General features: G+C 49.8%; 1 protein-coding gene across 1 annotated transcript; it reads right to left on the bottom strand.

The window, feature by feature from the left end:
• Positions 1 to 37,405: 37,405 nt before the first annotated feature.
• Positions 37,406 to 112,349, bottom strand: LOC134048157 (hydrocephalus-inducing protein homolog). The gene is made up of 70 exons (XM_062499757.1): positions 112,052 to 112,349; positions 111,157 to 111,278; positions 108,887 to 108,985; positions 106,735 to 106,854; positions 104,849 to 104,983; positions 103,244 to 103,446; positions 100,034 to 100,164; positions 98,526 to 98,721; positions 95,668 to 95,860; positions 94,481 to 94,580; positions 93,175 to 93,293; positions 91,772 to 91,995; positions 89,266 to 89,333; positions 86,409 to 86,503; positions 85,310 to 85,410; positions 83,934 to 84,069; positions 83,321 to 83,485; positions 82,294 to 82,446; positions 79,538 to 79,776; positions 78,172 to 78,430; positions 77,910 to 77,968; positions 77,405 to 77,498; positions 75,911 to 76,054; positions 75,105 to 75,421; positions 73,356 to 73,551; positions 71,853 to 72,062; positions 70,857 to 70,985; positions 67,085 to 67,262; positions 66,382 to 66,557; positions 65,496 to 65,629; positions 64,402 to 64,538; positions 63,645 to 63,766; positions 63,366 to 63,557; positions 62,816 to 62,968; positions 61,530 to 61,769; positions 61,085 to 61,277; positions 60,441 to 60,608; positions 59,970 to 60,212; positions 58,713 to 58,861; positions 57,539 to 57,637; positions 57,061 to 57,244; positions 56,460 to 56,598; positions 55,167 to 55,203; positions 54,453 to 54,731; positions 53,797 to 53,955; positions 53,174 to 53,361; positions 52,817 to 52,999; positions 52,458 to 52,577; positions 51,017 to 51,176; positions 50,739 to 50,911; positions 50,385 to 50,583; positions 49,628 to 49,727; positions 48,943 to 49,042; positions 48,292 to 48,460; positions 47,769 to 48,007; positions 47,384 to 47,444; positions 46,554 to 46,758; positions 45,950 to 46,182; positions 45,233 to 45,384; positions 44,107 to 44,299; positions 43,447 to 43,555; positions 42,615 to 42,869; positions 42,127 to 42,269; positions 41,556 to 41,777; positions 40,097 to 40,266; positions 39,476 to 39,576; positions 39,173 to 39,274; positions 38,493 to 38,625; positions 37,550 to 37,685; positions 37,406 to 37,501 (listed from the first exon to the last, which is right to left on the bottom strand). Exons 1-70 carry the CDS (start codon positions 112,347 to 112,349, stop codon positions 37,406 to 37,408), a joined length of 11,229 nt encoding a protein of 3,742 aa, XP_062355741.1.
• Between the last annotated feature and the right edge of the window lie 29,291 nt (positions 112,350 to 141,640).

The raw sequence follows: 141,640 nt of genomic DNA, 5'->3' as shown, positions 1-141,640 counted from the left end.
TCTCCGGCAGAAATCCATCACGGTGTTGGAACACAGGGTCACCTGGTGGGAGAGGAGAGGAGAGGAGAGGAGAGGAGAGGAGAGGAGAGGAGAGGAGAGGAGAGGAGAGGAGAGGAGAGGAGAGGAGAGGAGAGGAGAGGAGAGGAGAGGAGAGGAGAGGAGAGGAGAGGAGAGGAGAGGAGAGGAGAGGAGAGGAGAGGAGAGGAGGAGAGAGGAGAGGAGGAGAGAGGGGAAGGGAGGGGAGGAGAGAGGGGAAGGGAGGGGAGGAGAGAGGGGAGGAGTAAATTCCTCCTTACAAAAGCTCGTTACCCACGTGTGATATCATCCAGTTCTTTCTTCATGCTAAAGGAGAGGGAGGATTTTGCCTTAATTCTTCTGCTGGTCCATGTGTAGAGCACAGTCTCTGAGAGTAACAAAAGACTCCTGGCGATATCAGATTTGTTAAACACACCTTGCTATCAGGGTATAGGTCAACTAAATTAAAACATTAGACGAAAGCTCTACACACCACTGTATTCAAATTAAGGGACAAATTTTTCATCTCACTACAATGACATAAATGCAGAGGAAATCTGCTGACTTGCACAGAATCAGATTTACAGCAGGAAGTTGAGGGCAAAGTGTGGCCCAGAGGTGCTGGGCAGTTCATAGCTACAGAGTTTTTTGTTTGTATGTGATCTCGGCGTACGATTTTGGAAACAAAACAGTGCTTCTTCAGGAGCGTCCCGATTAACCCAGCTAACAGAGGCCTCACGCCAGTGCAGATCTCACCCACACGATGCTCAAAGCTGGCAGCAGAGCTAAAGCCCTCCCACACTGCAGTGAAGCTTCAGCTGGATTCTTCCCATACCTTGATATCCTGGTGTCCCTGGGGAGCGATGGTCCCTTGGCTGGGATTCATTGTAAACTCCCTTGGCTCCACATAAAAATGAATTCCCTGCCTCCAGGATGGGTCACTCTGCTTTTGTATTTGATCAAAGCTACTAACAGCAGGCTGAGTGCCATCGTCAGACATGCGGAGCTTGAACCTCAGGGATGCTGGGGAGGGGTTAGTGAGGCGACAGGTCATGGTGTAGGGAAAGCCTAGGAAAAGGACATAAAATTCCATTTAGGCACCAGTTATGTCATGACTCCTGGTGTGCATATCCTGGTAGGATTAAAGTGTGATTGGAGTTCAGCACTTTATTGTCTGAACTACAGCTCACCGAGAAGCTGCATGAGAAATTAATTGTCATTTAGTTCTCTTTGATGCTGATTCCAGACTGCAGCCTTGAAAATGCCCACTCTGAGCCCTGCTGAGTATTGCAAGCCTCTCTCTGATGGGGAGAAGCTCCCTCACCTGCCCCAAACCAGCACCAGTTATTTCCCACTGATGAGTGTGCACCCACACCGAGCATTTACTCTGAAAATCCAAGCTGTTAAGTCTGCCAACACTCTCACAATTTTTAAGATATATAAACAGTGAGTCGTCATTGAGAGAAACTACATCAAAGAAAGTGAGGATGGAATCAGGAACTGGAATATGATGCAAAGCACCCTAATGCAGTTTCTCTCTGCAGGATCCTTAAGGCATCTCTTGGTTTGGGCCAAACACACTGAGCACGTGACAGCTCAGAGCCCACTCAGCTGGAGGCAAACCCGAGCCTTGCTTTGAGATTAGCAATTAATAACATGTCCCACCTCACCCAAAAAACCCGGACATCACACCCGTGCTGCTCCCTGTGATTGCTGCCTGCAAGTGTTTACCCCGCTTTAGCTCTGAGATTTGCTTTCCCTGCTGGAAAGCCAGAGATACAGCCACACATGGTGTGGCGTGGAGACCCAGGGGCCTGCCAGGGAGATACCAATCTCCATGCCCTGGAAGGAAAGACAAGGAGACGTCTAAAGGGCATTTAACCCAGGGTGAACAAAAAGGGATTCTCCCCACAGTTCTTTGCTCCTCTATGTTAATGTACCCCAGTTATGTCATCCCTAATGTCCTCCCCAGTTCTTCAAAGTTCTCCTTTCCTTCTTTACCCATTGGCCCAAATTTTCCACAGTGTTCCACCCCCATTTCTTTGTTGGTTGTTGCCCTTTGCCCCACCTTTGTATCGCCCCTGTGCTCTCAGCCCCTTGGACCCTCGTGTTCTACTCTGCCCCCTCTTGCCTTGTACTTAAGCCTCGACCCTCCTTTGTTCTGGCTCTTCTGCTCCTGGACCCCTTTGGTGTGTGGCTACAATAAACCTCCATCGGAACTACATACAGAAGATCCCTCTCGTCTTTTCTTCGTGGGCTCCTTTCTGCTCCTTGCGGCCGTGTGGACTTAGTGTGTGTTTGTGTGCCTGCCTGACCGCCTTCTACTAAAGGCACTTTTCAGGAAGGTAGCGGCACTTCACCCTCTAGTGCACGCTGCTACGGTGAGGATGTCCTGCAGAGCCCGGACACCAGCCACAACCTGCTCTGCAGTGGACGTCTGGCTTGCCTGGCCAGCTCGGTGGGGAGGAGACTTCTGTCCAGGCCTGCTCACCAAGAGTCATTTGAACACAGATGGTGGGGAAAAACAACTGCGGGCACAGCCCAGGGCTTCTCTGTGCACATCAACAGTGATCAGTGCCAGCTCCAGCAGTGACTCCAGCAGGGAGACAAGAGAGGCCACAAGAAGGACAAACACAGATTTCAAAACCTCCAATGAGACTGAGGTCACCACATGCAGACAGCAATCAACAGTTAAAAAGAAGCAAAACTACAACAGCTGCCTTCAGCTGAAGAGACCTCAGGAATGAAATCGGATTAAGCAGGATGAATCTGCTATTACAGAACCATAGATCTACCTGTTGCCTTTCTTGCTCCATTGATTCAAAAAGCAACTTAACAAGTGCCTCAGGGGTGATGAAGTGTAGGGAAGAAGCAGCTCAGGAAAGGCAATTAGTTTTCTTTAAAAGTTCATGAACTTCATTGTTATGGGTTTAGGCTTTGTAGTGAATTTCCCTCTCGGTCTGGGAAGGGGATAGGGATTTGGGGGCTTTTGGCTGTGGGGGGGGGTGGGTTTTTCTGTTCAGGGTTTTTTGGGAGTTGTGGCATGATGCCATGGCCAGTTTTGAAGTGGGACCTGAGGTTTTGCAGGGAGCGGACCTTTCCTTCCTTCCGCTCAGGGATGGGGAAGCTCGGCCGTGTGGTGCTGTGGGAGGTTGAGTGCTTGTCCCCAGCACTTCACTAGGCTGCAGCTCAGCACCATCATCAAACTCGCCTGCCTTCCCTGCTTCTGCCTGCTGCTGTTTGGCACTGCCGAGATCCCCTGCTGCCCGTGAGTTTGCACAATTCCTTCCTTCTTCCCTTCCTTCTTCCCATCCCTTCCCTTCCCTTCCCTTCCCTTCCCTTCCCTTCCCTTCCCTTCCCTTCCCTTCCCTTCCCTTCCCTTCCCTTCCCTTCCCTTCCCTTCCCTTCCCTTCCCTTCCCTTCCCTTCCCTTCCCTTCCCTTCCCTTCCCTTCCCTTCCCTTCCCTTCCCTTCCCTTCCCTTCCCTTCCCTTCCCTTCCCTTCCCTTCCCTTCCCTTCCCTTCCCACACCTTCCCACACCTTCCCTTCCCTTCCCTTCCCTTCCCTTCCCTTCCCTTCCCTTCCCTTCCCTTCCCTTCCCTTCCCTTCCCTTCCCTTCCCTTCCCTTCCCTTCCCTTCCCTTCCCTTCCCTTCCCTTCCCTTCCCTTCCCTTCCCTTCCCTTCCCTTCCCTTCCCTTCCCTTCCCTTCCCTTCCCTTCCCTTCCCTTCCCTTCCCGGAACTTCCCTTCCCGGAACTTCCCTTCCCTTCCCGGAACTTCCCTTCCCTTCCCTTCCCGGAACTTCCCTTCCCTTCCCTTCCCACACCTTCCCACACCTTCCCACACCTTCCCTGCCAGCTGGGAGGGGATCACTGCCCTGCCAGATCCCACAGCTCCTCCTGCCTGTGATCGTAACTACACCAAAGGGGAAAAACAGTACTTGGGAGGTTGGAAACTTCTGCTACTGCCTTGTTGTTTGTGCTGTTCTGCTATATTCTAGTAAAGAACTGTCATTCCTTTTCCCATAGTTTTGCCTGGAAGCCCTGGAATTCCACAGGTACAATAATTTGGAGGGAGGGAGTCATCTTCCCATTCAGCAAGATTCCCTCCTTTCTTGGCAGACATCTTGTCTTTTACACCAGGATGGAGACACCAGAAAATAATGCCTTTCTATTCCCTGGTACTATTTGATCTCACAATGGCAAAATGCTACCTGAGGCACCAGCAGCCCTGGAGTTCACACCCTGAAGAGGCTGCTGCAGTGGTAGAACATGAGTGACGGATGCCTTCACGTTCAAGCGTTCCACTTTGGAATGCACAGATCCCTCATGCTGTGTCTAAGCCCAGGGAACACTCACCAAAGGAAATGTCACCGAAGTCGAGCTCATCGACGTTGAAGTGTACAGTCGGTTCACAGACATGTCCCCTGCGATGAGGAGGAAATGGCTTGGTTAAAGGCAATTGCAAAGTGTCTGGCTGTAGTGGCTTGGGGGCAGAAAACCTAGTCGGGGGCACTGTGGGTTTCAGATCAACACACCACCATGTGCTCAGCACAGTGTCATGTGGACAGGAGGCAGCTAAAGCCCAAGTGGCTAGCAGCCACAGCCACGGATGGGGTTCGGGCACAGGGCAGGCAGGAAAAGCCCCCAAGTTGCTGGTGGTCCCATGAAGGACCCTGAACACACACCCAGACATGGCTCTGTGCCTCAGTTTCCCCATCTGTAAGATGACAGACATAAAGGTGTCCCCACAAACTTCTGTAACCAGCCTTTCCAGCCACAGGTTCCCTGCTTTGCTGCTTCTTAACTGTAACTGGTGTTCCCATGGAGGAACTTTCTCAGCAGATTTTAACCTACACAATCATTACAGAGTTTTGAGACATGGAGTCAAGGGAGCCTCAAGAATTCTCTGGAAACAGCAGCAACAATTCTACCCAGTCAACAGATGAATCCTAGAGGAAAGCACAGAGGCTCAGGAGCCAGCCACTGGGGCTGTACCGCTTCAGCTCTGGAGGGGCAGGAGCAGGCAGGGAGAAACACCCCTCCAGGCTGGGGTGAGAAGTACCTCCCTCCCATTGGCCTTTGCAGGCACATGCTGATGTCTGAAGTTCTCTTGGCTTGTAGAGTTGTTCCACCCCTGTCCAGCCCCTGTTCACCTCATTGCTATTCCTCCTAGAATGTTCTCCCTTCTCCTGATCGCTATTGCTCCTGATATGCCCATATTGCTCCAGCCCTGTTACCCTGTTGGTTCCCCTGGTTGGCTGCCCCTCCTCTGCACTGCTTTTCCCTGTCCCTATAGGACCTTGATCCTCAGGACGCGCCTCTTTCGTCCCATAGTTAACCCTTTGCCTTCAACCCAGTTTTGTCTTTGTCCCTGGACTGCCTTCAAGACCCAATAAAACTTTCCTCGGATTTCCATACAAAGACCTGCCCTTCGCCTGTTTTGTCAGCAACTTTTTGTTTTTAGCAAGTGTGCTCGGGGCTCCAAAAGCACAGCTCGTTCTCAGAGGAGCCCAGTGAAGTGCATCGCTTCAGGAAAGGATCAGCTTGTCACAAGTGCACCAGCTGGCACAGCCAACAGCTACTGCACTTCATCCGTTCAGGACGTGGATGTCCTGAATCTACCACACCACCTCAGCTGTGCTTGAACTCAGCAGACAGGCCCCAACATCCACTGAAATCAGCACTTGAAGCTGCACAACACTCACGAGTTTATTTCATGGCTGATGCCAATCAATGCCCACTTGGCCTTTGGTTAAAAATCCAGGACCAGTGAACTGTGCCTTCTGTTGTGTTCACGGGACTGCCACTGGCTCTGCTCTACACACCTCAACAGGGCACACCTGCCCTTGCTCAAGGAGAAAGCTGCTTATGCAATAACATCCTGTGACCACTTTGGGACAGGGACAGAGGAGAATCAGTCATTTGATGGTGGAAGGCTCCCTCTTAATTTCCAAAATAAAAAAGCAGTACTTTTCATCCAAAGACAAAGCCAGCATAATTGTTTCTCTACTATGAGAAGATCTACTCACTACTTTTCTCTTGCTAAGTGATCACTTGCTTGTCCTTTTTTATCCATCTCCCTTATCTCATTGGTATAATGGACTGCAGATTGTTTTTGTTTCTTTGCTGCCTTGATCCAGGGCCTCCCAACAGCAACAGCCCAGCTCCAAAGCTCCAGTGCAGCCAGCATCAGCTTTCCTGCTTACACTACATCATCCTTCCAGCACATGGCTCGGGCTAGCAGGGACAAGCCCTCATGCTGCTGTGGTCCTGAGGACTGAGCTCGGCCTCCCCTGTTATCACCCCTTCTCCCTTCTACTGGACCAGGATTATCTCTTGCAATGGCACCAGCCCACGGGATCAGCCCTTTCCTGGCTGTGGAAAGGAGGTACCAGAGCACTCTCTGCACAGGAGTTGGGAGCACAGATTGTCCCCCACAGCATGGCCATGAGAGGTGAGGTGAGGCTGCTGCTGCCCATTTGGGATGGATTATTCACAGAAGTTTTTAAAATCACTGCTGCTGGTGCAGAATCACCCAGGCTGGCCCATCTCCAAAGCCCTGGGAGCCTTGCTGGGTGTTCAGGTGGGACATCCCAGAGCAGCTACTGCCCAAAGCTGATCCCTCCCACTGCCTGCTATGGCCCAAGGCAGAGGGAGATCCCTGCAGGGAGGTGTCATTCCAGCTCTCAGGTAGCACACAGGGCAGCAGGCACCTCCCCCCTAAGGCAATGCCACAATCAGAGGAGAGATGAGGACCTCAGGCAGCACTTTTCTTCTCTTCCTGACCCCAAAATGAGGTCGGTGGGGGATGTCCCAGAGACAGCTACAGATGTGCCCAGCAAGCTCCCAGAGTCCTTACTTGATTGTCAGGATTGCAGGCGTAGGAGATCCAGCCACACTGAACTGGAATTCTTCCTCAAACCTCCCCAGTACGGTGGCATTGAAGGAGATCTGGATGGTCTGGATCCCACCTGGTGCAATGATGCCCTCCTCAGGTGCAAACTTGAAGCAGTAGCCCACGTTTGCAGTTGTACAGATATAGGTGAAGGGAGCATCAATAGGTGCTTGGTTAATCAGTTTCACCTGCAGCAGCAAGAAAGCAAAACGGAAATGCACGTGCAGTCTTCCCTTTGTGTGAATTGTTGTCTAATGACACAATTAACACCCAGAAAAGGCAGAAGATGCTTTGTGCTGCTGAATGGCAGAAGTCACAAAAATACAACAGGACAAGTTCTGCCTTTGGGTTTTCATGCAAAGCAGTGTTAACTCCACATAACCAGAGTCACTCTGGGGCTATCCCATGGACACAGAGCAGTCCACCTCTGGTCAGCATCAGCAAGCTCATTCAGATCTGGCCCTGAGAGCAGCATGGGGTGATTGCAGCTGCACAGTGAATCACCACAGAGCTGCTGCTGCTGCCCCAGTTAACACAGCTCCAGCAGTATCATCTACTCATTCACCTTGTCCCATATCATGAAAACAATACATTGAAAATGAGGCATCAGCATCAAAATGTATAGACAGCACCATCTTTTGGTAAGAAAACTCAGCATGTCTTTCTCTTCCACAGCCAAGCTCTTGAAAGTGTCTAGCATGATGTAGTGCCTCATTTTTTACCTCTTTTAGTTGTTCTCCGTTTTCTTTTGCAAACTTGACACTACTGTGGCGGGGAGGGGGAAGGCAAATAGGTAGAAAAATCCTTTGCTTTATTCCTAGGAACACTCTTCTCTTTCTAGAGTCAGAGATGCACCAAGGCTGAAGTGTGGTGCGGGACTGGTCAGCAAGGGAAGAACTGCCAAGCCCTTTGAAAGGGCCAGCACTGAGCCAGAGGGCTGGATGGCTTTCCTGTGACTTCCAGGAATAAGCAGGAGACACCTGACTGAAAATCGTTTGCAATGGACCGAAGCTCAAACGTAGCCAGTTTGTTCCAGCTGCTTCTGAACAGCTCAGTACAAAGGTGCCTTGTGTCTGGAGCTGCCACAAAAGCCTCTGAACATGCAGCTTTTTGAACCCAGTGCTGGTTTCATATGCCAGGGGGCTGTTTTGCAGGAAGCCTCCCAGCTGATCCCCAAGGAAGGCCACACAAAAGCAGGGATTGGGGTTTCATGAACAACAGACACACCTTCCTGACCTCCCAGATTTGACCAGTACATCAAATATTCCCTGCTCACAACTAGCCAGGTTGGCAGGAATTCCACAGATCCACCAGGCTTGCTGCTGCCTCAGGAGCCATCAGGATCCATCCCTAGGCCTGCTGCTCACCTCATAGACGTAGGGGGTGTTGACAAAAATGTTCCCAAGGTTCAGTGTATGAGAGCGGAGTTCAACGAAGGGTCCTTGGCCTTCCCCGATGAGGCGCAGGGGCAGCCTGCTCTCTCGGCCTGGGGAGAGATGTCCATTTCAGTACAATAATTCTCTCTGTTATACTGCATTTTCCAGGCTACCTCAATGCTAGTCCCTGACTCTGAGCTGGATGCAACCAGCTCCTGTTGCTACAGGAGAAGATCTGGACTCTTCTCTTCCCTTGGGAGATATCCCTTGGGGCTGACTTCCAATTTCTAAGCCATTCCTTGGGCTGCTTTCCAATTTTAGCCACCAATCTGCCGAGTTTAAAACATCTCTGAGGTCTTGTAGTGACAGGCCAAGAAGTAATGAGGAAAATTGAAAGAAAGGAAGTTTAGGTTAGATAGTAGGAAGAAATTTTGTACTGTGAGGGTGGGGAGACACTGGAGCAGGTTCCCCAGGGGAGTTGTGGAGGTTCCAGCCCCAAAGTGTTCAAAGCCAGGCTGGATGGGGCTTGGAGCTACTTGGTCTTGCCACTAAGGTCCATTCCATCCTTAATATCATTAACATACTAAGATTCTATGCTTTCCTTCTCATGCACTTAGAGGAGCTTTGAAATCCATTCAATGAAGGCACAAAGCTCATGGTTTGGCAACTGCCAAACTGTCTAGCCCAGTAGCACACAACTTTGTTGCCAAAGCCCTCAACTTCTGACACTCGGCACTCTGTTCCATTTCCACAGACAGAGCTGCAAGGTGACAATTGCCACACAGGGAGAGAAGAAGCTGCTGGCTGAGGGTGGTCCTTCTACAAACACCCTGGGCTCAGCAGGGCTCAGCCACCTCTGGTCTGCTGGTGTCTGGGCAGTGGGATGTGATCCAGGGGCAGGGAGCACATTTCTAACTCAGCTCCTACTGCCTGATGATGGATCCATGTCAAATGGACCCATCCTGGAGGTCAGTGGTCTAGAGGGGCTTAGTGCTGGTTCACTAAAGCTGTTCTGCTCTGTAGCTCTTTGGCCTTTGTGGAAATGCTGGCAAAGTCATGGCATGAAAACGTCTCCCTGCACTGCCTGGCTTGTTCTGGGATCAGTAATCCAGACACAGGTGTTCTGAGCCCTGGCCTTGCACGAGAGACTCCCTGGAAGCTGCAGGGACAGTGGGAATGTGCCAGCTCTGCCTTGCTGAGCAGGGACTCTTCCCAGCAGTTACAGGGGAGCCCAGCGGGCTCAGGCTTGCACCATGGCTTCACTGTGGGTGAGACAAGCAGGGGAAAGGAGCTGTACCTGAGATGTTGCAGTAAGCCACACTTCGATACTCCAGTGCTTCTAGAGGTTTAAAGGTCACCTTGATTTTGGCGCAACAGTTCGGCCCAATTTCTCCCTCCTAAGGCACAAAGATACAGGAAAACGTTAATCTTCAAACGTCACATTTCTTGTTTTCAACCTCAGTCCGCTAAGCCTTTATTTAGAGCATCAATGATGAATGAACAACACAAGGAGCCCAAGGAAACACTCCAAACCCAGCTCAACACAGTGCTGGAAGTGTGTGTTAATGCTCAGCTGATCAGCTCCCACTCTCCACAACAATCCTACTGCTCTGACACAAGCTCTTGGTCACATCATGCTGCTGTCAGCTACAGCAGTGTGGAACTGCCATTGTGCACTGGTGGCTCTTCTCAAGAAGAGAACATGATCCCCTTCCTTGGAAATAAAGGAATAGTTTCCCGTGTTCTGAAAGAAAGCGGAGGTTGGGATTATTCTAGGGTTTACTCCAGGATGAGAAGGGATTTTGCACTGTGCAGGCACCAGGCATTCATCATCTCTCCCAATACCAATACTCAGAATCAGGGCTCTGGTTGATGGGAGGACATGGGGGTTTGCTTGCACAAACAGGAAAGGCTTTCTGTCCCTGTGTGCAAGAGAACTCAAAAGGCCCATTTAGACCTTCCAGCCTTGAATCCAGGCTCACAGATGACACAGGAAGGGAGGCTCAGAAATAGTGCAAGTCATGGATGCAGGAAGGGATTGTCATTTCTAGGATTAACTTTGGGCTGAATTTGGCCTCCTTTTCCCAGCAAACCATTGCATGCTTCAGGTCAAGATGGGAACTGGCAGAGCTCCAACACCCTCTGCTAAACCCTGCACACCACGTACCTACAAGAACTGGTCCCTGTGGACAGTGCAAGGACACGCAACGAGTGCCCTTGAGCTGGAGCCCTGGCAGCAGAGCTCAGCCTTGTCAGGCTCCCTGCCTTGAGCCTGCAGGGCAGAACTGCTTTTAGCAGCGAGCTCTGCAGCCCCACCAGAGACATGATGTCTTTCCTCCCAGCACATGGATCCACCTGAGGATCTGCTGAGTGAGTACATCGGCATCCAGGAGGATTGGGAGGGAGGGTGGGAGGAGGAAGAGAGGGAGGAGGAAGAGGAGGAAAATGCTATCACTTACCACTGGTTCAATGGAAAAAATGTCATCGGAGAACAGCATGGGGTCTTCTTTCACCTTTGCCATCTCCTCCTGGACTGTGTGGCTCACAAGGGCAGTGTTATCTTCACAATAGCCCTTCTCCTGCTCTATATTCTTCTCCTCAATGAAGTTTTCCAGCGATACCTCTGTCAGTGGCTGCAGAAAATAGCACTGCCTGCAGCCACAGGGAGAGACAAAGCCAGCAGATCATTTAATAAACCACGCATTTGCAGAGAGAAGTCTGAGTGCAGGAGAGCAAAGCACTTGGGGAGGAGCAGCAGCAGCTCCCCAGCAAGCGCTGACCCCAAGCCACGGGGGTCCCAAATCAATGAGAGGATAACTTGTTCACTGGCACAGCAGGTAGTTTTACTTCACACTTGCAAGCTCAGGAGAGTTTTGGAAAGCCAGCACCCCTCAGAACCCCCTGGCTCAAAGCCTCTGCCAAAACTGAGGGAGAATCCACCAGGCACCTCAACTGTCTTTTCCTACCCCTGAGCTGCTCGGGGGAGGCAGATAAAGATCACGGAGTGTCCACTGCAGGACTTCCCTGGGAAGGGGAGACAATTCTGGGTTGCAGCTACGTGTTACCAGCATCACTCTTTGTTTCTTCCATTTTGGACCTGGCCTGTTCCCTACTCTGTCTTTCACAAGAGCATCCCAGAGCACTTCCAAAGGAAATCAATTAATTGAGACACCGCACCCCTTCAGTGACATTCAAGGTTTTATATGGATGAAAAGAGAGGCTCTGAGAGAGCGAGGGACTTTGTTGTGCAGGAGGGAGACAGCAAACTCCTGGAGAGACCTTTTCATGATCCAGAGCTTTTTGGGTCCCATGCCAGTACATGGTAGTAGAATGTCCTGAGAGGGAAAGGATCTTGCACTACCTCCTCTCATAAACAAGTCCTCTCTGCTCTGAGATCTCAGAAGCTTCTGTGACAGCAGGACAGTGGTCTTGGAGATAAAACCATCCCTAAGATGGAGGGAATGAAGGAAGGAAAGAAGGGAGGGAGGGAGGAAAGAAGGAAGGAAGGAAGGAAGGAAGGAAGGAAGGAAGGAAGGAAGGAAGGAAGGAAGGAAGGAAGGAAGGAAGGAAGGAAGGAAGGAAGGAAGGAAGGAAGGAAGGAAGGAAGGAAGGAAGGAAGGAAGGAAGGAAGGAAGGAAGGAGAAAATGTCCTGGTGACAGTTTAACTAGCATGTGGACGGATGTAACTGGGAAAAAAACCCACAAAACCAAAACCAGTTGGAAATTTACCCTGGGGAAACCTAGTTGCTTCAGAGGGAAAAGTGGATCAACTGGCATTCAGGCTGAGGCAGCCAAATGAGAAAAAATGGAAATCAACAGCCCAGGAAAGTAGCCAGAGAAGGTAAGAGGATTTTCTTTTAGCACAGGGAGCTTGTATGGAAGTGAGATGCTGTCTAAGTAGATAGAGAACAGTGGAAAACCAAGAAGTCCAGGGCACTAAAGGATCCTCTTGCCAGCCATTCAAGTGGGTGAGGGTCCATCTCCTGGTGCTTTGGAGGCAATTTTAAATTACTCTGGGGAGTGTGAGCGACCTGACCCAAAGGAAACTGGAGCTTGGCAATTTGGACATGGCAGTTCTGGCACAACAGTTCTGCCAAGGCAGTTTTGGGCATGGCAGTTTTTTGGCATGGCAGTTTTGGCACAGCAGTTTTTACATGGCAGTTTTGGCACAGCAGTTTGTGTGGTGTTTTTTCAATTTTGCACTTCAGTTCATGCAAGCAGCTGAGCAGAAAGGGTGCAGCCATCCACCCTCGTTGTGTAGTGGGTTGTGTCTTTTGGCTGGTTGAGAGGTGATTGCCTCTTTCTTTCTTTCTTTCTTTCTTTCTTTCTTTCTTTCTTTCTTTCTTTCTTTCTTTCTTTCTTTCTTTCTTTCTTTCTTTCTTTCTTTCTTTCTTTCTTTCTTTCTTTCTTTCTTTCTTTCTTTCTTTCTTTCTTTCTTTCTTTCTTTCTTTCTTTCTTTCTTTCTTTCTTTCTTTCTTTCTTTCTTTCTTCCCCCCCCAGCAATGGTTTACAAATGATCAAAAGCCATTGCTGCTTCTGCCAGCAAGAGTGTACTAACTCAAACAGAACCCCCCAGGAAGGACTCAGCTGTCCAGCCCCTGGCTGCAAAGAGGGTCTGAGCCTGGTGTTAATATCAGAGGATAGTGCAAAAGACACCTGCGTGCAGTGTCAGCAGGTGAATGACCTGCTCTGTCTGGTGGCAAAGCTTTAGGAGGAAGTGCAAAGGCTGAGGAGCATCAGGGAGAGTGAAACAGAAATTAACTGGTGGAGTTACACCCTTCCAACCCTGAGAGAAGCTCAGCAGGAGTCAGAGGAGCCTTGCCCTTGTTGCAATCAGGCAGAAGGAGGAGACCTAGGAGACAGTGGGGAATGGAAAGGGCTCTCTATTGGAGAGGTAACAAAATTCTATCCGACCCCTATCACCTACCCAGTGCCCTGACAGAATAGGTATGAGGCCCTGGATCCAGAGGGTCAGGCAGATGACACTAAAGAAAAAAAATTCTGTCTGGAGAATGTCCCAGTTGCACTTTGTCTGTCAGCCAGATCACAGCCTCAAGTATTAAGAAGAAAAGAAGGGTAGTGGGTGACTCCCCTGTAAGGGGAACTGAGGGCCCTGTGTATTGACCAGATCCATTCCACAGGGAAGTCTGCTGCCTCCCTGGGACCCAGGTACTGGATATCAGCAGGAGATTCCCTAAGAACTAATGAACTTCATCTGTTCACCACTGTCTGGTGTACAGTGACTGTGAAAGAGTTCTCAATATTCAGTGAAACAAGGAGAGGCATCAACAAAACTTCCACTCTGGACTTCTGGAGGGCAGACTTCAGCCTGTTCAAGAGACGGGTTTGGAGAGTACCTTGGGAAACAGCCCTTAAAAGCAAAGGGGTCCAGGAAGGATAGACATACTTCAAGAAAGAAGTCTTGGAGGCACAGGAACAGACTGTCCCTGTGTGCTGAAAGATGAGCTGACAGGGAACACAACCAGCCTGGATGGGCAAGGAACTTTTGAAGGAACTAAGGGGGAAAAAAAAAAAAATTTGAAATTTTGCCCCCCTTTGGAAAGAGGGGCTGGCAACTCAGGAAATGTTTAAGGATGTTGCCAAATCATGTGGGAAGAAGATTAGAGTCAAAATCCCAATCAGAACTTCAGGAAATCCAGTCACTGCAATCAACCTTTCCTTCCCAAAATGCTATCCTTAGCTGGAGTATAAATGGAAATGGAATGCTGAGTGCTGAGCTCCTGAAGCCCAAGAAACACATCCTAATACCAAAGATGCTTTACTTGGCCTAAACCATTCAAAAGCACCCACACCCCCCTGAGGCGATACGTTAGATTTAGTCTTGGCCCATGTATCTCTCTGAAACGCATCTTTCAAACCAACCTTCTCTTCAGTTTATTCTCATCTTCCTCAGTAGGAAAAGTCTTCCACTGGAAGCGGGCTGTGATGTTACTCCTGTTTTTGATGAACACGGTTGTGTAGTTTGATGTGGTGATGAAAGTGTTCTCAACCTTCACGGAATTGGCGCTCAACCCAACGTTGACATCTACAGCTTCTCCGTGAAGGTTTGTGCGGATACCTTTTTCACCTGGAACAAAGCAAAGAGGAGTCTTTGCTCAGCTCAGTTGCTGATGGAAGCACAAGGAGCAGAACAAACCACAGGTTGCACAAGGAAGTGTCACAGTTTTTAGCTGAATGACCATTCTATGGATCAGTACATTTATCACATCCTGAGAGCTCTGTGTGTACAGCGTGAGGATGTCCTGGGCACCTCCTCAAACACCTTATTTCTCACTGTGTTGGTAGAGGTTTGGCCCCAAGGTGACAGTATGTACAGTGAGATTGGGCAGATGTGCTCAGGTGACCCACTCAGATCACCAGGATTTCTGCATCAAAGCCCTCCAGGTGACGCTGAGGAGCCCTGTTCAGTCTGGCCTTGCCCAGGGTCTCCCCTGGGCATCCCACGAGACTCCTGTCTCTCCTGATCCCTTGGACCCCTTGTTGCTGACAAGCAAATATGCCTGGGGGCATGTGGGCAGAAAAAGGAGGCCCAGAGGAACCAGTGAAGTGACAGCCCACAGCAGGAGGGGACACAGGTGAGGAAACACAACCAGCCCGGCTCTGCAAGATGACAAAACTCTACAAAATGAACACCATGAAAATCATCATCATCATTATCTCCCTGTCCAAACCCACAGCCACATCAGTCTTGAAATATTTTGTATTGTTCTGATCTCAAGACCCATTTAAAATTAAATTTAAAAGGGACAAAAGAAATATTAATAAGTACAGAGCAGCGTCTATATGAAGAATGAATGGGATTCCTCAGTCTACAAATCAAATGGGAGATAGATGTGAGAAATTTGCAACATCCATGAGCGGCCTAGGAAATGGGGACGTGGAAAAATTTGTCTTGATTTGTCACCAAACAGGAACTCGAGGGCCTGAAAATGTTATTGGACAGAGACTAGATATGTGTGTAGAAGCCAACACAGAAAAAGGGTCCGTGCCAATGGAGAAGCAGCAGATGGGGACAGAGGTGTGCAAGGAATACATTGCATTGGAGAGACTGTGCTGGAGACCTCACGCCTCACATACAGCACTGCCCAACAATAAAATAATTTAACTGCACCCAGGCATAGCCACACAATAGTGGAGAATCAGGATTCCTCCTTCCTCTACTCAGCAACTCCCAGCAAAACAGGATTCCAAAAATCCCAGCCCTGTTAGAGGGGATCCACTTTATCAACCCCCTAAACACCAATGAGTTCTCAAGATTTCTTTGGGGTAAAGCTGTAACAGGGGTGGTGGTACACCTAGAGGGAATCGAGGGGGATGGGACAACAGGGAGTGATGGTGGAGAACTGTCCTGTGCCCCATGCAGTGCCCAGCACTCACCTGTGTTGCAGCACACTACCAGGGACCCGGAATGGTCACCGACCGTCAGCGGGTGAAATCCCACTGTCACCTGCATGGTGTCACCAGCGGCCAGAGTTCCCCTGTCTGGAACCACGCAGAAAGGACTGCAACACAAAGACAGGGATCAGGACTCAGGGCCACATCTGGGGATGATACTCCTTCTGCAGTGCAGGTCACTTCAGCTCACTTGGGCAAGCAGGGAGCAAACAGATCACAGTCAACAGAAGACAGACAGAACAGACAGGATCAGGAACAGCTACTGACCCACTTCTGAGAAGATCCAGCCCTCAGAAGATCCTGTGGGATAAAATTACCTCATCTCCCCCATACTCTGCATCCAGCCCCCTGCAAGGAGACTCAAGGGTCTGACTGCCAGCAATCCCATCAGAGAATGGTTTGTGAAAAGCCCAGAGAAGTTTAAGAGCTATTTGCATGCACAACTTGACACCGACTGCCTCAGGAATTTCCCTTTTCCTGCTGCCTATAAACCTCATTTCAAGAGATGCAAATGTTAGGGCATTTACCTGTCCTGTGAGATTACAGCCTAGGAATCAGACAGGGAGAAGAAACTTTTCCTTGGAGAGCAAGGAATAATTACTGTGAATTTATAGTGTGGTTCTTTGGTTTATTTTACCTTGATAACATCCCGATTTAGCCTAGAAAGGGCAAATTTTATCAGCATTTCAATGGAAGCTGCTCTAAGAAAAGGAGCAGTCCACACTCTGAAACAGAGGGCAAATGCAGAGAATACAGTGACTTTGGAAACAAGACCCAAAAGGAGGATGCCATGCACAGTGTGAAGGATCCAATCACAGCTAAATGTAGCATCCTTATCAGGAGCACATCAAGGAAGCAGAACAGGAGGTTTCTGTGTATTTACCAGCAATGCAGTTTGGGACTCTGGGTTGTCATCCAGGCTGGTAACTGTTTGCCTGGCCCACGAGACAAACTGTGCAATGTGTTGGAAATAATTATGCAGATGTGTTGGTGCACTTTGGATTTAACAGGAGCAATTAGGATTGGTCACCAGGTCAACAGCTCTTGCCTGACAAACACAAGGCTCCGTACTTTGATGCTCAGGGACAGCTCAGGTGAAATGTGCTTCTGCCCAGCAGCTGCTGGGCTTTGTGCTCTTCTGCAGCACCACTGAGGAAAGAAAAGTTCCTGGCCTCGGTGATTTGTTGGTGGTCAATCTGTCACTTAAGAGTGTGTTCTGGGGAGTTTGGTGATGCATGCATCGCATGCAAAAATAAGGAGAACACCTGACAAGCTGAACTTTATTCATGTGAGCAGTGACAGCTGATGAACTTGCTTGAGGTTGTGCTCATTAAGGACCTCTTGCTGCAGTTATGGGCCTGAGCTGTTCCCATTACCACCAGTGAGAACATCACTACTGGCTGAGGGAGAAGCCTTGGGCCAGCACTGTTCATGTGCTGGATGAGAGACTTTGGAGAGAGGGGAGGGAAGACAAGACCCCACCAGCCCCAGAGCTGGATTACTGTACGTGCTCCTGCATCTGCCCCAGGAGTGATGCCAGGACTGCTGCAGGTCTCTGCTGGGGCGTGGTGTGGGCAAGGCACAGGACTTTTTCCTTATTCTTTCGCCAAAAATTTCACCAGAACAGAGATTCTACCAGTTAAGGGAATTTCTGGCCACACTTCAGCACTACTTTCTATTCCATGCCATGCCATGCCATGCCATGCCATGCCATGCCATGCCATGCCATGCCATGCCATGCCATGCCATGCCATGCCATGCCATGCCCTCTCATCCCATCTCAATCCATCCCATTCCCACTCTTGCCCCATGTTACATACTCCTGCCCTCAGATGACAGGATGGGAATAACAGTCCTGGGGGTGACTTCAGAAGTCACCTGAGAAAGAGGGGATCTTCTTATTTTCAAATGATCAAGAGAAGAGGATACAGCCAAGTTCAGGACTCAATTGTCAGGACTAAAAACTGAGCGCAAATCAGCCCCTGCATCTCCTACATCCCACCCCAGGCTGTACCCAGCAGACTCCCCTGTTAGTGCTGTAGCAGTCATCTCTCACATAGACCTGGCTCCCCAAGACCCAAGGACACAAGCTCTGCAGTTAATTCCTCTGAATTTCAGCCAACATCACGAAGCTGTTCCCTGAGCCCACAGATAGAAGAGCTGTGAAGGAGACATCACTGACACTGCTAGAACCAAAAGAAACCACTACCAAGAGATGGGGCTGGCAGGCTAAATTTTGGCCTTTTGTCTGTTAATTGTGAGCTGTTCCTTAAGATAGGTCTCATCCTGATCTAGATCTAGATCTACCCTTTCAATGAATCACTACTGCACCCAAAAGGCAGAAAAGAGAAGGTAGGGAGGGAGTTTTTAATGGGTTGTTTTCTTCTGCTTTTTAACTAGGTCCATTTGTATGTTTGTTTTCTTGTATGGCATCTGAAGACAGGTCCAGATCTCCCAATGGAACCTTGCAATCCCCAGACACCGGTGTTGCTTTGAGCAGTGGGTCTGCTCAGATGATTTCCAGAGGTCCCATCCAGCAGAAGTTATTCTGTACTTCTATACTTCTATCTTCTAAATCAGCCCAATTGCTTTTCACATATTCACTTAATATCTTGTATTTCCTACACACCTGTGCATGTTCCCAAGGGCATGTGGTATGTTGACAGGCATTAGAGGAGCTCACCCTTTATGAAGGTTCCCAAGGAAGAATTCATGATCTTTTGGCAAACATTGTACACAAACTAAAATGAAAACCCAGCAGAAATACAGGAACTTCAGAATATTTAAAAAGAAATCTCAAAGAATCGGGGCAAGACCTTATTGAGAGATTTAAATCATCTGTTTGAAAATTTAAACTGGCTTGCAAAGGCTTGTCATAGAACAGAAGAGGTGACTGATGCCCTCAGCTGACAAGGGAAATCAGATCAGCTTTAAGTGACAGGAATGGCACCAGCTCCCTGTAACACAGCTCATGTTGGGCATTTGATGCAGGGACCACAGGAAAGCCACATGCCTCTGGCCTCCCAGAGAACGGGTCTGTTTGGCTGACAGTGCTGAGTAACCATTTCAGAAGCTGCTTGTGCCCAGGAGGGTTCCAGCAGCCTCCAGAAAATCTGGGACACAGAAAACTCAAAGGCTGCATCCTGCTTAAAACATGAGAAGCACCAGCAAACCCCACACATCCTGCCCATTTCCAGCCAGGCCTGCAGGGCAGCAGCTCCCATGCTCTGGTTCTTTTGTTGCTCTTTACCAGCTCTGTTATCACCCACAGGTGTTTTTTCACAAGGACACGTGAGCTGCCTCACCTCTGGGTGCTCAGCTGGTAATGAGCTTCCACGTTACCAACATTGCGAACCAGCAGAGTCTTCTGGCTGCTGTACTTGACTGGGCACTCTGAGAAGTCCAGCTGGTCAGGGAAGTCCAGGATAGCTTGGGCAGCAATGGCCTGAATAGGCACAACTATCCTGTCCCTTGCAGTGAGACAGATGAGTTCGTGGGAATAATCCTGCAGGAAAAGAAACTGTCTCAGCACAGGGCATTTAGTGCCATCCCCATGGCAGAAGAAAAGCCATTTCCTATAACCCTTCGAGGGCATCAATTTACCTCTTCCACCCCAAAATGAATGCTTAAGTTGTACTAAACTGTCACATTTTAAAGGCAGCAGTGCACTTTGCAAAACCTGTCTCAGTGGCACTAAAATCTTGTGTCACTTGGATCATACAGAGAACTGCTCTAGGCCACCACAATTTTTACTCTAAATTTTCATGATGTTAAGTAATTCCTAAGTTCCTTCTAAGGAACATGGGGCTAGGGAACACAGGACATTCCTCTTTAGGTTTCTATCCCCGCTACTTGAGAATAGGACAAAGTGTTAAAGTGACTCTAAGCAGCAAAAGGAAGATGAGAAAATAGTTGTACCCAAAGAGCTCCTGCACCTCTGGCCTGGTGTAGAAACATCACTTGGCTCAGAACTCCACTCTAACTTTGCCTCTCCAACCAAGACAGGGGAAGAACAGTGCTAAGAGGTAGCAGGATGCTGTTGGAAAGAGCCTGTCTTTGTTTTCTTGCAAGGCTTCCTCCCTTCCATGCCATGTCCTAAACCCTTCTGCATGAACAAGCCTCCAGATCACAGCGCTGAGATCAGACTTGCCAGGGCCTCAGCACTGGTATTCAAACCTCCACACAAAAGCATGCTTGGCATGGAATGGGTTCCAGTTAACAGAGCAACCACAGTGACAGGCATGAAGACAGAGCTGCAGCAGTGTCACTGCCACAGGCTCTGGGGTCACAGGTCTGCCCGCAGGTTGTACCTGTGCTACACGAGCTCTTTCAGGCAGGTGTCCAAGTCCCCTGCAGCTCAGCAACCTGCTGCTGACTAAGGGCCCCTAGAGCTCAGTGTGCCTGTGCCAGGCTGGGCTCACAGGAATAGCACGTGCTCTGCCCTGGCCTTGCAGCTGTGTCATGGTCATTTGTGCTCTGGGACAGCACAGCTGCAAGGCTGGAGAACAGAGGGTGTGAAAAAGCACCATCTTTGCTGCAGCCCAGGGTGAGGCAGGGAAGCTGTTGCCAGCCAGGAAGGAGGAAAGCTCTTTGTTCCGCTACTGTTTTCCATCTAATTAAACCCTTTCCAGTGTACCTAGAGATGGCTGAATATCCATCAACACCCCTCTGTTATTTTCAGACTGCTCCCTGTGCATCTTCCCTCGGGAATGCTCAGCAATGTGCAAGGAGGGCAGGCAGAGCCCGTCAGGCCTGGCTGCAGTGCCTGACAGCACATGCCAAGGTGTGACTGGCTGCAGGCTGCCTGTCCCCAGCCTGGAGCCAAGCTCACAGCATGGAGTGGGCCGTACCCAGAGTGCAAGGAAAACAATGGCATTGGAGATAATTCTGTGTTTTGGCTCCTCCAGTCTCACCTTGGTCTCGTCGGGGGTGAAGCGGATGCGCACATGGGAAGATGTGCCTGGTGGGATGATGTGGTATGCATCATTGGGGCACAACAGCTCAAAATAAGGTGATCTCTCCATGTAGACCTTCACCAGCCGAGTAAACTGCAGGAAAGACATGAAACAATGATTTTGCAACTTGTGGAAGCAGGACAAGAGGAGACCTGTCCATGCCCTGGTGACATCCTTCCCTGACCCCTTTTCCAAAGCACTTGCAGCTGTGGAGGTACAGGCACATAATTCACAAGGGTGAACTTGAACCCCTTCTGTCTGGGTGCAGCATTTTGGCCAGGGGCAGTAGGGCAATGTCTGGTGGGAAGGAAGGGCTGAGCAGGTCAGCACCAGCAGGATGGGGACAGAGCCCCTGAACCAAGTCATCTGCATCTTCAACAAGGCCAAAACACCTGCTGGCTTCTGCCTGCACACAGCCATGCTGTTGTGTTCCAGAGGGGGGATGTGCTACTGGAAAGCAAAACAGCACATTGTCCTGAGGGAAGGAAGAAATTCCCTTCTAGCAGATCAGGTTTGGGTAAGGCAGTTCTGGGGATACGGTCATGCAGGCAGAGCAGCAAGAGAGGAGACCAAACACTGTGGCCTTATTGGGAATGGAAGCAAACGGAAAAGCAAAAGAAGGAACACAGCAAGACAATCCCTAAAACAAGGAGATGGCAAAGAGCATTTAAATGGGCAGTAAAGTAGCAAGGAAGAATCACAAAATGATGAGAGCAATCAGCTTGTTAAAGGTGACAGAAACACAGCCAGGCTGTGCCCATCGACTATGGGCTACAAAGGCATTTTCTTCCTGGAGAAACATGACCAGCACTGACTCACACTCTGGTTCCAGTATTAAAAGCCAGTCTTGGCTCTCCAGGGGTTCCTGCTGCCTGTGCAGGCAAGATGGGCTCCTGGGCATTCCTGACAGGTCCTGCCCTCTGGGAACCACAGACACAGCAAACGTGCATTTTGCAGCACTTAGATAATCAACCCTGAGCACCTGTAACATGCTCTCAAAAAGTCAAAACCAGCTGATTTTGAGACCCTCCTGTCTCTTCCCACCAGCCCACCCTTGGCACAAGCTTCATTTGAGAAAATGTTTCCCTGACTGAAATTCAAATGGTCTCAGTTTTCCTCTTTACAGTAGAACACAACTGCTGACATTTTCACCTTTTTCCCATTCAGCTCTCTTGGGAAACTGCAAAACAATCTCAACTTCTTCAAGCGAAGATGAAAACCTCTAGGACCATGTGGCTTTGGATGTCCTGTGGTTTCTCCAAAGGGAAAGCAGAGCGCCATGTTGCTTTTGGAAAACCTGAGTGGAGCTGGATGAAGCTTAGCAGGAGCCTGAAGTGGCACCTAAAGGCCTCCTCCTGCTTCTGCTACATCAGTCTGATTGCAGGGATGTCTCAGAACACATTTCCTGCAGTGCCAATGCCATAGAGAAGTGATTCCAGCATAAATTGGAGAAGACTCAGTCTCTGGGCTTTGACTGTGAGCTGCACAAAGGGAGCCAAACAGGCTGAGAGAGGCAGAGAGTCCTCCCAGGAACCCAGATTAGCCAAGGAGACACAGGATGTGGCATACACTCAAGACAAAGCATGAGAGCAGGTAAGAGCTGTACAGCCCCCAGCATTCCTATTAATCCAGAGCTTTCAAGAGAAGGAAACTCCTTTGAAGTGGATACCATCAATGCATGGCCAAAGTCAGTGGAGAATTCCCAGCACACAAAGATTTCCACCTGCGACATTTTCTTCTGCATGTGCTGCAGCAGATAACTCGCTTTGCTGTACACTGTGGGAATTACACCACTCTCCTCATTCAGCACAGTCTTGAAGCTCCACGTGCCAGCACTTACCTTGTCCTTGTTTGTGAGAGACAGTACCATTTCCGAGACCTCATGAGCGACGAATTTCTGAAATACCATCTCTGGTGGGGAAACATGGAGCAAGCTCTCTATCGGGGGAACTGGCAACAACTGGAGAGGCAAGAGAGAGCAGGGAGAGGTTCAGCTGCTGGGAGGAAGGTTCATGAAGGAGAATTTTACACTGATCCCCACTGAAGTACACACTCTGGGTGAGCACATGTGCCCCGGACACATTGGGGAAACAGTAGCTCACCCACCTCCGCTCTGAGCTGATCAAGAGCTGCTGGGCCACACAGAGCAGGTTCAAGCCAAGCTGCTCTTTTGGCATGTATTTCTCCAGGTTTCCTCTCCAGAATGCCAGGCAGCACTTACCTTACGCACAGCTCTGTGCCCATGTGATCACACAGCTCTGGGGCACTGACTGAGCACTCATGGAGTCAGTAAAACCCGCAAATTTACATCAGACCCTTGGGAAACAATTTTGGGATGTCCTTTACTCTGAGAAACCGAGGCCAACACAGCTGCAAATATCTTTTTTGATCTAGAACTTAGACATCAGTAAGAAGAGAACAGTACCAGAGGAGGTGTGAGAGATGAGGTGATATTTTGCTGAAGCCAAAAGGTTATTAAGTGAAAGAATGAAAGTTGTTGGTTCTGTGTGTTGTTTGTGGTTTGGATTGTTCTGGTTGGTTGGTTGGTTATTGCTGTGAGCTGGGAGAGGGATGGGCTTGAAGACCTGACCAAAAGGAAGTAGGATGAGAGGGGAGGGCACAGAAAAGTTGGCGGTCTGGAGAGTACGTGAGTTCCCCAGTACCCATCCACTGGCAAAGAGGACAGGGAGTGCCCTGGACAGGTATAAAGGGTATAGAAAGATTGCCATTTTACTTGAGGGTGTGCTTGTCTCAGCGGTGAGGGAGACACGCCTGCCTCAGCTGAAACATTACTAATAAACTGTTTTCTTTTGCTTCAATGATTTTGTCCCCTTGTATTTAAGCGTCAGTGCGTTCCTAACATAGGTAAAGGCAAAAGTAAAGTAATAGAGAAGTTGGGAAAAAGACAAATGAAGTGAATGCTGAATGATGATAAGGTTCAGTTCTTTCCTCAGCAACTTGGGTAAGAGTAGAGTTGGTATCCCCTTTTTCCATGAGCTTTAAATGGGTGCTTTCTTGTAAATCTATTATTGCTCTCTTATTTGATATCATTGCAGAGGCACGTCTGGAATGACACAACAGCAGCAAATGCTTCTGGAGCAGACATTGCTTTGAGAAAACTCTCCCCTGCTATGTCTGCCTTCTCCAGCTGCACTGCTGTCAGTGCAGAGACACAAGCAGGTCTCCTGTGTGCCTTCACAGCAGACACAATCTGCTGAAGGGAATGGCTGCAGCACACTTGTCCCTTAGTTGTGCCCCTCTCTGAGGTGTCCCTAAGGCCCCTCTCCAGGGCAATCCTTAACCCATGTATTACATGTCTCTTGCTGCCAATTTCCTGCTCAACAGCCCACCTCGGCCACCTACCTGTTTGGACAGTGCTTTATACTGAGCCAGTCCTGCAAGAAAGGCAGCTTTAAACACACCTCTCTATGTAGGCACTGATCCAGATAAAGCACATCCATTGCCTCTGCCCAGGGGGAGTCCCCTGTACATCTGGCAGCCTGCAAAATCGAACACCCCATCAGGGCCCCAACACATTGTTCCAACCCAAAACATTAACACATTAAGTTTTGTTAAATCTGAAGGAATTACTGCAGGTCCTTGGCCTTCAAAGGCCAACACTGCCACTCTGGAGGGAATCCTATGACCCCAAGCATTTGATGGTGACCACACCTAAGCAAGAGGTGGCTATTTCAGCAGGAGAATGGCAAATGGCAATTTTGTGTCTTTGTGTCCCCAGCCTTTCCCCCCTTGTTTTAGCAATGGCAGCTACATTCAGTAAACACCAGCAGCTTCAGCAGAGGTTATTTGTGTTGGCTTGGTGCAGATCAGGACTCCAAGTCCACCACTACCAGCAGTTGGCAATGACAACAGGACCTGGACACTGAAGTATTTTGCTGGAGACAAGCCTGTCACAAGCACATGCCCTCTTCCAACTTTGCATCAAACAGAATAGAAAAGAGCAGGAAAAGGCTACCTTTTGACAAGTCTCACTCACGTATCGAAATGGGCCAATTCTGGGCAGAAAACTCGCCCCAGTGCTGGCCACCTCCTTCACATTGAGAAACTTCTCCTTCAGGAACTTAGAAGGAAGCAGCTGAAAGGCAAAAAAAAAAAAAAAAAAAAAAAAAAAAGAAGAAAAAAAGAAAAAAAAAGAAAAAAGTTAGCTAGAACCTCAGAGATGCACTTGTTCAGAAAGGCTTTCCTTGAACAAGTGGCACCGGTGAATAATTTGTGACCCCATCATCTAGGACAGTTCTGGAAGCCCTGGAAGTTACCTGCTGAAATACTTAGCACTAGTAAATTCATAATGCACATGCTCCAAACACATGGCTCTGTGCCATTAGCTTCTCCGTGATTAGATGTGACATGTTTGGGGATTTCTGCTCTTTGGGCATCTGTTTCCTCTTTTCTGTCATTGGACTGAGGCAGTGACCTTTTCAGAGAGTGGGGAGGAGCTCTCAGAACTCCCCTAACTCCATCCCTGCACAACAGTCAAAACTCACAGTGTGGAGAGAACACCGCCGGGTGCGTCCAAGAGACACAGAAAGCCAAGTTGTACCAAGAGTGAGGTGCACAGGAGTGTGTCCAAGTTTAATCCTCTCTGTTAATTAGCATTTGTGTTCTCTGTCTGGGCTCGCAGATCCCTCCACAGAAGAAACCAAAGGGATCTCCTTGACAGAACCTCAGCACTGGGGCATCTTCAGTCAAGTGAGCTCCAGCCAGCCAGGGGACCTCTGTGGCCCTGACTCCTCCTCTGCTGTCTGCAGGGCTGGATCTGTGCCCCACACAGGAGATGAGACAGAGCAGCTGGTGTGGAAGCTCCCCCAGCTGGGACCAGCCGTGTCTCTCAAGGCTTTGGGCAGAGTTTGAGCTTCCCCCCCCCCATCCTCACATGCCCAGGAGCAGGTTGGTCAGAGCAGCACAGGTGAGTGTCCAGCCTGACAGAAGGAATCACCGTGGGAAATGGAAAGGGAAAGAAGCACATGCTCAGGGCTTCAGCTTTACATTGGCTGAACCTGGCTTAACTTGGCTGCGGTGGCACAGCCAGGCAAGACACTGGGCTGTCCCTGAAGAAACACACGATGTTCCCTACTGCACCAGGACAGCCCCCAGCCACAGGAACACGGCACAGAGAGGTGGGGAGGGGTTCTGCAGCTTCACAGTGCTGCTGCACAACAGGCAGGGCAGGGAGAGGAGGGACACGAGGGGGGTTTCCAGCCTCAACATAGCCCCAGTGGGTACTTACAGTAATAGACTTCAGTCTTTCCCTGGACAAAAGACGAGGTGTCGACGTCTTTTTTGGGGATGCAGAACCAATTGTGGAGGCAGGATGTCGCAGATGAACGACAATGCCTCAACAAAACTGGAAGGAGCAACAATGGAACTCTGAAAACCCAGAACCCAATTCATGGCAGACTCAAAGGATACTGGTGCTAAAAATTTTATATTATTTGAAAGTAGCTAAGTGCTTGTCTGAGGTAAGTAGCTAGTATTGTTAGGCCTCTAGTTGGACTTTAAATATATGGCTATGTTCTGCAATGCAAAGATGGATCATACTGAAAAGCAGAGCTAAAAATCTGAAAATTAATAATAGTTAAAAGAGACAAAGCTGTAGCTAAAATACTACTTTAAAATAGGTAGCGTGGACCTCCTCTTCTTTAGGCTAAACAACCCCTGCTCTCTCAGCTGCTCCTCACAGGACTTGTGAGAGACTGGAATGCTATGCCGAATGGCTTAAATATTGTTTTAAAGGACTTTTTGCCCATTGTGACAAAACTGTATGAAGAAGCTGTGACCACTGAGGCTCACCCCTCGCTGAAAATGCCTCCTGGCTGGAACTTTGGACTGTGAGCTAAGCTGCCTAAAGGAACTTGAGACAAGGTACAGGCAACACTATTGTCCTATTATCTCATGTTTGGGGAGATGTAAACAAGGCTGAGGGAGAAAAATGTATCTACAACAAAGCCAAACGCAGCAGCTGTCCAGAAAATCAGCTCTGTCTGGGTTCAGGGTGGGGAAGTCATAGCCACAGGCTCCTCTGCTGAGGCCAGGTTTGCACACAAACCTCCCATCAAGAGAGGGAGAAGGAGGAAATTTTGGGTGTGGTGTAACCTCTGGCAATAGGCAGTGGACACCCATCCTCCCTCACACAAACTGGCTTGGCTCTAAAACTCCCCACTCCCACGAGACCACATCCAGAGGACGTTCCCACGGGGGCAGCTGAGGGGGTGTCATAGCCCACCAAAGTGCCCCCAGACCCACGCCTGAGGCCTTGCACCAGATGACTGCATGGGATGCAAAGTAACACAACAGATCTGAAAATCCAGAGCCCAGTTCATGGCAGACTCGAAGGATGCACTGGTGCTAAAGATTTTATATTCTTCGAAAGTACCAAGAGACAAAGAGTCAAACTTGCCCCACCCCAGGGAGGTATGGTGATATTTTCTACTTAATCGTCTCTGACACTCTTTGTCCCCCCCCTTCCCAAACCCCTTTCACCCTCCCTCCCTTTTTCTACTTGTTTTTCTCTCTCTCTTCCTCCCATTTCCATGAAATGCAGATTCTTTACTTTGGCATATGGTCTCATTTACTCCTTAATTCAGGGGCGTCTCCCTAATAATTTTAGTAACCAGATGGTAACAACTCACTGAAACTTGAACAGAACTCGTTCACCTTTAGGCAGTGTAAGTAGTCACTATAGGGAAACCAATGTATGGACTAGTATACTTCGGAAAAGTTGCATGTCTTCAGTGAAAAAAAGCCCAATCAGTAGACCATATGTTGTTCATCCACTCAGCCCCTGTTCAGTACATGCCACTGAACTGCTGCACCCGAAGACTGGCATTACCACATCCTGTATTTCTCTTTGTCATTGTCTTTCAGAATAAAGATGTGCTAAAAGAAAAACCAAAAAGTACAATATTTATCAACCTCTATCTTCGAATGAAATGCAAGACTGATTTTCAGTTGTATTACCAGCATTGCAGTTAAAACGCGCTGGAACCATAATGGTTCCAAGTTTCCTACTTGCAGTAAACTTGGGGTTTTAATATTCTTACCAAGTTTATCTGTAATACATAGGTTTATATATTTTAAAGAACTTAGGTTTGTTAAATTACTGCACACTCCATCATGCTGCTGAGCAATAGCACAGATCATTTGTGTCTTCAGCAGAAGTGGTTTGTCTTAGTAAAAAGACCTTGAAGTGAAACACTTTCCAAGTTCCCCAGAATTTTAGAAGTACTTTTGAAAACAAAGGAGGGGGAAGAAAACCCATCAAGCCTATTAATTTAGGATGTTTCCGGGTCTACTACTCTGTGCAGTCTAAGGAAGCTGCAATGGAACAAGGGAAGAAGGATCTTACAGCCGTGTTATCCCTCAGTGTACAGAAAACCTTCACACGGAGCTCCTGCGTGGCTGCTTTAAAGACTGGTGACAGAAGAGCAACATGGGATTGAACTAAGACAGACAAACATCCAGTTAAAGTCACATTACAAGTTATTTTCTTTTCAGATGGGGCTGCAGACTGTATGCTGCTCAACAGCCTGGGCGCTCCGAATGTCCTGCAGCATAGCTGAGCCATGAGACTTGTGCAGTAGAATTAGAAAAAGGTGAAGCACAAACATTTCTTATGCACCTACATTGCATTACCAACTCGTCACTTTAAAAGTGGTTTTGCTCTTTCAGTGGAAGTTTCTAGCTGGGATTGAAGGGTTTTTAATTGTTGAAAAGCTCTGAGTAGAAGCAAATATTCTCCCTGGGTACCTGTGGTAGGTAGGTACCTGGCACCTGGCAGTGGAGGAATGTGCATGTACTTCCATCTAGATCTCTGAAGTATTCATTATAGTCAAGAGCATACCCAACCACAAATTTATCTGGAATTTCAAAGCCTGTATCTGTAAGAAAATACAGTTCTTTTTATACTTCAGTGGTGTAAGTAGCTTTTAAGTGCACAGTTTCTATTCAACACATACTCGAGCTAAGAGTAATAGGCATCATCTCTTTCAGGATGCTTCCTTAAGAATCTGAGCTGTGAACTGATGGCAGAGGTTAGAATTTGAACTATTCCCTTTACTCAGTGAGATAATTAAGGTGCTAAATGAATGATTTTTATTAACAAAGTAGTTGTTTAAAACCTAGTTATGAGTTAGAACTAGGAGAGGAGACAAGGAGCGAGATTTTACTTGAGTGACGGTAGATGAACTGTGATTGAGTAGGACTTTTCAGTTTGGGAATAAGGCAGGTTTAATAATGCAGAATCAAAACATATGCCCTCGAGGGTCAAAGCAAAGCAAAAGAGATAAGATTTGATTCTGTTTCTGCTATCTAAATAGTTAAATTTGTATATCAAATAGCTACAGCTGCACTCAGGCCAAGCAGAGGAAAAAAAGAAGGTGGTCATGAGGTGTCTCAGGATGGCATAGCTAGTCATTAGTTCACAGGTTTTTATGTCCTTTCTCCCCATTTCTCTTGGCCTTCATTAAACTTATGTGCCAGTTGTCAGATGTGCTGCCTGAAATGAAATTGTAAGACTGTGTTTGGGAAAATACAGAAAAAAAATACCAGAAAGACACAATACTTACAGTCTTGGGTGTAACCTGGACCCTGACATATCCTTTTAACAAGCTGGCTGTAAGGCAGAGCAGAGAAGGTTGGTTATTAAAATACCTCTTGCTCTAAGCTGTAGACTTCCCTTCTGCCACGCCTCCCCATAGGCTTCTAGAATCATGCTTTTAAGTCAAAACAGGGAGATTATTGCAGAGAAGGAAGTAGTGTTCAGCCTTGGAGTGGAGGGAGAAGCAAAGGCTCTAAGTCCATTCTCTATATCCAAGTGGCTCTACGTTGTTCCCTCCAGTTCCCTCCAGTCCTGTGTCTCAGATCACTTCCCTTCCATGTAGCAATGCCCCAGGACACTAGAATAGCACAGAGGGGGAAGCATGTCCAAATGGCTGGTAATGATTTCAGTGGGTAGGGAGGAAGGGAGGGAGAAAAGGACAATTTCTTCTGCAAAATAATTTCTGTTCTTGGCTTGCCTGTGCACTTCAGAAGAAACTGAGAACCTCCTGGACAGTCACTAGAAGTACTGTCTGAATAACGGCTGCATAAAGCAATGTTTTTTTCTAAAGCATTGTAGTTACTTGACAGACTCAGGGATATTCCACAAAATTTTGTTTTAGTGATCTACTAAAAGTAGATCTAGAATGCTACTTGACGTCAACTTCCAAGTGCTGACAGACACTTAAATTCTGGAAACTTCTACAGTTAAGGATATTAAAAAATATCCGGGGTCTTGTCATTAGAAAATCTATGGAAAGGGATGAATTTCCTTGAAACATGAAGTAAGAAACAGGGAATCCATCAGACATCATGGACTACACAGAAGAGCCATAAAACCTTTTTTTATTAATTTGAGCAGTGGAGATGGTGGTGCATGGGTGAATTTCCCAGTTTAAGCAACTTAATTTTTAAGCAGCTGCATAAGGATCACATCCTGCATTTGCTTCCTCCCCCCCAAACTTGAAGTTAAACAAGCACCTGTCAGCATACACTGAGTATTCACCCAGATGATTTGAATATGTTAGTGAGTGGCTATATCCTTGCACCTTACAACTTCTACCATCCTTGGTTCCTTGTGTTTTATTTTTGAAAGCAATGCTTTCATTGTTCCACTGTTGTAGCCTGGCTAGCTGTTAATATGGTGGAAGGTAAAGAGGTGGCAAGGGCCTTTGAATGGGTTCCACAGAGATGTTTATTTCAGCCACACACGTGGACACTCCAGGGTCAAAGGCAAGGCAAAAGCCTCATGGTGAGGGTCTAGGTTCAAGCATATGGGTGGTCGGGGCAGGGAGAGCATCAGAGATCAATTATCAGGGGACATAGGGGTGGCACAAAGGTGGAGTTTGGGTATGGGAGCCGATGGGGAAACAGTGTGGGAGTGACTGAAAGACGGAGGGACAGGGAGGGGGCACAGGGCTGACTGAGGGAACAAAACAGGGCTACATTGGCATAACAGAGCAGCATCTAGAGAAGCCTCTTGGGTCTCCCTAACTAGGGAACGCCTCTCAGGGTGTCCACATTCTACCAGTCTCAATAATGTCCTGAAAGGTTAAAAAAAATAAGTTATCCTTCACATTTGAAAAGAAAACCAGATTGTCAGTGGATTAAATTAGAGGACACTAACCTGGCAGCCCAGTAACACAATTAACTATTGTTATATGTAAGATGTATTAATTTGAAATGAAGGGAGAAAAATATCTGTGGCATTTCACCCCTCCTGCAGTCATTACTTTCCTCTACTACTAACACATGCTGGAATAGGGAAGGGAAGGGAAGGGAAGGGAAGGGAAGGGAAGGGAAGGGAAGGGAAGGGAAGGGAAGGGAAGGGAAGGGAAGGGAAGGGAAGGGAAGGGAAGGGAAGGGAAGGGAAGGGAAGGGAAGGGAAGGGAAGGGAAGGGAAGGGAAGGGAAGGGAAGGGAAGGGAAGGGAAGGGAAGGGAAGGGAAGGGAAGGGAAGGGAAGGGAAGGGAAGGGAAGGGAAGGGAAGGTGTGGGAGGGGAAGGTGTGGGAAGGTGTGGGAAAGTGTGGGAAGGTGTGGGAAGGGAAGGTGTGGGAAGGTGTGGGAAGGTGTGGGAAGGTGTGGGAAGGGAAGGGAAGGGAAGGTGTGGGAAGGGAAGGTGTGGGAAGGGAAGGGAAGGGAAGGGAAGGGAAGGGAAGGGAAGGGAAGGGAAGGGAAGGGAAGGGAAGGGAAGGGAAGGGAAGGGAAGGGAAGGGAAGGGAAGGGAAGGGAAGGGAAGGGAAGGGAAGGGAAGGGGTGTGGAGGCCCAGGGGCCTGCCACTAGGGCCATAATGCTGCAGTCCTGCAGAAGCAGAAGCAGGCAAGGAGAAGCACCCCTCTAAGGTTATGGTGACAGGTGCCTCCCTCCCATAGGCCTTTGCAGGCACAGCTACCAAAACCCAGTGCTGATCCCAAAGTAGGGGTGGATGGAAATGTTGCTCTTTTGAGGCAAACCGTGTTTCATGCTTAGTCAGCAAAGAAGGGCAGAGAGATAATTTAGACTAGAAGCCCAGAAAGGAAGTGAATTAAAAAAGTGCCAAGCGGTTTATCTGGGGTAAGAACGGAATAAAACATAAGCTGTGTGAAGGGAGGGAGTTTCTCACAGGTGCCTTTTGTGGTTTTTGGGTGCACTGTTACAGACAACTGAGTGGAGAATAAAGAAGCTGCATCACAGGAAGAAAAAGGCACAGTGGCCATAACTCTAAGGCAACAATAGGGCCTGTGGTGGGTGGTGGGTGCTGAGCCAGGGCAGGGCATTGTCTGGATGCTCTGCCACCACCCAGCAGTGACAAGAGACCCTTGCATGCAGGAGGTGCAGGATTATGTGATGTGTGAAGCTGTCACTGGGACAGCCAGCAGGACAGAGAAGATAATAGAAACAACCATTACCTGCAAGTTTATTGATCCCTCCATCGAAATATCAGCCAGACAATTCTCTTTCTGGGTGGAGAAGGTAAGTTTCTGGATTGCATCCTGACATTTAACAGCATTGCTGAGGGGGGGTGTGTGCATGTGTTAAAGCCACTCTTTACCCTTCCTGAGGCACTTTGTGAAGTGAGTGAAGATGCTTTTAGGGATGAGAGTGGTATTTAACTTCCCCAATGTAAAATTGCAGTTACAGCTTCACTGCCAAGGGGGATTGTGGCCACTTCCAGAGAAATGCCAGTCTCTCTGCTCAGTGTAAAGGGAGGTTTTTCAGGATCCTCCAAGGCACAGGGATGTCTGTACCCCGATGCTGTAGGGAGGCTGGGAAAAATGGAGATTCCTGTGAATTCCTCAGGCTGACAAGGAAAAACCCATCATCTCCTGTGTCTCTTTGCCCTCTCTGCTGTTGGCATGGATGCTTTATGATATAGCTATATGGTATAGCTCTGTGCATTTCCCTGAGCCTCACCTGCTTCAAAGGACCCCCAGACATCCTGCAGCTGCAGTGATGATAACACTGAGGCAGAGCAGGTGTCCTTTAGTCTCTGGATCCCAACTCCAGCATCATCTTCTCCTCTCCTGACAGTTGTCTGAAAAAGAGAGGATGTTTCCTTATTTGGTGTCTGTAGTTTCAGGCCTCTCTTCCAATTCCTAGGCTTCCACTGAAGTACAGAATCCCTGGAACAGGCAGTTCAGGTGTAACTAGAAGCTTTTCAGCTCTCCCTGATTCTGCCTGGCTTCTGCTTGATGCCACACACACAAACTGATTCATTGCATGCCATGGCACAGCACCTGCCTGATATCAGTACATGCAGAACTAGTTTCCCAAACCCTCTGGTTTCTGCAAACCGTGCAGGAAGCCCATCACTATGGATAGAGAGGAAGGAGGAGCCTAGGCTGCTCATAGCTTTGAGACCAGACACTGTGTCCCTGTAGCAGGGGCTGCAGGACACATGTTGCAGATGAACTGCTTTGATGAGGCTGCTAGAGCCATTAAGGTTGTAAGAAATGTCTGTATGTGAGTGATGACCATCTACTGCTGTTCTGCCCAACAGAGAGACAAAACTGGAGACAAATGGTCTGGATTGACTTTTCTGATTTAGATCTTGTTTAAGCAGTTGCCTCCTCTCAGGGGGCTATTCCCTCATCCATGTGTGGGAGTGTTTCCCTGTCCCCCAGGGAATGCTGTGGTTCTAAACATGAAAAGCATCTGCTTTAAAGACAAATCTCCTGGAAGGGTAGAAACAAATAGAAGGGGGAAATAGAGATGTATGCACTTCTAGGGCTGAAAATTGTGAGATGCAGCAGAAGCAGAAGGAGGTCTGTGGCTAGCTGAGGCTTCTTTTTCCTTGTCTCCCGTTTCCATAGAAACCCAGTGATGATGTCCTGACTCTGCAGTACAAGCCTTTGGCTTTAAAGAACACCTGCTTGCTGCCACTCGACCTTATGCTGGACTTGGAGCAGCCGTTTCTGCTCTGCGATGCGGACCAGCAGCCCCTCCCGGATGGCCAGGTGAGCAGCCCTGGACTCCTCCAGTGGGGTCTGAAGAGGAGGGATGTGGTGGTGCCTTTCTGTTGGGAGAGCCTTGAGTCAAGAAGTTTATTCTGTAGTGTCAGCAGTGGATTGGCCTGAGCTGCATCAGCAGAGCTGCTGAAGGAATCAAAATCTTATCTGAATTGAGAAGGTCCATCCTGGCTTTAAGGCACAAGGAGAAGGAGCAGGCAACTAGGTCTGGGCCAGCCATGCAGTAAAGGGGTCTCCTGGAAAGCATCCCAGCTTTCCAGCAGCCACCCCCTTGTCTTGCTGCTGAGCACAGAAACAAGGGCTTGAGGGAATCCTGGACTAGACTGCTGTGGCTGCAGTCACACCCTTGCTGTAAAGAAATGCATGATGAACCAAAAAGCCCATGCTGGGATCACATTTTAAGCATTTACTATTTCAAGCTGTCAGACCTTGGGACATCATCACACAGGTGATTAATTACTGTTCATCTCCTTGCAGCCTGTGACAGTGGATGTAGGACAGACCTGTCATCTCTACATTGCATTTGACCCATCATATAAACTGGATTTTCATAGCTGGAAGGAAGAGAAGGTTCTGAAGATAAACATGGTCAACGGCCATCCTTATGTGGAGTGTATCACCCTTCAAGGAGAAGTCCACTTCCCCAGTCTCCAAATCCAGCCCAGCACCCTGGAGTTTGGCTGCATCCCAGCTGGCACTGAAGAAGTGCGTTCTCCGGAGATAACCAACTGCAGCCCACTGCCTGTCCAGTACCACTGGTCATTCCATTCAGACGGCCAGGTGAGCAGGCTGAGGTATGTGCACCTTTGCCCTCTCCTTGAAGCTCTTCTTCCTGGCGTCCCGTTTGTACTTTGCAAAGAACAAAGCTGTTTGTGCACTGTACTGTAACAGTGGATAACAACTGGACATAGCCAGTAGGACAGCTGGATATACTTTTCAAACTTATTCTTAGTATTCATTGAAGTCTCATCCTTCTGTACACTTCAGCTCTGCTGTAAATTTCAGAGACTTTTTTTTTCACAAACTTCTAACAACTTACTCTGGATCTATAATCACTGAGACCAAAGTGAGCCAAAATGCCAAGTGGGATTACTCTTTCTCAAAGCCTGCAGTCACACAGAATGAAGCAGTAGATAAATCCTCGTGTGCATCCCCATACACATAATAGTCCGGTTACTGACAATACTACTTACAAAGGGAGATTCAACATGTGCAATAACTTTTTTACTTTTGCTACAAATTGCCTGAAAGAATAAGCTGCAAATAATAACTTGAACCTGTTTAAATTCAGGGATGGCATTGCAATACCCTAAAAAATTCTAAGGGTACCTGGTGCTGGTGCAGTATTACAAGAGAACTGTAAGTGTGTATTACTAGTTGTTATTCGTCTTAGGTAAAAATGGCTCAACTCAGCTTTACAAAGCAGGAAACAAGTCATGGAGAGTTGAAATGAAGGAGTTGGGACAGTGTCACCTGTCTGTTTTCTGTGAGAGATGCTCTTAAGCAGTAGCGGTAGTAATGTACTCATCTCCTATAAGTTTGCTCCTTGTCAACTACTATCCACCTCTGCAATTTTTTCTGACCTTTTTGTTTTCTCATTTCTGCAGTTGAGTGTCAAAAGGAAACAGAGAACTTAAATGTTACTTCCAAAATATTATGAATTGTTTTCAAAGTAAAAAATACTCAGAGCGTTTAGAAAACGCAACGGAAGGGTTGGAATGCATAAACAGTAGAAGATCTTGAACAGTATTTTTACATTATACTACGTCAGCCAAACAAATGGACAGTAGGGCTTGAGCAACAAGGATATAAATGAAGTTTTGTTAAAAGGGCTTGTTTTGGTCTCTATGTGATAACTGTCATCCCCATGATGGAAATACTTCACAATCCATTTAAATTTTCCTAGGCTGTATTATTTAGCGATCAGCCGTGATTTTTTTAATTTCTGTTGTACCCATCACTGAATCATCTGAGCACAATGTCCGAACAAGACAAACGGCAAAGTAGAAAAGGGCTGCAATAACTGAGCAGCCAACAGGATAAGTCATATTGGCATATATTGGCTTTGCAAAATCCTGTGTGAGTGCTTTCGTTTCTTCTCCTCTTTGGTTTAAAATGCAACACATTCTCATTACTTCTGATGACTCACCTCTGAAAGAAAAGGGCAGTAGATGCTTTTGGCAGGGTAAGTTGCATTTACAAATTGGTTCACCTTGTTGGCAGCAGGACTGCATTTTTTCTTATAAAAGCTGCTCATCAGCTTGAGTGGGGAGAAGGTGCAAAAGGGTGAGAGGGGCTGATGGATCTCTGATGGTCTGAGGATCCAATGGAGCCAAGAGCTGGAAGGTGAAATACCATTTATTGAGTTCAGGGGTCTTTAGGGGAAAGGAGTGTGTGCCTGAAAGCTCTGTTCTGTCAGCCACATTCACCTAGTCAAAGGGTTTTTTCCTGCACCCGTGTGTGTGGCCAGTGCCACGGGATGGCAGCTCTTTCTGCTGTGGGGGCACTGCAGCCTCCAGCTGCAGAGTATGCAAACTGAGCTGCATTGAAATGTGTTCCCCAGGGCTCAGTGTTGGGGCTGGTCCTGGTTAACACTTTAATCGACGATCTGGATGTGGGGATTGAGAGCAGCCTCAGTAGATCTGCAGGCTCCCGGTTGGGTGGCAGTGTGGATCTGCTGGAGGCCAGGAAGGCTCTGCAGGGAGACTGGGACAGACTCGATCCATGGGCCAAGCACAGAGGCGTGAGGTTCCACGAGGCCAAGTGCCACATCCTGCAGGTCAGCAGTCGCCTCAGCGTGAGCCAAAGCGTGCGCAAGGGGGCAAGAGGCCAATGGCCCCTGGCCTGTATCAGCACCGGTGTGGGCAGCAGGAGCAGGGCAGCGCCTGCCCCTCTGTGCTGGGCACTGGTGAGGCCACACGTCAAGTGCTGTGTCCAGCTCTGGGCCCCTCACTTGGAAAAGGACATGGAGGGGCTGGAGTGTGTCCAGAGAAGGGCAGCAAGGCTCATGAAGGGTTGAGAAAATGTGCTGCGAGGAACAGCTGAGGGAGTTGGGTTTGTTCAGTCTGGAGCAGAGGCTCAGGAGGGGCTCCAGGGCTCTCTCCAACTCCCTGACAGGAGCGTGCAGTGAGGCGGGGCCGGTCTCTTCTGCTGGGCCTGCAGTGAGATCCAGAGGAACTGGCCTCACGCTGAGAGAGGAAATTTAGCTGTTAGGAAAAAAATATTTCAGTGTTTGTTGCAGTTTATAATCATTGTTTTATATTGCATGGAAAATGGTCTGTTCTGTTTCCCCTTGTTCTGTTTGTAGCATGGTTTATCCCTCTTACCAATCTCTCCCCTTCAGCGCCGTCCCCTTGGCTGTGATGTTATTCTTCCCTCCCCTATCCCTGGGTTCAAAAAGGCCTGCTATTTTCTATACATCTCTCTCTCTCTTCCCATAGTAACAGTGTGCTGGACAAGAGCCACTGAGTGAGAGCCTTTTCTGGGTTTTTTCTGGCTTATTTGCCTGGCTAGACATCCTAGAAAAGCACTGTTACTCCTTTTCCCGTAAATTTGCTGTAAAGCACCTTAATTTCAAAGTTAGAATGATTTGGAGGGAAGGGGGTCACATTCTCCATTCTAGAGAGATCCTGCAGACACCTGTCTTTCCAAGCAAGACAAGCTGACAATTAACAATTTATTGCCAACTGTTTAATTAAAAATTAGTTAATTAATTTAGGTAATTAAAGATAGGATAAAGGTGTTCACTGGAGCTTGCAAGGGTAGCTGCAGAGGTCTCTGGTGAAGGGTGGGAGACCATCAGCAGCAGAAGACACGATGTTGCTGGCTCCTGCTGGATGCTGCAGCTAACACAAACGCTGTCACTCAGGTGTTAGTTTCCAGTGCACCTGCTTCTTGGGTCCTTGGCCTTTGTCTGTCTGCCGTAACGCAGAGCGTTTTGGTTTATCAAGACACTCCTGCTCCTGGGCTCTGCCTTTCACAATCACCTCTACCTTCTTCAGAGCCGGCTTCAGCTTATGAGTCCTAGGAAGAAAGGGACTGGTATTAGTCAGATGAACATTTCCAGCCAGCCACTTTTCTGTCTCCTTGCACTGCACACCATGTTGCATCCTCTGTCTGTGCAAGCAGTGAGCAGCAAATTAAACAACTGCACTCGCTGCAGGGAGGCTGCAGAGGTGCAAGGGCAGCAACATGACCAGCTAAGTGCCTGGGGACCAACCACAGCACATGGGGTTCCATGTGGAGAAGCAGGCCTTGCTTGTTCCAAAAGGAAGCAGAGCTAGGGACTGGCTGGTCCCCGTATCTCTCGTTACAGATTTTGCAACCCTCCAGGAGCTTAATGTTTCATAGAGTGTCTTTTCACAGTGTCTCCCTAGCAAGGCCAGATGATGATCTTTCTGTGCTCCTCTGGGTGTTTTGCTGCCTCTCTGGGGCTGCCTGTCTCCAAGCCCACCTCCCCATCCCAGTCAGAGGGACTGAAGGGAGGGTCTTAAGGGATGAACCAGGCTGTGCTTGGTGATGGCCAGCAATAGGACAGGAGGCAATGGGCAGAATCTGAACAGGAAATTCCACTTGAACCTGAGGAAGAACTCCTCGCCTGTGCAGGTGACAGGTTGCCCAGAGAGGCAACAGTGAGGGAGTGTCCCTCACTGGAATTATTCCAGAGCCCTCTGGACACAACCCCATGTCATGTGCTCTGGATTGGCCCTGCTTGAGCAGGGAAGTGGGACCAGATGACCTACTGTGGTCCTTTCCATCCCATGCCACCCTGTGACTCAGTGATACCCATCCGAAGCGGGAGTTCTGGGCAAGTGCGTAGACGTTGCTCACCTGAAGAGTATGCTGGTCCTAAACTTCCCCACATGCTTTGGGGAGAACAGCACGTGAAAGATCTGCTTTTGGCCAGGAGGGATGATGCCGTGGCAGGGGTGGATGGAGAACAGTGGCAGGTCTTTTTTGTCATCTGGGCAGATTTCCAGGGAGGGACTAAAACGCTGCACAGAGAGGTGTTTTTGTTTGAAGCGCTGTAGCTTCTTGGAGCGGTCCTGCTGTTTGGGCTGCTGCTGCTGAGAATCCTGCTGCTGCTGCTCAGAATCCTGCTGCTGCTGCTTGGACTGCTGCTGCTTCTTGGCAAGCTGCCGCACTCCAGAAGGATGCATCTCAAAAGGATGCTCCTGCTGCCATCTGAAAGGATGCGGCAGCTTTCTGTGATGCCTCAGAGGAGTGGAGGAGAGGAACTGACCTGCAGAGAAGAAGAGAACACCTTTCAAAGACAAAATCCTATGTTCCCAGCAACTCTGCCTCCTGCTGCAGGTAGGTGGAGGAGATCTGGAATGCACTTGGAACATCTCTAGCCGAGTACGTTCAGCAGGAAATAGAGCATCTGGGAGCAGGGTCTGCCTGCAGAACACACTCCTGTGCCAAATGAGAAGAGTTGGTTTTAGACAGTGACTTTACATTTGCCCTGGAGTGGGGAACTGCACACAGACAAAGGCTGCAGGGCAGCTCACTCATTACACCATTGTTTTTCCCAGTCTCAGACTTGTCAAAGAGATGACCCCCTTCCAGGTCCTGACCCAGCGTGTGGCTCTTCCCAGTGGCTGGCTCAGCTCCTTTGCAGAGCAGAATGGGCAGAGCAAGAACAGAAGGGGTGGAAAGGCAGAGGGGGACAAGGAGAAGACTCTCCAGCTGCACTGGGGAAGATGCTGATCAAAGCGGACGTGTGGACAAGGATGCAAAAGCAATTCATGTTTCGGGGTCAAGTGGCAGGGTCTTCTCCCCAGGCCCTCAGCCACCAAGTGAAATGCCCTTACCCGTCCGAGTGGTTGAGTATGGCTTCTTCACTGCTTTACTATCTGCAGCTTCCATCCAGCTGTATTCCAGGGTTATATTTCCTGTGTTGTGTATCCTGAAACTAAAAAGCAAGAAGGAGGAATAAAAATAAAAAAAATAAAACAAGTCCAATAAATATAAAGCAAATAGTGCAATAACATTGTCTGATGGACTCCTGGTACCACTTTCTGCTGAGGACCATCTTCTTCTCCAGGCAACTCTACTATGCTCAGACTGCTGTCCTGGGTGGCCCAAAAAGTATTTCCAAGTCTGGAAGTTTAAGAAGAAAGGGCCAACGCGGTGCCCAGGACATTGAAGCTAAGAGGCTTACTCTGCACTTTAGGTCTTGGCTTGACTGCAAACTTATTCTTGAGCAGATGAGGACAAGTGACATGCAGTAAAAACAAACCCATGGCTGGTCTCAGCAGAAAGATATGGCAGCACTGAACCTCTGCTGACCACCGTCTCCTGCTTGGCTTTGTGTGCACATAAATGGGCCTGTGCTGGTTTTGGCTGCGGTAGAGTTCGGGGAAGCGGGCACTGGCTCAGCCCTGGCAAAGGCAGCTCCCGCTCACAGGGCCTTGCTGGCCTCCAGCACTCACATGTCTTTCCTTGTCTGGTTGGGCAAGGTGTCCTTGAGCTGAACCATTATCAGGTTCTGTTTGAACTCGGTGTAGCCAACAACAGCACTGAGGTACACCTTGGCCTCCTGGATGCTCTCATCCACAGTGTAAGCCGGTGCCGGTTCTGGTTCTGGGGCTGTCTGGACCATCTGCAAACAGAGGAGGGAAGAATCACTGAGCAGAGCCCACAGAGTCAGGCTGACAAGGGAATCTCTTGGCCTCCAAGATCAGCCTCACAGAGGGACTAGAAAGGACCATTCACTTTTACTTTCCTGGAAAGATGACAAGACTGGGACTGATCCGCTACAGTAGTTGTTCCTACCTGTTGATCAAAGCAATCACTACCACAGCTGTTAATATATCCATGGAGACTATAGCTGCATTCCAGTCCCTCTACTTCAGCCTTGTAGAGGGACTGTTTTTTTTCCTGGTCCCCTACAAATCCAGCAGGTCTCACAATTAGGATTGAGTTTGCCTGCTGGAGTTCTGTGGATAGAGAACCCCAAGACTGAAGACCTCTAGAAAGCACCTTTTTCTTCTTGTCTTAGGAGCAAGTGCTCTCCAGATGTCATGTGTGGAGCAACAGCCACACTGCTGGGAGCTGGGAGTGGGCACTTTGGGAAGTGAAAGATCTCACTAGGAAAGTCTCCAACTGCAGATGTGCTGACAGAAAAGAGGATGGTTTAGAGGCCTTAAAATGGTCCAGATACTCGGACAGGACTTTCACCCAAGATGAGTATGTTTGGCAATAATGACAATAAAAGCAGGAGTCTCTGGAGATGATCCTTCTCCAGACTCCTCCATTCTGTCATACTGAGCCTGGGCTACTCCATGATGAGATATCCCCCACAATACAGAGACCACAACCATACTCTGGTATCCATGCAGACAAAACTCGGAGTTCACCAGTATGTGCAGCAGAAGTGTATTTCTCTCCACTTCAAAAGAAGAGACATAGTGCAAGAGACTTAACTGCTCGTTGGTGAAAAGGCACCAAATGAGATGAAGAGATTTCTAACACCATTAAATGGGATAAAATCATATAACGTTGTCTCCCATTCAACATGGGCTGCAACACTTGTGCTTGTGGCACAGACTTCTAGTTTGTGTGTGGCTAAAGGTCCCTTGTCAAAAGGCTTTCCCCTCTTGTGTGTTTCTATCTGGTCACTGTGCATCCACCTCTCGCCTAGAATGCACTGCTGCTGAACCCCACAGACTGAAAGTTTGTGTGTGGCTAAAGGTCTCTTGTCAGAAGGCTTCCCCCTCTTGTGTGATTGTATGAGGTCACTGCATCTCCCCTAGAATGCACTGCTGGTGAACCCCACTGCTGCCCAATGTCCAGAGGAAGCAGGAGCTGCTCAGCCAACCAACAGTGATGGTGTTATGGTGGTTCTTTTTGTAAAAGCTGGGTTGGCTTTTTTGCCGTTGTGCTCCTTACCTTCTTTTTCACAGGCCGGTTGGCTGCCATGTCTTTCCTGGTGGTATCCTCCATTGTGACAATGCACATTCGGTCCTCCCAGTCCTCAACCTTCCTTTGTGGTAGCTCAGAGTTGGTCTTGATCACCTTACATTTCACAGGGTGCCTCCTGAAGGTGGCTGGGACATCTGATTTCAAGGTGACTGTGATGTCCTTGGCACATCCAGGGTGGAGGTGTCCCATCTAGGGAGAATCAGGCAGTCAAGACCAAACTGGAAGGAAGCACTGCCAAGGGCAGGACTGACAGCAAAAGGGACTGATGTGGTGAGATGCTGTGCCAGGAATCTGCACCTCGGTGTGGATTTATGTGAACTCTGATAGACAAAAGTGTGAACAGAAGGTGCCACCTCCCATAACGTGAAGCCTTTTCTGCAAGGCTGGCAGCCTTGGCCCAGCCAAGCCAGGGACTGCATCTCCTACATGGATGGCACTGGAAGTGGCTATCACTGCTATGTCAGGACTCCCTGCCAGCGCCCAGGAACAGCAGGGCAGGGCTTGAGCAATGGGGAAAGGCAGAGCAGTCCACGCTCACCTTGGGGGAGAACTGGAATGCGGCGTCTGCCTCCCACTCAAAGCGCATGACCTTCGTACTGGTATGGTTGGTGATGGTGAAGGTCCTGCGGTAGGGCCTCCCGACAGGACAGTCCCCAAACTGGATGTGATTCAATCTGACAGCTGTTAAGGAGGAGAGCAAGAGATCTCAGTATGCAGGGAGCTCCACCCGCCCCTTTCATGTGCACAGACAGCTGTATGTTCAATGCTTCCTTGCTCCAAGCCTTCCTCCCCGTGGGAGGGAGTTCCCCAGGCCTCTCCCCATCCCACCACTTTCAGAGAAACACTCTGACACATCCCTAAGCCAGCGACATGCAGCACGGCACACGCTGCTCTGCATGCATGGCTGCCACAGCCACGGGCCACCAAGTCCCATGGCTGACAGCCCAGGCCTGGCTAGAGAAAGGACACACTTGATCAGATATTTTCTTCTTCCTTGCTCCACCTTGGCAGCCTCTCCTCTCTTACCATCAATAATGTCTTTCTTCAGACTGCGCTTAGCTCTCCTCTCATCTGTGTCTTCCTCTAGTCCATCAAGGGTGAATTCATCCTTGTGGCCTTCACCCACCAGCTCTATTAGGGTCTTCTTAGAGTAGATGTCTTCCAGTAACACACAAATCTTCCCTTCCAGATGTTGAGTCAAGGTGGGTTTGAAAATGACATCAATATTTGTCGATTGCCCATGATGCAGAAGGAAGAAAGGCTTCTCTGGGGGCTTGCTCTCTGCACAGCAATGGAAATCAGAGTTAAGTGATACAGCTCTACAGAGGAAATACTTCCATAGGATATATGAGGAAGAAGAGGTTGAAACCAGCTGCCCTCTAAGCACAGGTTCTACCCCAGTGGTTCCAAACCCTCTTCCTATGTTCACGAGACTGCCACCTCCAGACACATCAGCACTTAGAGCAGCTGAACCTCACGTTGATGCCCAGCTGTCATTCCATCTGCTTCCAGCCAGTTCCAGCCATATGGAAAGCTGAGCCAGAGAGTGCTTTTGGCTTCTGCTGGCTGTTTGTGTGCTCAGGGGCTGCATCTGTTCCAGCTGGTACCTTCCCAATGCAGCAAATACCTCAGAGGGTCCACTGAGGTAGTGACAGTCCCCCACAGCTCAACCCACCGTGTCTAGAAGAACTGAACAACTTCTCACAACTTTCTAGGAAGGTCTCCAAGAAAAGCTGGGGGGACAGAGAGCCCAAGGAAAGAAACTGTGTCTAACATCTGGCTGCTGCTCAGAGAAGCCAAGAGCAGGGCACATGTTTTCCCTCTGTGCATGATCACGCTTCATGGTTAATAAATTTACCATTTCCAACGCAGTCCTCTTCCACATCTTCAGTGTAGAATCTCTCAGGTGTGGAGCCCCTGCCTTTCAAAAAGAACGCTCCGTGCTCATCCTCCAGGTGTAACATAAACTGAGAAAAGGGAACAGAGAGCACAGTGATACTGGTGTGAGTACAGGATGGCACAGGGACTGACACCGCAGTGCTGCTGGTCCCGCAGGGGAACCCAGCACCTCTCCCACTACAAACAGCCCTTAGCACAACAGTTAAGTCAAACCAGCCAGGAAGAAAGGCTGTTCAGAGGCATTTGGATAGAACTAACACAGAACCAAACGGGACAGAAAGTAATGAGCAGAATGTAATTAAACTACAACTAAGTTTACTTGAAATGTAGTAAACTAGGATCAAATGAAATCTAATGGAACTGGGAAATCACACATCACCGTGAGAAGAAAAGGTGATGAGAAATAGGGGAAAATACTCCACCACCACTCCACCTGTGTTTAACTTAAAGAAGAAAGACTGGATGGAAAATTCCCAAGAACTCCCTTCTTGGATGTCAGTCACTTGCTTAAAATTAATTTCTCACACCTCTTCTTAGGTGTGCCATGTTTTCTGGGACCCTTCCCCTGTGCCAAAGGCATTTGTTCCCAAATCAGACCATTCCTTGAGCAGGTTCTCACCTTGACAGGTACGATGCCATTGTTATGGATGACCAGGGGGAGCATCTCTGTATCCCCCACCCGGAGTCTCTTGAAGCGCAGCACAGCATTTCCCCTCTTGCTGCGAGCACTTGGGCACACGACTGTCACCTGTGGCTCATGCCCCTTCCCACTGATGGTGAAGGTCAGGGTTTGGGGCTTAATTTGCACAGAGCTGCAGGAGAGGCACAGAAACAATTTCAGCTGGCACTAACCCATTTCTCTCTGGGCAAGGGAAGCAGCAAGCGCCACCCACAATGTTTTTCCCTGCCTGGTGCCCCTGTACCCCACAACACAGCCCCCCACCAGCCTCTTCCCAATCCATGCAGGGCCATTCACAAGAGGAATCTGCTCCAAAGAGCCAGAGCCTTCCACAATAACAGTTATAATTTCACTTAATTGAATCATGCAGTACAGCAGGTAAATAATGAGGCACTAGATGAGATATGGCAAATCCCCTGGCTGCAGGGAGATGAGACATCTGCAACAAGCAAAAGCACAGCAGGGAAGCAGTACAAAAGCAAGGAGGCAAAAGTAAATCATCACCATCAATAAAGATAATTTCCAAGAACAGTAAAAAAGCAATTTTGTATTAGGAATGAGACTTCTCTTGTTCCAATTCAGCCACTAAAGGCTTGAGGAAGGACCGGTCAAAGCCCCACTAGAGAGGTCCCAGGGCAGAGGAACTGGGCTCCTCTTTCAAACCAGCTCCAACCACTCATATAAAACAGCTTAATGAATGTCAGGGAATCACAGAGGATCACTTAATTTTACAGAAACAAACAGGAAATTTTGACTGCTGACAGGCTGGCACCAAACTGCTTCATCTTAGCCTTTGTCCTTGGATACCCAGAGCTCAGCTGCAGCACATCTCAGTAACTTCCAGTTGGCTACCTAATATTTCTGTGTCTTCATAGTTCCTCCTCCAGGCTAAACCATCAGCCTCATTTTTCTGCTCTTTCTAACAGCTACTGCCTCCCAGATCAACTCATGCCAAGTACTCTGCCTAAGGCTACTGAAAGCATTAGAGCTAACAAGAGATCTGTGCCTTCCCAGTGGAGAGGCAGTTTTCAGTGAGGCCACCCCCAGTATTCCACTGGCAATTTACCTTTTTGGGATGACAAGGGAAGCCTTGAAAATACAGCTGTAGTTCTGCTCCTCCAGTGGGGTGAAGGTCACCGTAGCAATGGCATTGGATGAGCCAGGAATGGACATCATGTCAGGATACAACTTGAAAATGTTATTGATAGGGCTTTTTTCCTTGGGGAAACCCAGAGAGAAAAGTTAGGAGAAGGCACCTTTCAACATGACATGGTTGTATTCGTACATGCATTACTGAGAACAGCCCCAGACAGTGTGTCATCCTTCCTGCTTCCCGAGGCAGGCTCCCTCTCTCCCAGGGAATGCTGACTTTGTGCTAAAGCATTGTGTGTTTTGAGTGCTGGCAGCTGCCCCAGCATATATGGAAGGTGGGTGCTGCAAGGAAAAACCCTGCAAATAACCTAGAACTGGCCTTCAAAGAGAAGGAAAAGCCAGGGAGCCCGAGGAAATGCTCTGCTTTGAGCCCTGGCATGTCAGTTCATAACAGCCCCTCTCTGAGTGTGCTTCCCACTGAAGACCCAGAGGTGTGAGCCAAAACCTTGCCTGGGACATGCAAAATTCAACAACACATTCAACTGTTCCCTGGCTCTGCTGCTCTCCCTTGCAGTTTAACCTGCACTAAGCTAGACTAGTCTGGGCCACAGGAAACAATCCATCTGGAGAACAAAACAAACTCTCACAAGGCCTTTAGAGGGCAGCCACCACTTTGGTCTCTTGATCTTACCTTTCCAGGCAGGGGTTTGATGGAGAGGACCACGTCCCATGGCAGACCACTTGTATTGTAGATGCTGAAATGAGCTTCAGCCTCTTGCCCAACCAGAACCTTGGTGAAGACGAATTTGTTCTCTTCTCTGACAAACAGACCCGTGCCTTTGACTGACCGCAGCTTGCAGCTGAGGTTGGTGCTGCTGCAGATCGGGTACTCCTCGAAGGTTAACGTGACATCCTCAACAAGTGCTGTGGACAGACAAGAGGAATGAGCGTGGAAAAGCCTCCCTGATGAATTTATCTGCACCCTGCTGGCCTCTCAGAAGGCTTGATGAGCCCCTTCTGCCGACGTGACTGCTAAACCCAGGTTTGGGTGAGGGAGCTGGCTGTGAGGATGGAGCTCAGTCATCCTCAGTCTTAGAGAGCAGTGCTTTCCTTTTATCCGTCCATGCATCCCTCTCAGCCTGAGAGGGATGAGTCCACTGGTAGACTTGAAGAGGGCTGGAACCTCTTCAAGGATTTTAAGGTGGGACACCAGGGCTAGTGTGCCTAATCTAGCAGCAAGTTGAGGTACTGATCAGCAGCAGGTGTGACCAAGGGAACCTGTGGACAGGACGTACCTGGGAGGCAGGACTCGGCAATCAGGGTAAAGGGAATGCCCAGGGGATTGTCCTTGGGGTCTCTGCCTGTAATGTCAATGTAGAGCTGCCCCTCACATGTCCCCTCCTGCCCTGCGAGGCATTCCACTGTGATCTTCTGCTGGCCCCATGGAGCGACAGAGCCGGAGCAGGGGGACACCGTGAACATGCCAAGACTGAGGTAACCCTGCAGAAAAAGTTCCAAGAGAGGCTGATGGCTAATAGCTGTGCCCTGAGCACCCCAACAAAGAATATGTCCTGCCTTGGCCTCCAGCTGGGGCCAAGTACCCAGTCCCAGGGCAGGGAAGGATGAATCCATGGCCCAAAGGCAGCTCCAGGCTGAGACCAACAAGCCAAGAGGAGCTGCAAGCATGTCACAAGTGACAGAGAGAAAGGAGTTTGTGTGTACAGAATGAAGGTGGTAGCTGTGATCCTTCAACCTCCAGAGGTAACACAGGACAGTAGAAATGGCTGTGAGAAATGATGGGAGAGAGGTAAGGGACTGGGAAGAAGAAAAAGCAATGTGTTCTGAGCTCTGTGGACTGGGAGTTTAGTGGGGGATGTTTTTGCTTCTGTGGTGTTCACACACCTATGCTGGCTAGCAGCTGTCAAACACAGGACCTGCTCCCCTCTCTTGACCCCACAGCTCCAGGTCTGAGCCAGAGTACAGGACTGTCAGTGGGACTGAGCACATCCAGGACTCCATCCTGAAGACTACATCCCACCCTGTGGTGATCAGCCCCCAGCCTGGGCACAGCAGCATGTTCTCACATCCCCTGCAGCAGCACTGCTGGGGAGCAGGAGTCACCCACCTGTGTCAAGGAGCTTGATTTCAGCTTTGTTCCTGATGGAGAGGATTCCTCTTGCTTTGAGCTGAGGAAGGAGAAAGCAGAGGTGTCTGTCATGCTGAGCTCCCCTGCCTTTCTCTGAGGTCAAAGCTGGCTTTCCTCCCCACAGAGGAAAGCCTTCCTGCTGCTGATGGCTCCCAGAGAGCAGCCTGCAGCACCCAGTGCTCGACAGAGCAGCTCTACCACCAGCTTCATAGTACACATGGGGACACCAAGGTGATGTTTTGCTCCCTCTCCCCAAGCCAGGGATGCAGATGGATGATAGCCCAGGTCTCCTGGCTGCCTGCCACATACCAGCCATGGGGTGGTGCCTCCTCAGACAGGAAGGGTGGTGCAGGGCTTCTCATACCTTTTGCTTGCCAATGCAGATGCATCCTCGGGTGCTTGGAGGATGTGGAATTTGAAGTTGAGCATGCCTCTGTTCTCCAGCACAACAGTCTGGGTCTTCTTGGTGCCCTTGAGCATGGCCCCAAAGTTGATGGGTGAGGCAGGCTCAATACTGTACTTGCTGTACACAGCTTTTGCCGACACCCTCACTGGGATGGTGGCAACAGTCTGGCTTCCTTCCCCTGAGCTGGCATCTGTCACCTGTGTGCACAGGAAGGGGTGGTAAACAAAGCCAAGAGGCCAGCTTGCTCTACCCCAGTCGCCAGCCTCCACCCCAGGCCTCCATCAATTTACCCTCCCTGTTTAAGCACCTCCTCCAGAGTCAGATTCTCAGCTCCACTTAGGAAGCCTCCCAATGGTTTTGAAAGACTTTGTGTATGTAGGAGAGAGGATTCTCCAGTTAAAGCCTTCCTTCCTTTAGATACCTATCCTGTTGATGCTCCCAAAACACCGTGTGATAACAGAGCCTGGCCCAGGGGGCTCACCTGGCAGTACAGGATGGGTTTGTTCTTGAGGAGCATTTCCCTTGTGGGGTGGAAGACCATCTCAACATTCACACCAGGCTGGGAGGCAATCAGCATGCCCGACTGAGGCTCAATAGTGAAGTGGGATGCCAAATCTTGCATCCTGGGACCTGCATTCTTCAGCACAAAACTGAAGGGGAGAAAGGGAAGGAATGGAGATCTCTGCAGTTAAAAGTATACATCCCACCAGCACAGCCAGGACTTTGTATAGGACCAGGGAAAAAAAAGAAAAGGGAGAGTCCAACTCTGCTCAGGGAATCCTGGATCTTGACAGAGAGTGCAGGCAATCATGAGATTACTGCAAGAACCCTTGACACCAAAATTTTTCATTCACTTCTTTACAGAGCCTCAGAAAGAGAAAGGAGGTGACCATCAAAGAAAGGCAATGAATCTCAGCATTTCAGTGGCTGACATTTCTGGGACTCTCCTTTGGGTTCCTCCTGGGCTGTGGAGAACTGCTGGATTCTCTGGTATAATAGTTGAGATTAGAGAGCCCTAGTTTGATATTTACCAAGAGGTAGCCAGCATTGAAACACGTTCTAGCCATTGACAGAGGCAGAAGGCAGGCCTGGCGACCCCAGGAAAGGCTCACTACCAGGCAGCTGGACTCACCAGTACTCAATGTTGTACATCCCTTTGTTCTTTAGACTCAGGACTTTCTTCACATTTTCCAGGACATTAATGGTTCCAAATTCCAAGCTTCCATCTGGACCTGCAGAAAACCCGCAGAACAAGGTCAAACACGGTATTTGTGAACTGCTGCAGAATACACCAGGTCACAAGCTACATGGAGGTCTTGGCACAAAACCCTTTTCAGCAAGTTTCTGTTCTTGAAAGTGTTTTCAGCTACTTGTCTACCCGTTCTCTTCTTACTCAAAATATCTGCAAGCTTAGTAGCTAAGCCTTAGGAGCTTGGCTTCCATTTCCTCACTTCCAAGCACAAATCCAATTACTTTATATGCTGTGCTGAGCCTGTGGCAGTTGCCAACTGCCTGTTCACATCTCTGTGGTTTCAAAGCCCCCAAATCCAATCAGCACGTGAAGCTGTACACTTGAAAGGTCAGAGAGGAGGGACTTAAGGCTGTCAGTGCCCTGATGAGGTTTTATTACACACAGCTTGCAGGGTATGTGCTTTATGTATCCATCCCATCCCATCCCATCCCATCCCATCCCATCCCATCCCATCCCATCCCATCCCATCCCATCCCATCCCATCCCATCCCAAATGCTTTGGTCTCCCACCTCCCAAGGCAGTGCAGTGCACCTGGACTGCTTTCTTTGGGAGGCATCCACTGACCTTCAGGCATGTCGATGCTCAGAGAAACATCACAGACTTCTGCAGAGATCTCAATGTCTTCAGCCTGAACAATCCCCAGGACGTTTCCTGTATCTGAAACCTGAAGCAGCAAGAAACAAACATTGTTCAGATGATTCTTTTAGTAGACAGCCTGTAAGTCCTTGTCTCTGCTGGCTGCTTCCTCTGTGGTCTCCCTGGCTTCACAAATGTTGGTGGACTCCCATGCTTTGTTCACCTGCTGCAGTGGGATTCTGCTGCAGAAAAAAGCCCTATCAGTCTGTGCTCCTACAGCAGGGAATGCTGCTGCCAGAGCATCCTTGAGAGGCACAGGGATGTAAGAACAACCACAAGAACTGTGAGGTGTCTCAGAGCAGATGGCATTGACATGCCTCTCCAATCACCCTGCACCCTCTCTGAAACTCAGCCCCTAAACCACGGGGAACAAAATCCCAGCGGGAGTGTTTGTTGCACTATGCAAGAGGTTCAGACAAAGTCCAGGAGGAATGCAGAGATAACACTGCAGTCTGTACAACCAAACAACAGCCTTCAACCACTCACAGGGACAAAGTGGTTGTGGTACAGGCTCAGGATGCAGTGTCTGGTTATCTGGGGGGATGTGGATGCACTGCACGTCCTGGCAAACGCTGTGTAGAGGCAGAGGTTGGGGTCACAGCACCCTTGAATCTGTCAGGTGCAGCTCTTCCTGAGTCCACCCCTAAGAGCACACAGCTGCAGGGCAGGGCCCAGTCCCTCTCACCTCTAGTCGCAGGGTCTTCTCAATGCTGCCAATCTGCTCGGCCTTGAAATTCAGGGTCACATCAAACTCTGAGCGGGGATCAATGATGCCGTTATCTTGTGACAAGGAGAAGGCCTCAACAAGGTCATCCAGCCCAGTGAGCTTCCAGGCCATGGGCAGTAGGGTGTTGTTTTTCAGGACCAAGGTCCTGCTGTCAGTCCTGCAGAGACAGGAAGGCACTTGGCATTATCTGCTGGACAGTCACACCAGCCTCACCACTTAATGCAACTTGCAGCAGCTCCATCCATGCCCGGGAAACCAGGTCAAACATTTTCTCTTTGTCACAAGTCCTGGAGTGCTTGTGGGAGGACTGACCTGTGCAGAAGCAGCTTGTCAAAAGACAGCTCCAGGGGGCTGACCTCCAGCATCACGTGCACCCCATGGCAGCACAGGCTGAAAACCACTGGGTCTGGGTTCTTCTCAATGCAGCAGATGAGTTTGTCTTCCAGGAAGCCAGGGGAAGTGGGGTATGCCCAAATGGTCAGCTCCTACACCCGGCCCCACAGAAAGAAATAGAAAGAGCACTGTGTGTGAGCAGGAGGAGCAGCTCCTGGGCACTTGTACAGTGCCAGCTCTACCTGCCCTCCTCCTACCTGCTTCTCCTTTGGTTTGAGTGTCATGCTGGGAGGGTCCAAAAGAAATGTCTCTGCTTTCCCATCATTCTCAAAGGAGAACTGGACCTCTGCATCCACAGGGGAGTTGTTGAGGATGGTTATATTCTCTGAGTTGCCGGGACAGTTCCGGGCCTTGTACCTGTCCACAAAAGGGGAAAAGGCTGCAGAGGAGACTGTTGCCTTTGCCACACGTCGAGGAGAGCTCCATGTGCACCCAAAGAAGCGGTGCTGGAAGACCCAGTTCTAACAAACAAGTGAGGGAAATGGATCCCAGTCAGGGGCATGGACGTGTGCTCATCCTTGCCTTACTTTGATGCCTTCCCCTGGACTTGGTGCCTCCAACCCAGAAGCCTGATGATGCTCAGGCCACTTCAAGAGTTTTTAATACAATATAAATTCAAAGGTGCCTAGAAAAACAACAGTACACCAGGCACATGGGTTCTTTCCCCTTCATGGGGTGCCTTCCCTGCAGGGTATAAAGAAAGAAAACTCCTTCTTTAAACTCCTTTCTTTTGTAAAAAAGCTTTAGTTAGTCTCTTTCATAAAAGTCATGAAATTGCTTTGGATTTCATGCGTTAGCTCAGCATCTGAGAAGGAAATTTAAAGCACCAATTCCCAAGAGGAATGCAAATAGATAACAAGCGACCCTTCTCTCAGGTGTGGAGATTACTTTGGAGTGAAAGGGTTAAAGAGGCAAAGAGAAATCCCAGATTATCCATCAACCTGGCTAACAACTGTCTTTTATTTTTTTTAACTATCGGGATTTCATTTCCTTGCATTGCCAAAATAGACCTAGCCCTCCAGAGCTCCCATGGAGACAAGAACTTGATGTTAAATATTCTTAAAATTAAAAAAAAAATGACAGTAAAAGTAGAAATACACAATAGCTTCAATGACAGCGTGTTTAGGCAGACTTTACCTAGCAGTGAGGATGCAATGTCATCACAGGAAAATGTACATGATGCTGTACATTCCCCCTGACACCCATTGGCAGGTGAACCATAAATCTTATTATTAATTACAGATTAATGAAAGGTTCACAAAACCATCTACAGAAGAATTGCTCAATCAGGCTACCTGCAGAGCTCAAAGCACCTCTAAAACCACCATACAGTTCATTCCCTACAGGGTGAAGCTGAGATGTGGAGGGGGACAGAAGTTGCCCCCCAAGTCTCCTTTGGTCTGGAAGCAGCATGCGGCTCTGGCCACCAAGGCGGCCACCAAGACACCCACCGGGTAGGCAGAGCAGCTCCTCCAAGGCCCATTTGCCTCTTATCTGCTCAAGTTCACACATCTGTGGTCCTTCAATCCCATGTGTCTCCCAGGACTCTGCTGGGGACTGCCCTGGATTGTGCCAGCAGGACAGCATGTCTCTCCAAGCATGTCCAGGAAAGAACAAGGCCCAGCAGGGAGCACATACCACTCTCTTGATTTCCCACACAGCAGAGGTCCAAAGTGGAATTGCTTTGTGCTCTCAACATATTCCTTGAAGATGATTTCATCTGCCTCCATGGTCTCCCTCCACTGTGGAAACACCAGCCTGGGCAGAGAAAGTGGGGAAGAAGGAACTATGAGATGCTCCAAGTAGGAAATGTAGTCAGAAAGCCATAACCCTTCCTGGTGGCTGAGGCACCATCTGCCTTCCCAGCTCCCAGCACAGGAAGAGATGCTGGGTGACCTCAAGCAGCACCACCTGCCCAGGCCAGAAGCACCAAGGGGCAGCCCTGGCTGTGAGTTCAGGGGGCAGCAGTGTGGGAGGCTGCCAAGGGCCAGCCTTACCGCGGGTTCTGGCTGATGCTGGGGTACACGCCCGTGCCACTGCAGGGCAGCTCGTACTGGCGCTTTGTCTCCACGAGCTCAAACCTCAGCGTGTGCTCAAACTTCCCTGGCCTTTTGGTGGAGAAGTGGACCTTCAGTTCCACCTCACCGTGGCCAGGCACTATCCATCGGTACCGTTTCAGCCTGGCAATTAAAGAGGAGGCTTCAGACATTGCTAAGGAGCAAATGAAACAAGGAGGGTGCACTGGCCATCCCGTGGAGGCACTGGCACAGGGTCACTGTGGAGCTGGGGATGACGGACCTTGTTTGGCAAGAGGACCAAGAAGCAGAGGCATCACCTCTTCCCATGTGGCTCACCTGTGGAATTCTGTGGGGGTTGAGGCTCTTTTCAGCACACTTTTGGATCTGGTTGCAGAGGAATCCTGGGGACTTTCTGTTCTGTGTGTGGAGATCTGGTTCTCCTTTGGAGAGTTGTCTCTGCTGGCTGCTTTATGTGTCTTTGGTTGGCCCTCGGCAGAACTGCCCTTGGCATCTGGGGCCTTGGCCTAAGGGGAGAGAGAAAAGGGAGGGACAGGTGAGCCCTAAGACATCCCCATCCTGGAAAGCAAAGCGGGAGTTTCTCAACCAATGGAAGAGAGAATAAATAAACAAATAAGTCCACCTGCCCAGGGTCTTGGTCTTCCTTACTGGTGTTTGTTTTACCTAGGACACCCCTTCTCACTTCAGGACCCTGTTCTCAAAGGAAGTTGACAGTTTTAGGTGGTTTTTTTCCCTCTTGTCTTACAGAACTGCTCTGTCTCCCGCAGAGCTGTCGCTTTTGTCCCATCCCTGACAGAAAGGAGACCTGCAGACATGGGGCCCCATCACATCTTCACTACCTCTCCACAGTGATCCTTCTCCATCCAACCTGTCCCCCATGCCCCCATCTAGCCTGGTCCCTGCCCTGGCACCTTCAGTGCCAGCACCACTGGAGCACCCACCCGATTGTCTTCCATAGCAGCACCTTCCGGTGCAACAATGGTGAAGGGCTTCACACACTCTGCAGAACCCAACCACTCCTCTGGGTAGTTGACTACGGAGAAGACAGCAGCAGGGGGCAGGGGAGGCCCTTCGGGATGCAGTCCCAGATGTCTCAGCATCTAAAACAGAAGAGAAAATCCTGCTTATACTTCTGTTGCCTTCATCCTCACAGCTCCTTCTTTCAAGGCACTGATCTTTTGGCAATGGGGTTTTTGATTTATCTGAAGTATACAAGTGCTTTGTTATGCCCAGTGGGGTGAGCAGGCTCCAGAGCAGAGGCAAGAGCTACAAGCAGGACTGGGACAGAAACCTCTCCCAAGTGACTCAGCTGAAGAAAACAATGACCATGAGCTGCCCTGTCCTGGGACCATTTCTAATGATTTCCAGGCTGGGAAACTCTGAACAGATGGGATACTTGTACACAGAGCACTCCCACTTTCTGCCCACTGAGGGATGGATGGTGATAACCTCCCCATCCACACAGATGCTACAGAGTCATTGTGGAACATCATCAGGTGCCTGGACAAGGCTCTGTGCCATTATCACCTGGGGGGACACAATACTCCAGGATCCAAGACCACAGCAAGCTCAAAATCTGAGCCTTGCAAGGTTTTACCTTATCTTTTGTTGGCAGCCTCCCATCCCTCAGGATCTCCCTAATCATGGCCTTTGGATCTGTGACCTGGATGTCCAAGCACCACACCCCGACATGCTCATCTCTGACAGTCCCTTCTGCAACTTCGCTTCGTGTCTCCAGATGAGATGACTGAAGACTCCTTTGGCCTCCACATTTTTGTTCAGGCTTCTTCTCCACCTTCTCCTGAGGCTTTATGGTCTTGTGAAGCTTGTTTTCAGCTGAAGGCTGGGATGTGTTTCCATTCTGGATCACAGGTAACTGTACAGAACCCTGAATCCTGTCACAGGAGGAGAAAACCTTGTCCTGCTGCGATGACTCATAGATCTGAAACCTCTTCTCCATCTCAGCAGAGTACTCTGGGATTTCAGTTTCCAACTTCTCTGGGGCTTTGGTTTCCCTCTTCTTTGGGGCTTTGGCTTCGTCCTTCTTTGTGGCTTTCGGTCTCCCCTTCTCTGTGATTATGGTACCCTCCTTCTCTAGAATGTTGATTTCCTTCCTCTCTGGTGTTTTGCTTTCCTTCCTCTCTCGCTGTTTGCTTTCCTTCCTCTCTGGGGGCTTGCTTTTCTTCTTCTCTGGGGATTTCCTTAATTTCTTCCATGTTTTTGCAGGCTGCTTCCCCAAGGAGAAATCCTTCTTTTCCTTCTTCCGCTTCTCTTCCTCCTTCCGCTTCTCTTCCTCCTCTAAGGCTTTTGCCTCCTCCTCAAGCTTTTGAGCCAGCCGCTTCAGCTCCCTTCAGCAAACAAAATAGAAAACATCTCTGAGAGTCACCACCACAAACCTGCGCTCATCTCTGAGAGTCACCACCACAAACCTGGGCTCACTAGTCCTGGCTGGCCCTGCACTTTACTGCTTGACCCTGAGGCCAGGCAGAAGCACAATCTTCCTCCACCCACACAAATTGGGAACATCCCAAGTGAGGGGAATGGTGGAAGAGGCCCTCCAGCACCAGCCAAACCTAAGCTTTGCCATCGTAAGGTCTCGACTGTGCAACCTCCCTCTTAAGGCACACCCAGACAACCCCATCACACTGCAAAGGCTGATCCACCAGCTCTCTGCACTGATGACTGAAAACGCCCTTCATCTCTTGACTTCCCAGTTTAAACCAGATCACAAATTGCTAACATCTGCTTATCCCTCCTACAATTCTAACTCAATTCATTCACCCCACTTCTCCCTGGGCATAGCCTGCTCCTTAATGACAATAATCCTATCAGTCACACAGCAAAGGCTGCAGGAACTCCTCTCCTGCAAGACATGCTCTTGTCAGCCAGATTTCCTGCTGGAACCCAGCTGTAACCAAGGCAAACTGGTGCTATCTGCCATGGAAACTATTTGAAGCAGCCTCGTCCGTCTCCTCCCCATGAAACCAACTTCAGCCTGAGCTGAAAAAAGTCCTGATGCACAGGCTTCCTTTAAGCAGCCTCCTCTCCCAGCTCCACACTTTTCCTGTGTGATCTGAGCTGAGCTACCTTGCTGGAGCAGAGCTTCTCCTGGGTTTGCCTACTGCTGCAGCTGCAGGGGAGCCTAAAGGACATGAGCTTTTATGGATGGTGTCCCACCATAAGGAGAACCCTGGCAGATCAGCATTGCAAGGACCTCATCTGTGGCAAGACCAGCACCAAGGGTTTGTCTGGGCCCCACACCTACCCATACCACAATCCCACTGTATGGGTGAAGAAGAGGGATGATGAAGAAGGTGTAAATCAACATCATAAAGACACTTCTACAGGTAGTGCCAAGGCAAACCCAGAGCCCAGCTCCCTGCAGGCAGCATCTAAACTGGGAGAGCTCACCACTAAAATAGAGAAGATGTTTTATCTCAGCAGAAGAAGATCCTTCCTCTCTTGGGAGCCAGGGAGCTAAGAGTGGCCGTCCTGTGTTGCTGCTGGCCTTTGCTATCAAACACCTCTGAGCTCAGAGTCCTTGGAGCAGGGAAACCCTGCAGGGACACTACCCTGAGCAGTAACCCATGGAAGGCTTACTCACCTCTCTCTCTGTATACACTTCCTTTCTGGTATTATTTTGTCCACTAGAGCTTTCTTCTCAGGAAGGGCATCATCCTCATCCTCATCCATTTGCAAGACATATTCTGTGCTCCTCTGAATAGGTTTTTTCCTCTGCCATTCTTTAGCACAAACCAGAGGAGAAACCATGAGTGACCAGAAGCAGAGCTGAGTGCTCTGGGTCAGCCGCAAGGATTCACAGCTTTTCCCAACCCAGCCTATCATACCAGCAGATGCTGGGGAGCTCATATCCCTGCTCCAAAAATCAGACAATCACCCAAATTATGGCTGGGCAGTGAGCTCCTGTGCTTTGCCTGGCTTAAGCGCACCAAGGCTGAGGACAGTCTTTTGTCACTGAGCTACAGCAGCTTGCACTCGTGCCCACGCTTTAATGTTAAGAGATTTGGGTGAGTCTTAAAACCTCAGATCTCCTGCAACTCTGAGATGAGTGCTGGTTACACTGAGGTCGAAGGTAGAAACATTAATAAAAACATTTCTTACAAGCTCTGGCTGCAAACCCAGATGCACAGAGATAAGGTTGAGGGCTTGAGAGAGAAGCTTTGAGAGGGACAGATATATCTCACCTTCCTTCTCTCTTTCAGCTTCCTCCTTGGCTTTCCAGGAAGCATAATCCTGATGCAGGTTCACCATGTAGATATGATGACGATTGTTGACAGCTTTGAATACACAGAGCAGAGAAGATTCCAGGCTGCTTGTGAAGAGGCTCTGCAAGCCATCAAAGACCACTCCCTTGGAGCAGTCTTCATGCTGAGAATAAAGGGAAGAGCAAGTCAGCCATTGCACGCAGGGGGCTCACAGCTGGACAGTTAAGAGATGTCACAGGGCACCAGCTATCCTTGTTCCAAGGGCATTAGCTAAGAACGGCTTGGATGTGTCCTTAGGCTCTGCCAACTAGGGGCATCTGCAGCTTCCCCCAAGGTTCCCTGCACACAGTCCAGGATCCTCCAGCAGCACGTACAGACCTCCTCCTCCTCTCCAAGTCATACCCCTCTGCCTGTCTCTCCAGAGCAGGAACGTCTCCTTTTCCCCCACCCCACACACCTTCAGCCTCTCACAGAGGATGTCCACCAACAGGTCCTCGGGCAGCACACAGCTCAAGCAGTTCAGATCTTCCCCATGACTGCTGATGATGTTCAGCTGCTGTGGTGCAGGAGCAGCGGAATCTGTGAACTGTAATGTGGAGCATTGTTAGGAAAATAAACCACGGTGGAAAGCCCTGAACAATTCCCACTGCTGGGCTCGGAGCTGGGGGTTCACACTAGTGGAGAGTAGAACAACCCTGCAGTGCAGGCTGGAGCTCCAGGTGAAGGGCCCATCTCTTGGCCAGCAGGGACCTGAGTCTGCAAGCCCCCAGTGCAGCCTCCCAGCACTTTGCTTACTGCCTGCAGCCAATACTTGCCAGTAAACCATTGAGAACCAGTGGAGTTTGTTGCGGTGCATATTTGTTTCATTCAGTTCATTGTTAAAGTTGTCATAATGGCTTGTTCTTACTTTTCCGTGTCGTTTTCTGTGTTTTCCCCAAGTTGGTTTATCCCTAAGTTCTACCCGCCCCTGAAACTACCTTGTTTGACATTCCCCACCCCTTGTTCCCAAACCTTCCCTGTCATTCTGAGAATACCCTGGGCCAATCCCTTGTTGCTCTGCCCCCCTGGAAATCCCCTAATACTCGATGCCCCATTGGCCCCATTGGCCCCATTGGCCCATGTCACCCTTTCTCCCTCCCCCCCGGCTTCCCTCATTGGTTTGTACTTTGTTAGACCCTGCCATTCACTCGTCCCCTAAGAATTCCTTATTGGTTGATCGTTTGTACCCACCCCCCCAGTGGGTACAAATCCCGGGCACAGCAGTGCTTGGGGCTCTATTGCTCCTGCTCCCTTCAGGCCTAATAAGCCTTTTGTTGGAACCTCAGCAGCTGAGAGCCTTCCCTTTTCTCCTTTGCCTGACCTCTGATGCTATTATACCGTTTGAGCAAGTGGCACATAAGGTTCTGCCTGCAGTAAACCCACACTGAGGCAGTTCCCCGCACCTTTTGTGGTGCCAGTGTTTCTCTTGAGCTAGCCCGGACTCCAGTAGCCGTGTCAGAGTTGTCTGCCAGAGCACATTCTCAGCCCAAGTCATCCCCAGCCTGCCAGCTGGGCTTGGCACTATGGACCCACATAAGAGCCCCCGCCCATCTCAAAGACAATGCAAAGGTCCCAGGGCAGGTCATGTTTACCTTGGTGTCCTTTTTGTTGGGTTTGCTGGCTGGCTTCCTCTTCTTTATTGCTGGAGGGTTCTTGCCTTTGGAACTCTTCTTCTTCATGTTGTTTTTTCCCCCAGAGGCTTGTTTATTCTTGGTCTGAGCAGTAAGCAGAGGCTTTTTACCTGCACAAGGGACAGATGGTTCAGGAGGGCTTTGAGAAACAATTAGGCACCTTTCCCCACAGTGGGCATAACCCTGGGCCCTTGAAGGAATGTGGCACTTTTTCCCCAGTCTGTTGGGCACTGGCAGCACTGTTTCCCAGAAGCAGCTCCTTCCCTCCTTATCCTAACAGCATGATAAAATATGCCATCCCATATTTGATTTTAAAGCCAGCACTATGTCCCTCCTAACAACTGTGCGTGCAAGTGACACTGCTTGCATAGCAGTTGCCCTGCAGATGAAAGCCAAAGACTGGTCCTCCATGACTGTTTTTCCATACACGGCACCCATCCTGCATTCTCATGTGGAGACCTGCAGCCCTACCCTACTTGTATCATCTGTCTCCACTGAAATGAAATCCTCCTTGTGGGAAAACCCCAGCTGGAAGCCAGACTTTTCTTCCTTCCACCAGCCCCCAACCCAGCCAGGTTCAAAACCAAGCGATGCAAAACTTCCCCCTGTACCAAGCCAGGTCTGCCTCACCCTGCAGAGCTCAGGGTACACACTTCCCAGTCAGTTTCATTAAAGTCTTTAGTTTCACATGGAGAACAGCCCAGCATTCATGAGCTGTGTTCCCTGACAATGGGCATAGGTAAATCTCTGGAGAAAAGAGCTCATCTGTAGCATGTCTCATTGGAAATTCCTCTGGGAGGTTGCCCTTCCCTTCCTCTCCTTTGCAAGGTTAAACCCACAGTCAGTCCTCTTGTGCTTAATGAGCCACTTCAGAAGGCTTTTTCCTTGTTAGAGTGGGCAGCAGTTCTGCCTGCTGCCCATGGAGAGCAAGCTTGATTCAGCTTTGAGGGAATATAAAATATTTGGGAAAGAGACAGAAGTGCTTCACCACCCGCAGAAAAATGAACATGTGCCAAGAACGGCAGCAAAGGGGAAAGGGGGCTATGAAAGAACCCCTGACTGAGCCCTTATAAATGGTTTCTTTCTTTCTTTATTTTTTTTTATTTTTTTTTTAATTTTTTTTATTTAAGACGAGCTACAGATGCATTTCACTCACATTCCCGGACAGTCATGGTGGGTTTTTCAAGCACTGGCTCTGGGTCCAGCATTTCTCCTTACCAGCATCATCTTGGTTTTCGCCTCTCAGCTCCATGGCAGCCTTGGTGCAAAGCTCCTGGGCGCGGCGCCCTGCTTGGCTCTGATCATTGGCAATGGCCTCTTTCACCATGGTGTCAATGGACAAGTGAGCAGTGCCATAATAGTGACACAGGGCTGCCACTATCTCTGTCTTTCCTGAGAGAGAGGAGGACTGCTTGGTGACACTTGCATACGAGGAATTACAGGGACAGGCCTTGGAAGAACCTCAAACAAGATTTCGAAGTAAAAAGGACAGTGGGAAAGCAAGTGTCCCTCTGGGGAGGCCATGAGGGAGGCAGCTGGAGTGTGGGTACAAGCTCTGAATTCTAGAGCCAAGAGGATCATCTCCACCTCCTGTTCAGCTGAGGACTTTGCCTTAAGCACCATGGTCCACCAGGATGTGTTCCTCCTGCCTGCCCCTCTCCCTGCAGCCCAGGGCTGCAGCTCACATACCTGACCGGGGTGGCCCATGGACAATAACAACAATCCCTCTGTCCTGCTGTGCTTCATGCCTCTCTGAAGATGGGTCGATGCCCAGGTGGCGCATGACAGCCTGAGAGATAGGGCTCCCAGTCACTTCCACCATGGGCTCAGGAGAGGGTGTGACAGCCCCATGATATGCTGCAGTGCAAAACCAGGGGGAAAAGTCAGCCTCCCGCCCTCCTTTGATCCTCATCATCCTCCCCATCTCCTCAGATCCCACGAAAGGAGACTTGGTGAAAGCAACATGAGCTTGTTCTTTTGTTGCTAGGAAGGTGCAAATATAAAAGAGCCAGGGATATTAGACCTGGTCCTACTGGCTGAAGAACTCATCCAATCCTAGTCTTTGTGGCTAAGGGACACAAGGGAATATCCTGATTTTATCCCCAGTCTATAGCAGCAGAGAGGAGCTTCCTTGGGTGACATTCAGGGTAGAGAGAGGATGCCCCAGCCCTTCACCCAAGAGTTCCTCCACCAAGCTGGGGAACAGGCAGCTGCTAAAAGCATGGGCTTTCCCTGGAGAACAAGGTGACAGACAGTTCAGGGTGTATGGGCTGGACTCCCTGCTGTGGCCACAATCAAGACAGACATGGCCAAACCCTCACTGTTTTTCTGACCTGGTGCTGCCTTGTCTATGGCCTCGGCCTCAGCCTCAGCCTCTGCCATGGCCTTGAGCTCTGCCTGTTGAGCCTTCAGCCTCTTCTGTGCTTCACAGTCCTCCAGTGCCTCTGGGGGCAGCATCCCACCCACGGTGCATGGAGGCATTAGAAAGTTCTTTTGGTACTCAGACCCCGCTGCCATCCACAGGATCTGTGCAGGTAGGGAAGAGAAACCATACACAACGTTCCTTTTCTCGCCTCTCTTCACACACACTCAACAAACCCATTTTCTGTCTCCTCCCATCCTCCCAACAACACAAACTAGTTAAGTCCTCCCACAGCACATCAGCAGACTTGGCTTTACTCTGGGGATTGCCTCCATCTCCCTGGCACAAGCCTGGGAATGCTGGAGTGCTGTGAAGCTTGGGCAGCATATACATGGGGACCACACCTGCCTTCTCACCTTCTCTTCCTCAAAGTACTGCTCATCAAAATCCAGTGAGTAAAACTCAACAGGGAAGCTGCATGGGTTCTTCACCACCACTGTGGCGTCCACCCCATCGCTGTCCACCAGCACCCATCCCATCTTGAGTGCTGGGGGGCTAAACTCCAACCGTGGCTCTAGACCCTGTCCTGAGAGGTGCAGCTTTAAGTGATTGCTGCTTCCACAAACGTTAAGCTTCAGCTCATTCTTGTAAGACCTCTGAAAAGAGAAAAGTGCAGAAAACTCATCCATGGAGTCCCGGGTGACAGGACCCCAAATACAACGCTTGCCCCAAGGTCAGGGTGTTACCAGTCCCTCCAAGGTGAATGGAAACCAGGTATTTACTTATGCTAGATACTACAGCCTCTGTGTCCTGGGTCTGAGTAACTGGGATGAATCCTGGTGTGCATTCTAACTGCGTGTTTGGGTATCAGATGGAAGTACAATGGACTGTCAGGCGTTTTCACCTAGTCATGCAGCAGTGCAGTGCTCATGAGAAGGGCCCTCGGGGTTACAGTGTCCAGACACAGTCCTGGCACTGCCAAGTCAGGCAAACACCAGCTCCAGGAGAGAAGCAAATGAGCTCTCACTGGCTAGAAATAAGGGTCATCTTCTCTGCTTAGTGTTTGGCTCTGGTCATAGCCAGACATAAGATGGTTACATCTCTCGAGCAATTAAAGACCCCTGGGACTGTTAGCAGGCACAGAAGCACTTGTGTCCATACTGGTACACACTGTCAGTTTCCAAGAGCCAGCAGCCACAGGCAAACTGCTCTTGGGAATACTCCATCCTTTAAGTTGAATCCCCAGCTGCATAGGAATGAGCAGGCAGGCCAGAGCCCTGGCTACTGCTGGCAGCACACCAGTACAGGTGATTGTCCTGCCGTGCCCAGGAAGGTGTCTGGTGACTGTTTTGTCTGTCAGTTCTGCAGCAGGACGAGCCTAGACTGGCCATTCCAGGACTGTCCTCTGCAAGTGTGGAGCTGCAAAGACAGCCAGGCAAGAGGGAAGCACAAGGGGAGTTGGGCACACCCCCCTCCTTGTGCCAGGAGGCAGCCACAGAGCCCTGATGCTCTCTCTCTGTGCAAGCTCCCTGTGGGCATTTCGAAGCACATCTCGCAGGAGTACTCTTGGGGTGAACTGAGCCATGCTGAGAACGGAGCTTGCAGAAAGCTCCCTGTGAAGGCACAGCTCATACCTCTGCACCAGGCCCTCATTTCCAGATAGCCCTGACAGGCCTCCTGGGCTGACACCTGCCAATCTCACCTCCTGCTTGGGTGTAAACTGGATTTGTAAGTTCTGCCACCTTCCTGGATTGAGGGTTCCTTTGGAGGGCGTCACTTCAAAGGGACAGGGCTCATCCTCCAGCACCTGCTGCTTCTGACACATGGCTGGTGTAATGCGTTTGCGTTGATTGTCCTGGGCACAGAAACCAATTGTGTGAGGTCTCCTCAGTGTGTGAGGACAGAGCCTCAGTTCTTGTAGTGCTCTGAGACACTGATGATACTGTGCTCAGAGTACCCACAGCCAAACCAAGTGTGGCCCCCATAGCCTGGAGCTGCAGCAAAAACCTGTGAACTGGGCAGGCAGATAGGGAACAACTGTCCTGAGAGAAGGAATGGGTGAAGATGGCAGAGAAGCAAAGCATCAGATAATGGAACAGGTCCAGGCAAAACAGTCTTGATCTAGACCCTCAGAAGCATCCTCAGACACACTGTAGATCCAAGTGGTCAGGCAGCCACAAGAGCAGAAAAGGCAAGAGACACAAAGAAAACCCAACCAAGAAGTTACATGTTCGACGTCGCCTGTGCTTTACCTTCCTGACAGGCTTGATGGCAGTAATGAACCACTTGCAGGGTACATGGAACCAGTTGTAGAGCTGGACTGTCTCAATCTGGCACTGCCCAACGAGGGTATCAGAGAACTGCAGTGTGTTCTTGGAGAGGTTGAGCCACCCTTCCAACACAGTGGCATGGAGGTGGATGTTATACGTGGGGCCTTTTGCCACCTGGAGAAGGACAGAGAAGTCAACGGAGGGTGCAGGTGACATCTGCTGCTGCACCCAGCCTGCTGCGTGCCCCAAGAGCTCTGGTACCTCTATGGGCAGCAGCACATCCACGTCACCCCGTTGCCGGTGGGTGCTTTCAAAGCACACCTCAAACATTATGTTGTGTCTGTGAGGCAGACCCTGCATCTGGTCCAGATTCACTCTGAAACCTTGAACAGATGAAAACAAAGCAGCTGAGATACACAAGAAACACAAAATGTGTCATAAGCACGTTAAGGTCTTACAGGTGTCCTGACTGAAAGGTCAGGGAAAAACCCCATGCCATGGTGTGACCTGTCAAAAAAGAGTGCACCTGAACACCCCTCAGACACAGTGAGCCCTTGTGTGATGGAAGCACAGTCCTGCCTCAAGGCCTCTTTTGGAAGCCTCTTTTGATCCACCAGAGGATGACACAGGCTGTTTCCTCAATAAAGGCTGAATACAAGTGCTGTGACAGTGTGGACTCCAACCAAAGCACTTCCAAAACACAGCAGAGTCTGCTGGTTTGCAAAACAAGCCCACTGAGTGCCCAGAGAGACTTGATGCTTGTGAGAGCCAAGGGCAGAAGATGCTGAGAGGTGATCAGGGTGATGAGCCCTTCTGGCCTCTGCACTGAAGCATTAGGGCAGTCACAGACAGCCCAGGTCCCCTGAGCATGGCTGGCCAGGGGAATTCTGCCTCTAAAGCTCCCAGCAGGGGCACTGAGAAGAAAAAGTTCAAAAACCTCACCAAGTTCAGTGGCTTAAGCTAATCTGTCTGAGACACCTCCTTCAAGCCCACAGGAAGTGTCTCCAGCACTGCTTACCTGTGTCCTGCAGGGCAGATACATCGACCTGGAAGGACACTGGGATCTGCCCAGGGTTGGTGATCACCAGGGTGCGTCTCTTAGTGTAACCCTTACGTACAGTGCCCATGTCCAGCACATATTCGGGCAGCTCAACTCTGCAAGGAGGAATAAGGACAGTCCTTAAACCACAGCCTGGCTGCATGTCCAAGTGGATGGGGGATACAAATAAAGTGGCTAGTTCTTTATTCTCTGCTGTAAAAACTCAGCTCAAGCCCATGAAATCCATGGCCTGATCACCTGACAATGACTTTGGGAAGTCAGGAGTACAGGTCCTAGGTTTTATCAGCTACTAATGGTACGTGAAAATGAAATTAGTTTTAAATGGACACCTGCCACAGCTGCTCTGCCATGAAAAGCCAGTATAGGTGAGTACACTGGGCCTTCACTGATCTCAGTGAAACTGCTTAGCCTGTGTATAGCCTGAGCCTGAAATTGCTTTGGGGCCTAGCAATGAGTTTGGCCTGCACAGGAAATCTTCATTGTTCTGCAACCAGATTACATGATCTGCTCTGCAGAGCATCTTCTTCCTGAATTGAAGCATCCTGTACTTGTGCTGCATCATGGTGGTGTAAATGGACAGACCAAGTTACCTAGATAAGCTCTGCCTGCCCACCAAGATTCAAGCCATCTGATTTTGGGTTCTAAAAGGGTTTGCTGACATGTGCAGTTCCTTTCTCTTTTTGTTTTTGTTTAGTGTGCTCTGTTACTTGGAACCAAGACATCAGCTGGGAGTTGTCTCTTTCAGAGCTAGTCAGCAGGGACAGAATTTGTGCTGTCTGGAAGGCCTTGAAGGTCTGCACTGGGTCCCCTCAGCTCAAGGGACAGAACCCCACACCTGTGGGGAGCTGAGCAGTCCAAAGCTCAGCGCGGTGCTGGGGAAAAGAGGACACTCCGCTGCTCACATGGAGAGTGTCACAGCCACCAGGACCACATCCTGTCTCAAGTCCAGGCTATTCCCAGCTCTGCAGACACAAGGAGATCTCAGGACAAGGGGACATTGCTGGGTGTTCCCCACGAGGCACCTGGAGATGGGGATGGGAGTCCCTACTCACTTGACAAGACTCTGGCGCATCTTTTTGTCAGGGAACCTGCTGTATGGGGGATGGGATGGGAGCTTTTCCTGCAGCTCCAGAGCAGCCTCCTCTATCAGCATCATCACCGTCTCTATCTGCAGCTCAGTGTTTGGCTGAGGAAAGGGAGGACAGTGCCTGGTTAGCAAAAGTCTTTCCCACGGTTTGCATCTGAGAAAGGATCCCACCCTGCTCCTGTGGACAGGGGGTGAGAGGTCCTCCTTCAAACCCTGCTCTTGTGGACAGGGGGTGAGGGGTCCTCCTGTCTGGCTGCTCAGTGTCGGTGACACCTCCTGCTCTCTTAGCCAGGACCTCATCTCCACAGCAGTTAACTCCAGCATCTTCACCTGCCCAGCCCCTGTTAGCAAAGTTTGCCTCATCTGGCCAGGCAGACAAACCAGGAACCTTCCAGAGCTCCAGAGACTTGCCTGCCCCCAGCCAGTACCAAGGCAGCTTGGACAAAAGCCGTATTGAAAGGGAACTGGGACCAAGCTCATCTTGGAGGTGAGCACCACCAGCACAGTCCCAGGGCACAGTCAAGCAGCTGCTGTTCAGGTCTGTAAATCTAGCAGGGCTTGGGTTGGGACCAACAAACTCCCCAGCAATGACCTGCATCTCCTTCAAAGCACCATCAACTCCATCCCTTGAGCATGGCCTTCAGGATCTCTCCCTGGGGTAGCCAGGAATCTGGTGCAACCCCAGAAGAGAGCATGAGCAGAGTGGAAGCCCTAGGGGCAATGCTGTGGTGACACATGCTTGTAAGTGGGCAGGGAGGTCCCAGGTGCCATCAGGGCTCTGGTGGGCTGTAAGGGGCTCGGGTGCCATGGAGAGGGTGGCATGTGCCAAACGGGGCTGCAGCTGCTCTTACTACAGTGCCAAAGCCAGGTGCGTGGGGCTTCAGGTTCTGAGTCTTCAGGGTCTGAGTCTTTGGAGTCTGAAACTTGAAGGTCTTAGTCTTCGGACTCTGAGTCTTCTGAACAACTGATTGATTCCTCTGACTGTATTGTTGCAGGGGTTTTATGAGCTTCTCATATTTTTCATTTCCTGAAGGAAGAAAACGTCCACAAAGTGAAGTGTGAGCAATGTGCCAATCCCATTTAAGCTGGGAAGTCCCCACCTGTCAACACTGGTTTCTTCCAGAAAGAAATCCCTCCAGCCATCTATGGAAGGTGGATGCTGCTGTTCCTCTCTGAATCCTCATTGTATTTGCTCCCACCCATCAAGTTTGTCCATCCCCACAGAGGAGCATCTCATTGCCTGCAATGTCACGCAAATCCAACCCTGTCAGAAGCCCTGCCATCCTCTCTTACAGCTTTCCCAAGCCTTTCAGTCTAACCATCATCCTTCAGGACCCTGCCAGATGTGCAGGCAAGCTCTGCAGGATGGCTTCTGGGACAAAGCCCACGCGGGATCCTCTGCTCAAGACTCATGAAGCAGTCAGAGGGCTTGAGTTGGTCTTGGAGTCCTGTAACCCTCAGGCTTGGTGGAGCTGTGCATGAGCTACCCTATGTGCGTATGGTAGGAAACAAAACCAGAGGGACCCTTCCTAGGGGCAGACAGGCAGTGCCCACCTTTGATGTTCCAGGGCAGGTTCACACTGATCACAGGAAAGAATGCTTCTCCTTTCAGGCAGATATTTTCCGGGTCCAGGACACCCACTTTAAGCTGGAAAGTCCTGCTGAAGGCTCCTGGTACTCCTGGCATGTAAGAGAATTTCAGCACTTGCTTCTCACCAGGTGCAACGGAACCCTGCAGGGATGGGAGAGGAGGGAGGGAATGCATCAGAGTGTTTGATGGGGGGATGGCTCAGGGTGCAGACAGGCTGAGAAGACAGGTCCTCATCTGGAAGAAACCATCAGACCACATCACCTTCGTGATAAACGTATTACAGTCTTGGCTTTGGCGATTGTTAAAATAAATACTATGTGTTTCATAATGTTGACTTTTGTAAAAGAAGTTTCGCTAAAGTTTAGAGTTCTTTCAATGTGAATGTTATCTTGCATTGCAATACCAATGTTGGGGAAGAGTTGATGCAACATTAACATTTAACCAGTGGAGGAATGGAAACCTGTTGAATGTGCTGAAGAGTGACAAATGACCAGGACTAGGACAACTGCACGTGCTCCAAAAAGGTGGGACGGAGGAGGAACTATGTTAAAATATTTCAATACATATAACCATTTGTAAATACGTATGAGGCTGATGCAATACCCCGGGTATATAAGGGGTCTTGATGTGTGGTGTAGTGTGCCTCTGGCTGCAGCTACGCACCCAAGCCAAGCACCCAGTGCTGTTACTTTTGGTTTAATGACTTTGTCCCCTGTTGTCTCTTACTTAATTTTCTTTAAATTTTAACTGAGGAGTGGGCTTCACTTCTCACACCTTCTACATCCCTTGTGCCCCGAAGATCGAGCCTCCAGTCCTGGGGTGCAGTGTGTTTTCCCAAGGGCTCATAAGGCTGCAGCCTCAGCACAGCCTGATATGAGCACAGCTCTGCTGCCAATGGGGTTTGTCCTTCGCCAGCAAGAGCCCGCCTCAACAAAAAAAAAAGGCTCTTTTGCTGCTGCTGTGGAAGAGAAATCCCTGCGCTCAGCAGGGCCAGCAGCTCCTCTCATCCCTTGTAGGAGACAGGCATGAAGAAATGGGAACGCCATCGGCTTCCTCCTCCCGCTGCAAGGAGGGACAAAGGCAGGAGTGCTGCTTCGGCTGGGAGACATCCAGGCAGGACTGAGAAGCTTGGACAGTGGTGGGATGCTGCTAATTTTTCTCCTTGCTCTTCCAGCCCTGCTGCTCCCTAGCTCCCTCACTGCCCCACAAAGCCGCTGCACAGCAGCAGAGCTGCAGGAGGCAGGGAGCAGCAAGCCTAGGAAGGGATATGGAAGTGCTGCTTAGCACTGGCAGCAGGGAGGCAGGGCCAAGGGCTATGTCCTGTGTGATCGCACAGCCTGGCTAAGGTGATCCTCAGCAATGCTCCAGTGCCAGCACAGCCTGAGATCTCAGCTGTCAGAGTCCCAGAGTGACTGTGAGGAAGCAGTTAAATTTTAATTTATGCCTCAATATGTAAAGAATAAAACCCCAAAGCCACAAACTCTTAAGGTGTCAGTTTACCTTTGAATATCAAGTGTTAATAAGCTCTTAATTAAAGTGCTAGTTTGCTGTTGAATGTTCAATGTGAAAAATCTAACACTTACCTTTAAAGTCTTTGTTTGCTATTGAATGTTAATGTTTAAATTCTAAAACTTACCTTTTGTTGTCATTGTTAAGTGTTAATATCCCTTGATAAGTTAAGAGGTGTTCTGCTGATCCTGTGTTTGTCTTCCTTCCCATCACCCACCCCATACCTGTACCCCCTTCTGTCGGGTATCACTTCCGCTGCTCCCAAGAGATTGTGTGCCCAAGCCTATATGCAAATTAGAGACATCCAGCATCTTATAGACCAAAAGACCCCCAAAGACAATGAGGAAGCGTAAAACTAAAGACTGAAAATAACAATCCTGAGCCGGCAAAACAATAAAGAACATCAAATCATCAGCCAGAGCTGGTTTCCATCTCGTCACATAACCTTAATAGCATCTGGCCAGAATAACAGCCCTAGACCACAAGCCAACAGGTGTATTCCTAGGGACTCTCCTGAGGATGGAAGCCCCAGCTCCGCCAAGAGACAAAGCTGTGCATTCTCGCCCTCAGCGTTGTCCAGAAGGAGCAGCAGCAGTGGTGTGCGTGACCCCTTGGGCTCCCCACCCAGAGCTGACCTTTAATAAAGGCCTTTAAAAAGGAGCTGGTCTCCTGGCCTTTTCAAACACAATATATGTTAAAAATCCACTTTCTGATACGGGGTGAAAAATTACTATGGGGGCTGTACATGTGCCGGGACCCTTAACACCCCCCACGTGGAAAGGAAGTTGCGAAGAGAAAATGCATGCAGGCTCCACCTCTGGGGGGCTGCGAGCAGACTCCAAAGCCCAGGAGAATTTTGCCTGTCTGAACAATAGTCTTCCTAAAAGGGCTGAATTACGGGAGGAATCTTCCCATATGAAAGCAGTCAACGCTGCCAGTTTTTCCCTGCCGTTTTTGGCTTTTTGTTGGGCTGGGAACAGCTGGAGGGTCCGGCTCCCGGCAGAGCCACTCCCCGCTCACCGCGGCACCCTGGTGCTCGGCTGTTTGCCCGCGGGCCAGCCGCGCCTGCTGCCGGCTGCGGGTGGTGGCCAGCACTGCGGCAGGCGTGCCCGCTCGGGGCGGCTGGCCGCACACAGCTCCATCTGCCGAGCGGCACACGGACAGAGCGCCCCAGGGTTACAGCAGCACCGCTCTGTGCCTGCCAACTGTTACTTTGCGTTTCTCACTTTCTCTCTCCGCTGTTTTATCCCCTTCTGGTTGGGACAACACCCTTTCTTCATCAAGAAACAGTTTTCTGATGTAATACTTGCTTTGTTCTCACTATGTTTTCATCTGAGAAATCTAGCAAGTAGAATTGTTCTCTATTCCCCTTACAGCAGCACAAGACAATAACTGTGAAGGGCAACCAGCCTGCTACTGGCACTGTACCACTTCAGCTCTGGAGAGGCAGAAGCAGGCAAGGAGAAACGCCCCTCCAGGCTGGGGTGAGAAGTGCCTCCCTCCCAGAGGCCTTTGCAGGCACATGTTAATATCTTGAGTTCTATTGGTTTGTACAGTTGTTCCACCCCTGTTCACCTTGGATGTACCCTTTCTGGAACGTTCTTCCTTTCCTTGATGCCCCTTGGCTATAGTTTGCCCTATTGCTCCATCCCTGTTACCCTATTGGTTCCCCTGGTTGGCTGCCCCTCCTCTGCACTGCTTTTCCCTGTCCCTGTTGGACCTTGATCCTCAGACTGGCCTCTTTTGTCCCATATTTAACCCTGTGCCCTCAACCCAGTTTTGTCTTTGTCCCTGGATTCCCTTCAAGACCCAATAAACCTTCCCTCGGATTTCCATAGAAAGACCTGCCCTTTGCCTGTTTTGTCAGCAACTTTTTGTTTTTAGCAAGTGTGCTCCGGGCTCCAAAAGCACAGCTCGTTCTCAGAGGAACCCAGTGAAGTGCATCACTTCAGGAGACCAACAGACTTGTGCCTCCTCCCACTGGTGTGTGCCCTGTGACAGCAGAGCCACCCACCAGCCAAGGCCATGAGGGAGTCTGTCAGGAGAGCACTTGCTTCTCTGCACCCAGCAGAAACAGCAGAAATTACTTACAGCCCTCTCTCTCTAACAGCTGGGTTTGGGATTTTCCTCTCTGATTTTTTTCCCCCTTCCCCCTCTTCTTTTTCCCTTTAACACTCTCCTGGGCCACCAGACACAGGGCTGGGGTCAGTCACTTGTGGTACTTACAGTGGGGGGGATGACCAGAAACACGCCAGGCAGATGTTGCTCTGCAGTGCTAGGATTTAGCACCCAGTTGAATTCAGTGTTGCCAGTGTTCGCCAGGGTGACTGTGCTGTGACAAATTTCATTAAATATCTGGAGAGAAGGCATAGGAGTGGGAAGTTACAGACCCAGGCCTGCTGCTGGGAATCTCCTTCCTCTCTCCTGGGGCTGACAGCAGACACATAATGGGAGCAGGGACCACGGAGGAGATAAAGGCACTTGGGAACCGAAGGAACCCCCAGGCACAGGGCACCTGCAGGACCAGGAAGCTCTGGTAGCACACAGAGGTGTGGTAAACAACCATGTGAGGGCCAGTAATAAAGGAACCAGGGGACCCAGGCCCTCTGCACTGTGAGGGTTCACCAACAGCCAGGAGAAACAGAAACAGCACTGAGGCATCCCAGAAGAAAAGGCACCTGTATGCAAGTATTGGCAAGCAACATACATGCAACAAGGGAGTCACACAGGGCAAAACAGACAGGGCCAGCAGCTGGAAATATCTGTGGGCTTTCAACTGAAAAACAGTGAATGTGGGAGTTATTCTGGGACAGTCTCTCCAACTAGAGCAACTGGAAGCCCAACTTGTTCCCTTGATTATTGTGTGGATTAAGCAAGACCTTTAGACAAGAGCATGTCCTTGGGAGATCAGGCTTTAGGAGTGGATCAGCAAAGGGATGTCTCAAGACATGCCCCTCCGAGCATCCCCCCTGGGGCCCTGCCTGCCCCAGGAAGCAGTGTCAGGTACCCTGAAAAAGAGGCATTCCCAGCCTTTTGGAGAGGGTTAGAGATGGCCATTTCAAACCAGCTTGGATGCCAGATGTGTCCCTCAAAGGTTGCAATTCCAAGCCCCAGAGCCAACAAAGGGGCTGGGAAGGGGGAGGAGCCCTGGACTGAGGTGGGCAGGAACCCATCGGCCGTGGTTCAAAGGCAAGGAGCTGTGCCAGGGCACACGTGTGGTACCTGAAAGCCGCAGTTGATCTCCTGGAGGCTCAGGGCGTAGCTGATGCATGAGGCCTCCCCAGTCAGCTCCACCTCGTAGGTGGGGCCTCCCTCCACGTGGCACAGCGCCGTGACACTGGCGATGGTGTTGAAGTGGCCAAAGAACTTGAAGGAAACCTTCTGTCTCTCTCCTGGCTGCAGCACACCTGACTGCGGCAGGACACTGAAAACCTGGAGGACAGGAACGATTGAGATGTTCAGTGTGGAAATGGATGCAGAAGAGCACCTTGGAGCAAACTGCAGCTGTAGCTGGAGGTGCCTATTCCTCAAGCACAGCCAGAATCATCCTGATCTCATCCTGTGTCCATGCCACTGACCAGTGGAGAGACCACAGGGAAGATCTTTTCCCATACTCACAGATCAATGCATTAATTGTACATTCAAGTGAACTGGGATGTCTCCTGGCAGTAGAAATTCTCTCTGATGCACATCTTGCCTTTAAAAAGCATTTCTTACTGCTTTTAGAAAAGGAGGAGACTCAGAGTGAGAGCTCTTGGAGCTCGGGGATCTCAGTGAAGGACTCCAGCTCAGCTCCTCTGACTCCTGAGGCTTTTCCCCTCACTCTCTGATTTATATGCTGCATTCTCAAGGTGCTACAGCAAAAGGTCCTGCAAAAATGTCCTATGGACCACCTGATGAGCTCCAGGGGGAACAATGCCCTCCATAGGTGCTGCACAGTGTCCTTGGGCAGCCCTATGACATGTCCTGCACGGCCTCTCCAACAACCAGTTGCTTCAGCAGCGCTTTGTGATGGGTCTAGAGGGATGTGAGGCCCCTCTGTGGGCAATGCTGAGGGCTGCCAACGGGACTGGGAGTTACAGCTCTGCTTGCCACACTGAAAATGTGGAAGTGAGACAGATTCCCTCCTACATTCTCCACTTTGAGGGGAGTGTGCAGTACGTCCGTGGATAACCTGAATCCCCCCCCCAAGCCTAGTGGGATGTAATACTTTTCACAAGTATATGGCAGCACCTGAAAAACAAGCCATTTTCTATGCTAGGAGGAAGAGACAGCCACTTTGCAAAGTCTCAGTTTATAAGACAGCTTCAGGGCCACCACTGCAATACCAGCTCTCGGGTAAAAGCAGAGACCTGGAAACAGGTGGTCTGGCTGGGTTGGGAAGAGGGTACATGGAGATCAGCACTCATCACAGCTTGCTCTGGGAAGGAAGCTGGAGGTCTTACCATCATAATGCAGATAAAAGCCTCATCTTACCTTTGTGAAGAAAACATGGCCACAAAGTCCCACACTCCGCACAGGTCTGTAGGATCTCAGCAGGCTTCTCCAAAGAAAACTCCTATTTCTCCCTCCCACACACCCCATGTCCAGCCACTGGCCCTGATGCCCAGCCCAGTCTTGGGGCACAGGACAGTAGGGCAGCAAAAAGGGAGGACAGCAGGAGCATGACTTGGTGGTGGTAAGCTGGGGAGGCAACACAAGCAGTAGGTGTACAAGAAAATCTACCTCTGCTCCTGAAGACTGGGCAGGATCCCACGATTCTCTGAGGGCTGTGCCTGAGTCCTCCCCATTTCTAATCTTGAAGCGTCTCCTTTGAGGTGCCGAGTAATCCAAGCAGGTTCTCTTCTCCTTTGGTGGTTGGGGTTTGAACTTAGGTGGGTAATGCTCATGCCTGGAAAATAATGTAACTATGAACAGGGACCTGCCATGGGAGGAAGGGACACCTGCACGAATAGCTCCTGGTCAGGATGCAGCTGCTGGGTGGGTGCTGGTGCGTTGAACTGAGAAAGGCTTTGATCCAGCCCTTCTCAATCCAGGCTGGAGCAGCTCTGTTCTAAAGACAGCCCAGGGATGATACTGATAGCAGTGGTGCAGGCAGCTGCAACTGCTTGCATTGAGGAACTCCAGAGGATGGGGATTAACACCTTGTGGGGATGCAAAAAGCACAGTGGGAGAGGAAAAGACAGAGAAGGCAAGCCAAGAAGGTGAGATCTGAGGCACCAAGGGGCACACCTGGCCAGTGATGAGCCAGCACAGCCCCCCCAGTGCCCAATGCCAGAAATTCTGCAGCTCTACCAGGTATTTATCAGGGATGTTTCTCTGACACTCTTGGGGGGGTTGGATGATATTTTCCAACACTCCCAGGTGACTCAGGTCACATTCCCCATTTTAAATTGAAGCAGGTGCTCAGGGTAACTCTGCTTGTGTTTCTAATGCCACGTCAGAGACACAGTTGAGCCATGCCTGCCTGTCACCCTGCTGAGCTGCAAGTGCTCCCCACACAGTCAAACACAACCTGGATGTTCCATTCCCAGACCGGCATTCAGTGCCTATAATGACCTGCTCCCCAAAGAAGCCCTGTCTTTAGCTTTGTAGCTTGTTATCTAAAGCTGGGTTTTATTTCTGGATGAGGGGCTCTCTCATCATGACCCCAAGAGATCCCTCATCATTTTTTCTACTGTCTTTAGTTTAAATAAATGGTTTGAGGCAACTTCCCAGGACGATGGTGCCCGGACAATGATATTTTTCACTCTAAAGTGGAAACTCTCTGGGAGGAAGGGATAGGAGATGATATGATGAATAAGTCCTGCTGTTAAGCAGTACAGTCCCCATAAGGGACATGTTGCAGTGGTGAAAAGTCAAAATTAGTAACAAGTGTCACAAAAAAAGGGAGTGAAGAATCCAAGGTGTCCACTGAAAGCGGAGCCCTGTGAAAGAAATCGACCTGGCACTAAAGGAGTTGTCTCAGAAAAGAAGGAAAGGGAAGGTAACAAGATGTTCAGCATCAGCCCAGGCTCTAAGTAGCTCTTTCTCTGGTGTTGGGACTTTCTGGGCATCCTCCAGCACAATGCAAGGGAGGAAGATAAGGAGCAGAGAGGAGCTCCTGCAAAGAGAACCCATCCCAAAGCAGAGGGGTCAAAAGGGCCTCCCAGAAGCACTGTGGGAGCTGGGACTAGGGGCCCTTCATCAAGGTGGACATTGCCTCAGGCCACGGAGGTCTGAGAAAGCAGCTTTCAGCCCAGCTTTAGCTTTCCTTCCCAAGGGAAACCATTAGGGGTTTGCCCTGGGAAGCACAAAATAGGTGGAAAACCAATTCCCTGAGCATCCAGATTGACCACGGCTGGTAAGTGCTACTTGCACAAGGAAAAATCAGAAGCAGTCTGTCAGATCCTAGGCAAACAGCTTTGTTCTTTGCAAGGTAGAAAGGGGACGCCAGGAAGAAGAGCTTCAAGGAGAGAGCAAAGGTGCACATACCTCAGCCTGTTCACCTGGCCGTCTGAATGGAATGACCAGTGGTACTGGACAGGCAGTGGGCTGCAGTTGGTTATCTCCAGAGAACGCACTTCTTCAGTGCCAGCCAGGATGCAGCCAAACTCCAGGATGCTGCGCTGGATTTGGAGATTGGGGAAGTGGACTTCTCCTCGAAGGGTGATGCACTCCACATAAGGATGGCCATTGACCATGTTTATCTTCAGAACCTTCTCTTCCTTCCAGCTATGAAAATCCAGTTTATAAGATGGGTCAAATGCAATGTAGAGATGACAGGTCTGTCCTACATCCACTGTCACAGGCTGCAAGGAGATGAACAGTAATTAATCACCCGAGTGATGACGTCCCAAGGTCTCACAGCTGAAACAGTAAATGCTTGAAATGTGATTCCCAGCATGGGCTTCTTGGTTCATCATGCATTTCTTTACAGCAACACTGTGACTGCAGCCACAGCAGTCTAGTCCAGGATTCCCTCAGGCCCATGTTTCTGTGCTCAGCAGCAAGACAAGGGGGTGGCTGCTGGAGAGCTGGGATGCTTTCCAGGAGACACCTTTACTGCATGGCTGGCCCAGACCTAGTTGCCTGCTCCTTCTCCTTGTGCCTTAAAGCCAGGATGGACCTTCTCAATTCAGATAAGATTTTGATTCCTTCAGCAGCTCTGCTGATGCAGCTCAGGCCAATCCACTGCTGACACTACAGAATAAACTTCTTGACTCAAGGCTCTCCCAACAGAAAGGCACCACCACATCCCTCCTCTTCAGACCCCACTGGAGGAGTCCAGGGCTGCTCACCTGGCCATCCGGGAGGGGCTGCTGGTCCGCATCGCAGAGCAGAAACGGCTGCTCCAAGTCCAGCATAAGGTCGAGTGGCAGCAAGCAGGTGTTCTTTAAAGCCAAAGGCTTGTACTGCAGAGTCAGGACATCATCACTGGGTTTCTATGGAAACGGGAGACAAGGAAAAAGAAGCCTCAGCTAGCCACAGACCTCCTTCTGCTTCTGCTGCATCTCACAATTTTCAGCCCCAGAAGTGCATACATCCCTATTTACCCTTTCTATTTGTTTCTACCCTTCCAGGACATTTGTCTTTAAAGCAGATGCTTTTCATGTTTAGAACCACAGCATTCCCTGGGGGACAGGGAAACACTCCCACACATGGATGAGGGAATAGCCCCCTGAGAGGAGGCAATTGCTTAAACAAGATCTAAATCACAAAAGTCAATCCAGACCATTTGTCTCCAGTTTTGTCTCTCTGTTGGGCAGAACAGCAGTAGATGGTCATCACTCACATACAGACATTTCTTACAACCTTAATGGCTCTAGCAGCCTCATCAAAGCAGTTCATCTGCAAAATGTGTCCTGCAGCCCCTGCTACAGGGACACAGTGTCTGGTCTCAAAGCTATGAGCAGCCTAGGCTCCTCCTTCCTCTCTATCCATAGTGATGGGCTTCCTGCACGGTTTGCAGAAACCAGAGGGTTTGGGAAACTAGTTCTGCATGTACTGATATCAGGCAGGTGCTGTGCCATGGCATGCAATGAATCAGTTTGTGTGTGTGGCATCAAGCAGAAGCCAGGCAGAATCAGGGAGAGCTGAAAAGCTTCTAGTTACACCTGAACTGCCTGTTCCAGGGATTCTGTACTTCAGTGGAAGCCTAGGAATTGGAAGAGAGGCCTGAAACTACAGACACCAAAGAAAGAAACATCTTCTCTTTTTCAGACAACTGGTAGGAGAGGAAAAGATAATACTGGAGTTGGGATCCAGAGACTAAAGGACACCTGCTCTGCCTCAGTGTTATCATCACTGCAGCTGCAGGATGTCTGGGGGTCCTTTGAAGCAGGTGAGGCTCAGGGAAATGCACAGAGCTATACCATATAGCTATATCATAAAGCATCCATGCCAACAGCAGAGAAGGCAAAGAGACACAGGAGATGATGGGTTTTTCCTTGTCAGCCTGAGGAATTCACAGGAATCTCCATTTTTCCCAGCTTCCCGACAGCATCGGGGTACAGACATCCCTGTGCCTTGGAGGATCCTGAAAAACCTCCCTTTACAGTGAGCAGAGACTGGCATTTCTCTGGAAGTGCCCACGATCCCCCCCTGGCAGTGCAGCTGTAACTGCAGCTGTAACTGCAGCTTTACACTGGGGAAGTTAAATACCACTCTCATCTCCAAAAGCATCTTCACTCACTTCACAAAGTGCCTCAGGAAGGGTAAAGAGGAGCTTTAACACAAGCACACAGCCCCCTTAGCCATGCTGTTAAATGTCAGGATGCAGTCTAGAAACTTACCTTCTCCACCCAGAAAGAGAATTGTCTGGCTGATATTTCTATGGAGGGATCAATAAACTTGCAGGTAATGGTTGTTTCTATTATCTTCTCTGTCCTGCTGGCTGTCCCAGTGACAGCTTCACACATCACATAATCCTGCACCTCCTGCATGCAAGGGTCTCTTGTCACTGCTGGGTGGTGGCAGAGCATCCAGACAATGCCCTGCCCTGGCTCAGCACCCACCACCCACCACAGGCCCTATTGTTGCCTTAGAGTTATGGCCACTGTGCCTTTTTCTTCCTGTGAGGCAGCTTCTTTATTCTCCACTCAATTGTCCCTAACAGTGCACCCAAAAACCACAAAAGGCACCTGGGAGATAATCCCTCCCTTTACACGGCTTATGTTTTACTCTAATTTTACCCCAGATAAAGCGCTTGGCACTTTTTAAATTCACTTTCTTTTTGGGCTCCTAGGCTAAATGATCTCTCTGCCCTTCTTTGCTGACTAAGCAGGCAACACTGTTTGCCTCAAAAGAGCAACATTTCCATCCGCCCCTACTTTGGGATCAGCCCTGGGTTTTTGTAGCTGTGGAATCACAAGAAAGCCTTAGCTGGTCTGACGGTGGCCAGCAAGGAAAGCAACTGGTGCTGCCACAGGAACGTGTGGCCTTAAACCAGTTTCTTGAAGGCCCCTGCTCATCTCCCCAGGCGAGTGTCAAGGAATGTGGAACAAGCCCAGGGGAGGGCATCTGATGGCTCTCCAGGCTCAGCCCTTGGTGGGGACCTCACCTGCTCGATGGGGGAGAAGCCTCGCAGCACCATGTCCACAGACTCGCCCGGCTGCAGCTCCATCGACAGTGGCTCCAGCCCAAACACGGGGCTGGTGCCTTTGGGGCTCTGGCAATCATCTTCGGCCAGGGGGCTACTGAGGGCTGGGATGCTCTGGCCCTTCTTCTTAGGGGGGCTGTGACATTCCACACTCCAGAAGAGCCGATGGAAATGGTGGCCCCTGTTTGTTACTTTGAACTGACAAATACAGGGAACGAGCCTAGAATAGAGGCCAGGATGGAAAACAGTATGGGAGTAGCTATTTCCTTGGTCAACAGAGTGCTCCCAGTGAGCAGTCTGAGGTGTTAATAGCTTGGAGACTGTCTGCATTTCCAACTCTTAATGTGGATCAGAAACAGTGTCTGATAAGGTGCCCTTCAGGCCCTGGTTTTTCCTCCAAAATGCTTGTTCTGGGGTGATTCATACTGTGACTGTATCTTGTATTAATCTAGGCCCCAAACCGTTACTGAATCTTTGAGATCCTGCACTTGGGGACCTTTTGTGTGGGGGGGTACCATTGCAGGCATTTTTAAAAGCCAGCTCAGAGACACTTTCTGAATGATCCCAGCAAGCTGGTAAAAATGATCTGCCTGCTCCAGGACCGGAAACCAGGGCAGCAGGGACTCTCCTCCAGGTTCATAGCACCTTTGGGTTGCACTGGTAGCCATTTGTAGAAACTTTTGCACTGGTATCCATTTTGCAATTAGAAGCTGTTTTAAAGTGAACTTTGCAAACTCTGCTGGCAGCGAAAAACCAAGCGAGGTCCTGGGCAGAGGAGGGCAGCAGCAGAGCCCACGAACAGCACGAGGAAGCGGCAGCAGCGGTGCTGTGGACCCCACACAAACCAGCAAGTTTCCATCTGCCTCTGGAACTGCTCTGAGGGCTCCTGCCCTCCGGCTGGGCGTTATCACCCTCCTGTCTCTTTGTTCCCAGGGCCCCTGCTTGCCTGAGAGGCACCATTTTGGAAGGGAAGGCTGTGATGCCATCTTCCCTTGGTCCCTCAGCCACACGGAGGGACCGCCTCATCTGGGCACCATTTCAGAACCTTTTGTTCTGGGGAGCCTGTGAGAGCATTACTTGGTCAAGTCAGGACAATGTATGAGAACTAAAGACAATTCACTGGCCATTTAGCAACTGGTTTCCCTTTCAGTGGCTTTTGAGGGTATCTAACAACATTCAACTGGCCATCCCATGTTTCTAAAGGAGTCTCTGCCTTTGGGGAAGGTGTCAGGGCTTTGTAAATTGAAGAAGATCTTTTCTGAAGAACTACAGCAAAACTGCTCCTTGTTGAGACAGGAGGAGAGGTGGCAGTGGAGAGATCTCCTACCTGAACTGGTGTCCCAAGCTGAGCTCTGGGACGAATGGTTTGTCCATGACAATTGTGGTGCCGGTGCCCACAGCCAGCACCATGAAGGTGGTCCAAAGGCTGTTCCCAGTGAAAAGCTGAATAGTGTCAGCAAAAATCCCAGTGTCATCCAAGGTTGCTGTGATGGTCACAGGAACCTCACCCGTAGCAGGGATCACTCCTTCTTTGGGTTCGATGACATAGCAGTGGGCTTTGCAGGCCTGTAAGAAAAGCATATTACGCATTTAGGATGGAAATGACACACCCTGGTGTTTTGGGGGATATAAGAAAAGGAAAGACTAAAGAGGGGAGGATAAAAAATCATAAAGGCTTAATTTCCCTAAATTTAAGCTATAGTACCAGGAAACAGCAGAGCTTATACAACCTGTATTTCCCCCTCCTTTAACAGACTCTCCTAATGAACCCAGTTTTCCCGACCGACGGGACACTCCTCCACAGGAGAGTGTTCCTTCCCCAGTCTTTCTCTGCACTATGTGCCAAGGAAAGCTGCTTTGTCTCTTGTGGCTTCTTACAAAGGCTCGAGGCCAGAGGAAGCCAGGACTGTTCAAATCCCACTCCAGAAACCACAGAGCTGGGGGATACTGCTGAGAGCCTGAAGAATAACTCTGTAAAACCAGTTCAGCAAAACCCCAACACCAAACTGTTCTTTCCCAAAGGGCCATCAGTGCTTCTCAACATCCCCTGAAGGACTGAAGCCCTCACTTCCCACTGATCATCAGCTGTAGAGAGGTGCCCCAGTGCCCTCTGCTTTGGAAAAGTCACCTCTGAATGGTTACAGCAGGGCAGAAAAGCAGGAAGCAAAAAGGAAACTGGATAACATGCGCCGTGTGGACATGGCCCACTCTTCCCACCACTCTTCTCTTCATCTGCTTTCTCATGGACTTCATGGATTGGGCAAGAGAGTGGGAAGCTGCCCCAGGCAGGGAGGAAAGGCCTTGCAGCAGCACAGCTGCATGGACACAGCTCTGCAGGTCCGGCCCTGGTACGAGCTTGTGAAACCCATCCTTGACACGCCAGGCCCACCCAGCCAAGGTGCATTGCTCCCTGCACAGGCTGAAAGCAGAATTTCATTGTGGAGCTAGAGAAAGCTGTCCTGGAAAAATCCCTCACTTTAAGGTTATCCCCAAACAGCTGGAAAAGCAGCAAGAGGAAAGTTCACGGCCCTCCTCCTTGGCGCAGGAGGCTGAGCCTGGACTCTCCCACACAGCCTGATGCTTTATCCACAGACTCAAACAAGTCCGTAGTATCAGGTTTTAACCAGCTCCACAAGTTCAACACACCCAACGTGAAGAAGAACAAATCTCAAGCTGCTCACAGATCACCCCCTCCATCAGTCATCCCCCCAGTCCCAGCCCCAGCCTACAAGCCCTCCACTGGCTGCACCAGCCCTGCTCCCCCTGCCTGGGGAGTAGCCCCAGCTCCTTCTGCCCAATGCAACCTCCACATATTGAGGAGCTGCCTTTCTCTGCAGCTGGTCCCCAAAGATGCTCTTCAGCGGCACATGTTGCGGTGTGTTTTTTCTTTAATGGTTTGCCCCTGTTCCCCCCTCTATTGCTGGTCTAGTCCAAGTTGTACCCTCCTACCCAGTTGTCAATCTTCCCTAAGACCTCCCCTTTGTTACAGAATGTTCTCTGTCCCTCCTCCTCCTGAATTGTCAATCCCACATTGTACCTGCCCCTTGCTGTGGAATGTTCTTTGCCCTTCCCCCTGCCAAGCTGTCAATCCCTCCTTGTGCCAAGCCCCTGCTTTGGAAATCCCCTTGGGCAAGCCCCTAAGCTTTGAAGCTCCATGGGTTTGTTTGAATTGCTCCCTCCCCCTGTGTTTCCTCATTGGTTAAAGCATTGTAAACCCTGCCTTGTGCTCCTCCCCAATCTTCCCCCTATTGCTTGAGGATTGTACCCTCCCCTAGAACCTCCCCTGTATAAAAGTTCCTGCACACTCAGTGTCTGTGTCTATTGTGCCTGGGCCTTCCTTGGAATGGGCTGACTTGGGTTCCACAGGGAAGATCCCTGTCTTCTCTTTGCCTCTGTCCTCCACGCTTCCACGTATCTGTGTGCTGTAGAGAGCAAGCCCTGCCCTCCTGCTACCCAGCCCAGCGTTGGTCGGGGAGCAGCCACTCTGGGCATGGGCTCGGGAGCTGGCTGAGCAGCTCTGGCACCGTGTCAGGCACAGAGACCATAGGATGTGGGGGTGCACAACCCCCAGACATGTCTTTGTGTGGACAGCCCAACTGGCTCGACCCACAGGAGCTGTGAAAATTGCCTCCCCGCAAGCAGTCTGAGGACAGACCTTGTAGCCTGCCCTCCTCTATTAACAGCAGTTTGGCACAAAGCAAATGGATAGATGGAACCCCTAGGGAAATGTAGGGAAACCATTACGGCGATCCATGCGCTCCGGGGAGCAAAGGACCACAGGTTTCTCTTGATCTCAGAGCTCCAAAACTGTGACACACCCAGCTAAAGGCCTTCCGTAAAATTAAGGGAGAACTTGTCAACACAACCCAGACTAATTTGTGCTCCAGCATCTCTGCCCCTGATTTCACTGAGGGGTGCCCCAGCTAAAACCTCCAGAACCAGGTTTCTCTTGCCTCGCTCAGATGGAATATTGGAGTATCTTGCCTCCTCTCACACAGGGCGATCTAGCTTGCATCTACAAACCAAGTAATGGCTGCTACTGACCAGTCAATTTCCCTGGAAAACAGCCCCACAGATACTTACTATCTCTGCCCTGAAGTCTGTAGGGACAAGACGTTTGTTGAAGAGGGTAAAAGTTTGTGAATTAGGCTGTAGTGCTGGGATCATGCCAAACTCTATCAGCCTTGGACTCGGGTAGATGTCTGCCAGCTGTCCAGTGCTCTGTAATTCTTGTCTCTGTTCCAGGAAGCAAGCAAGAAAGATTTTTTGAAAAACCAAAACAAACCTCAACAGGGAAACCTAGAAAAGTTTAAGCAGCTCAACACTGCCTATGTTACTTTCTTTAGGGACAGCTAGCACTGTCCAGTTGAAATGCTGGGCTTTTGGAAAAGAAAACAAAGTTACACATTCACCTCCAAATTCAAAAGGATCAAGGTAAAGACAAACTTTCGAAGTACAAATTATTGGCCCCAAGGGTAAAGCTTTGGAAGAAATGTCAGGTTAAGACCAGGCAGACAGTTGAACAACTAGTTATTGTGGTGGGGAGAGACTCAGCTTAAAAGGTAAGCAGCCTGAGAGTTGAAACAACTGTTTTGTCCAACTTCAGGTTCACTGGCACAGCCTGCACTGCCAGTCCTTCCTGGTGACTGATTTCTGTGCAGGGCCACAGTGGCCCAGGTTCAGATGATTGGTGCCATCCAGGGAATTTGGCATCCTCATTTGCATAGGTTTTAATGGAAGTTGAAATCCTTGCAACAACTCTTCAAATGTCACATTTCCTTTCTTTCAGAGAAAGCTCAAGGTTCCCAGAAGTCTTCTGACATCTTCTTTTGTGCTCAGAGAGATGACAAGACATTTTATAACAGATGTTTCCAAAGTTACTAGCATTTTAAAGGTTAATTAACTAGAATTATCCTCGATTCCAGCTTAGATGAGCCACTTTCTGTGTCAGACACTGAGATTACCACCTATAAGGCATGAGCTGTTTATGCCACCAATCTCTCCTGTCCTCCAAAGCAGCCTGTGCCTGGTTTCCCCAGAAGAATCCCCATACCCTTTGCAGCCTGCCAGGACAAGTTGCACAAAGGCACACATCTCCCCTTGCACTCACCCGTGGGTTTCTCTCATCCCCAAACACGCTGATAAGAACACTGGTGCGATGCTTGCCCAATGTTTGGACTTCGATTGTAACTGGAATCTCTGCAATGCTGTGAGGCTGGACAATCCCACAGGGTTTGGGGCTGGAGTAGAACACAGGAGTGTCCTCCTTGCGTTTCTAGAAGGGACAGAATCAAATGCAATTTAGGAGGGACCTCTCAAGAAATGTCAAACTCCTTAACATTCACCACAATGCCAACTTACACACATTTTTAAAAATCCCCAGGGCAAAGATAAAAGGCAGAAGCAAGATGCAAGAATTGTAGGCTTAGCATCCTCAGGGTGGTCCTGCAAGGAGGCTGCCAACACAGGCATGGGTGTCTGTGGGTGCAGCAGCTTTTCACAGCCCTCTAAGGTGCCCCACAAGAAAAGACCCTGAAGACTAAAACATAAACTGTTTCCTCAGGAGATTACACTGCATCCTAAAATTTACATTCAGGTAGGATCCTGTTCTCAGCAACTCTTTAAGACTGAATAGAAACCAGCATGGACCTACCCAAACCCTTTTCCCCTGTAGTAATCTCCTCAGTAATATTTGCAAGAAGGAGGTGCATGTGATACCAAACCTGGGGAATAAGCCCGTAGCAGCCAGGAAGGTCGGTGTTATTCACAACGAGGAACTTCCTCTCGTAGGGCACCTTGAGGCGGCACTCGTCGTACAGCAGGACGTGAGGGTACACTCGCAGCTCAGGAACGAGACATCTGGGCAATGAGATGACCCCAGGGGAATCAGAGATACTGAGAGGATGGGGAACGTTTACCCTCGAAGATTGTGAAATGGAGCATAACACGTTTGTCACTGTCAAATAGACGTTTAACAGCCCGACACTGATAAATTGCCTTCAATGTCTTCCCACTCAAACATGTCCTGTCAAGGAGGGGCAAATCCTGAGAGGCAGCACCCAGAGACTGCCAAGTGCCCCAAGCAGAGCACAGCTGTCTCACAGCTGCCTCAGCCCCTCCTTTACCCAAGAAGGCTTACAAGGACTCCTGTAACAGTTCCAGTGATCCATGAGCTCTGGGGGAGCCTTCCCAACAAGGAGCAGTGCTCACCAAGGCTCAAGGAACACACGACTCTAGTGTCTCAATAAAAATGATTCCCTTCTCTCCCTTGGCACTGTTGCCCTGCCTGAGAACTCAACAATTTGCCCTAACCTTGGAGGGCATGAGACACCACCTGTCCTGCAGAGTGGGTGATCACCCCTTCCCAGTTCCTACATCTCCCTCAGTCCTTCAGTCCACAGGTCTATGCCTGTTTCCAGTTGCACGTGCTTAAAAAAAATGCAGCCCAGGCACTGACTGGATGGCTCTACCTGGGAGAGGGAACAGCACCAGGGAACTGCATGTCTCTTGTCATTAAACTGACGCCTGTGGCAGCATAGCAGGATGGAATGCTGCTGCAGCAAGAACAACTTTTGGTTTTAGTCTGAGAACATTAACGCTCAAAATGGGAAGCAGAGGCAAGGAGAAAAACAAGAGCTGGCCTGTCACTTCAAGGGCTGTTTCCCCCTTGTAAGATCCTGCCCTCACCACTCTTGCTGTGAGCCACTTCCCCACGGTCACGTGCCCTCATTAACAGAAGCAGGCCCTGACTCTCAGCAAGCTGCTTGGTGTGTCCCAAACCAGTGCAGGTTGGTTACAACCCAGCACAACCTCTTGCAGGAAGGAGCAGAGGAGTCCCCCGGGAAATTTCTTCCACTTCAGGCACCAAAAACCAGGCCAATAAATCACATCATTCCTGGTCCCTTTAGAAAAAGGCCCAGGACCATGCTGGGCTGTGAGCAGGGGTGCTTTTCAGCACAGGCTGCTTTCCAAGCACTGCTGTTCTCTCATCCGGCTGGGCAGAACATGAGGTCATTAAACAACACGTCTCCTTGGCAGCTCCAGCCAGAAAATCCAGGTCAAGGCAGCGTGCTGGGGGAGGCCAGGGAAGTGCTGGTACCTGGCCATGATGGTCACTGATGCCACTCCATTGCCAATACCCTCCAGGTCCACCAGCATTCTCCGGCAGAAATCCATCACGGTGTTGGAACACAGGGTCACCTGGTGGGAGAGGAGAGGAGAGGAGAGGAGAGGAGAGGAGAGGAGAGGAGAGGAGAGGAGAGGAGAGGAGAGGAGAGGAGAGGAGAGGGCAGTAAATTCCTCCTTACAAAAGCTCGTTACCCACGTGTGATATCCTCCAGTTCTTGTTTCATGCTAAGGAAAGGGTGGATTTTGCCTTAATTCTTCTGCTGCTCCATGTGTGGAGCACAGTCTCTGAAAGTCACCAAAGCCTCCTGGCAATACCAGATGTGTTAAACACACCTTGCTATCAGGGTATAGGTCAAATAAATTAAAACATTAGACAAAAGCTCTACACACCACTGTATTCAAATTAAGGGGCCAATTTTTCATCTGACTACAATGACATAAATGCAGAGGAAATCTGCTGACTTGCACAGAATCAGATTTACAGCAGGAAGTTGAGGGCAAAGTGTGGCTCAGCAGGTGCTGGGCAGTTCATAGCTGCAGAGTTTTTTGTCTTCCACTGGTGATCCCTGCCATAAACACGAATCATTTTGCTTCCCAGGAGAGGAGAAATGAGACCAAGCAGAAAAGCAAACTGCTTCATACAATGACATCTCTCTAACAGCTGCCCTCTCTCCTCATCCTTCCTCTGCCCATTTGCAATCAAAGAAATCACTCTCAAGAACACAAGAATGGTTCAGTACTTGACCATCTGGTATGTGATCTCGGTGTAGGATTTTGGAAACAAAACAGTGCTCCTTCAGGAGCGTCCAGATTAACCCAGCTAACAGAGGCCTCACGCCAGTGCAGATCTCACTCACACAATGCTCAAAGTTGGCAGCAGAGCTAAAGCCCTCCCACACAGCAGTGAAGCTTCAGCTGGACTCCCCCCATACCTTGATATCCTGGTGTCCCTGGGGAGCAATGGTCCCTTGGCTGGGATTCATTGTAAACTCCCTTGGCTCCACATAAAAATGAATTCCCTGCCTCCAGGATGGGTCACTCTGCTTTTGTATTTGATCAAAGCTACTAACAGCAGGCTGAGTGCCATCGTCAGACATGCGGAGCTTAAACCTCTGGGACACTGGGAAGGCATTAGTGAGGCGACAGGTCATGGTGTAGGGAAAGCCTAGGAAAAGGACACAAAATTCCATTTAGGCACCAATTATGTCATGACTCCTGCTGTGAATATCCTGGTAGGATGAAAGTGTGATTGGAGTTCAGCTCTTTATTGTCTGAACTACAGCTCACCGAGAAGCTGCATGAGAAATTAATTGTCATTTAGTTCTCTTTGACGCTGATTCCAGACTGTAGCCTTGAAAACGCCCACTCTGAGCCCTGCTGAGTATTGCAAGCTTCTCTCCTTCTGATGGGGAGGAGCTCCCTCACCTGCCCCAAACCAGCACCAGTTATTTCCCACTGATGAGTGTGCACCCACACCAAGCATTTACTCTGAAAATCCAAGCTGTCGAATTCCCTGATAATCTGCCAAAACTCCCACCATGTTCAAGGTACATAAACAGTGAGTTGTCATTGAGAGAAGCTACATCAAAGAAAGCGAGGATGGAATCAGGAACTGGAATATGATGCAAAGCACCCTAATGCAGTTTCTCTCTGCAGGATCCTTAAGGCATCTCTTGGTTTGGGCCAAACACACTGAGCACGTGACAGCTCAGAGCCCACTCAGCTGGAGGCAAACCCGAGCCTTGCTTTGAGATTAGCAATTAATAACATGTCCCACCTCACCCAAAAAACCCGGACATCACACCCGTGCTGCTCCCTGTGATTGCTGCCTGCAAGTGTTTACCCCGCTTTAGCTCTGAGATTTGCTTTCCCTGCTGGAAAGCCAGAGATACAGCCACACATGGTGTGGCGTGGAGACCCAGGGGCCTGCCAGGGAGATACCAATCTCCATGCCCTGGAAGGAAAGACAAGGAGACGTCTAAAGGGCATTTAACCCAGGGTGACAAAAAGGGATTCTCCCCACAGTTCTTTGCTCCTCTATGTTAATGTACCCCAGTTATGTCATCCCTAATGTCCTCCCCAGTTCTGCAAAGTTCTCCTTTCCTTCTTTACCCATTGGCCCAAATTTTCCACAGCGTTCCACCCCCATTTCCTTGTTGGTTGTTGCCCTTTGCCCCACCTTTGTATCGCCCCTGTGCTCTCAGCCCCTTGGACCCTCATGTTCTACTCTGCCCCGTCTTGCCTTGTACTTAAGCCTCGACCCTCCTTTTTTCTGGCTCTTCTGCTCCTGGACCCCTTTGGTGTGTGGCTACAATAAACCTCCATCAGAACTCCATACAGAAGATCCCTCTCGTCTTTTCTCTGTGGGCTCCTTTCTGCTCCTTGCGGCCGTGTGGACTTAGTGTGTGTTTGTGTGCCTGCCTGACCGCCTTCTACTAAAGGCACTTTTCAGGAAGGTAGCGGCACTTCACCCTCTAGTGCACGCTGCTACGGTGAGGATGTCCTGCAGAGCCCGGACACCAGCCACAACCTGCTCTGCAGTGGACGTCTGGCTTGCCTGGCCAGCTCGGTGGGGAGGAGACTTCTCTCCAGGCCTGCTCACCAAGAGTCATTTGAACACAGATGGGGGGGAAAAAACAACTGCGGGCACAGCCCAGGGCTTCTCTGTGCACATCAACAGTGATCAGTGCCAGCTCCAGCAGTGACTCCAGCAGGGAGACAAGAGAGGCCACAAGAAGGACAAACACAGATTTCAAAACCTCCAATGAGACTGAGGTCACCACATGCAGACAGCAATCAACAGTTAAAAAGAAGCAAAACTATAATAGCTGCCTTCAGCTGAAGAGACCTCAGGAATGAAATTGGATTAAGCAGGATGAATCTGCTATTACAGAACCATAGATCTACCTGTTGCCTTTCTTGCTTCATTGATTCAAAAGGCAACTTAACAAGTGCCTCAGAGGTGATGAAGTGTGGGGAAGCAGCAGCTCAGGAAAGGCAATTAGTTTTCTTAAAAAGTTCATGTACTTCATTGTTATGGGTTTAGGCTTTGTAGTGAATTTTCCCCTTGGTCTGGGAAGGGGGATAGGGGTTTGGGGGGTTTTGGCTGTGGGGGGGTGGGTCTTTCTGTTCAGGGTTTTTTGTGAGTTGTGGCATGATGCCATGGGCGGTTTTGAAGTGGGACCTGAGGTTTTGCAGGGAGTGGACCTTTCCTTCCTTCCACTCGGGGATGGGGAAGCTCGGCCGTGTGGTGCTGTGGGAGGTTGAGTGCTTGTCCCCAGCACTTCACTAGGCTGCAGCTCAGCACCATCATCAAACTCGCCTGCCTTCCCTGCTTCTGCCTGCTGCTGTTTGGCACTGCCGAGATCCCCTGCTGCCCGTGAGTTTGCACAATTCCTTCCTTCTTCCCTTCCTTCCTTCCCTGCCAGCTGGGAGGGGATCACTGCCCTGCCAGATCCCACAGTTCCTCCTGCCTGTGATCGTAACTACACCAAAGGGGAAAAACAGTACTTGGCTGGTTGGAAACTTCTGCTACTGCCTTGTTGTTTGTGCTGTTCTGCTATATTCTAGTAAAGAACTGTCATTCCTTTTCCCATAGTTTTGCCTGGAACCCCTGGAATTCCACAGGTACAATAATTTGGAGGGAGGGGGTCATCTTCCCATTCAGCAAGACTTCCTCCTTTCTTGGCAGACATCTGTCTTTTAAACCAGGACAGAGCCATCAGAAAATACTGCCTTTCTATTCCCTGGTACTATTTGATCTCACAATGGCAAAATGCTACCTGAGGCACCAGCAGCCCTGGAGTTCACACCCTGAAGAGGCTGCTGCAGTGGTAGAACATGAGTGACGGATGCCTTCACGTTCAAGCGTTCCACTTTGGAATGCACAGATCCCTCATGCTGTGTCTAAGCCCAGGGAACACTCACCAAAGGAAACGTCACCGAAGTTGAGCTCATCGACGTTGAAGTATACAGTCAGTTCACAGACATTTCCCCTGCGATGAGGAGGAAATGGCTTGGTTAAAGGCAATTGCAAAGTGTCTGGCTGTAGTGGCTTGGGGGCAGAAAACCTAGTCGGGTGCACTGTGGGTTTCGGATCAACACACCACCATGTGCTCAGCACAGTGTCATGTGGACAGGAGGCAGCTAAAGCCCAAGTGGCTAGCAGCCACAGCCACGGATGGGGCTTTGGGCACAGGGCAGGTAGGAAAAGCCCCCAAGTTGCTGGTGGTCCCATGAAGGACCCTGAACACACACCCAGACATGGCTCTGTGCCTCAGTTTCCCCATCTGTAAGATGACGGACATAAAGGTGTCCCCACAAACTTCTGTAACCAGCCTTTCCAGCCACAGGTTCCCTGCTTGGCTGCTTCTTAGCTGTAACTGGTGTTCCCATGCAGGAACTTTCTCAGCAGGTTTTAACCCACACAATCATTAACAGAGTTTTGAGACATGGAGTCAAGGGAGCCTCAAGAATTCTCTGGAAACAGCAGCAACAATTCTACCCAGTCAACAGATGAATCCTAGAGGAAAGCACGGAGGCTCAGGAGCCAGCCACTGGGGCTGTGCCGCTTCAGCTCTGGAGGGGCAGGAGCAGGCAGGGAGAAACACCCCTCCAGGCTGGGGTGAGAAGTACCTCCCTCCCATTGGCCTTTGCAGGCACATGGTGATGTCTGAAGTTCTCTTGGCTTGTAGAGTTGTTCCACCCCTGTCCAGCCCCTGTTCACCTCATTGCTATTCCTCCTAGAATGTTCTCCCTTCTCCTGATCGCTATTGCTCCTGATATGCCCATATTGCTCCAGCCCTGTTACCCTGTTGGTTCCCCTGGTTGGCTGCCCCTCCTCTGCACTGCTTTTCCCTGTCCCTATAGGAGCTTGATCCTCAGGACGCGCCTCTTTCGTCCCATAGTTAACCCTTTGCTCTCAACCCAGTTTTGTCTTTGTCCCTGGACTACCTTCAAGACCCAATAAAACTTTCCTCGGATTTCCATACAAAGACCTGCCCTTCGCCTGTTTTGTCAGCAACTATTTGTTTTTAGCAAGTGTGCTCGGGGCTCCAAAAAGCACAGCTCGTTCTCAGAGGAGCCCAGTGAAGTGCATCGCTTCAGGAAAGGATCAGCTTGTCACAAGTGCACCAGCTGGCACAGCCAACAGCTACTGCACTTCATCCGTTCAGGACGTGGATGTCCTGAATCTACCACACCACCTCAGCTGTGCTTGAACTCAGCAGACAGGCCCCAACATCCACTGAAATCAGCACTTGAAGCTGCACAACACTCACGAGTTTATTTCATGGCTGATGCCAATCAATGCCCACTTGGCCTTTGGTTAAAAATCCAGGACCAGTGAACTGTGCCTTCTGTTGTGTTCACGGGACTGCCACTGGCTCTGCTCTACACACCTCAACAGGGCACACCTGCCCTTGCTCAAGGAGAAAGCTGCTTATGCAATAACATCCTGTGACCAGTTTGGGGCAGGGACAGAGGAGAATCAGTCATTTGATGGTGGAAGGCTCCCTCTTAATTTCCAAAATAAAAAAGCAGTACTTTTCATCCAAAGACAAAGCCAGCATAATTGTTTCTCTACTATGAGAAGATCTACTCACTACTTTTCTCTTGCTAAGTGATCACTTGCTTGTCCTTTTTTATCCATCTCCCTTATCTCATTGGTATAATGGACTGCAGATTGTTTTTGTTTCTTTGCTGCCTTGATCCAGGGCCTCCCAACAGCAACAGCCCAGCTCCAAAGCTCCAGTGCAGCCAGCATCAGCTTTCCTGCTTACACTACATCATCCTTCCAGCACATGGCTCGGGCTAGCAGGGACAAGCCTTCATGCTGCTGTGGTCCTGAGGACTGAGCTCGGCCTCCCCTGTTATCACCCCTTCTCCCTTCTACTGGACCAGGATTATCTCTTGCAATGGCACCAGCCCACGGGATCAGCCCTTTCCTGGCTGTGGAAAGGAGGTACCAGAGCACTCTCTGCACAGGAGTTGGGAGCACAGATTGTCCCCCACAGCATGGCCATGAGAGGTGAGGTGAGGCTGCTGCTGCCCATTTGGGATGGATTATTCACAGAAGTTTTTAAAATCACTGCTGCTGGTGCAGAATCACCCAGGCTGGCCCATCTCCAAAGCCCTGGGAGCCTTGCTGGGTGTTCAGGTGGGACATCCCAGAGCAGCTACTGCCCAAAGCTGATCCCTCCCACTGCCTGCTATGGCCCAAGGCAGAGGGAGATCCCTGCAGGAAGGTGTCATTCCAGCTCTCAGGTAGCACACAGGGCAGCAGGCACCTCCCCCCTAAGGCAATGCCACAATCAGAGGAGAGATGAGGACCTCAGGCAGCACTTTTCTTCTCTTCCTGACCCCAAAATGAGGTCGGTGGGGGATGTCCCAGAGACAGCTACAGATGTGCCCAGCAAGCTCCCAGAGTCCTTACTTGATTGTCAGGATTGCAGGTGTAGGAGATCCAGCCACACTGAACTGGAATTCTTCCTCAAACCTCCCCAGTACGGTGGCATTGAAGGAGATCTGGATGGTCTGGATCCCACCTGGTGCAATGATGCCCTCCTCAGGTGCAAACTTGAAGCAGTAGCCCACGTTTGCAGTTGTACAGATATAGGTGAAGGGAGCATCAATAGGTGCTTGGTTAATCAGTTTCACCTGCAGCAGCAAGAAAGCAAAACGGAAATGCACGTGCAGTCTTCCCTTTGTGTGAATTGTTGTCTAATGACACAATTAACACCCAGAAAAGGCAGAAGATGCTTTGTGCTGCTGAATGGCAGAAAGCAAAAAAATACAACAGGACAAGTTCTGCCTTTGGGTTTTCATGCAAAGCAGTGTTAACTCCACATAACCGGAGTCACTCTGGGGCTATCCCATGGACACAGAGCAGTCCACCTCTGGTCAGCATCAGCAAGCTCATTCAGATCTGGCCCTGAGAGCAGCATGGGGTGATTGCAGCTGCACAGTGAATCACCACAGAGCTGCTGCTGCTGCCCCAGTTAACACAGCTCCAGCAGTATCATCTACTCATTCACCTTGTCCCATATCATGAAAACAATACATTGAAAATGAGGCATCAGCATCAAAATGTATAGACAGCACCATCTTTTGGTAAGAAAACTCAGCATGTCTTTCTCTTCCACAGCCAAGCTCTTGAAAGTGTCTAGCATGATGTAGTGCCTCATTTTTTACCTCTTTTAGTTGTTCTCCGTTTTCTTTTGCAAACTTGACACTACTGTGGCGGGGAGGGGGAAGGCAAATAGGTAGAAAAATCCTTTGCTTTATTCCTAGGAACACTCTTCTCTTTCTAGAGTCAGAGATGCACCAAGGCTGAAGTGTGGTGCGGGACTGGTCAGCAAGGGAAGAACTGCCAAGCCCTTTGAAAGGGCCAGCACTGAGCCAGAGGGCTGGATGGCTTTCCTGTGACTTCCAGGAATAAGCAGGAGACACCTGACTGAAAATCGTTTGCAATGGACCGAAGCTCAAACGTAGCCAGTTTGTTCCAGCTGCTTCTGAACAGCTCAGTACAAAGGTGCCTTGTGTCTGGAGCTGCCACAAAAGCCTCTGAACATGCAGCTTTTTGAACCCAGTGCTGGTTTCATATGCCAGGGGGCTGTTTTGCAGGAAGCCTCCCAGCTGATCCCCAAGGAAGGCCACACAAAAGCAGGGATTGGGGTTTCATGAACAACAGACACACCTTCCTGACCTCCCAGATTTGACCAGTACATCAAATATTCCCTGCTCACAACTAGCCAGGTTGGCAGGAATTCCACAGATCCACCAGGCTTGCTGCTGCCTCAGGAGCCATCAGGATCCATCCCTAGGCCTGCTGCTCACCTCATAGACGTAGGGGGTGTTGACAAAAATGTTCCCAAGGTTCAGTGTATGAGAGCGGAGTTCAACGAAGGGTCCTTGGCCTTCCCCGATGAGGCGCAGGGGCAGCCTGCTCTCTCGGCCTGGGGAGAGATGTCCATTTCAGTACAATAATTCTCTCTGTTATACTGCATTTTCCAGGCTACCTCAATGCTAGTCCCTGACTCTGAGCTGGATGCAACCAGCTCCTGTTGCTACAGGAGAAGATCTGGACTCTTCTCTTCCCTTGGGAGATATCCCTTGGGGCTGACTTCCAATTTCTAAGCCATTCCTTGGGCTGCTTTCCAATTTTAGCCACCAATCTGCCGAGTTTAAAACATCTCTGATGTCTTGTAGTGACAGGCCAAGAAGTAATGAGGAAAATTGAAAGAAAGGAAGTTTAGGTTAGATAGTAGGAAGAAATTTTGTACTGTGAGGGTGGGGAGACACTGGAGCAGGTTCCCCAGGGGAGTTGTGGAGGTTCCAGCCCCAAAGTGTTCAAAGCCAGGCTGGATGGGGCTTGGAGCTACCTGGTCTTGCCACTAAGGTCCATTCCATCCTTAATATCATTAACTTACTAAGATTCTATGCTTTCCTTCTCATGCACTTAGAGGAGCTTTGAAATCCATTCAATGAAGGCACAAAGCTCATGGTTTGGCAACTGCCAAACTGTCTAGCCCAGTAGCACACAACTTTGTTGCCAAAGCCCTCAACTTCTGACACTCGGCACTCTGTTCCATTTCCACAGACAGAGCTGCAAGGTGACAATTGCCACACAGGGAGAGAAGAAGCTGCTGGCTGAGGGTGGTCCTTCTACAAACACCCTGGGCTCAGCAGGGCTCAGCCACCTCTGGTCTGCTGGTGTCTGGGCAGTGGGATGTGATCCAGGGGCAGGGAGCACATTTCTAACTCAGCTCCTACTGCCTGATGATGGATCCATGTCAAATGGACCCATCCTGGAGGTCAGTGGTCTAGAGGGGCTTAGTGCTGGTTCACTAAAGCTGTTCTGCTCTGTAGCTCTTTGCCCTTTGTGGAAATGCTGGCAAAGTCATGGCATGAAAACGTCTCCCTGCACTGCCTGGCTTGTTCTGGGATCAGTAATCAAGACACAGGTGTTCTGAGCCCTGGCCTTGCACGAGAGACTCCCTGGAAGCTGCAGGGACAGTGGGAATGTGCCAGCTCTGCCTTGCTGAGCAGGGACTCTTCCCAGCAGTTACAGGGGAGCCCAGCGGGCTCAGGCTTGCACCATGGCTTCACTGTGGGTGAGACAAGCAGGGGAAAGGAGCTGTACCTGAGATGTTGCAGTAAGCCACACTTCGATACTCCAGTGCTTCTAGAGGTTTAAAGGTCACCTTGATTTTGGCGCAACAGTTCGGCCCAATTTCTCCCTCCTAAGGCACAAAGAGACAGCAAAACGTTAATCTTCCAACTTCACATTTCTTGTTTTCAACCTCAGTCCTCTAAGCCTTTATTTAGAGCGTCAGTGATGAGTGAAGAACACAAGGAGCCCAAGGAAGCACTCCAAACCCAGCTCAGCACACTGCTGGAAGCTCTTCATGCTCAGCTGATCAGCTCCCACTCTCCACAACAATCCTACTGCTCTGACACAGCAAGCTCTTGGTCACATCATGCTGCTGTCAGCTACAGCGGTGTGGAACTGCCATTGTGCACTGGTGGCTCTTCTCAAGAAGAGACCATGATCCCCTTACTTGGAAATAAAAAGAATAGTTTCCCGTGTTCTGAAAGAAAGCGGAGGTTGGGATTATTCTAGGGTTTACTCCAGGATGAGAAGGGATTTTGCACTGTGCAGGCACCAGGCATTCATCATCTCTCACCATACCAATACTCAGAATCAGGGCTCTGGCTGATGGGAGGACATGGGGGTTTGCTTACACAAACAGGAAAGGCTTTCTGTCCCTGTGTGCAAGAGAACTCAAAAGGCCCATTTAGACCTTCCAGCCTTGAGTCCAGGCTCACAGATGACACAGGAAGGGAGACTCAGAAATAGTCATGGATGCAGGAAAGGATTGTCATTTCTAGGATTAACCTTGGGCTGAATTTGGCCTCCTTTTCCCGGCAAACCATTGCATGCTTCAGGTCAAGATGGGAACTGGCAGAGCTCCAACACCCTTTGCTAAACCCTGCACACCACGAGCCAGGGGAGCCCCTACCTACAAGAACTGGTCCCTGTGGACAGTGCAAAAACATGCACTGAGTGCCCTTGAGCTGGAGCCCTGGCAGCAGAGCTCAGCTTTGTCAGGCTCCCAGCCCTGCCTTGAGCCTGCAGGGCAGAACTGCTTTTAGCAGCGAGCTCTGCAGCCCCACCAGAGACTTGATGTCTTTCGTCCCAGCACATGGATCCACCTGAGGATCTGCTGAGTGAGTGCATCGGCATCCAGGAGGATTGGGAGGGAGGGTGGGAGGAGGAAGAGAGGGAGGAGGAAGAGGAGGAAAATGAGGTTCTCAACTATCACTTACCACGGGCTCAATGGAAAAAATGTCATCGGAAAACAGCATGGGGTCTTCTTTCACCTTTGCCATCTCCTCCTGGACTGTGTGGCTCACAAGGGCAGTGTTATCTTCACAATAGCCCTTCTCCTGCTCTATATTTTCCTCCTCAATGAATTTTTCCAGCGACACATCTTTCAGTGGCTGCAGAAAATAGCACTGCCTGCAGCCGCAGGGAGAGACAAAGCCAGCAGATCATTTAATAAACCACGCATTTGAAGAGAGAAGTCTGAGTGCAGGAGAGCAAAGCACTTGGGGAGGAGCAGCAGCAGCTCCCCAGCAAGTGCTGACCCCAAGCCACGGGGGTCCCAAATCAATGAGAGGATAACTTGTTCACTGGCACAGCAGGTAGTTTTACTTCACACTTGCAAGCTCAGGAGAGTTTTGGAAAGCCAGCACCCCTCAGAAGAAGCCCCAAAGCCTCTGTCGCAAAGCCTCTGCCAAAACTGAGGGAGAATCCACCAGGCACCTCAACTGTCTTTTCCTACCCCTGAGCTGCTCAGGGAAGGCAGATAAAGATCATGGATTGCCCACTGCAGGACTTCCCTGGGAAGGGGAGACAATTCTGGGTTGCAGCTACGTGTTACCAGCATCACTCTTTGTTTCTTCCATTTTGGACCTGGCCTGTTCCCTACTCTGTCTTTCACAAGAGCATCCCAGAGCACTTCCAAAGGAAATCAATTAATTGAGACACCGCACCCCTTCAGTGACATTCAAGGTTTTATATGGATGAAAAGAGAGGCTCTGAGAGAGCGAGGGACTTTGTTGTGCAGGAGGGAGACAGCAAACTCCTGGAGAGACCTTTTCATGATCCAGAGCTTTTTGGGTCCCATGCCAGTACATGGTAGTAGAATGTCCTGAGAGGGAAAGGATCTTGCACTACCTCCTCTCATAAACAAGTCCTCTCTACTCTGAGATCTCAGAAGCTTCTGTGACAGCAGGACAGTGGTCTTGGAGCTAAAATTATCCCTAAGAATGGAAGGCAGGAAGGAAGGCAGGAAGGCAGGAAGGAAGGCAGGAAGGCAGGAAGGAAGGAAGGCAGGAAGGAAGGAAGGAAGGAAGGAAGGAAGGAAGGAAGGAAGGAAGGAAGGAAGGAAGGAAGGAAGGAAGGAAGGAAGGAAGGAAGGAAGGAAGGAAGGAAGGAAGGAAGGAAGGAAGGAAGGAAGGAAGGAAGGAAGGAAGGAAGGAAGGAAGGAAGGAAGGAGAAAATGTCCTGGTGACAGTTTAACTAGCATGCAGACAGATATAACTGGGAAAAGGCCCACAAAACCACAACCAGTTGGAAGTTTACCCTGGGGAAACCTTGTTGCTTCAGAGGGAACAGTGGATCAACTGGCATTCAGGCTGAGGCAGCCAAATGAGAAAAAATGGAAATCAACAGCCCAGGAAAGTAGCCAGAGAAGGTAAGAGGATTTTCTTTCAGCACAGAGAGCTTGTATGGAAGTCAGATACTATGTAAGTAGATAGAGAACAGTGGAAAACCAAGAAGTCCAGGGGACTAAAGGATCCTCTTGCCATCCATTCAAGTGGGCAAGGGTGCGTCTCCTGGTGCTTTCTAGGCAATTTTAAAAGACTCTGGGGAGTGTGAGCAACCTGACCCGAAGGAAGCTGGGGCTTGCCATGGCAATTTGGGCATGGCAGTTCTGGCACAACAGTTACGGTTGGGCATTGTTGAACAAAACAGAAATTAACTGGTGGAGTTACACCCTTCCAACTCTGAGAGAAGCTCAGCGGGAGTCAGAGGAGCCCTGCCCTTGTTGCACTCAGGCAGAAGGAGGAGACCTAGGAGACAATGGGGAATGGAAATGGCTCTCTACTGGAGAGGTAATAAAATTCCATCCTGACCCCTATCACCTACCCAGTGCCCTGACAGAATAGGTATGGGGCCCTGGATCCAGAGGGTCAGACAGATGGCACTAAAGAAAAAAATTCTGTCTGGAGAGTGTCCCAGTTGCACTTTGTCTGTCAGCCAGATCACAGCCTCAAGTATTAAGAAGAAAAGAAGGGTAGTGGGTGACTCCCCTGTAAGGGGAACTGAGGGCCCTGTGTATTGACCAGATCCATTCCACAGGGAAGTCTGCTGCCTCCCTGGGACCCAGGTACTGGATATCAGCAGGAGATTCCCTAAGAACTAATGAACTTCATCTGTTCACCACTGTCTGGTGTACAGTGACTGTGAAAGAGTTCTCAATATTCAGTGAAACAAGGAGAGGCATCAACAAAACTTCCACTCTGGACTTCTGGAGGGCAGACTTCAGCCTGTTCAAGAGACGGGTTTGGAGAGTACCTTGGGAAACAGCCCTTAAAAGCAAAGGGGTCCAGGAAGGATAGACATACTTCAAGAAAGAAGTCTTGGAGGCACAGGAACAGACTGTCCCTGCGTGCTGAAAGATGAGCTGACAGGAACCACAACCAGCCTGGATGGGCAAGGAACTTTTGAAGGAACTAAGGGAAAAAAAAAAAAAAAAAAAAAAAAAAAAAAAGGTGGGTGTATCACCTTTGGAAAGAGTGCCTGGCAACTCAGCAAATGTTTGAGGATGTTGCCAAGTCATGTAGGAAGAAGATTAGAGAGGCAAAAGCCCAATTAGAACTTCAGGAAATCCAGTCATTGCAATCAACCTTTCCTTCCCAAAATGCCATCCTTGGCTGGAGTACAAATGGAAATGGAATGCTGAGTGCTGAGCTCCTGAAGCCCAAGACACACATCCTAATACCAAAGATGCTTTACTTGGCCTAAACCATTCAAAAGCACCAACACCCCCCTGAGGCGATACGTTAGATTTAGTCTTGGGCCATGTATCTCTCTGAAACGCATCTTTCAAACCAACCTTCTCTTCAGTTTATTCTCATCTTCCTCAGTAGGAAAAGTCTTCCACTGGAAGTGGGCTGTGATGTTACTCCTGTTTTTGATGAACACGGTTGTGTAGTTTGATGTGGTGATGAAAGTGTTCTCAACCTTCACGGAATTGGTGCTCAACCGAACGTTGACATCTACAGCTTCTCCGTGAAGGTTTGTGCGGATACCTTTTTCACCTGGAACAAAGCAAAGAGGAGTCTTTGCTCAGCTCAGTTGCTGATGGAAGCACAAGGAGCAGAACAAACCACAGGTTGCACAAGGAAGTGTCACAGTTTTTAGCTGAATGACCATTCTATGGATCAGTACATTTATCACATCCTGACAGCTCTGTGTGTACAGCGTGAGGATGTCCTGGGCACCTCCTCAAACACCTTATTTCTCACTGTGTTGGTAGAGGTTTGGCCCCAAGGTGACAGTATGTACAGTGAGATTGGGCAGATGTGCTCAGGTGACCCACTCAGATCACCAGGATTTCTGCATCAAAGCCCTCCAGGTGATGCTGAGGAGCCCTGTTCAGTCTGGCCTTGCCCAGGGTCTCCCCTGGGCATCCCACGAGACTCCTGTCTCTCCTGATCCCTTGGACCCCTTGTTGCTGACAAGCAAATATGCCTGGGGGCATGTGGGCAGAAAAAGGAGGCCCAGAGGAACCAGTGAAGTGACAGCCCACAGCAGGAGGGGACACAGGTGAGGAAACACAACCAGCCCGGCTCTGCAAGATGACAAACCTCTACAAAATGAACACCATGAAAATCATCATCATCATTATCTCCCTGTCCAAACCCACAGCCACATCAGTCTTGAAATATTTTGTATTGTTCTGATCTCAAGACCCATTTAAAATTAAATTTAAAAGGGACAAAAGAAATATTAATAAGTACAGAGCAGCGTCTATATGAAGAATGAATGGGATTCCTCAGTCTACAAATCAAATGGGAGAGAGATGTGAGAAATTTGCAACATCATGAGCGGCCTAGGAAATGGGGATGTGGAAAAATTTGTCTTGATTTGTCACCAAACAGGAACTCGAGGGCCTGAAAATGTTATTGGACAGAAACTAGATATGTGTGTAGAAGCCAACACAGAAAAAGGGTCCATGCCAATGGAGAAGCAGCAGATGGGGACAGAGGTGTGCAAGGAATACATTGCATTGGAGAGACTGTGCTGGAGACCTCACGCCTCACATACAGCACTGCCCAACAATAAAATAATTTAACTGCACCCAGGCATAGCCACACAATAGTGGAGATTCAGGATTCCTCCTTCCTCCACTCAGCAACTCCCAGAAAAACAGGATTCCAAAAATCCCAGCCCTGTTAGAGGGGATCCACTTTATCAACCCCCTAAACACCAATGAGTTCTCAAGATTTCTTTGGGGTAAAGCTGTAACAGGGGTGGTGGTACACCTAGAGGGAATCGAGGGGGATGGGACAACAGGGAGTGATGGTGGAGAACTGTCCTGTGCCCCATGCAGTGCCCAGCACTCACCTGTGTTGCAGCACACTACCAGGGACCCGGAATGGTCACCGACCGTCAGCGGGTGAAATCCCACTGTCACCTGCATGGTGTCACCAGCGGCCAGAGTTCCCCTGTCTGGAACCACGCAGAAAGGACTGCAACACAAAGACAGGGATCAGGACTCAGGGCCACATCTGGGGATGATACTCCTTCTGCAGTGCAGGTCACTTCAGCTCACTTGGGCAAGCAGGGAGCAAACAGATCACAGTCAACAGAAGACAGACAGAACAGACAGGATCAGGAACAGCTACTGACCCACTTCTGAGAAGATCCAGCCCTCAGAAGATCCTGTGGGATAAAATTACCTCATCTCCCCCATACTCTGCATCCAGCCCCCTGCAAGGAGACTCAAGGGTCTGACTGCCAGCAATCCCATCAGAGAATGGTTTGTGAAAAGCACAGAGAAGGCTAAGAGCTATCTGCATGCACAGCTTGACACCGACTGCCTCAGGAATTTCCCTTTTCCTGCTGCCTATAAACCTCATTTCAAGAGATGCAAATGTTAGGGCATTACCTGTCCTGTGAGATTACAGCCTAGGAGTCAGACAGGGAGAATGAACTTTTCTTTGAAGAGCAAGGAATAATTACTGTGAATTTAAAGTGTGGTTCTTTGGTTTATTTTACCTTGATAACATCCCGATTTAGCCTAAAAGAGCAAATTTTATCAGCATTTCAATGGAAGCTGCTCTAAGAAAAGGAGCAGTCCACACTCTGAAACAGAGGGCAAATGCAGAGAATACAGTGACTTTGGAAACAAGACCCAAAAGGAGGATGCCATGTACAGTGTGAAGGATCCAATCACAGCTAAATGTAGCATCCTTATCAGGAGCACATCAAGGAAGCAGAACAGGAGGTTTCTGTGTATTTACCAGCAATGCAGTCTGGGACTCTAGGTTGTCATCCAGGCTGGTAACTGTTTGCCTGGCCCACCAGACAAACTGTGCAATGTGTTGGAAATAATTATGCAGATGTGTTGGTGCACTTTGGATTTAACAGGAGCAATTAGGATTGGTCACCAGGTCAAACGCTCTTGCCTGACAAACACAAGGCTCAGTACTTTGATGCTCAGGGACAGCTCCGATGAAATGTGCTTCTGACCAGCAGCTGCTGGGCTTCGTGCTCTTCTGCAGCACCACTGAGGAAAGAAAAGTTCCTGGCCTCGGTGATTTGCTGGTGCTCAATCTGTCATTTAATTCTGGGGAGTTTGGTGATGAATGCATCACATGCAAAAATAAGGAGAACATATGGCAAGCTGAACTTTATTCATGTGGGCAATGACAGCAGATGAACTTGCTTCAGGTTGTGCTCATTAAGGCTGTTCCCATTACCACCAGTGAGAACATCACTGCTGGCTGAGGGAGAAGCCTTGGGCCAGCACTGTTCATGTGCTGGACGAGAGACTTTGGAGAGAGGGGAGGGAAGACAAGACCCCACCAGCCCCAGAGCTGGATTACTGTACATGCTCCTGCATGTGCCCCGGGAGTGATGCCAGGACTGCTGCAGGTCTCTGCTGGAGCTTGGTGTGGGCAGGGCACAGGACATATTCTTTTGCCAAAAATTTTGCCGGAAGAGAGAAGCTCCCAGTTAAGGGAATCTCTGGCCACACTTCAGCACTCCATTCCATTCCATTCCATTCCATTCCATTCCATTCCATTCCATTCCATTCCATTCCATCCCATTCCCACTCTTGCCCCATGTTACATACTCCTGCCCTCAGCTGACAGGATGGGAATAACAATCCTGGGTGTGACTTCAGAAGTCACCTGAGAAAGAGGGGATCTTCTTATTTTCAAATGATCAAGAGAAGAGGATACAGCCAAGTTCAGGACTCAATTGTCAGGACTAAAAACTGAGCGCAAATCAGCCCCTGCATCTCCTACATCCCACCCCAGGCTGTACCCAGCAGACTCCCCTGTTAGTGCAGTAGCAGTCATCTCTCACACAGACCTGGCTCCCCAAGACCCAAGGACACAAGCTCTGCAGTTAATTCCTCGGAATTTCAGTCAACATCACAAAGCTGTTCCCTGAGGCCACAGATAGAAGAGCTGTGAAGGAGACATCACTGACACTGCTAGAACCAAAAGAAACCACTACCAAGAGATGGGGCTGGCAGGCTAAATTTTGGCCTTTTATCTGTTAATTGTGAGCTGTTCCTTAAGATAGTTCTCATCCTGTTAGATCTACCCTTTCAATGAAACACCACTGCACCCAACAGGCAGAAAAGAGAAGGTAGGGAGGGAGTTTTTAATGGGTTGTTTTCTTCTGCTTTTTAACTAGGTCCATTTGTATGTTTGTTTTCTTGTATGGCATCTGAAGACAGGTCCAGATCTCCCAATGGAACCTTGCAATCCCCAGACACCGCTCTTGCTTTGAGCAGTGTGTCTGCTCACATGATTTCCAGAGGTCCCATCCAGCAAAAGTTATTCTATACTTCTGTCTTCTAAATCAACCCAATTGCTTTTCACATATTCACTAAATATCTCGTATTTCCTACACACCTGTGCATGTACCTATGGGCATGTGGTATGTTGATAGGCATTAGAGGAGCTTGCCCTTTATGAAGGTTTCCAAGGAAGAATTCATGATCTTTTGGCAAACATTTTACACAAGCCAAAATGAAAAAGCAGCAGAAATACAGGAACTTTAGAGTATTTAAAAATAAATCTCAAAGAATGGGGGCAAGACCTTATTCAGAGGTTGAAATCATCTGTTTGAAAATTTTAACTGGCTTGCAAAGGCTTGTCATAGAACAGAAGAGGTGACTGATGCCCTCAGCTGACAAGGGAAATCAGATCAGCTTTTAGTGACAGGAACAGCACCAGCTCCCTGTAACACAGCTCATGTTGGGCATTTGATGCAGGGACCACAGGAAAGCCACATGCCTCTGGCCTCCCAGAGAACGGGTCTGTTTGGCTGACAGTGCTGAGTAACCATTTCAGAAGCTGCTTGGGCCCAGGAGGGTTCCAGCAGCCTCCAGGAAATCTGGAACAGAGAAAACTCAAAGGCTGCATCCTGCTTAAAACATGAGAAGCACCAGCAAACCCCACACATCCTGCCCATTTCCAGCCAGGCCTGCAGGGCAGCAGCTCCCATGCTCTGGTTCTTTTGTTGCTCTTTACCAGCTCTGTTATCACCCACAGGTGTTTTTTCACAAGGACACGTGAGCTGCCTCACCTCTGGGTGCTCAGCTGGTAATGAGCTTCCACGTTACCAACATTGCGAACCAGCAGAGTCTTCTGGCTGCTGTACTTGACTGGGCACCGTGAGAAGTCCAGCTGGTCAGGGAAGTCCAGGAGGATAGCTTGGGCAGCAATGGCCTGAATAGGCACAACTATCCTGTCCCTTGCAGTGAGGCAGACGAGCTCATGGGAGTAATTCTGCAGGAAAAGAAACTGTCTCAGCACAGGGCATTTAGTGCCATCCCCATGGCAGAAGAAAAGCCATTTCCTATAACCCTTCGAGGGCATCAACTTGCCTCTTCCGCCCCAAAATGAATGCTTAAGTTGTACTAAATTGTGACATTTTAAAGGCACCAGTGTACTTTACAAAACCTGTCTCAGTGGCACTAAAATCGTGTGTCACTTGGATCATACAGAGAACTGCTCTAGGCCATCACAATTTTTACTCTAAATTTTCATGAGGTTAATTCCTAAGTTCCTTCTAAGAAACATGGAGCTAGGGAACACAGGACATTCCTGTTTAGGTTTCTATCCCCGCTATTTGAGTGTAGGACAAAGTGTTATACTGACACTAAGAAGCAAAAGGAAGATGAGAAAATAGTTGTACCCAAAGAGCTCCTGCACCTCTGGCCTGGTGTAGGAACATCACTTGGCTCAGAACTCCACTCTAACTTTGCCTCTCCAACCAAGACGGGAAGAACAGTGCTAAGAGGTAGCAGGATGCTGTTGGAAAGAGCCTGTCTTTGTTTTCTTGCAAGGCTTCCTCCCTTCCATGCCATGTCCTAAACCCTTCTGCATGAACAAGCCTCCAGATCACAGCGCTGAGATCAGACTTGCCAGGGCCTCAGCACTGGTATTCAAATCTCCACACAAAAGCATGCTTGGCATGGAATGGGTTCCAGTTAACAGAGCAACCACAGTGACAGGCATGAAGACAGAGCCACAGCAGTGTCACTGCCACAGGCTCTGGGGTCACAGGTCTGCCCGCAGGTTGTACCTGTGCTACACGAGCTCTTTCAGGCAGGTGTCCAAGTCCCCTGCAGCTCAGCAACCTGCTGCTGACTAAGGGCCCCTAGAGCTCAGTGTGCCTGTGCCAGGCTGGGCTCACAGGCATAGCACGTGCTCTGCCCTGGCCTTGCAGCTGTGTCATGGTCATTTGTGCTCTGGGACAGCACAGCTGCAAGGCTGGAGAACAGAGGGTGTGAAAAAGCACCATCTTTGCTGCAGCCCAGGGTGAGGCAGGGAAGCTGTTGCCAGCCAGGAAGGAGGAAAGCTCTTTGTTCCGCTACTGTTTTCCATCTAATTAAACCCTTTCCAGTGTACCTAGAGATGGCTGAATATCCATCAACACCCCTCTGTTATTTTCAGACTGCTCCCTGTGCATCTTCCCTCGGGAATGCTCAGCAATGTGCAAGGAGGGCAGGCAGAGCCCGTCAGGCCTGGCTGCAGTGCCTGACAGCACATGCCAAGGTGTGACTGGCTGCAGGCTGCCTGTCCCCAGCCTGGAGCCAAGCTCACAGCATGGAGTGGGCCGTACCCAGAGTGCAGGGAAAACAATGGCATTGGAGATAATTCTGTGTTTTGGCTCCTCCAGTCTCACCTCGGTCTCGTCGGGGGTGAAGCGAATGCGCACATGGGAAGAAGTGCCTGGTAGGATGATGTGGCGTACATCACTGGGGCACACGAGCTCAAAATAAGGTGATCTCTCCATGTAGACCTTCACCAGCCGAGGAGACTGCAGGAAAGGAATGAAAGAATGATTTTGCAACTTGTGGAAGCAGGACGAGAGGAGACCTGTCCATGCCCTGGTGACATCCTTCCCTGACCCCTTTTCCAAAGCACTTGCAGCTGTGGAGGTACAGGCACATAATTCACAAGGGTGAACTTGAACCCCTTCTGTCTGGGTGCAGCATTTTGGCCAGGGGCAGTAGGGCAATGTCTGGTGGGAAGGAAGGGCTGAGCAGGTCAGCACCAGAAGGATGGGGACAGAGCCCCTGAACCAAGTCATCTGCATCTTCAACAAGGCCAAAACACCTGCTGGCTTCTGCCTGCACACAGCCATGCTGTTGTGTTCCAGAGGGGGGATGTGCTACTGGAAAGCAAAACAGCACATTGTCCTGAGGGAAGGAAGAAATTCCCTTCTAGCAGATCAGGTTTGGGTAAGGCAGTTCTGGGGATACGGTCATGCAGGCAGAGCAGCAAGAGAGGAGACCAAACACTGTGGCCTTACTGGGAATAGAAGCAAACTGAAAAGCAAAAGAAGGAATACAGCAAGACTATCCCTAAAACAAGGAGCTGGCAAAGAGCATTTAAATGGGCAGTAAAGTAGCAAGGAAGAATCACAAAATGATGAGAGCAATCAGCTTGTTAAAGGTGACAGAAACACAGCCAGGCTGTGCCCATCGACTATGGGCTACAAAGGCATTTTCTTCCTGGAGAAACATGACCAGCACTGACTCACACTCTGGTTCCAGTATTAAAAGCCAGTCTTGGCTCTCCAGGGGTTCCTGCTGCCTGTGCAGGCAAGATGGGCTCCTGGGCATTCCTGACAGGTCCTGCCCTCTGGGAACCACAGACACAGCAAACGTGCATTTTGCAGCACTTAGATAATCAACCCTGAGCACCTGTAACATGCTCTCAAAAAGTCAAAACCAGCTGATTTTGAGACCCTCCTGTCTCTTCCCACCAGCCCACCCTTGGCACAAGCTTCATTTGAGAAAATGTTTCCCTGACTGAAATTCAAATGGTCTCAGTTTTCCTCTTTACAGTAGAACAAAACTGCTGACATTTTCACGTTTTTCCCCTCTCAGCTCTCTTGGGAAACTGCAAAACAATCTCAACTTCTTCAGGCAGATGTGTAAACCTCTAAGAGCATGTGGCTTTGGATGTGCTGTGGTTTCTCCAAAGGGAAAGCAGAGCACCATGTCACTTTTGGAAAACCTGAGTGGAGCTGGATGAAGCTTAGCAGGAGCCTGAAGTGGCACCTAAAGGCCTCCCGCTGCTTCTGCTACATCAGTCTGATTCGAGGGCTGTTTCAGAACACATATCCTGCAGTGCCAATGCCATTAATAAGAAGTGATTCCAGCATAAATTGGAGAAGACTCAGCCTCTGGGCTTTGACTGTGAGCTGCACAAAGGGAGCTAAACAGGCTGAGAGAGGCAGAGAGTCCTCCCAGGAACCCAGATTAGCCAAGGAGACACAGGATGTGGCATACACTCAAGACAAAGCATGAGAGCAGGTAAGAGCTGTACAGCCCCCAGCATTCCTATTAATCCAGAGCTTTCAAGAGAAGGAAACTCCTTTGAAGTGGATACCATCAATGCATGGCCAAAGTCAGTGGAGAATTCCCAGCACACAAAGATTTCCACCTGCGACATTTTCTTCTGCATGTGCTGCAGCAGATAACTCGCTTTGCTGTACACTGTGGGAATTACACCACTCTCCTCATTCAGCACAGTCTTGAAGCTCCACGTGCCAGCACTTACCTTGTCCTTGTTTGTGAGAGACAGTACCATTTCCGAGACCTCATGAGCGATGAATTTCTGAAATACCATCTCTGGTGGGGAAACTTGGAGCAAGCTCTCTATCGGGGGAACTGGCAACAACTGGAGAGGCAAGAGAGAGCAGGGAGAGGTTCAGCTGCTGGGAGGAAGGTTCATGAAGGAGAATTTTACACTGATCCCCACTGAAGTACACATTCTGGGTGAGCACATGTGCCCCGGACACATTGGGGAAACAGTAGCTCACCCACCTCCGCTCTGAGCTGATCAAGAGCTGCTGGGCCACACAGAGCAGGTTCAAGCCAAGCTGCTCTTTTGGCATGTATTTCTCCAGGTTTCCTCTCCAGAATGCCAGGCAGCACTTACCTTACGCACAGCTCTGTGCCCATGTGATCACACAGGTCTGGGGCACTGACTGAGCACTCATGGAGTCAGTAAAACCCGCAAATTTACATCAGACTCCTTGGGAAACAATTTTGGGATGTCCTTTACTCTGAGAAACCGAGGCCCACACAGCTGCAAATATCTTTTTTGATCTAGAACTTAGACATCAGTAAGAAGAGAACAGTACCAGAGGAGGTGTGAGAGATGAGGTGATATTTTGCTGAAGCCAAAAGGTTATTAAGTGAAAGAATGAAAGTTGTTGGTTCTGTGTGTTGTTTGTGGTTTGGATTGTTCTGGTTGGTTGGTTGGTTATTGCTGTGAGCTGGGAGAGGGATGGGCTTGAAGACCTGACCAAAAGGAAGTAGGATGAGAGGGGAGGGCACAGAAAAGTTGGCGGTCTGGAGAGTACGTGAGTTCCCCAGTACCCATCCACTGGCAAAGAGGACAGGGAGTGCCCTGGACAGGTATAAAGGGTATAGAAAGATTGCCATTTTACTTGAGGGTGTGCTTGTCTCGGGGGAGAAGGTGACACACCTGGCTCATCTGAATCGTTACTAATAAACAGTTTTCTTTTGCATCAATGATTTTGTCCCCTTGTATTTAAACATCAGTGCATTTCTAACAGAGGTAAAGGCAAAACTAAAGTAATGCAGAAGTTGGGAAAATGACAAATGAGGTGAATGCTGAATGATGATAAGGTTCAGTTCTTTTCTCAGCAACCTGGGTAAGAGTAGAGTTGGTATCTCCTTTTTCCATAAGCTTTAAATGGGTGCTTTCTTGTAATCTATTATTGCTCTCTTATTTGATATCATTGCAGAGGCACGTCTGGAATGACACAACAGCAGCAAATGCTTCTGGAGCAGACATTGCTTTGAGAAAACTCTCCCCTGCTTTGTCTGCCTTCTCCAGCTGCACTGCTGTCAGTGCAGAGACACAAGCAGGTCTCCTGTGTGCCTTCACAGCAGACACAATCTGCTGAAGGGAATGGCTGCAGCACACTTGTCCCTTAGTTGTGCCCCTCTCTGAGGTGTCCCTAAGGCCCCTCTCCAGGGCAATCCTTAACCCATGTATTACATGTCTCTTGCTGCCAATTTCCTGCTCAACAGCCCACCTCGGCCACCTACCTGTTTGGACAGTGCTTTATACTGAGCCAGTCCTGCAAGAAAGGCAGCTTTAAACACACCTCTCTGTGTAGGCACTGATCCAGATAAAGCACATCCATTGCCTCTGCCCAGGGGGAGTCCCCTGTACATCTGGCAGCCTGCAAAATCGAACACCCCATCAGGGTCCCAACACATTGTTCCAACCCAAAACATTAACACATTAAATTTTGTTAAATCTGAAGGAATTACTGCAGGTCCTTGGCCTTCAAAGGCCAACACTGCCACTCTGGAGGGAATCCTATGACCCCAAGCATTTGATGGTGACCACACCTAAGCAAGAGGTGGCTATTTCAGCAGGAGAATGGCAGATGGCAATTTTGTGTCTTTGTGCCCCCTGCCTTCCCCCTGTTGCTTTAGCAATGGCAGCTACATTCAGTAAACACCAGCAGCTTCAGCAGAGGTTATTTGTGTTGGCTTGGTGCAGATCAGGACTCCAAGTCCAGCACGACCAGCAGTTGGCAATGTCAACAGGACCTGGTCACTGAGGTATTTTGCTGGAGACAAGCCTGTCACAAGCACACGCCCTCTTCAAACTTCACATCAAACAGAAAAGAGCAGGAAAAGGCTACCTTTTGACGAGTCTCACTCACGTGTTGAAATGGGCCAATTCTGGGCAGAAAACTCGCCCCAGTGCTGGCCACCTTCTTCACATTGAGAAACTCCTCCTTCGGGAACTGAGAAGGAAGCAGCTGAAAGGCAAAAAACGCAAAAAAAAACCCAAAAAGCAAACAAACAAACAAACAAACAAAAAACCAGCTAGAACCTCAGAGACTCAGAGATGCACTTGTTCAGAAAGGCTTTCCTTGAACAAGTGGCACCGGTGAATAATTTGTGACCCCATCATCTAGGACAGTTCTGGAAGCCCTGGAAGTTACCTGCTGAAATACTTAGCACCAGTAAATTCATAATGCACATGCTCCAAACACATGGCTCTGTGCCATTAGCTTCTCCATGATTAGATGTGACATGTTTGGGGATTTCTGCTCTTTGGGCATCTGTTTCCTCTTTTGTGTCATTGGCCTGAGGCAGTGACCTTTTCAGAGAGTGGGGAGGAGCTCTCAGAACTCCCCTAACTCCATCCCTGCACAACAGTCAAAACTCATAGCGAGGAGAGAACACCGCCGGGTGCGTCCAAGAGACACAGAAAGCCAAGTTGTACCAAGAGTGAGGTGCACAGGAGTGTGTCCAAGTTTTAGTCCTCTCTGTTAATTAGCATTTGTGTTCTCTGTCTGGGCTCACAGATGCCTCCACAGAAGAAGCCAAAGGGATCTCCTTGACAGAACCTCAGCACTGGGGCATCTTCAGTCAAGTGAGCTCCAGCCAGCCAGGGGACCTCTGTGGCCCTGACTCCTCCTCTGCTGTCTGCAGGGCTGGATCTGTGTCCCACACAGGAGATGAGACAGAGCAGCTGGTGTGGAAGCTCCCCCAGCTGGGACCAGCCGTGTCTCTCAAGGCTTTGGGCAGAGTTTGAGCTTCCCCCCCCCCCATCCTCACATGCCCAGGAGCAGGTTGGTCAGAGCAGCACAGGTGAGTGTCCAGCCTGACAGAAGGAATCACCGTGGGAAATGGAAAGGGAAAGAAGCACATGCTCAGGGCTTCAGCTTTACATTGGCTGAACCTGGCTTAACTTGGCTGCGGTGGCACAGCCAGGCAAGACACTGGGCTGTCCCTGAAGAAACACACGATGTTCCCTACTGCACCAGGACAGCCCCCAGCCACAGGAACACGGCACAGAGAGGTGGGGAGGGGTTCTGCAGCTTCACAGTGCTGCTGCACAACAGGCAGGGCAGGGAGAGGAGGGACACGAGGGGGGTTTCCAGCCTCAACACAGCCCCAGTGGGTACTTACAGTAATAGACTTCAGTCTTTCCCTGGACAAAAGACGAGGTGTCGACGTCTTTTTCGGGGATGCAGAAGCCATTGTGGAGGCAGGATGTCACAGATGAACGACAATGCCTCAACAAAACTGGAAGGAGCAACAATGGAACTCTGAAAACCCAGAACCCAATTCATGGCAGACTCAAAGGATACTGGTGCTAAAAATTTTATATTATTTGAAAGTAGCTAAGTGCTTGTCTGAGGTAAGTAGCTAGTATTGTTAGGCCTCTAGTTGGACTTTAAATATATGGCTATGTTCTGCAATGCAAAGATGGATCATACTGAAAAGCAGAGCTAAAAATCTGAAAATTAATAATAGTTAAAAGAGACAAAGCTGTAGCTAAAATGCTACTTTAAAATAGGTAGAGTGGACCTCCTCTTCTTTAGGCTAAACAACCCCTGCTCTCTCAGCTGCTCCTCACAGGACTTGTGAGAGACTGGAATGTTATGCCAAATGGCTTAAATATTGTTTTAAAGGACTTTTTGCCCATTGTGACAAAACTGTATGAAGAAGCTGTGACCACTGAAGCTCACCCCTCGCTGAAAATGCCTCCTGGCTGGAACTTTGGACTGTGAGCTAAGCTGCCTAAAGGAACTTGAGACAAGGTACAGGCAACACTATTGTCCTATTATCTCATGTCTGGGGAGAAGTAAACAAGGCTGAGGGAGAAAAATGTATCCACAACAAAGCCAAACGCAGCAGCTGTCCAGAAAATCAGCTCTGTCTGGGTTCAGGGTGGGGAAGTCATAGCCACAGGCTCCTCTGCTGAGGCCAGGTTTGCACACAAACCTCCCATCAAGAGAGGGAGAAGGAGGAAATTTTGGGTGTGGTGTAACCTCTGGCAATAGGCAGTGGACACCCATCCTCCATCACACAAACTGGCTTAGCTCTAAAACTCCCCACTCCCACGAGACCACATCCAGAGGACGTTCCCACGGGGGCAGCTGAGGGGGTGTCATAGCCCACCAAAGTGCCCCCAGACCCACGCCTGAGGCCTTGCACCAGATGACTGCATGAGATGCAAAGTAACACAACAGATCTGAAAATCCAGAGCCCAGTTCATGGCAGACTCGAAGGATGTACTGGTGCTAAAGATTTTATATTCTTCGAAAGTACCAAGAGACAAAGAGTCAAACTTGCCCCACCCCAGGGAGGTATGGTGATATTTTCTACTTAATCGTCTCTGACACTCTTTGTCCCCCCCCCCTTCCCAAACCCCTTTCACCCTCCCTCCCTTTTTCTACTTGTTTTTCTCTCTCTCTTCCTCCCATTTCCATGAAATGCAGATTCTTTACTTTGGCATATGGTCTCATTTACTCCTTAATTCAGGAGTGTCTCCCTAATAATTTTAGTAACCAGATGGTAACAACTCACTGAAACTTGAACAGAACTCGTTCACCTTTAGGCAGTGTAAGTAGTCACTATAGGGAAACCAATGTATGGACTAGTATACTTCGGAAAAGTTGCATGTCTTCAGTGAAAAAAAGCCCAATCAGTAGACCATATGTAGTTCATCCACTCAGCCCCTGTTCAGTACATGCCACTGAACTGCTGCACCCGAAGACTGGCATTATCACATCCTGTATTTCCCTTCGGCATTCTCTTTCAGAGCACAGATGTGACAAAACCAAAAAGTGCAACTTTAGTCAACCTTTACCTTCAAACCTAATTCAGCATCGGCTCGCAGGGCCCGAGCAAAGCTCTGCGAGTTCAGTTCTCGCCCTCAGAGACCAAAGCTCTGAGAACAATTCACTTGGCCACTGGCGCAGTGTGGCCGCCCGCACACGCTCAGGCTGCGACCAGCGGGCCAGGAGCGCGTTCAGCGGGTGCTGAGGCCACAAAGCCGCCGCAGACGCAGGGGCCGCGTTCGCGGTTACCGGGCAACCGCGGCACCCGACAGGCGGGGCGGGGCCGGCCCGGGGGCGGCGGAGCCGGCCGGGCCTCGCTCCCTCCTTCGGTCCCGTCTCGTTCCCCCCCTCGATCCCCGCTCGGTCCCCGCCTGTTCCAGCCTTGGTGCCCCTCGGTCCCCGGGCCGAGCGGGAGCGATCCGCTCCGGGGCCCGGAACGTGACGGGCACGGCGGCAGCGCTCGGTACCGCCAGAGCCTCGCACCCAGCTCCGCGCCGCCCGTCAGAACGGGAAAACCCAGGGTCTCAACAGTTTGTGTTCGGCGCATCGTGCAAGTGCCAGTCAGCGAGCTGCAGGTCCTGGGCACTAGCGTGCAGCTTCCCGTTCTTCTTAGGGACACACAAGCAGCAGAAGTAATTTCCTGGTGTCATGGTTCAGCACCTAATCAGCAGCCAGGAATTGGTGCTCCAGAAGACTGGCATTACCACATCCTGTATTTATTTCTCTTTGTCATTGTCTTTCAGAATAAAGATGTGCTAAAAGAAAAACCAAAAAGTACAATATTTATCAACCTCTATCTTCGAATGAAATGCAAGACTGATTTTCAGTTTGTATTACCAGCATTGCAGTTAAAACGCGCTGGAACCATAATGGTTCCAAGTTTCCTACTTGCAGTAAACTTGGGGTTTTAATATTCTTTCCAAGTTTATCTGTAATACATAGGTTTATATATTTTAAAGAACTTAGGTTTGTTAAATAACTGCATACTCCTTCATGCTGTTGAGCAATAGCACAGATGGTTTGTGTCTTCAGAAGTGGTTTGTCTTAGTAAAAAGACCTTGAAGTGAAACACTTTCCAAGTTCCCCAGAATTTTAGAAGTACTTTTGAAAACAAAGGAGGGGGAAGAAAACCCATCAAGCCTATTAATTTAGGATGTTTCCGGGTCTACTACTCTGTGCAGCCTAAGGAAGCTGTAATGGAACAAGGGAAGAAGGATCTTACAGCCGTGTTATCCCTCAGTGTACAGAAAACCTTCACACGGAGCTCCTGCGTGGCTGCTTTAAAGACTGGTGACAGAAGAGCAACATGGGATTGAACTAAGACAGACAAACATCCAGTTAAAGTCACATTACAAGTTATTTTCTTTTCAGATGGGGCTGCAGACTGTATGCTGCTCAACAGCCTGGGCGCTCCGAATGTCCTGCAGCATAGCTGAGCCATGAGACTTGTGCAGTAGAATTAGAAAAAGGTGAAGCACAAACATTTCTTATGCACCTACATTGCATTACCAACTCGTCACTTTAAAAGTGGTTTTGCTCTTTCAGTGGAAGTTTCTAGCTGGGATTGAAGGGTTTTTAATTGTTGAAAAGCTCTGAGTAGAAGCAAATATTCTCCCTGGGTACCTGTGGTAGGTAGGTACCTGGCACCTGGCAGTGGAGGAATGTGCATGTACTTCCATCTAGATCTCTGAAGTATTCATTATAGTCAAGAGCATACCCAACCACAAATTTATCTGGAATTTCAAAGCCTGTATCTGTAAGAAAATACAGTTCTTTTTATACTTCAGTGGTGTAAGTAGCTTTTAAGTGCACAGTTTCTATTCAACACATACTCGAGCTAAGAGTAATAGGCATCATCTCTTTCAGGATGCTTCCTTAAGAATCTGAGCTGTGAACTGATGGCAGAGGTTAGAATTTGAACTATTCCCTTTACTCAGTGAGATAATTAAGGTGCTAAATGAATGATTTTTATTAACAAAGTAGTTGTTTAAAACCTAGTTATGAGTTAGAACTAGGAGAGGAGACAAGGAGCGAGATTTTACTTGAGTGACGGTAGATGAACTGTGATTGAGTAGGACTTTTCAGTTTGGGAATAAGGCAGGTTTAATAATGCAGAATCAAAACATATGCCCTCGAGTGTCAAAGCAAAGCAAAAGAGATAAGGTTTGATTCTGTTTCTGCTATCTAAATAGTTAAATTTGTATATCAAATAGCTACAGCTGCGCTCAGGCCAAGCAGAGGAAAAAAAGAAGGTGGTCATGAGGTGTCTCAGGATGGAATAGCTGGTCATTAGTTCACAGGTTTTTATGTCCTTTCTCCCCATTTCTCTTGGCCTTCATTAAACTTATGTGCCAGTTGTCAGATGTGCTGCCTGAAATGAAATTGTAAGACTGTGTTTGGGAAAATACAGAAAAAAGATACTAGAAAAACACAATACTTACAGTCTTGTGTGTAACCTGGACCCTGACATATCCTTTAAACAAGCTGGCTGTAAGGCAGAGCAGAGCAGGTTGGTTATTAAAATACCTCTTGCTCTAAGCTGTAGACTTCCCTTCTGCCACGCCTCCCCATAGGCTTCTAGAATCATGCTTTTAAGTCAAAACAGGGAGATTATTGCAGAGAAGGAAGTAGTGCTCAGCCTTGGAGTGGAGGGAGAAGCAAAGGCTCTGATCTAAGTCCATTCTCTATATCCAAGTGGCTCTACGTTGTTCCCTCCAGTTCCCTCCAGTCCTGTGTCTCAGATCACTTCCCTTCCATGTAGCAATGCCCCAGGACACTAGAATAGCACAGAGGGGGAAGCATGTCCAAATGACTGGTAATGATTTCAGTGGGTAGGGAGGAAGGGAGGGAGAAAAGGACAATTTCTTCTGCAAAATAATTTCTATTCTTGGTTTGCCTGTGCACTTCAGAAGAAACTGAGAACCTCCTGGACAGTCACTAGAAGTACTGTCTGAATAACTGCTGCATAAAGCAATGTTTTTTTCTAAAGCATTGTAGTTACTTGACAGACTCAGGGATATTCCACAAAATTTTGTTTTAGTGATCTACTAAAAGTAGATCTAGAATGCTACTTGACGTCAACTTCCAAGTGCTGACAGACACTTAAATTCTGGAAACTTCTACAGTTAAGGATATTAAAAAATATCCGGGGTCTTGTCATTAGAAAATCTATGGAAAGGGATGAATTTCCTTGAAACATGAAGTAAGAAACAGGGAATCCATCAGACATCATGGACTACACAGAAGAGCCATAAAACCTTTTTTTATTAATTTGAGCAGTGGAGATGGTGGTGCATGGGTGAATTTCCCAGTTTAAGCAACTTAATTTTTAAGCAGCTGCATAAGGATCACATCCTGCATTTGCTTCCTCCCCCCCAAACTTGAAGTTAAACAAGCACCTGTCAGCATACACTGAGTATTCACCCAGATGATTTGAATATGTTAGTGAGTGGCTATATCCTTGCACCTTACAACTTCTACCATCCTTGGTTCCTTGTGTTTTATTTTTGAAAGCAATGCTTTCATTGTTCCACTGTTGTAGCCTGGCTAGCTGTTAATATGGTGGAAGGTAAAGAGGTGGCAAGGGCCTTTGAATGGGTTCCACAGAGATGTTTATTTCAGCCACACACGTGGATACTCCAGGGTCAAAGGCAAGGCAAAAGCCTCATGGTGAGGGTCTAGGTTCAAGCATATGGGTGGTCGGGGCAGGGAGAGCATCAGAGATCAATTATCAGGGGACATAGGGGTGGCACAAAGGTGGAGTTTGGGTATGGGAGCCGATGGGGAAACAGTGTGGGAGTGACTGAAAGACGGAGGGACAGGGAGGGGGCACAGGGCTGACTGAGGGAACAAAACAGGGCTACATTGGCATATCAGAGCAGCGTCTAGAGAAGCCTCTTGGGTCTCCCTAACTAGGGAACGCCTCTCAGGGTGTCCACATTCTACCAGTCTCAATAATGTCCTGAAAGGTTAAAAAAATTAAGTTATCCTTCACATTTGAAAAGAAAACCAGATTGTCAGTGGATTAAATTAGAGGACACTAACCTGGCAGCCCAGTAACACAATTAATTATTGTTATACATAAGATGTATTAATTTGAAACAAAGGGAGAAAAATATCTGTGGCATTTCACCCCTCCTTCAGTCATTACTTTCCTCTACTACTAACACATGCTGGAATAGGGAAGGGAAGGGAAGGTGTGGGAAGGGAAGGTGTGGGAAGGTGTGGGAAGGGAAGGTGAAGGGAAGGTGTGGGAAGGTGTGGGAAGGTGTGGGAAGGTGTGGGAAGGTGTGGGAAGGTGTGGGAAGGTGTGGGAAGGGAAGGGAAGGGAAGGGAAGGGAAGGGAAGGGAAGGGAAGGGAAGGGAAGGGAAGGGAAGGGAAGGGAAGGGAAGGGAAGGGAAGGGAAGGGAAGGGAAGGGAAGGGAAGGGAAGGGAAGGGAAGGGAAGGGAAGGTGAAGGGAAGGTGTGGGAAGGGAAGGGAAGGGAAGGGAAGGGAAGGGAAGGGAAGGGAAGGGAAGGGAAGGGAAGGGAAGGGAAGGGAAGGTGTGGGAAGGGAAGGGAAGGGAAGGTGTGGGAAGGGAAGGGAAGGGAAGGTGTGGGAAGGGAAGGAAAGGTGTGGGAAGGGAAGGGAAGGGAAGGGAAGGGAAGGGAAGGGAAGGGAAGGGAAGGGAAGGGAAGGGAAGGGAAGGGAAGGGAAGGGAAGGGAAGGGAAGGGAAGGGAAGGGAAGGGAAGGGAAGGGAAGGGAAGGGAAGGGAAGGGAAGGGAAGGGAAGGGAAGGGAAGGGAAGGGAAGGGAAGGGAAGGGAAGGGAAGGGAAGGGAAGGGAAGGGGAGGGGAGGGGAGGGAAGGGGAGGGGAGGGGAGGGGAGGGGAGGGGAGGGGAGGGGAGGGGAGGGGAGGGGAGGGAAGGGAAGGGAAGGGGAGGGAAGGGAAGGGAAGGGAAGGGAAGGGAAGGGAAGGGAAGGGAAGGGAAGGGAAGGGAAGGGAAGGGAAGGGAAGGGAAGGGAAGGGAAGGGAAGGGAAGGGAAGGGAAGGGAAGGGAAGGGAAGGGAAGGGAAGGGAAGGGAAGGGAAGGGAAGGGGTGTGGAGGCCCAGGGGCCTGCCACTAGGGCCATATGCTGCAGTCCTGCAGAAGCAGAAGCAGGCAAGGAGAAGCACCCCTCTAAGGTTATGGTGACAGGTGCCTCCCTCCCATAGGCCTTTGCAGGCACAGCTACCAAAACCCAGTGCTGATCCCAAAGTAGGGGCGGATGGAAATGTTGCTCTTTTGAGGCAAACCGTGTTTCATGCTTAGTCAGCAAAGAAGAGCAGAGAGATAATTTAGACTAGAAGCCCAGAAAGGAAGTGAATTAAAAAAGTGCCAAGTGGTTTATCTGGGGTAAGAACAGAGTAAAACATAAGCTGTGTGAAGGGATGGAGTTTCTCACAGGTGCCTTTTGTGGTTTTTGGGTGCACTGTTACGGACAACTGAGTGGAGAATAAAGAAGCTGCATCACAGGAAGAAAAAGGCACAGTGGCCATAACTCTAAGGCAACAATAGGGCCTGTGGTGGGTGGTGGGTGCTGAGCCAGGGCAGGGCATTGTCTGGATGCTCTGCCACCACCCAGCAGTGACAAGAGACCCTTGCATGCAGGAGGTGCAGGATTATGTGATGTGTGAAGCTGTCACTGGGACAGCCAGCAGGACAGAGAAGATAATGGAAACCACCATTACCTGCAAGTTTATTGATCCCTCCATAGAAATATCAGCCAGACAATTCTCTTTCCGGGTGGAGAAGGTAAGTTTCTGGATTGCATCCTGACATTTAACAGCATGGCTGAGGGGGGCTGTTTGCATGTGTTAAAGCCACTCTTTACCCTTCCTGAGGCACTTTGTGAAGTGAGTGAAGATGCTTTTAGGGATGAGAGTGGTATTTAACTTCCCCAATGTAAAATTGCAGTTACAGCTTCACTGCCAAGGGGGATTGTGGCCACTTCCAGAGAAATGCCAGTCTCTCTGCTCAGTGTAAAGGGAGGTTTTTCTGGATCCTCTAAGGCACAGGGATGTCTGTACCCCGATGCTGTAGGGAGGCTGGGAAAAATGGAGATTCCTGTGAATTCCTCAGGCTGACAAGGAAAAACCCACCATCTCCTGTGTCTCTTTGCCTTCTCTGCTATTGGCATGGATGCTTTATGATATAGCTATATGGTATAGCTCTGTGCATTTCCCTGAGCCTCACCTGCTTCAAAGGACCCCCAGACATCCTGCAGCTGCAGCGATGATAACACTGAGGCAGAGCAGGTGTCCTTTAGTCTCTGGATCCCAACTCCAGCATCATCTTCTCCTCTCCTGCCAGTTGTCTGAAAAAGAGAGGATGTTTCCTTATTTGGTGTCTGTAGTTTCAGGCCTCTCTTCCAATTCCTAGGCTTCCACTGAAGTACAGAATCCCTGGAACAGGCAGTTCAGGTGTAACTAGAAGCTTTTCAGCTCTCCCTGATTCTGCCTGGCTTCTGCTTGATGCCACACACACAAACTGATTCATTGCATGCCATGGCACAGCACCTGCCTGATATCAGTACATGCAGAACTAGTTTCCCAAACCCTCTGTTTTCTGCAAACCGTGCAGGAAGCCCATCACTATGGATAGAGAGGAAGGAGGAGCCTAGGCTGCTCATAGCTTTGAGACCAGACACTGTGTCCCTGTAGCAGGGGCTGCAGGACACATGTTTCAGATGAACTGCTTTGATGAGGCTGCTAGAGCCATTAAGGTTGTAAGAAATGTCTGTATGTGAGTGATGACCATCTACTGCTGTTCTGCCCAACAGAGAGACAAAACTGGAGACAAATGGTCTGGATTGACTTTTGTGATTTAGATCTTGTTTAAGCAATTGCCTCCTCTCAGGGGGCTATTCCCTCATCCATGTGTGGGAGTGTTTCCCTGTCCCCCAGGGAATGCTGTGGTTCTAAACATGAAAAGCATCTGCTTTAAAGACAAATGTCCTGGAAGGGTAGAAACAAATAGAAAGGGTAAATAGGGATGTATGCACTTCTGGGGCTGAAAATTGTGAGATGCAGCAGAAGCAGAAGGAGGTCTGTGGCTAGCTGAGGCTTCTTTTTCCTTGTCTCCCGTTTCCATAGAAACCCAGTGATGATGTCCTGACTCTGCAGTACAAGCCTTTGGCTTTAAAGAACACCTGCTTGCTGCCACTCGACCTTATGCTGGACTTGGAGCAGCCGTTTCTGCTCTGCGATGCGGACCAGCAGCCCCTCCTGGATGGCCAGGTGAGCAGCCCTGGACTCCTCCAGTGGGGTCTGAAGAGGAGGGATGTGGTGGTGCCTTTCTGTTGGGAGAGCCTTGAGTCAAGAAGTTTATTCTGTAGTGTCAGCAGTGGATTGGCCTGAGCTGCATCAGCAGAGCTGCTGAAGGAATCAAAATCTTATCTGAATTGAGAAGGTCCATCCTGGCTTTAAGGCACAAGGAGAAGGAGCAGGCAACTAGGTCTGGGCCAGCCATGCAGTAAAGGTGTCTCCTGGAAAGCATCCCAGCTCTCCAGCAGCCACCCCCTTGTCTTGCTGCTGAGCACAGAAACATGGGCTTGAGGGAATCCTGGACTAGACTGCTGTGGCTGCAGTCACACCCTTGCTGTAAAGAAATGCACGATGAACCAAGAAGCCCATGCTGGGAATCACACTTCAAGCATTTACTGTTTCAGCTGTGAGACCTTGGGACGTCATCACACGGGTGATTACTTACTGTTCATCTCCTTGCAGCCTGTGACAGTGGATGTAGGACAGACCTGTCATCTCTACATTGCATTTGACCCATCTTATAAACTGGATTTTCATAGCTGGAAGGAAGAGAAGGTTCTGAAGATAAACATGGTCAACGGCCATCCTTATGTGGAGTGTATCACCCTTCAAGGAGAAGTCCACTTCCCCAATCTCCAAATCCAGCCCTGCACCCTGGAGTTTGGCTGCATCCTGGCTGGCACTGAAGAAGTGCGTTCTCTGGAGATAACCAACTGCAGCCCACTGCCTGTCCAGTATCACTGGTCATTCCATTCAGACGGCCAGGTGAACAGGCTGAGGTATGTGCACCTTTGCTCTCTCCTTGAAGCTCTTCTTCCTGGTGTCCTGTTTCTGCTTTGCAAAGAACAAAGCTGTTTGCCTAGGATCTGACAGACTGCTTCTGACTTTTCCTTTTGTAAGTAGCAGTGACCAGCCGTGGTCAAGCTGGATGCTCAGGGAATTGGTTTTCCACCAATTTTATACTTCCTGGGGCAAACCCGTAGTGGTTTCCTTGGGAAAGAAAGCTAAAGCTGGGCTGAAAGCTGCTTTCTCAGACCTCTGTGGCCTGAGGCAATGTCCACCTTGATGAAGGGCCCCTAGTCCCAGCTCCCACAGTGCTTCTGGTAGGCCCTTTTGACCCCTCTGCTTTGGGATGGGTTCTCTTTGCAGGAGCTCCTGTCTGCTCCTTATCTTCCTCCCTTGCATTGTGCTGGAGGATGCCCAGAAAGTCCCAACACCAGAGAAAGAGCTACTTAGAGCCTGGGCTGATGCTGAACATCTTGTTACCTTCCCTTTCCTTCTTTTCTGAGGCAACTCTTTTAGTGTCAGGATGATTTCTTTCACAGGGCTCCGCTTTCAGTGGACACCTTGGATTCTTTTTTGGTGACACTTATTACTATTTTTAACTTTTCCCCACTGCAACATGTCCCTTATGGGGACTGTACTGCTTGACAGCAGGACTTGTTCATCACATCATCTCCTATCCCTGCCTCCGAGAGAGTTTCTACTTTAGAGTGAAAAATGTCATTGTCTGGGCACCATGGTCCTGAGAAGTTGCCTCAAACCATTCATTAAAACTAAAGACAGTAGAACAGATGATTAGGGGGCTCTTGGGGGTTATGATGAGAGAGCCCCTCATCCAGAAATAAAACCCAGCTTTAGATAACAAGCTACAAAGCTAAAGACAGGGCTTCTTTGGGGAGCAGGTCATTATAGGCACTGAATGCCGGTCTGGGAATGGAACATCCAGGTTGTGTTTGACTGTGTGGGGAGCACTTGCAGCTCGGCAGGGTGACAGGCAGGCATGGCTCAACTGTGTCTCTGACGTGGCATTAGAAACACAAGCAGAGTTACCCTGAGCACCTGCTTCAATTTAAAATGGGGAATGTGACCTGAGTCACTTGGGAGTGTTGGAAAATATCATCCAACCCCCCAAGAGTGTCAGGGAAACATCCCTGATAAATACCTGGTAGAGCTGCAGAATTTCTGGCATTGGGCACTGGGGGGGCTGTGCTGGCTCATCACTGGCCAGGTGTGCCCCTTGGTGCCTCAGATCTCACCTTCTTGGCTTGCCTTCTCTGTCTTTTCCTCTCCCACTGTGCTTTTTGCATCCCCACAAGGTGTTAATCCCCATCCTCTGGAGTTCCTCAATGCAAGCAGTTGCAGCTGCCTGCACCACTGCTACCAGTATCATCCCTGGGCTGTCTTTAGAACAGAGCTGCTCCAGCCTGGATTGAGAAGGGCTGGATCAAAGCCTTTCTCAGTTCAACGCACCAGCACCCACCCAGCAGCTGCATCCTGACCAGGAGCTATTCGTGCAGGTGTCCCTTCCTCCCATGGCAGGTCCCTGTTCATAGTTACATTATTTTCCAGGCATGAGCGTTACCCACCTAAGTTCAAACCCCAACCACCAAAGGAGAAGAGAACCTGCTTGGATTACTCGGCACCTCAAAGGAGACGCTTCAAGATTAGAAATGGGGAGGACCCAGACACAGCCCTCAGAGAATCGTGGGTGCCTGCCCAGTCTTTAGGAGCAGAGGTAGATTTTCTTGTACACCTACTGCTTGTGTTGCCTCCCCAGCTTACCACCACCAAGTCATGCTCCTGCTGTCCTCCCTTTTTGCTGCCCTACTGTCCTGTGCCCCGAGAGTGCGCTGGGCAGCAGGGCCAGTGGCTGGACATGGGGTGTGTGGGAGGGAGAGAGTTTTCTTTGGAGAAGCCTGCTGAGATCCTACAGACCTGTGCGGAGTGTGGGACTTTGTGGCCATGTTTTCTTCACAAAGGTAAGATGAGGCTTTTATCTGCATCATGATGATAAGACCTCCAGCTTCCTTCCCAGAGCAAGCTGTGATGAGTGCTGATCTCCATGTACCCTCTTCCCAACCCAGCCAAAACCAAGTGTTTTCAGGTCTCTGCTTTTACCCAAGAGCTGGTATTGCAGTGGTGGCCCTGAAGCTGTCTTATAAACTGAGACTTTGCAAAGTGGCTGTCTCTTCCTCCTAGCATAGAAAATGGCTTGTTTTTCAGGTGCTGCCATATATTTGTGAAAAGTATTACATCCCACTAGGCTTGGGGGGGGATTCAGGTTATCCACGGACGTACTGCACACTCCCCTCAAAGTGGAGAATGTAGGAGGGAATCTGTCTCACTTCCACATTTTCAGTGTGGCAAGCAGAGCTGTAGCTCCCAGTCCCGTTGGAAGCCCTCAACATTGCCCACAGAGGGGCCTCACATCCCTCTAGACCTATCACAAAGCGCTGCTGAAGCAACTGGTTGTTGGAGAGGCCGTGCAGGACATGTCATAGGGCTGCCCAAGGACACTGTGCAGCACCTATGGAGGGCATTGTTCCCCCTGGAGCTCATCAGGTGGTCCATAGGACATTTTTGCAGGGCCTTTTGCTGTAGCACCTTGTGAATGCAGCATATAAATCAGAGAGCAAGGGGAAAAGCCTCAGGAGTCAGAGCAGCTGGGCTGGAGTCCTTCACTGAGATCCCTGAGCTCCAAGAGCTCTCACTCTGAGTCTCCTCCTTTTCTAAAAGCAGTAGGAAACGCTTTTTAAAGGCAAGTTGTGCATCAGAGGGAATTTCTACTGCCAGGAGATATCCCAGTTCACTTGAATGTACAATTAATGCATTGATCTGTGAGTATGGGAAAAGATCTTCCCTGTGGTCTCTCCACTGGTCAGTGGCATGGACACAGGATGAGATCAGGATGATTCTGGCTGTGCTTGAGGAATAGGCACCTCCAGCTACAGCTGCAGTTTGCTCCAAGGTGCTCTTCTGCATCCATTTCCACACTGAACATCTCAATCGTTCCTGTCCTCCAGGTTTTCAGTGTCCTGCCGCAGTCGGGTGTGCTGCAGCCAGGAGAGAGACAGAAGGTTTCCTTCAAGTTCTTTGGCCACCTCAACACCATCGCCAGTGTCACGGCGCTGTGCCATGTAGAGGGAGGCCCCACCTACGAGGTGGAGCTGACCGGGGAGGCCTCATGCATCAGCTACGCCCTGAGCCTCCAGGAGATCAACTGCGGCTTTCAGGTACCACACGTGTGCCCTGGCACAGCTCCTTGCCTTTGAACCACGGCCGATGGGTTCCTGCCCACCTCAGTCCAGGGCTCCTCCCCCTTCCCAGCCCCTTTGTTGGCTCTGGGGCTTGGAATTGCAACCTTTGAGGGACACATCTGGCATCCAAGCTGGTTTGAAATGGCCATCTCTAACCCTCTCCAAAAGGCTGGGAATGCCTCTTTTTCAGGGTACCTGACACTGCTTCCTGGGGCAGGCAGGGCCCCAGGGGGGATGCTCGGAGGGGCATGTCTTGAGACATCCCTTTGCTGATCCACTCCTAAAGCCTGATCTCCCAAGGACATGCTCTTGTCTAAAGGTCTTGCTTAATCCACACAATAATCAAGGGAACAAGTTGGGCTTCCAGTTGCTCTAGTTGGAGAGTCTGTCCCAGAATAACTCCCACTTCACTCTTTTTCAGTTGAAAGCACAGAGATATTTCCAGCTGCTGGCCCTGTCTGTTTTGCCCTGTGTCACTCCCTTGTTGCATGTATGTTGCTTGCCAATACTTGCATGCAGGTGCCTTTTCTTCTGGGATGCCTCAGTGCTGTTTCTGTTTCTCCTGGCTGTTGGTGAACCCTCACAGTGCAGAGGGCCTGGGTCCCCTGGTTCCTTTATTACTGGCCCTCACATGGTTGTTTACCACACCTCTGTGTGCTGCCAGAGCTCCCTGCTCCTGTGCAGGTGCCCTGTGCCTGGGAGTTCCTTAGGTCCCCCCGTGCCTGTATCTCCTCCGTGGTCCCTGCTCCCATTATGTGTCTGCTTTCAGCCCCAGGAGAGAGGAAGGAGATTCCCAGCAGCAGGCCTGGGTCTGTAACTTCCCACTCCTATGCCTTCTCTCCAGATATTTAATGAAATTCGTCACAGCACAGTCACCCTGGCGAACACTGGCAACACTGAATTCAACTGGGTGCTAAATCCTAGCACTGCAGAGCAACATCTGCCTGGCGTGTTTCTGGTCATCCCCCCCACTGTAAGTACCACAAGTGACCGACCCCAGTCCTGTGTCAAGTGGCCCAGGAGAGTGTTAAAAGGAAAAAAGAAGGGGGGGAAGGGCGAAAAAAAAAAACAGAGGGGAAAATCCCAAACCCAGCTGTTAGAGAGAGAGGGCTGTAAGTAATTTCTGCTGTTTCTGCTGGGTGCAGAGAAGCAAGTGCTCTCCTGACAGACTCCCTCATGGCCTTGGCTGGTGGGTGGCTCTGCTGTCACAGGGCACACACCAGTGGGAGGAGGCACAAGTCTGTTGGTCACCTCAAGTGATGCGCTTCACTGGGTTCCTCTGAGAACGAGCTGTGCTTTTGGAGCCCCAAGCACACTTGCTAAAAACAAGAAGTGGCTGACAAAACAGGCGAAGGGCAGGTCTTTGTATGGAAATCTGAGTGAAGCTTTATTGGGTCTGGAAGGGAATCCAGGGACAAAGACAAAACTGGGTTTAGGGCACAGGGTTAAATATGGGACGAAAGAGGCGAGTCCTGAGGATCAAGGTCCTATAGGGACAGGGAAAAGCAGTGCAGAGGAGGGGCAGCCAACCAGGGGAACCAATAGGGTAACAGGGCTGGAGCAATAGGGCAAACTATAGCCAAGGGGCATCAAGGAAAGGAAGAACTTTCCAGAAAGGGTACATCCAAGGTGAACAGGGGTGGAACAACTGTACAAACCAATAGAACTCAAGATATTAACATGTGCCTGCAAAGGCCTCTGGGAGGGAGGCACTTCTCACCCCAGCCTGGAGGGGCGTTTCTCCTTGCCTGCTTCTGCCTCTCCAGAGCTGAAGTGGTACAGTGCCAGTAGCAGGCTGGTTGCCCTTCACAGTTATTGTCTTGTGCTGCTGTAAGGGGAACAGAGAACAATTCTACTTGCTAGATTTCTCAGATGAAAACAAAGTGTAAACAAAACAAGTATTATATCTGAAAACTGTTTTTTCATGAAGAAAGTGTGCGGTCCCAACCAGAAGGGGATAAAACAGCGGAGAGAGAAAGTGAGAAACGCAAAGTAACAGTTGGCAGGCACAGAGCGGTGCTGCTGTAACCCTGGGGCGCTCTGTCCGTGTGCCGCTCGGCAGATGGAGCTGTGTGCGGCCAGCCGCCCCGAGCGGGCACGCCTGCCGCAGTGCTGGCCACCACCCGCAGCCGGCAGCAGGCGCGGCTGGCCCGCGGGCAAACAGCCGAGCACCAGGGTGCCGCGGTGAGCGGGGAGTGGCTCTGCCGGGAGCCGGACCCTCCAGCTGTTCCCAGCCCAACAAAAAGCCAAAAACGGCAGGGAAAAACTGGCAGCGTTGACTGCTTTCATATGGAAAGATTCCTCCTGTAATTCAGCCCTTTTAGGAAGACTATTGTTCAGACAGGCAAAATTCTCCTGGGCTTTGGAGTCTGCTCGCAGCCCCCCAGAGGTGGAGCCTGCATGCATTTTCTCCTCGAAACTTCCTTTCCTCGTGGAGGGTGTTAAGGGTTAGGGTACAGCCCCCATAGTAATTTTTCACCCCGTATCAGAAAGTGTCTTCTTAACATATATTGAGGCATAAATTAAAATTTAACTGCTTCCTCACAGTCACTCTGGGACTCTGACAGCTGAGATCTCAGGCTGTGCTGGCACTGGAGCGTTGCTGAGGATCACCTTAGCCAGGCTGTGAGATCACACAGGACATAGCCCTTGGCCCTGCCTCCCTGCTGCCAGCGCTAAGCAGCACTTCCATATCCCTTCCTAGGCTTGCTGCTCCCTGCCTCCTGCAGCTCTGCTGCTGTGCAGCGGCTTTGTGGGGCAGTGAGGGAGCTAGGGAGCAGCAGGGCTGGAAGAGCAAGGAGAAAAATTGGCAGCATCCCACCACTGTCCAAGCTTCTCAGTCCTGCCTGGATGTCTCCCAGCCGAAGTAGCACTCCTGCCTTTGTCCCTCCTTGCAGCGGGAGGAGGAAGCCGATGGCGTTCCCATTTCTTCATGCCTGTCTCCTACAAGGGATGAGAGGAGCTGCTGGCCCTGCTGAGCGCAGGGATTTCTCTTCCACAGCAGCAGCAAAAGAGCCTTTTTTTTTTGTTTTTTTTTTTTTTAATTTTTTTGTTGAGGCGGGCTCTTGCTGGCAGAGGGCAAACCCCATTGGCAGCAGAGCTGTGTTTATATCAGGCTGTGCTGAGGCTGCAGCCTTATGAGCCCTTGGGAAAACACACTGCACCCTGGGGCTGGAGGCTCGACCTTATGGGCACAAGAGACGTAGAAGGTGTGAGAAGCGAAGCCCACTCCTCAGTTAAAATCTAAAGGGGGACAAAATCAATAAAGCAAAAGTAACAGCACTGGGTGCTTGACTTGGGTGCTTAGCTGCAGCCAGAGGCACACCACACCACACATCAAGACCCCTTATATACCCGGGGTATTGCATCAGCCTCATACATATTTACAAATGGTTATATGTATTGAAATATTTTAACATAGTTCCTCCTCCGTCCCACCTTTTTGGAGCACGTGCAGTTGTCCTAGTCCTGGTCATTTGTCACTCTTCAGCACATTCAACAGGTTTCCATTCCTCCACTGGTTAAATGTTAATGTTGCATCAACTCTTCACCAACATTGGTATTGCAATGCAAGATAACATTCACATTGAAAGAACTCTAAACTTTAGCAAAACATCTTTTACAAAAGAAAACATTATGAAACACGTAATATTCACTTTAACAATCGCCAAAGCCAAGACTGTAATACGTCTGTCATGAAGGTGATGTGGTCTGATGGTTTCTTCTAGATGAGGACCTGTCCTCTCAGCCTGTCTGTCCCCTGAGCCATCCCCCCATCAAACACTCTGATGCATTCCCTCCCTCCTCTCCCATCCCTGCAGGGCTCCGTTGCACCTGGTGAGAAGCAAGTGCTGAAATTCTCTTACATGCCAGGAGTACCAGGAGCCTTCAGCAGGACTTTCCAGCTTAAAGTGGGTGACCTGGACCCAGAAAATATCTGCCTGAAAGGAGAAGCATTCTTTCCTGTGATCAGTGTGAACCTGCCCTGGAACATCGAAGGTGGGCACTGCCTGTCTGCCCCTAGGAAGGGTCCTTCTGGTTTTGTTTCCTACCATATGCACATAGGGTATCTCATGCTCAGCTCCACCAAGCCTGAGGGTTACAGGACTCCAAGACCAACTCAAGCCCTCTGACTGCTTCATGAGTCTTGAGCAGAGGATCCCACGTGGGCTTTGTCTCAGAAGCCATCCTGCAGAGCTTGCCTGCACATCTGGCAGGGTCCTGAAGGATGATGGCTAGACTGAAAGGCTTGGGAAAACTGTAAGAGAGGATGGCAGGGCTTCTGACAGGGTTGGATTTGCGTGACATTGCAGGCAATGAGATGCTCCTCTGTGGGGATGGACAAACTTGATGGGTGGGAGCAAATACAATGAGGATTCAGAGAGGAACAGCAGCATCCACCTTCCATAGATGGCTGGAGGGATTTCTTTCTGGAAGAAACCAGTGTTGAGAGGTGGGGACTTCCCAGCTTAAATGGGATTGGTACATTGCTCACACTTCACTTTGTGGACGTTTTCTTCCTTCAGGAAATGAAAAATATGAGAAGCTCATAAAACCCCTGCAACAATTCAGTCAGAGGAATCAATCAGTTGTTCAGAAGACTCAGAGTCCGAAGACTAAGGCCTTGAAGTTTCAGACTCCAAAGACTCAGACCCTGAAGACTCAGAACCTGAAGCCCCACGCACCTGGCTTTGGCACTGTAGTAAGAGCAGCTGCAGCCCCGTTTGGCACATGCCACCCTCTCCATGGCACCCGAGCCCCTTACAGCCCACCGGTGCCCTGATGGCACCTGGGACCTCCCTGCCCACTTACAAGCATGTGTCACCACAGCATTGCCCCTAGGGCTTCCACTCTGCTCATGCTCTCTTCTGGGGTTGCACCAGATTCCTGGCTACCCCAGGGAGAGATCCTGAAGGCCATGCTCAAGGGATGGAGTTGATGGTGCTTTGAAGGAGATGCAGGTCATTGCTGGGGAGTTTGTTGGTCCCAACCCAAGCCCTGCTAGATTTACAGACCTGAACAGCAGCTGCTTGACTGTGCCCTGGGACTGTGCTGGTAGTGCTCACCTCCAAGATGAGCTTGGTCCCAGTTCCCTTTCAAGACAGGTTTTGTCCAAGCTGCCTTGGTACTGGCTGGGGGCAGGCAAGTCTCTGGAGCTCTGGAAGGTTCCTGGCTTGTCTGCCTGGCCAGATGAGGCAAACTTTGCTAACAGTGTCTGGGCAGGTGAAGATGCTGGAGTTAACTGCTGTGGAGATGAGGTCCTGGCTAAGAGAGCAGGAGGTGTCACCGACACTGAGCAGCCAGACAGGAGGACCCCACACCCCCTGTCCATAAGAGCAGGGTGGGATCCTTTCTCAGATGCCAACGTTGGGAAAGACCTTTGCTAACCAGGCACTGTCTTCCCTTTCCTCAGCCAAACACTGAGCTGCAGATAGAGACGGTGATGATGCTGATAGAGGAGGCTGCCCTGGAGCTGCAGGAAAAGCTCCCATCCCATCCCCCATACAGCAGGTTCCCTGACAAAAAGCTGCGCCAGAGTCTTGTCAAGTGAGTAGGGACTCCCATCCCCATCTCCAGGTGCCTCGTGGGGAACACCCAGCAATGTCCCCTTGTCCTGAGATCTCCTTGTGTCTGCAGAGCTGGGAATAGCCTGGACTTGAGACAGGATGTGGTCCTGGTGGCTGTGACACTCTCCATGTGAGCAGCGGAGTGTCCTCCTTTCCCCAGCACCGCGCTGAGCTTTGGACTGCTCAGCTCCCCACAGGTGTGGGGTTCTGTCCCTTGAGCTGAGGGGACCCAGTGCAGACCTTCAAGGCCTTCCAGACAGCACAAATTCTGTCCCTGCTGACTAGCTCTGAAAGAGACAACTCCCAGCTGATGTCTTGGTTCCAAGTAACAGAGCACACTAAACAAAAACAAAAACAACAACAATAACAAAACAAAACAAAAAAGAAAGAGAAGGGAAGGGAACTGCACATGTCAGCAAACCCTTTAAAACCCAAAATCAGATGGCTTGAATCCTGGTGGGCAGGCAGGGCTTATCTAGGTAACTTGGTCTGTCCCTTTACACCACCATGATGCAGCACAAGTACAGGATGCTTCAATTCAGGAAGAAGATTCTCTGCAGAGCAGATCATGTAATCTGGTTGCAGAACAATGAAGATCTGTGCAGGCCAAACTTATTGCTAGGCCCCAAAGCAATTTCAGGCTCAGGCTATACACAGGCTAAGCAGTTTCACTGAGATCAGTGAAGGCCCAGTGTACTCACCTATACTGGCTTTTCATGGCAGAGCAGCTGTGGCAGGTGTCCATTTAAAACTAATTTCATTTTCACGTACCATTAGTAGCTGATAAAACCTAGGACCTGTACTCCTGACTTCCCAAAGTCATTGTCAGGTGATCAGGCCATGGATTTCATGGGCTTGAGCTGAGTTTTTACAGCAGAGAATAAAGAACTAGCCACTTTATTTGTATCCCCCATCCACTTGGACATGCAGCCAGGCTGTGGTTTAAGGACTGTCCTTATTCCTCCTTGCAGAGTTGAGCTGCCTGAATATGTGCTGGACATGGGCACTGTACGTAAGGGTTACACTGAGAGACGCACTCTGGTGATCACCAACCCTGGGCAGATCCCAGTGTCCTTCCAGGTCGATGTATCTGCCCTGCAGGACACAGGTAAGCAGTGCTGGAGACACTTCCTGTGGGCTTGAAGGAGGTGTCTCAGACAGATTAGCTTAAGCCACTGAACTTGGTGAGGTTTTTGAGCTTTTTCTTCTCAGTGCCCCTGCTGGGAGCTTTAGAGGCAGAATTCTCCTGGCCAGCCATGCCCAGGGGACCTGGGCTGTCTGTGACTGCCCTAATGCTTCAGTGCAGAGGCCAGAAGGGCTCATCACCCTGATCACCTCTCAGCATCTTCTGCCCTTGGCTCTCACAAGCATCAAGTCTCTCTGGGCACTCAGTGGGCTTGTTTTGCAAACCAGCAGACTCTGCTGTGTTTTGGAAGTGCTTTGGTTGGAGTCCACACTGTCACAGCACTTGTATTCAGCCTTTATTGAGGAAACAGCCTGTGACATCCTCTGGTGGATCAAAAGAGTCTTCCAAAAGAGGCCTTGAGGCAGGGCTGTGTTTCCATCACACAAGGGCTCACTGTGTCTGAGGGGTGTTCAGGTGCACTCTTTTTTGTCCAGGTCACACCATGGCATGGGGTTTTTCCCAGACTTCTCAGCCAGGGCACCTGTAAGACCTTATCGTGCTTAAGACACATTTTGTGGTTCTTGAGTATCTCAGCTGCTTTGTTTTCATCTGTTCAAGGTTTCAGAGTGAATCTGGACCAGATGCAGGGTCTGCCTCACAGACACACCATAATGTTTGAGGTGTGCTTTGAAAGCACCCGCCGGCCATGGGGTGATGTGGATGTGCTGCTGCCCATAGAGGTACCAGAGCTCTTGGGGCATGCAGCAGGCTGGGTGCAGCAGCAGATGTCACCTGCACCCTCCGCTGACTTCTCTGTCCTTCTCCAGGTGGCAAAAGGCCCCACGTATAACATCCACCTCCATGCCACTGTGTTGGGACTGTCGCTCAACCTCTCCAAGAACATGCTGCAGTTCTCTGATACCCTCGTTGGGCAGTGCCAGATTGAGACAGTCCAGCTCTACAACTGGTTCCAAATACCCTGCAAGTGGTTCATTACTGCCATCAAGCCTGTCAGGAAGGTAAAGCACAGGCGACGTCGAACATGTAACTTCTTGGTTGGGTTTTCTTTGTGTCTCTTGCCCTTTCTGCTCCTGTGGCTGCCTGAGCACTTGGATCTACAGTGTGTCTGAGGAAGCTTCTGAGGGTCTAAATCAAGACTGTTTTGCCTGGACCTGTTCCATTATCTGATGCTTTGCTTCTCTGCCATCTTCACCCATTCCTTCTCTCAGGACAGTAGTTCCCTATCTGCCTGCCCAGTTCACAGGTTTTTGCTGCAGCTCCAGGCTATGGGGGCCACACTTGGTTTGGCTGTGGGTACTCTGAGCACAGTATCATCAGTGCCTCAGAGCACTACAAGAGCTGAGGCTCTGTCCTCACACACTGAGGAGACCTCACACAATTGGTTTCTGTGCCCAGGACAATCAACGCAAACGCATTACACCAGCCATGCGTCAGAAGCAGCAGGTGCTGGAGGATGAGCCCTGTCCCTTTGAAGTGACGCCCTCCAAAGGAACCCTCAATCCAGGAAGGTGGCAGAACTTACAAATCCAGTTTACACCCAAGCAGGAGGTGAGATTGGCAGGTGTCAGCCCAGGAGGCCTGTCAGGGCTATCTGGAAATGAGGGCCTGGTGCAGAGGTATGAGCTCTGCCTTCACAGGGAGCTTTCTGCAAGCCCCGTTCTCAGCATGGCTCAGTTCACCCCAAGAGTACTCCTGCGAGATGTGCTTCGAAATGCCCACAGGGAGCTTGCACAGAGAGAGAGCATCAGGGCTCTGTGGCTGCCTCCTGGCACAAGGAGGGGGATGTGCCCAACTCCCCTTGTGCCTCCCTCTTGCCTGGCTGTATTTGCCGCTGCACACTTGCAGAGGACAGTCCTGGAATGGCCAGTCTAGGCTCGTCCTGCTGCAGAACTGACAGACAAAATAGTCACCAGACACCTTCCTGGGCATGGCAGGACAATCACCTGTACTGGTGTGCTGCCAGCAGTAGCCAGGGCTCTGGCCTGCCTGCTCATTCCTATGCAGCTGGGGATTCAACTTAAAGGATGGAGTATTCCCAAGAGCAGTTTGCCTGTGGCTGCTGGCTCTTGGAAACTGACAGTGTGTACCAGTATGGACACAAGTGCTTCTGTGCCCGCTAACAGTCGCAGGGGTCTTTATTTGCTCGAGAGATGTAACCATCTTGTGTCTGGCTATGACCAGAGCCAGACACTAAGCAGAGAAGATGACCCTTATTTCTAGCCAGTGAGAGCTCATTTGCTTCTCTCCTGGAGCTGGTGTTTGCCTGACTTGGCAGTGCCAGGACTGTGTCTGGACACTGTAACCCCGAGGGCCCTTCTCATGAGCACTGCACTCCTGCATGACTAGGTGGAAACGCCTGACAGTCCATTGTACTTCCATCTGATACCCAAACACGCAGTTAGAATGCACACCAGGATTCATCCCAGTTACTCAGACCCAGGACACAGAGGCTGTAGTATCTAGCATAAGTAAATACCTGGTTTCCATTCACCTTGGAGGGACTGGTAACACCCTGACCTTGGGGCAAGCGTTGTATTTGGGGTCCTGTCACCCGGGACTCTGTGGATGAGTTTTCTGCACTTTTCTCTTTTCAGAGGTCTTACAAGAATGAGCTGAAGCTTAACATTTGTGGAAGCAGCAATCACTTAAAGCTGCACCTCTCAGGACAAGGTCTAGAGCCACGGTTGGAGTTTAGCCCCCCAGCACTCAAGATGGGATGGGTGCTGGTGGACAGTGATGGGGTGGATGCCACAGTGGTGGTGAAGAACCCATGCAACTTCCCTGTTGAGTTTTACTCACTGGATTTTGATGAGCAGTACCTTGAGGAGGAGAAGGTGAGAAGGCAGGTCTGGTCCCCATGTACATGCTGCCGAAGCTTCACAGCACTCCAGCATTCCCAGGCTTGTGCCAGGGAGATGGAGGCAATCCCCAGAGTAAAGCCAAGTCTGCTGATGTGCTGTGGGAGGACTTAACTAGTTTGTGTTGTTGGGAGGATGGGAGGAGACAGAAAATGGGTTTGTTGAGTGTGTGTGAAGAGAGGCGAGAAAAGGAACGTTGTGTATGGTTTCTCTTCCCTACCTGCACAGATTCTGTGGATGGCAGCGGGGTCTGAGTACCAAAAGAACTTTCTAATGCCTCCACGCACCGTGGGTGGGATGCTGCCCCCAGAGGTGCTGGAGGACTGTGAAGCACAGAAGAGGCCGAAGGCTCAACAGGCAGAGCTCAAGGCCATGGCAGAGGCCAAGGACATGGCTGAGGCCATAGACAAGGCAGCACCAGGTCAGGAAAACAGTGAGGGTTTGGCCATGTCTGTCTTGATTGTGGCCACAGCAGGGAGTCCAGCCCATACACCCTGAACTGTCTGTCACCTTGTTCTCCAGGGAAAGCCCATGCTTTTAGCAGCTGCCTGTTCCCCAGCTTGGTGGAGGAACTCTTGGGTGAAGGGCTGGGGCATCCTCTCTCTACCCTGAATGTCACCAAAGGAAGCTCCTCTCTGCTGCTATAGACTGGGGATAAAATCAGGATATTCCCTTGTGTCCCTTAGCCACAAAGACTAGGATTGGATGAGTTCTTCAGCCAGTAGGACCAGGTCTAATATCCCTGGCTCTTTTATATTTGCACCTTCCGAGCAACAAAAGAACAAGCTCATGTTGCTTTCACCAAGTCTCCTTTCGTGGGATCTGAGGAGATGGGGAGGATGATGAGGATCAAAGGAGGGCGGGAGGCTGACTTTTCCCCCTGGTTTTGCACTGCAGCATATCATGGGGCTGTCACACCCTCTCCTGAGCCCATGGTGGAAGTGACTGGGAGCCCTATCTCTCAGGCTGTCATGCGCCACCTGGGCATCGACCCATCTTCAGAGAGTTGTGAAGCACAGCAGGACAGAGGGATTGTTGTTATTGTCCATGGGCCACCCCGGGCAGGTATGTGAGCTGCAGCCCTGGGCTGCAGGGAGAGGGGCAGGCAGGAGGAACACATCCTGGTGGACCATGGTGCTTAAGGCAAAGTCCTCAGCTGAACAGGAGGTGGAGATGATCCTCTTGGCTCTAGAATTCAGAGCTTGTACCCACACTCCAGCTGCCTCCCTCATGGCCTCCCCAGAGGGACACTTGCTTTCCCACTGTCCTTTTTACTTCGACATCTTGTTTGAGGTTCTTCCAAGGCCTGTCCCTGTAATTCCTCGTATGCAAGTGTCACCAAGCAGTCCTCCTCTCTCTCAGGAAAGACAGAGATAGTGGCGGCCCTGTGTCACTATTATGACACTGCTCACTTGTCCATTGACACCATGGTGAAAGAGGCCATTGCCAATGATCAGAGCCAAGCAGGGCGCCGCGCCCGGGAGCTTTGCACCAAGGCTGCCATGGAGCTGAGAGGCGAAGACCAAGATGATGCTGGTAAGGAGAAATGCTGGACCCAGAGCCAGTGCTTGAGAAACCTACCATAACTGTCCACTTCTGCTTACTCAGAGCAGCACCTTTTCAGTCCTTGGGTCTCCTAGGGAACATGGGTGAAGTGCATCTCTGGCTTGTCTAAAAAAAAAGAAATAAATTTTAAGAGCTCAGTCAGGGGTTCTTTTATAGCCCCTTTGCTGCCGTTCATGGCACATAATTGGTACATGTTTATTTTTCTGCGGGTGGTGAAGCACTTCTGTCCCTTTCCCAAATATTTTATATTTCCTCTAAGCTGAGTCAAGCTTGCTCCTCATGGGCAGCAGGCAGAACTGCTGCCCACTTTAACAAGGAAAAAGCCTTCTGAAGTGGCTCATTAAGCACAAGAGGACTGACTATGGGTTTAACCTTGCAAAGGAGAAGAAGGGAAGGACAACCTCCCAGAGGAATTTCCAATGAGAGACATGCTACAGATGAGCTCTTTTCTCCAGAGATTTACCTATGCCCATTGTCAGGGCACACAGCTCATGCATGCTGGGCTGTTCTACGTGTAAGACTGAAGACTTTAATGAAACTTACTGGGAAGTTGGTACCCTGAGCTCTGCAGGGTGAGGCAGACCTGGCTCAGTGCAAGGGGGAAGTTTTGCATTGCTCAGTTTTGAACCTGGCTGGGTTGGGAGCTGGTGGAAGGAAGAAGAGTCTGGGTTCCAGCTGGGATTTTCCCACAAGGAAGATTTCATTTCAGTGGAGACAGGTGATGCAAGTGGGGTAGGGCTTCAGGTCCCCACATGAGAATGCAGGATGGGTGCAGTGTATGGAAAAATGGTCCTGAAGGACAAATCTTTGGCTTGATCTGCAGGGGAGCTGCTGTGCAAGAGTGTCACCTGCATGCACAGTTGTTAGGAGGGACATAGTGCTGGCTTTAAAATCAAATACGGGATGGCATGTTTTACCATGCTGGTAGGAGAAGGAGGGAAGGAGCTGCTTCTGGGAAACAGTGCTGCCAGTGCCCGGCAGACTGGGGAAAAAGTGCCACATTTCTTCAAGGGCCCAAGGTTACGCCCATTGTGGGGAAAGGTACCTAATTGTTTTTCAAAGCCCCCCTGAACCATCTGTCCCCTATGCAGGTAAAAAGCTTACTGCTCGGACCAAGAATAAACAAGCCTCTGGAGAAAAAATCATCAAGAAAAATGCCAAAGGCAAGAACATTCCAGCACAAAAGAAAAAGGAGCCAGCCAGCAAATCCAACAAAAAGGTAAACACAGTCTGCTCTGGTTGATGTCTGGGACCTTTGCATTGTTTTTGAGATGGGCAGGGGCTGCTTACCGTGGAGGCTGTGTGCCAGCCAGGGCCTGTTATGTGGGTCCATAGTGCCAAGCCCAGCTGGCAGGCTGGGTATGACTTGAGCTGGGAATGTGCTCTGGCAGACAGCTATACTGGTTCTAAGTGGTTTGCTGGTGAAGTGCAGTCCTGGCTAGTATGGCTGCAGACAGTGAGTAAAGTGCTGGAAGGCTGCACTGGGGGCTTGCAAGCTTGGGTCTCTGCTGGCCAAGGCATGGACCCTCCAGGACCATCCCCTGGAGCCTCACATACTGCACTGCAGGGTTGTTCTACTCTCCACTAGTGAGGAACCCCAGCTGCAAGCCCAGCAGTGGGAATTGTTCAGGGCTTTCCACCATGGTTTATTTTCCTAACAATGCTCCACATTACAGTTCACAGTTTCCACTGCTCCTGCACCACAACAGCTGAACATCATCAGCAGTCATGGGGAAAAGCTGAACTGCTTGAGCTGTGTGCTGCCCGAGGACCTGCTGGTGGACATCCTATGTGAGAGGCTGAAGGTGTGTGGGGTGGGGGAAAAGGAGACATTCCTGCTCTGGAGAGACAGGCAGAGATGTATGACTTGGAGAGGAGGAGGTCTGTACATGCTGCTGGAGGATCCTGGACTGTGTGCAGGGAACCTTGGGGGAAGCTGCAGATGCCCCTAGTTGGCAGAGCCTAAGGACAGATCCAAGCTGTTCTTAGCTAATGCCCTTGGAACAAGGATAGCTGGTGCCCTGTGACATCTCTTAACTGTCCAGCTGTGAGCCCCCTGCGTGCAATGGCTGACTTGTTCTTCCCTTTATTTGCAGCATGAAGACTGCTCCAAGGGAGTGGTCTTTGATGGCTTGGAGAGCCTCTTCACAAGCAGCCTGGAATCTTCTCTGCTCTGTGTACTCAAAGCTGTTAACAATCATCATCATATCTACATAGTGAACCTGCATCAGGATTGTGCTTCTTGGATAACCAAGGAGGAAGATGAAAGAAAAAGGAGGGACGCTAAAAGAGAGAAGGAAGGTAAGATATCTCCCTCCCTCTCAAATCTTTCTCAAGCCCTCAACCTTATCTCTGCGTATCTGGGTTTGCAGCAGAGCTTGTAAGAAACATTTTTATTAATCTTTCCACCTTCTGCCTCAGCATAACCAGAACTCAGAGTTGCAGATCTGAGGTTTTACGATTCACCCTAATCTCTAACATTAAAGTTTGGGCACAAGTGCAAACTGCTGTAGCTCAGTGACAAATGACTGTCCTCAGCCTTGGTGCGCTTAAGCCAGACAAAGCACAGGAACTCACTGCCCGGCCATAGTTTGGGTGATTGTTTGAATTTTGGAGCAGGGTTATGAGCTCCCCAACATCTCCTGGTATGATAGGCTGGGTTGGGAAAAGCTGTGAATCCTTGCGGCTGACCCAGAGCACCCAGCTCTGCTTCTGGTCACTCATGGTTTCTCTTCTGGTTTGTGCTAAAGAATTGCAGCGGACAAAAGCTTTTCAGAGGAACATGCAACGTATCTTGAAAATGGATGAGGATGAGTATTATGCCCTCCCTGAGGAGAAGCAAGCTCTAGTGGATAAAATAATACAGGGAAGAAAGCATCTACGGAGGGAGAGGTGAGTAAGCCCTCCATGGGTTACTGCTTAGAGTAGTGTCCCTGGAAGGTTTCCCTGCTCCAAGGCCTCTGAGCTCAGTTTGATAGCAAAGGCAAGAAGCAGCACAGGGATGGCCACTCTTAGCTCCCTGGCTCCCAAGAGAGGAAAGACCTTCTTCTACTGAGATAGAATATCTTCTCTATTTTAGTGGTGAGCTCTCCCAGTTTAGATGCTGCCTGCAGGGAGCTGGGCTCAGGGCTTGCCTGTAGAAGTGTATTTAAGTCTATGGTGTTGATTTGCACTTTATTCATCATCTCCCTTCTTCACCAAAACAGTGGGATTGTGGTATGGGCAGGTGTGGGGCACAGACAAACCCTTGGTTTGGGTCCTGGTCCTGCTACAGATGAAATCCTTGCAATGCTGACCTGCCAAGGTTCTCCTTATGGTGGGACACCACCCATAAAAGCCCATGTCCTTTAGGCTCCCCTGAAACTGCAGAAGTAGGCAAGCTCTGCTCCAGCAAGGCAGCCCAGCTCAGGACAAACAGGAAAAGTGTGGAGCTGGGAGGTGAGGCTGCTTAAAGCAAGCCTGTGTATCAGGACTTCTTTCAGCTCAGGCTGAAGTTGGTTTCATGGGGAGGAGACAGACGAGGCTGCTTCAAATTGTTTCCATGGCAGATAGCACAAGTTTGCCTTGGTTACAGCTGGGTTCCAGCAGGAAATCTGGCTGACAAGAGCCTGTCTTGCAGGAGAAGAGTTCCTGCAGCCTTTGCTTTCTGACTGATAGGATTATTCTCATTAAGGAGCAGGCTATGTCCAGGGAGAAGGGGGCTGCATGAATCGAGTAAGAATTGTAGGGAGGGACAAGCAGATGTTAGCAATTTGTGAAGTGGTTTAAACTGGGAAATCAAGAGACGAAGGACGTTTTCAGTCATCAGTGCAGAGAGCTGGTGGATCAGCCTTTGGCAGTGGGCTGGAGGTGTCTGGGTGTGCCTTAAGAGGGAGGTTGCACAGTCGAGACCTTACAATGGCAATGCTTAGGTTTGGCTGGTCCTGGAGGTCCCCTTCCACAGTTCACTTGGGGTGTTCCCAACCTCTGTGGGTTGAGGAAAATTCAGGGAAATGGTCTCATGGTTATGCCTGGCCTCAGGGTCAAGGAATAAACTGCAGGGCCAGCCAGGACTAGTGAGCCCAGGTTTGTGGTGGTGACTCTCAGAGATGTTTTCTATTTTGTTTGCTGAAGGGAGATGAAGCAGCTGGCTCAAAAGCTTGAGGAGGAGGCAAAAGCCTTAGAGGAAAAAGAGAAGTGGAAGGAGGAAGAGAGGCAGAAGGAGGAAGAGAAGCGGAAGAAGGAAAAGAAGGGTGTCTCCTTGGGGAAGCAGTCTGCGAAACCAGAGAAGAAGGAAACCAAAGCCCTGGAGAAGAAGGAAACCAAAATCCCAGAGAAGAAGGAAATCAAATCTCCAGGGAGGAAGGAGACCAAAAGCCCAGAGAAGGGGGAACCCAAAGCCCCAGAGAAGAAGGAGACCAAAAACCTAGAGGAAAAGATAACCAAAATCCTAGAGGATATGATAACCAAAATCCTAGAGGAGGAAACTGAAATCCTAGAGGAGTGTATATACAAAGGCCAAAGGATCTGGGAAATCACAGAAAAGGAGGAAACCGAATCCCCAGAAAAGGAGGAAACGGAATCCACAGAAAAGGAGGAAACAGAATCCCCAGAAAAGAAGGAACCCAAAGCCCCAGAGAAGGGGGAACCCAAAGCCCCAAAGGGGGAACCCAGAGCCCCAAAGAAGTGGGATACCAAAGCCCCAAAGAAGGGGGAACCCAAAGGCCCAAAGAAGTGGGATACCAAAGCCCCTGGGAAGGGTGAACCCAAAGCCTCAAAGACGGGGGAACCCAAATCCCCAAAGAAGGCGGCTACCAAAGCCCCTGAGAAGGGGGAGCCCAAAGCCCCAAAGAAGGGGGAACCCAAAGCCCCAAAGAAGGGGGATACCAAAGCCCCTGGGAAGGGGGAACCCAAAGCCCCAAAGAAGAGGGAACCCAAATCCCCAAAGAAGGGGGATACCAAAGCCCCTGAGAAGGGGGAACCCAAGGCCCCTGAGAAGGGGGAAACCAAAGCCCCAAAGAAGTGGGAACCCAAACCTCCAAAGAAGTGGGAACCCAAATACTCAAAGAAGGGGGATACCAAAGCCGCAAAGAAGAATGAACCCAAAGCCCCAGAGAAGAGAGAATCCAAATCCCCTGAGAAGGATGAACCCAAAGCCTCTGAGAAGGGTGAACCCAAAGCCCCAGAGAAGGAAGAACCCAAAGCCCAAGGGAAGGAACAACCCAAATCCCCAGAGAAGGGGGAACTCAAGGACGTAGAGAAGGGGGAGCCCAAAGCCCCTGACAAGCAGGATACCAAAGCCCCTGGGATGGGGGAAACCAAAGCCCATGACAAGGGGGAAGCCGAAATCCCAGAGTACCCAGCTGAGATGGATAAGAACTTGATCCAGAGGTTTCAAATCTATGAGTCATCGCAGCAGGACCTCACACAGCTTTTCTCCTACGGTGACAAGGTTCAGGGTTCTTCTGTGCAGTTACCCGTGATCCAAAACAGAAATACATCCCTGCCTTCAGCTGAAAACAAAGGTCAGAAGACCTATAAGTCTCAGGAGAAGGTTGAGAAGAAGCCTGAACAAAAATGTGGAGGCCAAAGGAGTCTTCAGTCATCTCAGCTGGAGACACAAAGTGAAGTTGCAGAAGGGACAGTCAGAGATGAGCATGTCAGGGTGCGGTGCTTGGACATCCAGGTCACAAATCCGAAGGCCATGATTAGGGAGATCCTGAGGGATGGGAGGCTGCCAACAAAAGATGAGATAAAACCTTGCAAGGCTCAGATTTTGAGCATGCTGTGGTCTTGGATCCTGGAGTATTGTGTCCCCCCAGGTGACAATGGCACAGAGCCTTGTCCAGGCCCCTGATGATGTTCCACAATGACTCCGTAGCATCTGTGTGGATGGGGAGGTTATCACCATCCATCCCTCAGTGGGCAGAAAGTGGGAGTGCTCTGTGTACAAGTATCCCATCTGTTCAGAGTTTCCCAGCCTGGAAATCATTAGAAATGGTCCCAGGACAGGGCAGCTCATGGTCATTGTTTTCTTCAGCTGAGTCACTTGGGAGAGGTTTCTGTCCCAGTCCTGCTTGTAGCTCTTGCCTCTGCTCTGGAGCCTGCTCACCCCACTGGGCATAACAAAGCACTTGTATACTTCAGATAAATCAAAAACCCCATTGCCAAAAGATCAGTGCCTTGAAAGAAGGAGCTGTGAGGATGAAGGCAACAGAAGTATAAGCAGGATTTTCTCTTCTGTTTTAGATGCTGAGACATCTGGGACTGCATCCCGAAGGGCCTCCCCTGCCCCCTGCTGCTGTCTTCTCCGTAGTCAACTACCCAGAGGAGTGGTTGGGTTCTGCAGAGTGTGTGAAGCCCTTCACCATTGTTGCACCGGAAGGTGCTGCTATGGAAGACAATCGGGTGGGTGCTCCAGTGGTGCTGGCACTGAAGGTGCCATGGCAGGGACCAGGCTACATGGGGGCATGGGGGACAGGTTGGATGGAGAAGGATCACTGTGGAGAGGTAGTGAAGATGTGATGGGGCCCCATGTCTGCAGGTCTCCTTTCTGTCAGGGATGGGACAAAAGCGACAGCTCTGCGGGAGACAGAGCAGTTCGGTAACACAAGAGGGAAAAAAATCATTTAAAACCGTCAACTACCTTTGAGACCAGGGTCCTCAGTGAGAAGGGGTGTCCTAGGTAAAACAAACACCAGTTAAGGAAGACCAAGTCCCTGGGCAGGTGGACTTATTTGTTTATTTATTCTCTCTTCCATTGGTTGAGAAACTCCCGCTTTGCTTTCCAGGATGGGGATGTCTTAGGGCTCACCTGTCCCTCCCTTTTCTCTCTCCCCTTAGGCCAAGGCCCCAGATGCCAAGGGCAGTTCTGCCGAGGGCCAACCAAAGACACGTAAAGCAGCCAGCAAAGACAACTCTCCAAAGGCGAACCAGATCTCCACACTCAGAGCAGAAAGTTCCCAGGATTCCTCTGCAACCAGATCCAAAAGTGTGCTGAAAAGAGCCTCAACCCCCACAGAATTCCACAGGTGAGCCACATGGGAAGAGGTGATGCCTCTGCTTCTTGGTCCTCTTGCCAAACAAGGTCCGTCATCCCCAGCTCCACAGTGACCCTGTGCCAGTGCCTCCACGGGATGGCCAGTGCACCCTCCTTGTTTCATTTGCTCCTTAGCAATGTCTGAAGCCTCCTCTTTAATTGCCAGGCTGAAACGGTACCGATGGATAGTGCCTGGCCACGGTGAGGTGGAACTGAAGGTCCACTTCTCCACCAAAAGGCCAGGGAAGTTTGAGCACACGCTGAGGTTTGAGCTCGTGGAGACAAAGCGCCAGTACGAGCTGCCCTGCAGTGGCACGGGCGTGTACCCCAGCATCAGCCAGAACCCGCGGTAAGG

Source organism: Cinclus cinclus, chromosome 11 (genome assembly GCF_963662255.1).
Source record: "Cinclus cinclus chromosome 11, bCinCin1.1, whole genome shotgun sequence".
Lineage (NCBI taxonomy): Eukaryota > Metazoa > Chordata > Aves > Passeriformes > Cinclidae > Cinclus > Cinclus cinclus.
Note: the sequence above shows the minus strand (reverse complement) of the source record. Positions and strands in the feature narration are given on the sequence as shown.

Excerpts from the sequence above, each read along its gene's own strand:
- LOC134048157 (XM_062499757.1), bottom strand. The coding sequence starts at position 112,349 with ATGCGCCGAACACAAACTGTTGAGACCCTGGGTTTTCCCGTTCTGACG. Across the intron at positions 72,063-73,355 it reads CCCAGTCTTCAGGAGCAGAG|GTTTTCAGTGTCCTGCCGCA; the intron begins GTAGATTTTCTT and ends CCTGTCCTCCAG. Across the intron at positions 40,267-41,555 it reads ACCGGCCTGTGAAAAAGAAG|ATGGTCCAGACAGCCCCAGA; the intron begins GTAAGGAGCACA and ends CTCTGTTTGCAG.